Source organism: Amblyomma maculatum, chromosome 1 (genome assembly GCF_055883805.1).
Source record: "Amblyomma maculatum isolate TAMU_Amacu chromosome 1, ASM5588380v1, whole genome shotgun sequence".
Classification (NCBI taxonomy): domain Eukaryota; kingdom Metazoa; phylum Arthropoda; class Arachnida; order Ixodida; family Ixodidae; genus Amblyomma; species Amblyomma maculatum.
The window spans coordinates 428341940-428486118 of record NC_139344.1 but is presented as its reverse complement, the minus strand read 5'-3'; the positions used below and the strand labels follow the sequence as shown (position 1 = coordinate 428486118).

The following is a 144179-nucleotide window of genomic DNA, read 5'->3' as shown; positions in this document are numbered from 1 at the left end:
CATTGCCAAAGTGTTTAGGTGGCGTCGGGCACATCATGGTGTTCGTGAGGAGGCGAAGAAACACGCGTTCCTCCACTCTCGTAAATCCTTTACAAGGATTGCGTCTGTTTTGGTAAAGCTGAGTAATTTGCCTGAAAGTGTAGACTGGTTTTGAACTGTTGTGATGGGACGTGTGGTTTGTACTGGCGCGATAACATCTTGTGACTGCACTAGATGCGTGAAATAGCGTGGGGGCTACGTTAAAGGGTGTGTCTTCTCATGATGGTGGTGCTCGAGGAAGATGCCGCCATCAGGGTGAAGAAATGAGTGCACAAGCTATTGCGGCTACTCATGAAGAGAAGCTTGAGCGTTCTACTAATTTTACTTTTAAAGAATCTAAGCAGCCTGAGGTCAGCGAAAATTTGAACCCTCGGAAAAACTACTGGTTATTTGGGCCACCTGGATCGAATAACAAGGCTAGTGCATTCAAAATGAAGATTAAGCCTAACAGGCCATCACTTTCATATCATTTCTGACCTTAAATGTGGCTTCGAATGTTCCGGCTATTTTACGTAGTGCCTTTCGAGAACATCCCCATCCTGACGAAGAGGTTCATGGCTGCTCTATACATTCATCATATTAAGATTATTATTTGGGTTCTGCTGGACGCAGACACACGAGATCTAAATAAGGCATGCTGGAGGGAGATGAATAATAGCCATATTTGTGTCCCTAATGCCAATGTTACTATTTACCTACTCTGAAGGTTTGTTTGTGCTTTGGTTAATGGTTAATGTGGAATCGATATACAGTGTACTCTTAACTTAGAGTGAGCGTAAGGTAAGTATCAGAAACTGACACTTACTTCATTTACCATATCCACCGACGTCATGTAGGTGCGCCATTTCCCGTGTATTCGGTCGTCTTCATAACTGCTGAACGCGTACTGTTCGATTCCAGTGGGGATGTACGCTGATGACGAAGGGCATACCTTGTACAGTAAAAACAAAAATGAAAAACTGATCGTCGTTTGTTTTACGGCATCAGAAACCATTATTAGAAAATCTTAACAAGGTACATTTGAACGTCCATAGCATAAGTGGATGCTCCTTAGAAAGAAGTGGGCTTGGAAAACCGGGATTTAGTCAATATAAATGAAGTACATTTAGACAACGCAGTGCGAAACACTTCATTTGGTAGGTATCAGACTAGAAGCGTACAATACAGATTCAATGTATACATTTGTAATATTACCAGGCACTCTCATAAGTGCCGTACAGAAGCTTAAAAATATGTAGTGCTTCCTCTAGCATTAAACAAATTCCGGCCGTCAAGTGCCTTAATCGTATATGCGAAATGAAATGTATGCATCGGACCACAGAATTTCATCCTGACCTGTTTAAAACTTTCATCGCCAACGAATAGTGTTGTACTACCCCTTCTGCTCCAATAAAAAAATAATCAGCTAAGCGCTGATATTAGCTTTCCAACTTGCCATTATATCCCAGCATTGGCACGAGGACAATATCAAGAAAAACCATTTTGTTCGTGGGGTGTTCATGTCTCATATTGGAACGCCACATGCGCATAAGAGAACAAAAACGAGTAGGGCGATATGCAAAATAAGCAAAATATTTCATAAGAGCCAATTTATTCAATGTCACACAGAATCGCCAGCATAGACTACGGCTTTCCACCGCTGTGACATACCGTCGCGAAGGGCAGGAGGGTAGCGTTGGAGCATTTGAGGCTCTTCAACCGTGGCTGCTGGACGCTGTGGTCCCTCTCTACTTCGTACTGTACCGCGGCCAGGGAAATGGAGAGGAGCAGGGGCACCTGCACGTGGCGTTCCAGCTTCGAGGTGGACAGGATGCTGGTGGCTTCATGCTGCGACATGAAACGCGCAATCGGAAGACAGCGTCTGAAGGGCACGCCTCTCATGAAGACGCTTGCAGGGGCTTAGACCCTTACTAGCAGGCAGAAAAGACAACCAACAGCTGCTTGGTGGCGTTCATCGGAGTCAGGGTTCTGCAACAAATTGCATATGGAGTTGACAGCTACAAAATTTGAGCACGTATTGAAGTTTCAAGTTTGTTTTATTTCCTGCATAAATACAAAATCATTTGCCGACCAGTGCTTGCACCCATAGCCGAAGGATAGTTGTGGGTCCAACGATTAAAAGTTTTTATGTTACAAAGGCTACTTACTATATAATAATATAATAATAAAAATAAAAATATCATAGATACTATTTACAGATACAGGGCGCTACTAAATCTGGAATAGCACATAGAGTTAACAGAGATAAAGCAGAAACAACATCACGGCTTTTACAATTGCTCACATCGCAGATAAAATATCAGAGAGCAAAAAAATATAAGTACTTCTAATACGGAGGACAATCTTCGGCATTTAACAACAGGTAATGGCTTTTCAACTTTTGACAGAAATGTTGGTGATTCCTCAGATCGACAGGAATTTTATTCCACACTATTGCGCCAACATAATGTTGAAGTCTCTCACCATACACATTTTTAGTAAGGGGAAGATTAAAATTCTTGAGAGTCAAGCCTCTTGTGAATCATAGTAGACTGGTAAATAAGGACACTGGAGATGGATGATTGTTTTTAATTATGCTCTATGTGCAACGCGCCGCTTTTTCTTCTCACATGTGATTAAAGGTTAACATATTTAGCTGCAAAAACAAAAGCTTACTGTGTTCATTGTGTTTCGCGAATGTCATTATTCTAATTGCACGCTTTTGCAATCGTATGATAGGTTTAAGGTAAGTAGCGTAGGTCAAGCCCTAGGATTCTAAACAGTATAATAAATGACTGCGGATGAATGCGAACTTTATTATGCGCAACATGTTGACGTCAAAACAATCACGAGCTCGTAAAAAGGCGTAACAACCAGAGGATAGTTTAGAGCAGAAAGCAGTAATTAGATTTTTCCAATGTAAGTTGCTATCAAAGACCATACCTAGATATTTGAAAGAGTTGGTTTGTTGAAGTGCATTATTGTTAATAACTGGTTTAAATAAGGTGTAGTTTAGGGGGTTTTTTGGTGAGTGAAATACCATGCATTTAGTTTTCTTTGTGTTGATAGTGTTGATGTTAGCCAAAAACCAATCTGATATTTTAGCTAACCCTATGTTTAATTTACATTGTAGTTCAACCTCGTTTTCACCAGTGAATATGATGGTAGTAGTCTTCAGCTTACATGAGCATTTTAGAAGTAAGAATACAAGGCAGGTCATGAACACAAAGTGTAAAGAGCAGGGGCCCATGCACTGAACCCCCGTGGAACACCTGTTATTATATATTGTGGGGAATATGATATATTGTTAATTGAAACTATTTGTTGGCGATCTGATAGGAAACTATGAGATAAGTTGAAGGTTTCGCCCCGAAAGCCATATTTATTTGGTTTATTTAGCATAATATTGTGGTCAACTGTGTCAAAGGCTTTCTGAAGGTCGAAGCACACCACTGCAGCAAGGTTATTATTATGCAAGGCGGTATTAATTATTTGGCTAAGTGAAAGAACAGCTGTTAATGTTTAGTATTGTAGGCGGAAACCATGTTGCTGTGAGCAAATGATTTGGTACTTTTCAAGAAATTTATGAACGCGTTTTACTATTAGGTTTTCGAAAATATTGTAACAGTACGGAAGAAGATGAAGTTTAGAAGACAAGTGAAGGAGAAAGACGTTGAAAAAGGACTCTCGTGCCGGACGCGCTGCCGTTGACCAGCTGAGCTCCCGACCCTATCGTTTTGTTGTTCAGCGCTCCGACGTCTTACCCCCTTCGTAACAAATTGGTGGTCAGGTGCTGGGTACGACTACCCTCAAGACGCATCCTCAATCGCTGGAGCTTCGTCGGAGCCGTCGCCTCGCTGGTCTCCCGCCCTTTCCAACAAGAATGCAGCAGACTACCGAGCAGCCCCGAACATCAACACGGGATCCTCTACCCCCGTCTCGCGATGCGCCGCCGACCACCACGAATGCGACGCTACCGTTTCGCGAGCCTCGTTCCTTTGCCGGCCAAGCAGGGGAAGATGTTGATGACTGGCTCACTCATTATGAACGTGTGAGCCGCTATAACCGCTGGGATTCAGTGGCTAAACTAGCCAATGTAGTCTTTTTTTTTGACGCAAACCGCCTTGATGTGGTATGAGAACCACGAGGACTCCCTGACAACTTGGGAAAGTTTTGTCGAAGCTATCAAGGAATGTTTCGGCGACCTAGCTGCAAAGAAGAAACAGGCAGAGCAGACACTTGCTCAGAGGGCCCAGGCAGCCGGCGAAACTTGCACCACCTACATAGAGGCCATACTCAAGTTGTGCAAGACCGTCGACAGCAGGATGACTGAAGATGATAAGGTAGGCCATCTGCTCAAGGGCATTGCGGAAGATGTCTACCACTTCCTCATTGCCAAGGAAAACTTGAGTTCGGTATCTGACGTTATCCGGCACTGCCGAACATTCGAGGCCCTAAAGACTCGCCGTATTACACCGAAATTTGGACGGCTCGCAAATGTGACTACAGTGGCTAGCATTGAAGAATCGCCATCTCCAAGCCTCCTGTGCGCGATCCGTGAGATTGTTCGAGATGAGATGTCACGACGTGAGCAGCTTGTCCGGCCAAATGGCTTCGGAGGGGACGTATATGCTCGTCCAACTTATGGGGGTGCGTGCCCGCCGATGTCCACGAATGTCACCGACTTTGTCTGCCGCGAAGACCTACACCCTCCGCGACCAAGGCCTGAAGACAATTTCCAACAATTCTCTTGCCATCAGCGTAGAGATCCTCGCTCTTACTCCAGTCGCACATCGCGCCGACCGCCGGACAACTACATCGTCCCGGAACCACCATCCGGATATTCGTCGCGGCCTACTATGCAGGAACCAGCTGACACGCCACTTTTTGAGCGACCTCTTCCGGTGTGCTACCGGTGTGGGGCCGCGGGTCACATTTCCCGCTACTGCAATCGGCGCACATCGTTCCGGAATCCCCCGACGGCACCGAACCGACGCATCGTCCAGCCCTACATCGACAACTATCGGTCAGAACATCCTTCCCGGAGGGGCCGTTTTCAAAACGAAGGGCACCGCAGCCATTCGCCAGCGTCTGACCGTAGTGTCACACCACCTCCGTCATTTCGTGTGCGCCGCTCCCCGTCTCCACGGCGCCGATCTCCACCACCAACGCAGGAAAACTAGCCAGCGCGGCCAATGGAGGTGAGGTCGCTGGACAATGTGCGCTGCTACCTATTATTCCTCCGTCTGTGTTCATGTTAAAGAACAAGGTCAATGTGATTGTTGATGGTTTGCCAACGATGGCGTTGGTAGACACTGGTGCTACAGTTTCAGTGATGAGTTTAAATTTTAAGAACCTTTTGAAGAACAAAGTTATGTTTGTTTGGGACAAAACTGCAAATTTTTATGGAGTAAGTGGAGAGTTATTGTATCCGGTTGGGGTATGCAGCGTTAAAGTTTCCTTGGGGGGCACGGTATTTCCGGCGGAGTTTGCAGTACTGCCCCGATCTACGCACGACGTAATCTTGGGAATTGACTTCCTGCGTATGTGCGGCGCTACAGTTGACTGTCGAACGGGAGAGCTAAGTGTTAGTGGTTCTCTTCCTCGTGAACTTTTGGAAGAGACATCAAATTATGAAGACGTTTTGTGTGTGTGTGATGAAGTCGTCATACCGCCACATTCAGCAGTGTGTGTCCAGGTGTCCTGCTCCCGTCCTATTAACGACTCTTTTGAGGCTACTGTGGCGCCTCTTAATTTACAGTGCGTAAAGAAAAAATGCGTTAGTGCCTCATTGTTTGGTTCGCGTGAAAGAGGGCCGTACCGGACTGTGGACTATAAATTGCTCTTCGGAACCAGTTGTTTTTCCAGCGGGTTCCAAACTAGCTTCATGTAGCGCAACTCTCCCGAATTGTGTAGCTGTCGTTACTCCTGCCCTAGACAACCCCGCTACTAACTCACCTGCTGACGAAAAGCTTCTTCCGATGATCAGTGCATCGTTGAACACATCACAACGACAGATATTGAAGAACCTCTTGTCCCAGCACCTATCCGTCTTTGATTTCACGCAGTCCGACGGCTCGCAACGTTTTCCCCTGTCGCGCGCACGCCACAGGATTGACACGGGATCTGCCCATCCGATCCGTCAAAAGCCGTACCGTGTGTCACCATCAGAGCGTAAGATCATCACCGAGCAAGTCCAAGACATGTTGAACAGGGGCGTAATACAGGAATCCTCAAGTCCTTGGGCTGCTCCCGTGATATTGGTGAAGAAAAAAGACGGAACATGGAGGTTCTGCATTGACTATCGTCGCCTCAACTCCATCACTAAAAAGGATGTGTATCCTCTACCACGCATCGACGATGCCATAGATTGCCCTTTTTCCGCGTCTTATTTCTCTTCAGTTGATTTGCGATCGGGTTATTGGCAGATTCCGATGGATCCTGCTGACAAGGAAAAAACTGCATTTGTTACCCCGGACGGCCTATTTGAATTTAACGTGATGCCCTTCGGCCTATGTAATGCGCCGGCCACATTTGAAAGATTTATGGACACAATACTTCGTGGCCTCAAGTGGGAAATCTGCATGTGCTATTTAGACGATGTTGTTATTTTTGGCCGGACTTTTACTGAACATAACACGCGACTCGCTGTTGTGTTAGATTGCCTACAGAAGGCTGGCCTTGTCCTGAATTCTAAAAAGTGCCGTTTTGGTGAACGTCAAGCGCTGGTACTCGGTCATCTCGTCGACCGCGATGGAGTTCGGCCAGATCCACAGAAGACTGCAGCAGTTGCAGCATTCCAACGACCACAGACTCAAAAGGAGCTCCGCAGTTTTCTGGGCCTGTGTTCCTACTTTCGACGATTCATTCCAAGGTTTGCCGACGTCGCCTACCCTCTGACATCCCTTCTACAAAAGGACGTCGCTTTCGACTGGACCTCAGATTGCGACGCGTCTTTCCGCCAACTAAAGTTTCTGCTAACGTCACATCCCATACTACGGCACTTCAACCCCTCCGCTCCGACTGAAGTCCACACTGATGCAAGTGGGATTGGTGTTGGCGCTGTGCTTGTGCAACGTTCGACAACAGGCGAGCATGTAATTGCGTATGCAAGCCGTTCCCTCAGCAAACCTGAGCGTAACTACACTGTTACGGAGCAGGAGTGTCTCGCTGTAGTTTTCGCTGTTCAGCGGTTTCGGTGCTACCTATATGGACGCCATTTCACGGTTGTGACGGACCATCATGCCCTGTGTTGGCTTGTCAACCTTCGTGATCCATCTGGTCGTCTGGCACGCTGGGCCCTTCGTCTGCAAGAGTACGACTTCACTGTTTCGTACAAGAGTGGCCGCAAACATGCCGATGCAGACTGTCTTTCATGCCTTCCTCTCCCTACGACCGAATGTGACTCTGGTGATTTCGATCATTACATCGCCTCCGTCGTGCCCGAGTTTCCCGACGCCTCGGCTTTGCGGACTGCGCAAGAGACCGACATAAGCCTCGAGCCCCTGCTTGCGGAGGCGCGGGATTCCACTGCTTCCAGCCCATTTTGTCTCCGTGATGGCCTTTTGTACAAAAAGGCTTACTCAAGCACCGGTACGAATTTTCTGCTTGTGGTTCCCGATAGCTACCGCTCGTGCATCTTACGCGCCATGCACGACGACCCCACTTGCGGTCACCTGGGCTCTGCAAGAACGCTCCATCGTGCCTGCGACCGGTTTTATTGGCCAAAGATGCGCCAGACGACTGAGCGATATGTGGCGAGCTGCACTGAGTGCCAACGACACAAACGCCCTACGTCCACGCCACAGGGCCTGCTGCATCCTGTGACTCCACCACGTGGCGCATTTGAGAAAATCGGAATCGACCTTATGGGTCCCTTCCCGAAGTCATCCGACGGAAATCGTTGGATCGTGGTTTGTGCCGACTACCTCACCCGCTACTGCGAAACGGCAGCTCTTCCTTCAGCCACCGCTCACCACGTGTCCCTGTTCTTGCTCCGTTCTGTGATCCTCCGCCATGGACCTCCGCGAGTGATCATCAGTGACCGAGGTCGCCAGTTTATGGCAGATGTTGTGGAAGAGCTTCTTCGTTTGTGTGCGTCGCATTTTAGGCATTCCACACCATATCACCCTCAAACCAACGGCTTGACGGAGCGCACAAACCGCACACTCACAAACATGCTATCTATGTACATCGCATCTGACCACAAGAATTGGGATACTATACTGCCATTTATAACGTTTGCATTCAACACCGCAACCCATGAGACTACTGGCTACAGCCCGTTCTTCCTGCTATATGCCCGTCCTCCTCGGTATTGTCTAGATACCATTCTTCCTTACTCCGTCCATGATGAACCGTGCATTGCGGAAACTCTTGTCGAGCCGAAGAAGCTCGCCGTCTCGCCCGTTTGCGAATTCTCGCTTCTCAAGAGCGTTCAAAAGCTCGGTACGACAGTCGGCATAGCCATGTGTCTTACGCCCCTGGAGATTTAGTGTGACTTTGGCGACCTCTCCGAAAGCGTGGTTTAGCGCAGAAAATGTTGGCGCATTACGCTGGCCCTTACGTTGTGCTTGAACGCGTCAGTGAAGTGAACTACCAAATAGCACGTATGACAGCAAGTGGTCGTCGTTCAGTCAGAACCGAAGTTGCCCATGTCGCCCGGATGAAGCCGTGTCACTCTCGTGGAAACGAATAACTACCTCGCCCGGGGGGCTTCGTCTGCAAAGGGGGAAAATGTAACAGTACGGAAGAAGATGAAGTTTAGAAGACAAGTGAAGGAGAAAGACGTTGAAAAAGGACTCTCGTGCCGGACGCGCTGCCGTTGACCAGCTGAGCTCCCGACCCTATCGTTTTGTTGTTCAGCGCTCCGACGTCTTACCCCCTTCGTAACAATATTGTTAATAACACTTAGAACTGAAATCAGTCTGTAACTGAATGGCCTGTAACTCTATTCTTTCCGTGGATTCCCAATTCTGTTTGATGTGAGGGTATTCGCATATGTAAAGTGGCGATGACTCAGAGAGGATATGAGTGGAAATGAAAGCAAGTGCTCGACATGATTCACGTGGTACTCTGAGCCTCACTAAAGACCTTCAACTGATGCTTCTTCAGATCGCACAACTCACACCAGAATTTAATGTATGATCAGCGCTGGCCGCCAGTGGCGCCATTGTCTCCATGAAGGCACAGTGCTACTGCAGAACTAGACGCCACCAGTAATATTTCCGATAGCACCTGCATGTAAAGGTTCTAATTTTTAGAATTATTTTTTTACTTGATGCTCCAGTCTGCTCTAAAATTTAGATTTCAAATTCTGCCTTCCGCTAGGCGTTTGTAGGAAATACGAGAAGAGCGCCAATGTGCAATTTCGCACCCTGCCGATGAGTGCCACTTAATCAACTCCTTGGTATTTCAGTACCTCAGTATTAATTGACGGGGATGAAATTTATTCCATGACAAGTCACAACTAACATCCATTAAACAAGCCGAAAGGTAGTCTCGGCGTGTCATGTGCATACATTCTGTTATGTTTGAGCGCAAACCTTGCTCGAAGCAAGAGAAAACACTACCGAAGTCTATGTTCTATACTTCAGCCAATCCTTGTGTGCGCTATGGTCAGCAAACAAATCTCATAACTGTTTTTGCCGTTGTGACACTATAGTTGGACTCAACTCGTCTGCTGTAAACGCCATGCAGAATTTTATGTGACCGGAAGTAAGCCGCTGTTAAAGCTTTCCTTTTTAACCGAATAAAGAACTAAACATCACTTTAAATTTCACATTAAAGAATTTCAACGCACTGTCTTGTTTGGTGTAGTAAAACGTCAAAAACATCGCGAGGAAATAATCAGGCCAACCAATGCACCTTGACACAGTTTAAACGGCGGAGTATACAGGGTAGAGCTCGTATCTATGTCTAATGGTCCTGCATATTGTTCTGCCTAAATGGTGTATCAAAGACGTATTTCGTATATTTTTCAGCAGATCAATACACACGTCGCTCATCAAAACCATAGTCAGAAATTGTTGCTTTTTAAGTTGTATGGTACAACTGCTGCCAACTTAAACGGGCGTTACTGCGTCGTCGGTGCCACGCAACCAAGAGCGGAGCAGTTGGGTGGCATGCCACCACGGTTCTTTTTTCCACAAATATTCCACCGTGTTGCGCGCCAACTGTCGTTACTTTCACTTAACCCATCCCAAACCTGCATGGTGCGATTGCTTCAGCTACCATAGAGTTGATACAGCGTTGATTTTAGTGTGGCCGCATACATACGCCCAAGAATCCCGACCAAGAATATTGAGCGACCATTAATTTGTGTTTGTGTCATCGCTTAGATTGGCGTAGCTGTTTCGAGAGGTCGCAACAACACGACCTTGTGCGGGTAATTCAAACTGGGTCCGGTATCGCGGTTCCAGTGCGCCAGTATCCCTGACGGGTCTTTCAAATTCGCCTACCAAAAGTCTACATTGAAGCCTCTGATTGACCAGTTGACCGTGACCTCTTTATTACTTCATACTATAATTTCATCGGAACGGATTTCAACTCAGGCACTCGGGTTCATTCTCAACCACTTAGCCATCTCGGCTACCGCTTTCACTCGTTATTAGAGACTTTTAGTTTAGCGCTACCGCTTCACTCTATCGCTTCCCTCTATCGCCTACCGCTACCGCGAGAGTGTCAGTACGCATGCGCAGATCACCCCTATGGCGACAGATAGCGCCACGTTCCTGTGGACGCCGCCCGCGGGGACCAATCAGCGCGTGCTGTGCTGATGGTGCGCGGTAGCGCTAGACGGTCGCGGTAAGCGGCAGTGCTAAAATAAAAGTATCTATTGCCTGCTTTGCGTGGAAATAAACTTCTACCGTTTGACGCGCAGACCCCCAGATGGCACCACATGTAAAACTGAAACTGCAGCTTCTAGTACTTTCGCACGATAATTGGTGTAACAGAGATAACCTCTGGTAATTTTTCATACTTTCTACTCGTTTGTTTGCTCTAGTACTGTATATAGCAAATCAATCCGCATTTACCAAGTGCCTGCGATATTTTCTCAGGCGTGTGCTTAGGACGATTATTGTACACAGGTGCTACTGTTGATTACTTGCCATGTACAGACAAATTCTGCTGTATACATGGAAGAAAAGCAGACTTATCCTTTTTTATATTCGATGTCCCCTTATTGCAAGTATCTTTGCTTGTTTTGAAAAGAATGATAAATCTGAAAAAAAAAACACCGATTTATAAAAACGCACATCTGATAAACTCCTGATAGCCATGCTGCACGCATTTCATTGTCAGCGAATACGTTTCTTCGCGAGAACCAACCGAATATTATTCTTCAATATTCTCTCGTGGAATCAAGGAGAATATGATATTATATTAGCGTCTGTTTTGAGTGTAGAGAACGCAGCGTTGCAATGACTTGGTTTATAGACTCAAAAATATACAGCCCCGAGTACAGTACCAAACTGATGGTGCGTTTGTTCTGGACGCCACTCGGCTCCCAGCTGCTGATGGGCTGCACTTGGCAGCGCTTGGAGTCGGACACACCGGGTGGAGGTGTAGAATGCGTGATGAGTATTATGAAATCTACCGACCTGAAAAACAGAGACATCATGCGGAGTTAATCAACAGCAAAAAGGAACATCCAAATATAACTATTATATGAAAAACATAGCAATAAAGCACATAGGATAGGTATATGTGCGAACAGACGGTTGTAAAACAGTCTTTAATACGACCCAGAAGTGTGAGATTCGTTCTCAAAACCGTCTGACACCGACTGTCGTATTTGAGGCGCCGATCAAGGGATGTTATCTTGACGTCAATCAATAAACCGTGCATTCGGTACTCACAAGCCCCACCGAGGTGGTGCAGTAGTAAGACGCCCGACTACTGTGCCGGAGTACCCGGGTTCGAACCCGACCTCGCCGGTTGCGTTTCGATGGAGGCGAAACGAAGAGGCGTCCGTGTGCTGTGCGATGTCAGCGCACGTGAAATATCCCCAGGTGGTCGAAATTACTCCGTAGCCCTCCACTATGGCTCCTCTTTTTCTCTTTTCACTTTCACTTCCACCTTTCTCCCTTACCTTACGGCGCGCTTGAGGTGTCCACAGGAAACAAGTGAGACAGTTACCGCGCCTTTCTTTTCCTATAAACCAATCAGGAGCGCCTAGCCGCACGTCTGCTCTCACGAGCCCAGAAAGAAGACTTCTCTGCTTATTTCGCTTCGCTCCGGATAAACATGACGCACACAGTAAACCCACGTAACTCACGCTGGCTGTGGCAGGCAGCACACCGACAAGTAATACAATGGGTACAAGCTTGCTCCCGTGTGGCGCTCAGCTTAGCTGCAGCTCATATGGTGAGGTCAAATATCCATTTTGTAACCTTTGCGCCCACTTCGCCTTGATTCGCACTATATCATGGAAGTTCTTTGAAATCACTTCTCTTGAGATTGAAAAATTCATCATCGCCAATGTATGAAGGCAGATAAAAGGAGGAATACGGTTAAGAAGCTAAATTTAAGAGTTTCACTATGAACATTACTGCATGTGAAGATCTATTATTCTCTCAAGCATGATCACAGCGGCGATGAATGAGGTTGTGGCCATGTCTCAGCGGCAGCTCTCTGGACTATAAAGTAGGTACAGTTGCTCACTCACAATCCGCAGAGGTGAAGCGTAGTTTGATATGTTAAAAGAATAATTCTGCGCAAAGATGAATGTTTCGTTGCGTAGGGCGGAATAGTTTTTGTTAAAGATTTGCCGAATGGACTCCCAGCGATATTCATAAATCCGGTCACATCAACAGATTTGTCGTACTTGTCCTTGTGAAAAGAACTGCGATCTCGTGTAGAGCCAGGTAAAATGAAAGCGCTTTATCGCGTTCGGAAACGTTGCAGTCCTGCCCGTAGGTCAGAACTTGCCGATTGCAGATAAAGGCAGAACGTAAGATACGCTGTCAAACTAAGGAATTCACAGCTGCTCCTTCGCATGTCTTGATGCAACGAAGCGAGCAAGGAAAAAGGCGCAACAGGTGTAGACGTACTTCAGTCGAATTTTAAATCGCACTTACGCAGCTGCTTCGGCGACCAGTCCGGTGACGTAAGCTTCTACGTCACTCCAACGGCACTCTATCTCGAGACCTAGGAATACGGTCAGCGGCTGTCTGGACCAGTGCCGTAGATACTGCAGAAAATTCAAGAGGCATGAGGAAAAAGATGTGATTATGCACGATGCGAAACAGACACGCAGGCAGAACACTTCTTGAAAAACTCGGCTACCCACCGAAAAGCACTCGCTTAAGGTCAGAACCGGCCGCCCTAGACCGTAGGATCCAAGCGAAAACCGAGGTGCAGCCGAAACCAAGAAATATATGAAACATCTCAATAAACTATGGGTAATAGCAGCCTGTGCAGATGGCCGCCCTTCGCCCTGAGCTTTCCCTCGGTTTTTGGTCCTCCATTGGTTGAATGCCATTATGTGCTCTGGGTGCATTTTTTTCTCGCTTGTCGAGTTACTACTTTTTCTCTCACGGTGCAAAACAACGCGCGCGGCCCAAACCAAGACCAAGTTGTGCTCCTTTCTCATAGGGACGAAACGTTCCGGAAATTTTCAAGGCCAGAAGGAAACAATAAAAGAAAATGTTATTTTACCACAGTGTTGGGAAAATGTGAAAAATACCTATTATTTGTATTATTTAAGCAGTATAGCTACTTTGAAGCAGAAAATAGTATTTTCTCCTAGCTGTTTGCTGCTCGGTAATATATTTTGCCAGATTTACCTGGCTATAGAAAAGACATAAATGACACTTTTCATGGTCTTAGAAGGATGCTGATATATTAGTTACAGCCGCCACAACTGCATTGAGAGTAAGTGGTCAAAGTTTGACTGTGTGCACTCGAAGTTCAGAATAGGCTCCAGGCACATACAATGCAGAAGCTGTATTCATTTGTTCTAACATACAGGTTAAATTTCCTAGTTTGATAAGCAGCTTCCAGAAATGACAATGAGATACGCAGTAGTGCAAGTGGACAAAATTGTGGCCTTGTGTCTGTGCCTCCTTTTCTCTGGCGCGATTTTTTCGGCTTATATATTATTCAATTGCTATATTATTATTATTCAATAATACTATTAACTTGCGATCCCTTTTTACACAGTAGAATATTATGTGCAGTTCAATTTATATCTATGTTTTCGCTATCAATCATATGGGAATGAAGTGTCTGTCCACGTTCGTGTTTTCTTCTTCCTGGAGCTTTCTAGGCGTTTACATTTACGTTAAAATGTGCTTTTTATATTCCCGTTACCTTTCTTGTAATCTTTATCTCATATTTCCGCGCATCAAACAGGTCATGAAATGCACCGGCCACATTGCTGTATGTTCCTCGTATACTTATCTGATTCCTCTTACTAGTGCCTTTTTTTTTTCATGTGAAGTTTTTTGTGTGTAATTCAAATTTCATACCATTTTCTTATCCATCAATCGCATGGAAGTAAGTGTCGGAAACATTCCTGCATTTTTAAACTACATTCTTGTTATTTGATGACAATGGCTCCTTTTTCACTTTTGAAATCTTGGCAGTTCAAAGTTTGCCACTTTTTTCTCTAGTGATAAGCTATGCAACTAAAAAAAAAAAAAGAAACTCTGCCTTTTTGCTCGTGTGTTCTCATTCTGAGTTTGTTCTAGTCAATACACGTACCTGAGCTGCCAGTTATGTTCATTTTTTTATCCTGTTTCTTATGCAGTTTGATGTTCATTCCATTTTTCATTAGGCCTAAACACCTAGATGGCATGGAGTATTAGCAATGTTTTTGTGTTCACTTCTTTCCAGATTGTTCTAATCTTTCCACATTGAGTTCTTTGTGTTTCCTATTTTGTATGCCTTCAAACTTTATGATGTTGTTTTCCAAAAGGGTTTGGGACACTATGTTTCGAGGCCATAAAAAGTATGTTATGGGCTTGCTCTGTATGTAACGCTATTATCCGGCTATTAGTTCTCATCCTGTTATTACCTGATCACGTCACTCGGCTATGACATCGCGAGGGGACCAGCTTCCGGCGACACATGCTGTGGACGCTTCCGACATCCACATAGCTTACTGATGCTTTCGCATTAATAAGCGTGTTCCGAAGTACATGCAGGCAAACGAATAACCACGAGGAAGGTGAGGACGGAAGACTTTAGCGCTGCCGCATCACACCCTTCAATCGGAGCCAAAAGGATGAGCCTAAAGGTGCATGCTGCGTTCAAAGGCCTTCAGGATCTCGCTAGAGTTCCGACTGGCTCGGCTGACTCGATAACTTCGCTAAAATGCCATTGAAGGCACAGAGCATCGGCTCGAGAGCCTGCGAAATGCTCTTGTGAGATAGCTATTAGGTGTAGAAGCATTGCTGTTTGCTACAAATATGTTTCTGGGCGTCCTATTTCTGATGCGAAACGAAGTACGCCGGCTAACATCAGCCATCCGAAAACCCACTGTGTTAGAGATGCAGTTGTATTGCAAATATCTTACTATTGCCAAAGAAATAGCGTGCTATGTTTGCTCCGGAAGTTGGTCCCCAGTCATTAGTCATTAGTCATTAGCCCAGACGAAGACAAGTCCAGTTCTCGAAATGTTGGCTCAATTTGCAAACTGAGGTTTCCCCCCTTGCTCAGTGCCCTTTCATATAGTCCCGTATTATAAAGTTTCGAGCCATGTAATTCATTATTCATGAATCATATGAGTCTCGAGTCATGAGAGTCATGAACATTAGACAAAAAGTGCTCAGTCATGGTGTATCGGTAAGCAGATGTAAAAGGCGTCGACTAGGGCCACCTACGTCGTGTGTATAATGGGACATTAGAAAAATAATTAAGCCATGTCCTTTCGGCAAGTTGTAAAAGGCGTCGATTAGGAGGCACGAACGTCATGGGACATGCGATTCAAACCACGTCCGATTCAAACCACGTCGGTAGCTAGATATAAAAGGCACCGACTAAAGCAACCAGTGTCATGTGATTCATGCGACATGAGACGAAAAGTGCGGAGTCATGCCGTATTGCTAAGTAGCCATCGACTAGGACCACCAACGTCGTGCAAATCCTGCGACGCGAGACAAAAAGTGCCGAGTCATACGATATCAGTAATAGGTTTAAGAGGCGTCGACTGCGAACCATGAGCGCCTCGCCAACGCTAATGTTTTCGAATTCTATGTATTCCTGCTGTTTCTTTAAGTTGTTTTAAAAGGTTGTGTAAGCTGCATTGTCATGAAGAAACGGAAATCATTTCTCGAAAACCTGTTGGACTCGCAGTATTGCGATATCAAATGTCGCCGTTGAACGGTGTAACGCAAGGTCTGCCGCGATTATTATTATTTCCTTTTTGCTGGGGGCGAAAAAAAACGGTACTGTGAAGCATGCTATACGTTAGCATGAACGATACCAAGACATTGAAACCAATTTCAACGTCTTTAATCCATTGCTGTACCTTTCCCAAAATGCGCTCAATTTGGCCTCATAGTGAAAAACAAGAACTAATAAAAGTCATCTTTTAAATTATGCCACTGACCCTTTTGGCGATTATGTAATAAGGGGTTCGAATGACACATGCTGCACAAGAGCCAAGATGACAGGTGAATACTGAGTTACCCTTTCGTTCTTCATACGCGCTGATATTATTTAGAACACAGGCGTATTTCGCCTATTGCCTGCACATTTTGTGGTCCTTGCTGCTGGGATTCCCTTTCAGAATCATGCTCTTGCCATCTGTATGCCGGATGCGCATCATTAGGCTTTTAGTGGTTCTCAGTAAGAGACATCCTTTGCGTTTTTTTGGGGCCATATTATCTTTGCGGATTAGAACTGCCGCGACAAAAAAAAGAAATCGTGGTTTTCCCGTAATAGCTGGAGAGTAGATGCATATACGAAAACATGAAATGGTTACAGGCATGGGATCGTGGCGCCATCCTCGAGAAGAGCGCGGAGGCGGTGTTCCTCAAAACGTCCCTCTCACACCGGAGCGGCCCACTCTCAAAGGCCCCTGACAACTAGCGGGTGGCAAAAGTGCACGGTGCAATCAGGCTGCCATCTGCATGACGTTATTAGGAATGAAATTAAAATTCCACGTTTGTTACATGCACAGCTTTAGTGATATCAGCGAACAAAGAAATTGGAAACAATAATTTCGACTCGTTTTGACAGCGCCTAGGTTTTGTATGGAAGTCCTGTGCGATTAAAGAGAATCCGCCTCATTAAATCTCGTCAAATCTCTTTCGGCTCCCGGTTGTTCCTGTTTTCCTGCTTGAATATGACGGCTCTGGGTTTTTCGGTGCGATTTCAAGGTTGCCGACAGCGAGATCTAAACGCTTTTCATATTGTTAAGGGAAATTTACACAGCGGTAAACGCCAGGTAACTCTCAGAAGCACACACCACCAGCACGAACCCAGCTTAGCCTGAGCGTCGTCTTTCTCACAACACAACACCAGTGCGTCGTCGTCATCTAGATACTGCGCACCGTAATAATATTTAAAAGATATCGGAACGCTTTGGCTAGGACATCTCTGAGCACTCACAAATAGCATCACGTGATGCTTCCAGAAGTTCCCGGCATCGCCACTAGAAGCATCGATGCGATGGCGGGCGAAGCCATATCCTCTGATGTTGCGGGCGCGGTAGCGGCGCATCATTGGCAGCGCATGCTGGCGAACTTCCAGGCTGTCGTATAAGTCCGAGTCGGCGCATAGGGAGAGGAGGAACTGCGCCGACGACTCCTCGGCGGCCATCTCCAGGAATGCATTGAAAGCCGCCGCTGGGAGGAAATGCCGCTCGTGTGAGTGTGAAACACGATGTTCATAACAATTCATGTGCACTTATTATTCAACAAAGATCATTGAGAGAAGTCCTCCCCAAAGCAAGAACAGAAAAAAAGATGAAACAAATGCGATATGCTCCAGATGACTGTACGTCTGTGAGGCCCACCCATTGGACGATTCTGTATAGGCGAGGTAAGTAAAAGGAAACGAGGAAATTAATGGTATAAAAAGAAAACATCGCGAAGGGAACGGCGAAAACGAAAAACATTTTTTAGGGCATATGAAACGATTCCAGTAGCGAAGTTGAACTATTTAGCTAAATATAGTTGCACTAATTTCATGTGATGTACGACCATTTATTTTATTTTCGTTTGGTATTGGAAAAGCCTAAAGATATCTGCTTTCGTTCTTGGAAGCATACATCTGCTCCCTGAATTAAAAAAACCTGGTTGCCTTAGGCATTCATAAATATCCGCGTCAAAATTGTTAGTTAATTTAACTTATGGTGTTTAACGTCCCAAATCGGCATCGGATATGAAGGATGCCACAATGATGGCACAGAATAATTTACACAAACTGGTGTAATTTATGTGCACTGCCATCGCACAGTACATGCCCCATTTGTCCATACGCGGCCACCGGGGCCGGGAGGGAATCGGTGTCTTCGGACTCACCACTCGATCGCCCGAGCCATTAGACAACCACTGCGGGACAAATACAATAAATAACTTACGCGTATGTTACAGTGAAATCTCAAATTTCATATTAAAAAAAAAAACTTTTTTTTGCGACTGCAAATATCTGTATCTTTTCAGAATTTCAAGGGAGACATGCACATACAGCTTTGGATGAATGAAGAGAATGTAATAACTAACGCCTATGTACTTCACAAATCTAACGTGAATAAAAACTGTGTACCTTTCTTTAACAATAATTGTAATAATACTATGGCGTGGAACGATTCATGGTAGCTATTTTTCATTATTGCCTGAGGGATCAGCACATCCCTGTGAAACTGCATGGCTTACGGGAAGCTTCGTGATGTTTGTAATGCAACTGCGAATACAAACCCGCCAATTGGCTATAGGCACACACAATGTTTTTTGAAAATATTCAATTCAATAATAGTTTAGCAATTCAACCAGATAGTGGCATAGCTACTAGTTATTCGAATATTACGAGAACAAAACAAACAACAAAAGCACAGTCCTCGCAGTCACCTTTTGTGAAAAATGAGGACGAGCTTACGGTTGGAGACAGCCACGAAGTTCTCGGAGTGACTCGGCACTTTGACGTCCGCAAATACCATGAAATGGCAGAGACCATTTGGCGGGGATATGGGATGGCTCAGCTGCTCGCCCACTATGCACACCACCAGAGGGCTTTGATCTGCACGCAGAGACGCCACAGTGATACTTCAGTGCGAAGAGACAGACAGCGCCGACATTCATATACACTTTGGGTGAAAAACGAACTGAATCTTGCACTATGAAGGGACCGCTCCCTTGCAGCTACTAAGTGTATTATTGTGCTGATGCATTATCCTTTCCAAGTGGATGCTTGTTCTGAAATCCTTAGTGTAATTGTAGGGAAACACTGAAATGGAAACCACGCGTACTTACGAAGGTTATGCCAAAAGTTAGAAACAAGCTTGCATGTCATGAGTCCCTAGTGTGTTCAAGGGGGGGGGGGGGGGGGGGGGGGAGGAGGGGCGATTCTTTAGCCTAAGTAGTAAATAGCTGCCCATAAATTTGAAGTCGCAGGTCGTTTAAAGCAACGTCGACAGCGCAAAGGCCGCATAACATAATCATCGTGTTGATGTTTTTTTTCTTGACGTTTTCTTGTTCTTAACATCGTCAGTCCGAACGCAGCACAAGAAAAATATCGCAAGATAAAAGCTGCGTACAATACGTTCTTGACCCGAGTGGAGCTGAAGAAGCAGACCGAAGGGAGAGAGAGAGAGAGCCCTTGCATGCAGGGAGCTCTCTAGTTTCGCGCGGTATAGTTAGCAGCGCGCATTGTTCTTCCTGTAATGCCAGTTCGGGAAGGGTAAACACATCCAGGAAACGTAAATATTACCCGAATTATTATACTGTTATCGATAGCAGTGCAAACGCTTCATTGGGAGCGAAAATTGCATATCAAAGATGTATTCTGCCAACGCTAAATGAAAGGCGCAATCATACAAGTGCATAAATTTTACGAGTTAACTCGCGACGCCGTGCTGGTCAGATAAGGGCCCTCTACACTAAAATAGCGCCCAAGCGCAGGCGTGCACGGCGGAACCTGAAGCATACTGACCACACCGGCGCTAATTTAAAACACATCCAATTCATGCTAACCACACATGTCAGGTGTGGGCTAACGCTGGATAGCACAGATTTATAAACTAGCGGCGCTGTAAGAGATCAAGAGCAGCACTGGAATATAAACCATGCGGCGTGGTATAGTTTGGGAAAGACGGCACTACAAAACGTACATCAGAGATTCCGTTCGGATCGCAGTATGGTGCTATACGGCATACCTGCTATGCCCAAAGAAGTATGTCCTGCCCGAGCTCGAGTCGAAAGGTTTCCAGATGGCCGGTGGCCGGCCTGCGGGCCGGGCTATGTAGTGCGGGGTTTCAAAAAAGCTCGCATAACGAAACCGCACTGGAGGAATTACAATGCACGGTATCGAAAAGGCTACGGCAGCTTGTGTTTAGGCCCCTGTCACGCCTGGTAGGTATCAAGGAGCGAAAGGAAAAAAACTTCATCTGCTTGTATTGACTTCTGTCTTTGTGAGCCCCTTGTCTCAAATAAATTATGCCGCGTATACTCGGCGGATTTAAGTAGAATGCGGGTTGTGAGTTGGGCAAATCTGTGTTTTATTGTCTCTGCGGCAAATATCCAGATAGTAGTTTCATGCCCCCAAATGCTACCGTCATCCTCATGCTCATTCATCATCATCATCATCAGACAGTAAGCTGATTGGTCTGTAATTTTTAAGGTCCTTAGAGTCCCCTTTCTTATGAATGAGGATAATGTTTGCATTCTTCCATGGTTCCGGTACCGTCGATGACACCAGGCACTGCGTATACAAGGTGGCCAGTTTTTCTAGCACGATATCCCCGCCGTCCTTCAGCAAATCTGTAGTTATCTGATCCTCTCCAGCTGATTTCCCCCTTTTCATAGTTTCTAGTGCTTTCTTGACCTCGTCCTTTGTCACTGGTGGAACGTCTGACTGTTTTTCCCTACCGCCAATCTCATTACGGTCCTGACTACTTTGGCTACTGTAGAGATCTGTATAGAACTCCTCGGCTACTTTGACTATCTTTTCCATATTAGTGATGACGTTGCCCGCCTTGTCCCTTATCGCATACATCTGGTTTTTGCCTATGCCCAATATCTTCTTCACCGCTTTAAGGCTTCCCCCGTTCTTTAAAGCATGCTCAATTTTCTCCATGTTATACTTCCTTATATCGGCCAGCTTGCGCTTATTGATTAGCTTTGATATCTCGGACAATTCGATCTGGTCTGTTGGATTGGAAGCTTTCATACTCTGGCGTTTCTTAATCAAATCTTTCGTCTCCTTAGACAGCTTGCCGGTATCCTCTCTAACTATCCTACCGCCTACTTCTACCGCGCACTCAGTAATGATATCTCTGAAATTATTGTTCCTTGCCTCAAGGGTGATGTCGCCATCCTCAGTTAGAGCTGAATACCTATTCTGTAGTGATATCCTGAACTCTTCTGCCCTCCCCCTCACCGCTAATTCGTTGATGGGTTTCTTTCTTACTAATGTGTTGCGTTCCTTCTTCAGATTTAGGCTAATTCGGGACCTCACCATCCTGTGGTCACTGCATCTCACTTTCCCGATTACCTCTACATCTTGCATAATGGCGGGGGTTGAACACATTATGAAGTCGATTTCATTTTTAGTCTCCACGTTCGGACTTTTCCATGTCCATTTCCGGTTCTTCCGTTTGCTGAAGAAGGTATTCATGACTCGTAAGTTATTGCGCTCTGCAAACTCAACTAGTAACTCCCCCCTGCTATTCCTAGAACCAATGCCATAGTCACCGACTGCCTTGTCTCCTACCTGCTTTTTCCCTACCTTGGCATTGAAGTCGCCCATTAGTACTGTATACTGCGTCTTTACTTTTCGCATTGCCGATTCTACATCTTCGTAGAAGCTTTCAACTGCCTGGTCATCATAGCTACATGTAGGTGCCTAGGCCTGTACAACCTTCAGTTTATACAGCTTATTAAGCCTAATTATGATGCCTGCCACCCTCCCATTAATACTACAGAATTCATCGATATTACCCGCTATATACTTATTGACAAGGAAACCTACTCCTAGTTCTCGCCTCTCCGGTAAGCCTCGATAACACAATACATGCCCCTCCTTCAGTACAGTATATGCCTCATTCGGCCTCCTAGCCTCACTAAGTCCTATGACATCCCATTTCATACCTTCTAGTTCCTGTAAGAGCACTGCTAAACTAGCTTCACTAGCTAGGGTTCTAGCATTAAACGTTGCCAGGGTCAGTTTCCAATGGCGGCCTGTCCAGCGGAGCCTGGCTTTCTTAGCACCCCCTGCTGCGTCACAGGTCTGACCACCGCCGTGGTCAGTTGTTCCGCAGCCGCTGGTGACTGAGGGCCGGGGTTTTGTGGAGCTTATCATGAGAGGTTGCGGCCAATTACTGCACCAGGGTGGCCAACTCAGCATCACCGGCATCAGGTTCACCGGCATCAGGTCGCACCCCAAACCTGTTTATGCAATTCCATCGACACGCGGATTTTTTTTTTTTTAATCCGGTGGAGAATTGCGCGGCACCAGGATTTGAACCCTGGTCCTCTTGCATGCGAGGCGGATGTTCTACCGCTACGCCACCGCTGCACCAATCAGGCTCATTCACTGATATGTGAATATTTCGCCCAACATAAAAAGAGCTAGCGAGGAAGGCCCCTACACCAAGCGGTCGTAGCACAAATCTAGAATCCCTTGTAACCCTCCGAACTTACACCTGCTCTTCTTTTATTCTAACGATAACACAACGAATCTTCGAAGCCGGCGATGAAGTTGTTTAACTCATATCTCAGCACATGCACAATAGCTATAACACTCACACAAACAGATGAACAAGCATGAAAGAGTGCAAATAAATATTCCACCAAATCATGGGGCAATGTCAATGAAAGGTTATTTCCTAATTGTTCAAATTAACAATACCTGAAACATTCCAACACAGCGATAGCTGCTTTTCTTCCGGTGTGGCAGGGTTAGCATTGGTTAGCTTGGTTAATCTTATAGCGCGGAAACGGGGCGCCGCACTCAGTGACGCCTTTCTGTTCTATCACCGCGAGAATTCTATTAATGTTTCCTTCTACCGGAAAAAGTTCCATGCGCTGTACCAACATGCGCTAACGTTGCACCATTTAGCACCTGCTTGTTATCCCATATCATTAGCTTTGCGAGATAAATACAGAAACTGGCGACGGCGCTGTTTCCGAGTGGCGAGAAGTACACACAAGAGGCCACTGCCACAACGTTTGTAGCAGCTTGCAACTACACTGATAAAGTTAAGAGTCCGAGCGCTATTGATATCAGAAGATGAATGTTATCATTTTTTTTTCTTCTCTGTTGACGCTGCTGGCAGCGACAAACCCGACTCTCAGCTGAGTTACTCGCTACATTAACTCGCCGCTTTCCTTCGTTGGAATTATAACGAATATATGATGAAATATTGACAGGTTAATCGCTACGGTGCCAGGAAGGCGGACGTGGTGTGGTGCATTCAGTGCCCAGTGAGTCGGATTGACGAAGACCAGCGCGAAACGTCTGCATGATGTTTAGCCTTTTCTGATTTCATTGCCATAAACATCCTGTTCTAGAACGAAACTAGGGCGCTTTGGAACTAGATAATTACGGCAAGCCGTTCATATCTGCCGCTTGGGCGCGCTCTTCGAAAGGCCTTAGAACACGCAGCTACAAAAAGAAATATAACAATGGAGATGACGCTGTGCTGTATGTTGTAACTCCAGTGAAACAATTGACCATATTGGTTATTATTATTATACCAATAGCCATTATTATACTCGAATGTAACGGTATCAATCCGGAAGTTGATGCAGGCGCAATCACTGTTTCTGAAGCTCTGGGGTTTAGAGATACCAGTGGCCGGGTGAATAAACCAGCGGTGGAAACTAGCAAAAAACGACTGAAAGATTGGTGGCTTAAACGCAGAGAAGTGACATAAGGTTAGTAATGTAGAAACAAAAATTTAATAAATAGAATGATGGTTTAGTTAACCATTCTAAATCAATAATTAAGATATAGGGAGAAAAATGAGCATGATAGCTACTGCTACCACCCCGTTTCAAAGGGGACGCTCCTATATTCTATCCACCTATCCAACCCTGACCCGCAGAGCCGCATAGTGTCCCGCTTGCAGCCTATCGCATACGGGTAAATGGGGCTTCCGCGCTGCTCTTACAGAGTTTCATTGTGGGTGTCGACGACGTGGTGAGATCGACTGGCTCCTGGTTTGCACTGGTCATCTCTTCGTCCTCTGGAGTCGGCACGGCAGCGGTTGGCACTGCTTTCGTACCCGAAGTGGATTCCACTGTAGTCGTCTTGTTCTTCAGGGTTGTAGCTGCCGGAGAAGACCGACGGCCCTTTAGCGTGGTCTTGCTGCGTTTCGAGGCGACCTTTATTCGGAAACCTCTTTCCACGACTGTCGTTTTACGCCTCGAGGGAGCCTGTAATGTATGAAAGGAGACTAAATGAGGCCAGTTCTGCAATATATATATATATACTTATACTTATAATATATATATATATATATATATATATATATATATATATATATATATATATATATATATATATATATATATATATATATATATATATATATATATATAAATAGATATATGAAGGGGAAATGAGGGCACTCGTTATAATACATGAAGGAAAGAAACCAACAGTCGGCGAGGCCAAGGTCGTCGGTTCGGTCCCCACCGTCCCCACCATCGGCACGTTGTTTTTCCTTCTACTTTGTGTTTATCTTTCCCCTAAACAGATTACATTACTAATTTGCGGAATTACCGAGGTAAAATCTAAAAAAAAAGAAGACAAAGTACAATCCCCAATGCTTTCCTTGGCCTCGCTGACTGTTGGCTTCTTCTCTTCACACACACATATATATATATATATATATATATATATATATATTTACGTGGTGACAAGCAAAGAGGGCGCAGCACAACATGGCGATAGGGTGAAGTATGATTTAATCGTTAGATTAGCGCGAGAGCTCCTCTCGCGCCACCGCTTAACTTCTTCTTCGTAATAACGAAAAGAACCCAACAGTCGGCGAGGCCGACGTAAAGGACTATCGTTTATTATTTTACCTGTGATAATAACGCCAGTTAGCATTAAAGTCAGTTCAGGGTGAAGAAAATAAAAAAGAAGTTGAAGGAAAAAGCAGTACCATGATGGTTGGAACCGCACCCACGACCTCCTAATATCGCGTCCGGTGCTCTTACCAACTGAGATACATCGCCGGCTGTCAAACTTGCCACTACCCCGGGTTTTTATAAAAAAAAATATATATATATATATATATATATATATATATATATATATATATATATATATATATATATATATATATATATATATATATATTGTAAAGAAGAGGTTCCCATTAATTGGGCAGATCACCGAGAAGGAGGAAGAGAAAGTGATTTTGCGGACTAGCTGACTGCAAGTTAAGCCACCCCTGCTCCGGTCCTGCTCGCTACCAGTGCCCGCTACCAGTGCCTGGATCCCCGCTTAACACTTGGTGGAGATCGCGGGATTTCTCTTCCATTTATTCGCTCTGGAGCTCCGCAGCCGCCGAATTCCTACCTCAATGACCGACTCCAGCTCTAACACCACCGGCCCCGCTACCTCGGCCCCTTCTATTCCATGCTCCGGGGTGCTTCGCCAGCGGGACCCGCCGGTCTTCAGCGGCACCGACGATCAGGACGTCGAGGACTGGCTTTCTTCGTATGAACGCGTAAGCACCCACAATAAGTGGGATGACGTCCTAAAACTTAACAACGTGATCTTCTACCTGACCCAAGTAGCAAAGTTATGGTTCACAAATCACGAGACTGACATTCCAACTTGGGCCTCGTTCAAATCCCGATTTCTTGATGTCTTCGGTCGACCTGCGGTCCGCAAGCTTCACGCCGAACACCGTTTGCGCGAGCGAAGGCAACAGACAGGAGAAACCTTTACCAGCTACATCGAAGACGTTTTAGATTTGTGTCATCGTGTAAGCGCATCAATGACTGAAGCCGAGAAGATTCGCCACATCATGATGGGCATCCACGAAGGCGTATTCAACATTCTGATGGCAAAAGAGCCCCGTACTGTAAGTGAAGTTGTCACAATGTGTCAAAGCTACGACGAATTTCGTCGGCAACGCATCGTCCCTCGACAACCTGAAGCCACGATCGCGGCTATGTCTGACGCCCCTGTCAGCTCCACACTAATTCAAGAAATTAAAGACTTCGTACGGGAAAAAAGTTGCACGTCAATTATCGCTAATTTCAAACGTTCCGCATTCCAGCTCACACCTGGCTCCGACCATACGCCAGGTTATTCAGGAACAAGTTGCCGACGCACTTCCGCCCCATCGACAACCTACTCCTCATTCCACACCACTGACAGCTCCGCTCATTCATGCCGACGCTGTTCCGACGTCCGGACCTTCACCACTGTCCTATGCTGAGGTTGCCGCAAGACTACCCCCTCCTACGCCTTTGCCATCGTATGGTCCGCCCCAGCGCGCATTTTTCACTTAGCGTCGTGCGCCACCTATTCTACGCCCTTGGCGCACATCTGACAATCGACCAATTTGCTTTGCACGTGGTCTCCCTGGCCATGTTGCACGCCTGTGCCGCCGTTGTCCGACACCGTACGTTTTCGATCAGAGCCCGGCTGCCTACGCACAGCCGCCGTCCCCACCCCGTGCGCCACCTCAGCCCTCCTCTCACTTTGACCACTTCTCGCATGACAACCGCTCAACCTCTCAGCGCCGTCGCTCTCCGTCGCCGATGCGCCGCCGTTCTACCTCGCCAATGCCGGAAAACCACTATACGCAGTTCCGCAGGCAAGAACTGCGCTTTCGTCGAACAGTGAAAGTCCTGTTTCGCCACCGAACAATTTAATAGAAGTTACCATTGAAAATGTTCGTACTCTTGCGCTTGTAGATACTGGTGCTGCTGTGTCGGTTATTGACGTTAGACTGTGCCGCTTGTTACGAAAAGTTGTTCTGCCATATTCTGGGGTTTCATTGCACACCGCCACTGCTCAGCACATCGAACCGATCGGTACCTGCACGGCTCGAGTCACCATTCAGAACGTTCTCTACGTCATCAGTTTTATCGTTCTCCGTGACTGCTCTCACGACGTTATTTTAGGATGGGACTTCTTGTGTCGTAATCGCGCCGTAATTCATTGCGCTCGTGCTGAAGTAGAGTTTTTTCCGCTGTGCACCGCACCGACTGCCGCTAACGTTCTTGGGGAAGCCAAATGCCACGTTGCGGATGCTACTGATATCCCGCCTTCATCTGCTGCGATTGTGCCTATAAACTGTCCCTCTCTTCAAGACTGTACAGTGCTCTTCACCTCATCTTCCTTCTTCGTCTCGCGACGCTGTCTTCCCCTGCCCTGCGCCGTCCTTAGTGTACGAAGCGGACGCACCGAACCAGCCATTACTAACGATTCGTTCTATCCACTCACGTTGCAACGTGGCGAGTGCGTTGGGCATGCTGAGCCTGTTCGATCAGAAAATTTTATGACCGTCCCACCGGTTTTCTCCCCCTGTGCCGACACAATATCCCACAACGTCAGTGCCCTTAGCCCACCTCGTTCCTCGTCTCCTTCACCGCCTCTGGCTACCTTCGACAAAACCATCGACAGTGCTCTCGCTCCAGATCAACGCGCCAAGCTCCTCGACTTACTGAACCGATTCCAAGCTTCCTTTGACATCCAGCAGCTATCCTTGGGTCGTACGTCAACTGTTTCTCACCACATCTATACTGGTACGCACGCCCCATTACGCCAACGCCCTTATCGTGTATCAGCCTCAGAGCGCCGCATTATTGATGAGCAAGTCGACGAGATGCTCAGTAGGGGTGTAATTCAGCCCTCCAGTAGCCCTTGGGCGTCCCCGGTCGTTTTAGTCAAGAAGAAAGACGGGTCTATTCGGTTCTGTGTGGACTACCGACGCCTTAATGCAATCACACGAAAGGACGTCTATCAGCTACCACGCATAGACGACGTGCTGGACATTTTGCATGGAGCGGAAATTTTCTAATTTTTCTCTTCAATCGATTTACGTTCTGGCTACTGGCAAGTTCCGATGGCTGAGGACGATCGCCCCAAGACAGCTTTTGTCACCCCCGACGGGCTCTATGAGTTCAACGTGATGCCATTTGGCCTGTGTAATGCGCCCGCCACATTTGAACGCATGATGGACATTATTCTCCGCGGTTTGAAGTGGCACACATGTCTCTGCTACTTGGATGATATTGTTGTATTTTCATCCGACTTCGCGACCCACCTAACTCGCCTTGAAACCGTCTTGCAATGCCTTAGCAACGCCGGTCTACAGCTCAATCTGAAAAGGTGCCATTTCGCCGCTCGCCAACTCATTATTTTAGGGCATTTAGTGTCCAAAGATGGCATCCTCCCTGATCCATCTAAACTTCGAGCTGTCGCTGAGTTCCCGAAGCCAACATCTATCAAGCAATTACGCAGCTTTATAGGCTTATGCTCCTATTTTAGGCGTTTCGTTCGGAACTTTGCGACCATCATTGCCCCTCTGACGCGACTTCTCAGCGCTCACAAAGATCTTTCTGCCTGGTCGCCGGCTTGCGATGTTGCTTTTACGAAATTGCGCAAGATACTTACCTCACCCCCCGTATTGCGCCATTTCGATCCGGCTGCTCCTACCGAAGTGCACACCGATGCCAGCGACGCCGGCCTCGGCGCTGTTCTTGCCCAACGAAAACCCGGTGTTGATGAATACGTTGTGGCGTACGCAAGTCGAACGCTGACCAAGGCCGAGACCAACTACTCGGTGACAGAAAAGGAATGCTTGGCAATTGTTTGGGCGCTTCAGAAATTTCGGCCATACTTGTATGGGCGCCCATTTGATGTTGTTACGGGCAACCACGCTTTATGTTGGTTGTCTTCACTAAAAGATCCCACCGGCCGTCTCGCCCGCTGGTCGCTTAGACTACAAGAGTATGATATTCGAGTCATCTATCGTACAGGGCGTAAGCACTCCGACTCAGAAGCTTTATCCCGCTCGCCAGTGTCGCCTGACGCTCCGTTGTCCCCTGCCTCCAGCTCCGCCTTGTCTTCTTTGTCCATCAACGACATGCCATCAGAACAGCGCAAGGATCCGTGGCTTACATCACTAATCGATCTTCTTACGAACTCGTCACTTTCACCGGCTCCTCGCGCCCTTCGTCATCAAGCGCAGCATTTCGCCCTTCGTGACCATCTTCTCTATCGACGCAACTATATGCCAGATGGCCGTAAGTGGCTGCTCGTCGTACCTCGCCACCTCCGAAGTGATATCTGCGCATCTCACCACAATGATCCGCAGTGTGGCCATGTAGGTGTATTTAAGACTTATGAACGGTTGCGACAGCGCTTTTACTGGCGCGGTATGTATACCTTCGTCAGTAAGTATGTGCGTTCGTGCATCGATTGCCAACGTCGCAAGCCGCCTCCTCTCCATCAACCGGCTCCACTACAGCACCTTCCGTGCCCATATCGACCATTCGATCGTGTTGGCATCGATTTGTATGGACCTCTACTGTACACACCTGCAGGAAATCGTTGGGTAATCGTGGCCGTCGATCACCTTACTCGCTATGCGGAGACAGCCGCACTTCAGGATGCCACGGGACCCACTATCGCGTCCTTTCTTCTTCACCATTTCATTCTGCGGCACGGTGCCCCCCGAGAACTTCTAAGTGATCGAGGCAAACCTTTCCTATCCGAGGTTGTCGAAGCGCTCCTACGCGAATGCCAAACCACCCACCGGACATCCAGCGCGTACCACCCTCAAATCAACGGACTGACAGAGCGCTTCAATCGCACACTAGGTGACATGATGTCCAAGTACATCGCCTCCGACCACTCCGATTGGGACAAGATTCTCCCATTTGTAACCTATGCCTATAACACCGCCGTTCAAGCAACTACCGGATTCTCACCATTTTTTCTGCTGTACGGGCGTGAACCTTCGTCTCCACTCGACACCATCCTCCCCTGCCGTCCTGATATGTCAGAGTACACATCACTTTCAGCAGCTGCCAGGCACGCTGAAGAATGTCGCAAGCTGGCTCGCTCGCTTACTTCGGACGAGCAAGCCCAGAAGAAGGCGCACAGCGACAGCAGCCACCCTGTGCATCAATTCTCTCCCGGTGCTCACGTATGGCTCTGGGTCCCATCGACACCACCCGGCCTGAGCAGCAAGTTTATTTCCAAGTACCACGGACCCTACCTAGTGCTCCAACAGACTTCTCCAGTGAATTACCTAATTGAACCGCTCGCCGCATCCACCGACCTTCGCCGCCGTGGGCGTGAGATTGTTCACGTCGACCGTTTGAAGCCTTACTACGATCCCGCATTCCTTTCGTCTCGTTGAGTCGCCAGGATGGCTCCTCTTTTCTGCGGGGGCAAGATTGTAAAGAGGTTCCCATTAATTGGGCAGATCACCGAGAAGGAGGAAGAGAAAGTGATTTTGCGGACTAGCTGACTGCAAGTTAAGCCACCCCTGCTCCGGTCCTGCTCGCTACCAGTGCCCGCTACCAGTGCCTGGATCCCCGCTTAACAATATATATATATATATATATATATATATATATATATATATATATATATATATATATATATATATATATATATATATATATATATATATACATGTTGCAGGGAAGCCTTCAAAACTGTATTTTTTGTTTTTTTAGCAGCCGCCAGCATGTGGCCTTATAACTCTGATTCTGGCAAGCATATCAATTCTGTATTCTTTGTTAATTCTCGATGTCCCGAGACGCACCTTCATCAGTTTCCTTGTCGCGCAAGATGCGCCGAGAATTGTCTCGAAGATTCCGACCTCTGGCGTATGTTTCTGCAATGTTCCAGGTTGTGCTAGTAATAGTTTGCGACGTTATCTAGATTGTTCTGAGCAGCCTTTAAATTGAGCGTTGACGAGTGCGAAGGGCATTCTTTGTTCGAGACCGCCGAGCATGATTGTTGCTATCGCCACTGCCGAATCGCTTAGTTCTTTTGCGGGCGCAAGTCTGCCCAATAAACAGTTTCTACAGTGCACTTTTCCACTTTCACTCCCACCTTCCTCCCTACCCTTTCGGCGCGGTTCAGTTGTCCGCAGAGCAAGTGTGATAGATACTGCGCCTTTTCCCTTCCTGTGAACCAACCAACCAACCAACCAACCAACCAACCAACCAACCAACCAACCAACCAACCAACCAACCAACCAACCAACCAACCAACCAACCAACCAACCAACCAACCAACCAACCAACCAACCAACCAACCAACCGACCGATCGACCGACCGACCGACCGACCGACCGACCGACCGACCGACCGACCGACCGACCGACCGACCGACCGACCGACCGACCGACCGACCGACCGACCGACCGACCGACCAGTGAGTGCACTTACTTTTTGTTATTCACACCACGTGATACGCTGACGTCACAACAGAGGAAAGACTGGGGTCCAGCTCGCGCCGTCGGCTGCGGTTGCACGCCGTGCGGACCACGTGGTATGATGACGTCACACCACGTGATACGCTGACGTCACTACAGAGGAGAGAAGGGGGACCGGCTCGCGCCATCGGCTGCCATAGGTAGTCTTGAAGCAGTCTGGCAGTCTTGAAGCCGTAGGTAGCGTAAGAGGGTTCTAGCACAGCTTTCGCCCTCGCTCTTGATCACGTTCTACGTGACGCTGGCGGTAACACAGGACGTTCTACGTCCACCGCTATGGTTGAGGGTGGCGCTGGTGAACACTCTCGAGGTTCGTATACAGACAACATTAATACCTAAGAAAGTAGCAGGGAAGACAGCGGCCGATGTAGCTCAGTTGGAAGAGCACCGGACGCGATATTCGGAGGTCGTGGGTTAGGTCCCCACCATCATCACGTTGGTTTTTCTTCTACTTTGTGTTTAATTATCTTTCCCCTAAACAAAATAAATTACTAATTGCTGTGATTATCCAAGTAAAAATAAAAAAAAACATAAAATACAATCCCCAATGCTTTCATTGGCCTCGCCGATTGTTGGCTTCTTTCCTTTATATATATATATATATATATATATATAACGAGGATGTCACACAACTTTCCCGATTATCTAATTATTCCAACAGCTTCGGACGGTGGACCGTCCTTCTTCAAGGTAGATTTTCAATTCTACCTTGAAGAAGGGCGGTCCACCTTCCGAAACTGTTGGAATAAAATAGATAATCGGGAAAGTTGTGTGACATCCTGTTTGAATTTAACTCTGGCCCATTAGTAACAAGCAAACCATGTCTATATATATATATATATATATAGGCTTCTTGTTTGTTTTATTTTGTACTCGACATTGTGTCAAGAGCCCTTCATTCAGTCTGCCTTGAGTCAGGCAGAAGGCAGGGCTCCTGCCGCAACGTCGACTAAAAACAATACTAAAACAACAAGCAGTAGGAAGCATTTTTTACGTGTGCATACATCTAGCAACCAAGTGCGTCTATTTTGATACTATATATATAAACAGGATGTCGCACAACGTCCCCGATTATCCATTTTATTCCAACAGTTTCAGAAGGTGGACCGCCTTTATTCAGGTTAATTTTACCCTGAAGAGGCCACCGCGGGGCGGCCAACGAGCGTCAGGGGCCAGCGGAGGTTTTTTTTTTGTTTTGTGAGGTTTAACTTCCCAAAGCGAATCAGGCTATGACAGACCCGGTAGTAGAGGACTCCGGTCATTTCGACCACCTGGGGTGGTCGAAATTTCCAGCGGGGTGTGCACGGACGACGGAACGAAGACCGGCGACACGAAGATGGAGGGTGTGCCTGCAGAAACGTCCTAGGCGTATTTGCGTGGTGGTGGTGGTTAAAACATTTATTAACAATTAAATGTTTACAGAGAGGTGTTTCGGTTAGAGGCGTATCACTCTCTTCCCCTCACAATGCTAGGTGGAGCCCCTATTCCGGGGCCCTATTGGCAAGCAACGCCGCCCGCGTCCGTTGAACCAAGGCCTTTTGAGCCTTGAGCCGAGCAGGGCCGCCACCCAGTCTTCTTTGTTGGAATGGGGTTGGGGGAATGGATGGGTTAGACTGGCACGCCCAGACATGTGGAAGGTGTCAGCCACCTTCCCACAGTACTGGCACGCACCACCAAAAGACGGGTTGAAATGTTTAAGCACCGCCGGGCACAGTAAAGTATTGGTAACATTTTGATGAGGAGGCGCTCGTCAGCGCAATTCAGTCCCTTACAAAGGGCCGGGTAGCGCCTGTGCTCTTCCTTGTAGTAATCGGTGATGTCTTTGAATATAAGGGCCAGATTGTGTGATTGGGAGTAGGCTTCCAAAGACAGGGAGATAGCCCGGGGAGAGAGTGCGCGGGCGGCCTGATTGGCCTGCTCGTTTCCCTAGAGTAACTTGTGACCGGGTGCCCAAAAAGGGTTATGCGGAGTTGGGTCTATGTATCGACAGCTAGATTACAGAATACGCCGAGCGAGCGGGGGAGCCCATCCCAGCCTATAGTTCCGACAGGCCCCTCGCGAGTAGAGCTATAGCAATCTTCTCCGCGTGAGCTATGCTGTAGGCTTTGAAAGTCAGCCCGTTAACCGTATTTGTGTTTTGTACGACTGCAGCCATATACCTCTCCCCCCCCCTCCCCCCCCCCTTTGGTATGGGCCGGCAACATCCACATTATACACGTGCTGCTGGTGACCATAGTATCGCTCCAACGCTTCCGCGCGCGCCTGGCGACGACCGTTATGGTCTTCTTTGGACATGTTGCGGGGAAGGGTCGGAGCCGGAAGGCGCGTCTCTAGAGTTCTGACACTCTCAGTTGCTGCCACGGGAGGAGTAATGTCTCTTGTGCCGCAGCTAGTGATTTGGCCGTATACGCCGCCCTGTTCACGCCGCAGTGTATTTTGTTTACGCGGTGAAGCCCTGACCTTTCTTCTGCTTTATCCTTGGTAGTGTATTGTAATGCGCGTCGACAGTATTTCCCGAGCACAATGGCGTTTAATTTGTTTTTCGTTCCTTTTATTGAATGCTTTTGCGTTTATACGGAAATAAGCCGGTGTTTTTCAACGAGCCTGGAAGTAATTGTCACTCCTCGTGCGAGGCCATGGCTCACGTATCCCTTTTTTGAAAGCGAGGCCTTCAATGTGTATATATATATATATATATATATATATATATATATATATATATATATATATATATATATATATATATATATATATACACACACATTGAAGCCTCGCTTTAAAAAAAGGGATACGCGAGACATGGCCTCGCACGAGGAGTGATAATTACAATATTATATATATATATATATATATATATATATATATATATATATATATATATATATATATATATATATATATATATATATATATATATATAATATTGTCACACGCTGCACCGACTGATGGGAAGAAATGAAAGTTGAGGCTGACGAAGTGCGACGGACTTTGGCCTGATTACTTGTTCTGGCTCGAGTTCACCCTCTATCATCAGCGTTCATCTGTGAATAAACACATCCCTTCTGTAACAATAATTGGTGGAAGTCGGCTGGGTGCGTCACCCTGGATCCACTGGCCATTGGTCGTAGCCACCGCTTAGATGATTTGTCACTTCTCCAGTAGGAATCTAACTTCACCCTCATACCAACTCACGAGGCTCAGACACAATCTTCCGAGCAACGGCCGCCCCATCGTGAACTCCGCACGTTTAAGGGTGAATCTGATGACGAGGTTGAAGACTGGCTGACCCATTACGAACGAGTCACAATTGTACAATCATTGGTATCCGACTGCTCAGCTTTCTAATGTTGTGGTCTTGCCGGGACTGCCCTCCTGCGGTTTGAGAATCATGACGACACACTTACTACTTGGACCCAGTTTGCGGGCTAAATTATCAAGTGTTTCAATGACACTTTGGCCAAGAAGAGAGCCGAGCAAACCCTTGCACAGAGAGCTCAAGTTCCAGGTGAGACATGCACAAGAATATCGAGGAAGGGCGCAGACTTTGTCGGCTTGTCAACAGAAACATATCTGAAGAGGACAAGGTGGGTCACCTTTTGAAAGAAATTGTGAAGACGTACATAATTTCCTCATCACGAAGGACAACCTTACATCTACAGCTTACGTGACGAAGCAACGTCGTCTATTCGAGGCACTCAAGTCGCAGCGAATTTCCCCAAAATTTGGTCGGCTATCTAACGAGGTAAGTGTCGCCAGGATAACCATTCCTGCTTCTGTAGAGATCGCCTCAATGGTTTGGCGGATCGTGCGTGAAGAGTTGCCCTCGAAACTACAAGATGCTGTCTATGATAAATAGGCAGCACGCACGCTCGATGCTTGAGCCCCGTATGGACCAGACTGCTTCGTGGGCTCAATGACGAACAACAAGTAGCGCACCAACAAGAGTGGACACGATCGGTCCCTTTCCGAATTTTGCGAACACCGACATCAACCGGACCACTATTCTTACGAGGAATGTCCGTCATAACTACCTCGACAGGCGCTCACCGGATGTTCTAGTCAACGCGAAGGCATCCATCCTACTTGTACGGTAATCGAGAGGTGCCGGTCTGTTACGATTCCGGCCGCAGTGGACACATCTCATGCTATTGCCAGCATCGTCGACCTACGCGTGCTTCCGCACGACATACACCTCTATTTCAAGATGACGCGCCATGGCAGCCACATGATTCCCTTCACCAACCGCGCTGAATCTCCTGCCTCCGAGCGGAGCATGAATCGGGCCGCTACGTTCACCCTCACCTCGTCGCCGCTCCAGTCCGCCACCCATGGCAAACTAGCAGGTGCGACCGATGGAGATAATATCGCCGGCCTGTCAGCTTCGCCCATACTTCTTCCTATTGTCATGCTGAAGAACAAAGTAGATGTGCTGTGAGCTTTGTTAGTACAGTTGCTTTAGTGGACACTGGTGCCGCTGTGTCTGTCATGACACTTTCGTTTAGAAATCGTCTCGGCCAGAAAGTTGTTTGCTTGGGATTGAGCGACCACATTTTGCGGTGGTGGGGGCGAAATATTAATTCCTTTCGGCCTTTGCTCGGCCTCTGTTGAATTGGATTGGAAAAAGGAAGGTTGGGCAGAGAGCGGACATGAGCTCGGTGATTATTAAACCGCATTCGTGGACGGGTAGCTGTCTGGCCAATATACTGCATGTGGTGTACACCGCATTCTAGGAGATATATAACGTTTGAGGCATCGCAATCAAAGTTACCATCTATTCTCCACTTAAAATTTGACGCTGTGCTTGTCCGCTCTCTGCCCAACCTTCCTTTTTCAAAACGTATCAACCAGAAACAGCACTCATTCGACTCAGTCAAACTAACAGTTCTTCAGGGGGGATTCAATAATACACGGGAGCGGGAGCAGTGTGAGTCATACTTTATTTATAAGTTTAGGACAATTAATACTGGGATAAATGAAAACATTGGAGCAATGTCGTCCTTACGAGCCCTGCAAGTTTAATGCTATGCACACATATCAATCATTATCCCTTTACAGTTTTTCCTCGTTTTTTCTTTTCACCTCCCCCCCCCCTTTTTTTTTTCGCTTCTGATATCCTCCACATCCCACTTCTAGTAAAAACCTTCTTCATGCTTGGCGCTCACATCTTTTAGCGAAAACCTCAAAGTATTTCACCATTGTACTGTCCCACATATTTATTTATTTTTTTTTCTTCTTATTCTTTCTTTGAGGTTCATCTCTCGTCGCGAGTTGCTCGAACTTTACTCACCGCTGGTTCTTCTAACCAGCAATGACCACCTGGTTTTTTCATCACGCTGGGCGCTCCCATCTTTTAGTAGGAACAAGAAAAATAATTTTCTCACCACCTGCAGCAAACACATTCCCCCAACTGTTTTCATCTTTTGCTTGGCCCTTACATCTTTTAGCGAAAACCTCAAAGTATTTCACCATTCTACTGTCCCACATATTTATTTATTTATTTATTTTTTCTTCTTATTCTTTCTTTGAGGTTCATCTCTCGTCGCGAGTTGCTCGAACTTTACTCGCCGCTGTCAGGTTCTTCTAACCAGCAATGTCCACCTGGTTTTTTCATCACGCTGGGCGCTCCCATCTTTTAGTGAGAACAAGAAAAATAATTTTCTCACCACCTGCAGCAAACACGTCCCCCACCTGTTTTTTTTTTTCTTTTCAAGGTTGTTCCGCGGTTGCCTGTATTGTGTGTTGTATTGTATACAGATGACTCCCGGCGGCCGGTGCCTTGGGTTGATGACCCTTTGGGCCTAGCCTGCTCTCCGCACCTGTGTGTGTATGTGTGTGTTGTGCGTGTCCAGCTGATTCACCTGTATGTAACCATATTCTGTTTGTATCACCTCTTGCCAACGCTATAAGAAGACGAACAAGAATCATGTACCCTCAGTCTTGAGAAAGGCAGGGCTCCTGCCGAAACGTCGACTACAAATGAACTTGGAAACAGTATGAAGCAATTTTTCACTTGTATATATATATATATATATATATATATATATATATATATATATATATATATATATATATATATATATATATATATATATATATATATATATATATATATATCCATTGGCCCTCGCGTGACACAGCAAGCGGTGGCATTTAGCATCAGTTTCTGCCTGCCGTTGTGATTGCAGTTGCGGTTTCTCCCTGTTGAGATGACTGAGGAAGATGCTACGAAAGAACGCGGAACATACGGACCACTTCGCCCTGAGGACGAGTACGAGTACCGGTAGCCACTCGTCGGTATGTAACGAAACATCAAGACTGCCAGATAAAAAAAAAAGTTTGGACACTAGCAGCAGTGCGCCCGTGGCACCCGCGGGAAGATTCGAAAGCAATGGGCTGATTGTGACACTTAGAAGGAAGGGCAGTATAGTTGCTTTTTCGCTTTGCGTTTTCAAGTTTTGAAAAATCTCACCCCCCTCCTACAGGCAAGGCTCACTGAACGAGAAAGAACCGGCTTTTCAAAAGAACCGCCATTCCAGTTATCTAGCAGATCTCCATCCACAGAACAAAGCAAAAGGACCACCCCACTTGCTCTACAAAAGAACGGCGCACGCCTCTCAAAAGACAGCCGAGGGCGAGGTCATCATCGCGAATCTTGCGAGAAAAGGCGGAGGTTGCTTTCTCACATCGCTAATAGGTGGCGCGGAAGTTGCGTCCGCCCGTATGAAGTTGCGTCCGCCTGTATACCTAGAGTAGCAGAATATAAATATTTGGGGGTATGGGTAAACGAAGGATTGGCATACATTGGAAAGCATGAGCAATCACTTAAGGCCAAAGGGAGAAGGAATGCCGGGATAATGAAGCTGAAGGCATTGTGGGGATACAATAGGTATGAGGTATTGAGGGGTATTTGGAAAGGAATTATGGTGCCCGGACTTACTTTCGGAAATGCGGTTTTGTGCCTAAAATCAGAGGTACAGTCGACATTAGAAATAAATAAGAGAACCGTTGGACGATTAGCACTAGGTGCCCACGGCAAAACTACAAATGAGACGGTACAGGGAGATATGGGCTGGGCATCTTTCGGAGTACGGGAAGCTCAGAGTAAAATATTATATGAGGAACGCCTCAGGAAATTGGCCAGTAACAGATGGGCAGCTAAGGTATTTAAATACCTGTACCTAAAAAGCGTTGACTCACAATGGAGGAAAAGAACTAGGAAACTAACTAGTAAGTATGCTAGTAACAAGGACGGAGAAATAAAGAGCATTAAGCAACAGGTGAAAAACACAGAAGGTAAAAATTGGATAAATTCGATGAAAAAAAAAAAAACAGAGTGTGGAATTATACCGAAAGTGGAAAATGCAGATCAGGAAGGAAGATTTCTTTGGTAACTCAAGAGGCAGTGCCCTACGTTTTGAAGCTAGATCAGGGTGCCTTAGAACACGCAGCTACAAAAAGAAGTTTGACAATGGAGATGACGCATGTGCTGTATGTGGAAACTCCAGTGAAACAATTGACCATATTATACTCGAATGCAATGGTATCCATCCGGAAGTTGATGCAGGTGCAATCACTGTTCCTGAAGCTCTGGGGTTTAGAGATAACAGTGGCCGGGTGAATAAACCGGCGGTGGAAACTAGCAAAAAAAACGGCTGGAAGATTGGTGGCTTAAAAGCAGAGAAGTGACATAATGTTAGTAATGTAGGAGCAAAATTCAATAAATAGAATGATGGTTTAGTTAACCATTCTAAATCAATTATTAAGATATAGGGAGAAAAATGAGCATGATAGCTACCGCTACCACCCCGTTTCAAAGGGGACGCTCCTATATTCCATCCATCCATCCATCCATCCATCCTGTGACGGAAAGGTTTACTGAACGAGAGAACCAGCAATCAGCTCTGCGAAGGATCCGACTGCTCCGACCGCTCCGATGGCTCAGACCGCTCCGGCTCCGACCAGAGCCGTCGGATCCGGCTGCGAATTTGCGGAGCCAAATGGCTCATCCGCTCTTTGAAAGGAGCGGCTCCGCTCGAGGATCCTGCTCGCTCCGCAGCGACCCATTCCTAGATAGAACTCTTTTGTAGCACGATTTGACTAGCATCGGTACAACAAGGAAATATCATTGCCACTTTCGTCCGTAGGTGGCTCTTAAGTCGAGGCTCGGTGGCTCCTCCTTATATAAACCCATCGATTGACGTCGAGACTGTTTCCACCGCGCGACGTGACGTCAGCTCCGGCATTAATCACGCGCTCCTCCCTTCCACTCTCTCCTCATCGCCAAGTATGAAAGGTCAAAGGTCACCAAAGCTCAAAAGTTCAAGGTCAACATCATGTGCTGTGACACCAAGGTGGTCCACAAGGTTAAACTTCAAGCGGTCGGTTGCTTTAGGGAAAGAGAAGACACAGCATATTTACAGTCACAATTTGTCCTTTACCTCCTTGAACGATAACGGCTAGCCCATGCTGATATTGTGTCTGTTTATAGGAAAGGAAATACAAGGTATATATCACATTTTTTTCTGTGGACGTCTGAATTGCATAGAAACAGTTGGTTTTCATGCTCCTTGAAGGTGAAATGAAGGTCCAATCAAACCTCACGCAAAGACCGGCTCTACCTAGAGTAATGAAGCTTTTGCGAGCTGCTCTTAAGGCATCCTCGCTCATGTAAAGATCAAACCCAAAATGCAGCCCCAAGTTTTGTCGCAACCACATGAGCTACCAAAATTCGCTAAGTAAATATTTTTAAATCGTCTGGTTTTCAAGTACCCATTGTAATTTGCAAAATATGTCGGGACAGGCACTCTGAACGAACCTGTAAGCTTCCCTTATATGCTTTAAATTGCAGAAGCCATCCTACACTAAGGGATGTTTCTGCAGAAATGTGTATTTTGAGTCTGCCATGCGGCATGTCTTGAGCAGTCGTAGCATCATGCTTCCTTCTATATGCTGTAGTGAGAAAGGAAGTGAAATTAGGCTTATGTACAAAGAACAATTGTTCCAGTGCCACTCACGGGTATTCTTGATAAACGACACCAGGATAAATCATGTTTTCTTGCGAATTCTTCGTGGTTCATCACTCCTGGGGCCGTATTCCGAGTTTGCGTCGTTATCGAAAGTGTCGCTATCTCCTCAACCTCGAGCCATCTGATCGGTAGAGTCATCTCAACGGATGTCACTACCACTTCCGGTTCAGGCGTTTCCACCAATCAGATGACTCGACGTCGGGGAGATAGCGACGGTTTTCAATAACGACGCAAGCTCGGAATACGGCCCCTGTTCGTTGTCTGCTTGTTCGCTTTTACCGCGCAGTAACTGATGTATCTAATACAGACGGTTTAGTCTTGCAGGGCATGGCATATCACTTGACGCTGATCTGAGACGCGTGCTAATTGGCGATTGTTCTGCGTGATTCCTTAATATTAATCAATATATCTTGAAGACGCAATTCTGGCTAGAAATACTACATCATAACTTGAGAAAAAATATTTCTTTGAGGAGTCGCTTAGAATTGTGATCGAACGCTTCTTTTGGTACTCATTGCCCATGAAAGATTCTACAGCTTTCTGATGACTGAGTACCGCCTTATTCGTTTCGCCGTTAAGATGAAAAATCGAACCTCACAAGAAGAAAAATCGAACCTCACGATGGCTGCAAAGCCACATCGATTTCGGCAAAACTAGGAAAACAAGTAAGGCAAAGGTAAATGAGATCGAAAAGCAGCATAAGTAGTGTTGTGTCCGGCTTCTTGAGTCACGTGGTAGCGACATCGAGTCCGTTGGTTGTGTCGTGTGCGCATTAGCAGCACGCGCGGTTGACACGCGTCATGCTGCGCGGTGCAACGGTAGTGAGTTGTCTACTATGGGCTCTTTAAAAATAGACTGCTTCTTTGATAGCATGGCTGGCCCCTCATCGCATGCGGTATTCAAGGACGCCTAGATTGCATCTCAAACAGCACCTTTTTACTTCGCTTTGATTGTGGGGCTCCTTAGTCCCAGCGAAACATGACGACCGAAGGGATCAGAGCCCGCACTCTGCTGAGCTGATCTTTATAAAGATTCGCGTTTCGTTTGGAGCATTTTGACCATTTTCGCCACAGATGTGCGAAAATAAATTTTCACGACTGCTACGTTTTCTTCCGTACCAGCCACACATAACTTCTCTAATTTAGCACTTTTTATGCACGATTCCTTCGTCCTTGAGGAGTTAAATGAAGGTTTCGATTGTGCTCCACACCTCTGCAAAACCTGGGCAAGAGATGAGCGCAACAGCGTTTATTATACTTGTTTTGTCTGGGTACCTTCACCATAGAATAAAGAATGTGGACAGTACAAGACACATTATGATATCCTTATTTGATATGCACCATGCTCTTTCGTAACGCCTTACGACACATATTTAGTGGCATAAGAGCAATATAGCTTGCACTTCTGAGTTGGAAACAGATAATGTATCGGCAAAACAGGACACAGTCCGCAGCTAATCTATTGCTGGAAACAGAAACCTATCTTAAATCAAACCAAGTTCCAAGGCTGGTAAGAGCATGCCTAGTTTTACGTTTACATACTGATTGAGAAACTGGTTGAAAAACTGAAAAACGGGCATATTCTGAGTGGTCTCCGAATGACAAAGGGACTTGTGTGGCAGAAGTGACGCTTTTAAAATGTTATTAAATATAATATGCGCTAACGTCTACGCGGGATCTTAGATTGGTATGCGTTAAACTGGTTTTGAGTTTCTTATAAAACATTTTTGCCTGTAAACATGCAAGCTGAGGTTTAGCAATATAATGCCATGGATATAATAGAAAGCGTTTTGTCGCAAGGAGTAGGATTCGTGAACACCGTGACATCAAGGTTTTCTGCCCGTCGGCACTAATTTGCAAGAAGAGGGCGAAAGCAATATATAACACGAAATTACATCATTCAACAGTAAAGAAGCCAGCTAAACGCTCGTGAAATGTGCGAGCTATGCACTAAATTAGTGTACATTTCATAGAGAATTAAAGAGAAACAGTTGTAATAACCGCCTTGTGCTCCAAAAAGAAAAGCTGCATACCTCAGTTCTGTTCGATGAATGGCCCCCAGAGATGAACTGCTCGTCAGCGTCCGTGGGTGTGACTCCTCTGTCGTAACGGTCTTCCCCTGCGCACAGGTAGGTGAAGCTTTAGTGCTTCAGGTAGTGCTACTTGCGACCATTGATATTTATTAAACGGTGACAAATACAGTCCGATGTTAGCAATCCTGAGTAGTGGCCAATAGTCACTGGAATTTTAACAATACACAGAGTGGTAAAACTTGACAGCATCTTGAGTGAAAGACACTTCAGTGAACATTGTAATGAAACACACTATCGTGAAATTCCACATCGATACGTTTTGTGTGAATAGAAGTTTCATTCGAACACCTTTGATTATAAAGCGGCTATTAGCTTAGCCAATATATCGCGAAACTTTATTGGGACGCTGAGGAAAAGAGATGGCCTTAGTCGGTAGAGTATATCCTTGTAATTACAAACGTCACTCGCTGAAAACAACTTTCCTAGGTGGAAAAGATAAAAAAATTGCGGAGACACAAGCTACACTGGTAAAGTATGACGCGATAGCAAGCGCTCACGGATGACGTTTCTTCACTTTTTCAATTCTTAAAAATTTTATTTAAATTATATTTTTTTTTGTGTTAAGGCCTGCCGCGCGATGACGTCACCGGTAAGCTCGGACGCCGCTTCTTGAACTCTGATAAGGCCCGACTCCATAGACACCTCTGCGTCCTAAGCGCCGGGCGCCATGCGTGCCTGAGCAGTGAGCACCGCGCCCCCACGCAAAGAAAGCGGTACACAAGCGCATGGGGCGGTAAGCGCCCGGTCGCGCGCTGCATAATCGGCGCCACTTTTCGCGGAGTCTCTTCCACCGCTTCTGGAGCACTTTTACAGCCTCTGTGATGAAAATACAAGACTATACACGTGAAATGTTTGATATACGCGACACAGAGCGCCCGCTGATTGCTCGATGCTTGCACGCCGGAATTCGGAGGGGCGCTGCCGCGAGCAGCGCGCGCGCCGAATATCTGGCACTGTCGGATCCGAGCGTCGTGAACGCGCTCGGCTGTGGGCGGCGCGTCGCGCATGCGCAGACTTCCTTTGGCCGGCCCGCCGGCAGCTTAGCGGGCCGGACGCGCGCTTCGAGGGCTCATGGAGTTGAGCCAGTTCGCGTTCAGCGGAATGCGTTGTTTGCTTTCGACGTAACGCCGCAGGAATTCACCATTAACTTTATGACCGAATAGCGTGTCAGACTCGGGGACGTTTTTTTGGCTTATTTGCGCTTTAAATTTATTATTTTTTATACTCCGCTACTCTGCATCACTAGGCATTGACTCTTCATAGTGAGCCTTTCGGCAGCTTAGTACCCTTTTTTGTAATGTTTCATTATTCTGTTATTCAGCTATTTGATCAACTACGCACACCTACAAGTTTCTAAACTATAAATATCAAGCATTGGATTTTTATTCCTAGAATTCTGACACTTTTGCTTCCCCCTTTTTCAATTTTTCATTTACGTATTTCAATAATTTATTGATCAATTGCACATTATAAATTGCCATGATTACAATCATCAAGAATCGGCTTTTCATTGTAAGCCTCTGATGCATTTGAACCCTCTTTTTCTAATTTCTTATATTTTGTCAATTATTAATTTATCTATCATTTAGCATCACCTTTGAAGCCCCCTTTTACCAATTTTCATTGTTGTCATGTATTTAAACTAGTCATGTCGTCAATTGCACACTCTAAGCCTATTCAATTGGCGTCATCAAGCATTGGCTATTCATTCTGAACATTTTGATACCCCTGAACATCGCCTTTCTCTTTCCCATTTTTTAGTTCCTTTTTAATTCATCAATTTATAAATTTTCAATTAGCTATAAAGATTTCAGAAGCACCTCTTCACCTATCACACACACACACACACACACACACACACACACACACACACACACACACACACACACACACACACACACACACACACACACACACACACACACACACACACACACACACACACACACACACACACACACACACACACACACACACACACACACACACACACACACACACACACACACACACACACACACACACACACACACACACACACACACACACACACACACACACACACACACACACACACACACACACACACACACACACACACACACACGCACGCACGCACGCACACGCGCGCGCGCGCGCACACACACACACACACACACACACACACACACACACACGCACGCACGCACGCACGCACGCAAGGAATCAATCACCAATCACGTGAGCCACAAGTGCCTTGATACGATTTTTTACGGCACGCGTACCGACAACTATTAGTATTACGACGGCAACGGCTTTTCGGCGGAACGAGGTGTATACGCTATCACCTAACACTGGTGTCGCTATCAACCCTCGACTTGTCAAGTAAAATATGTGCCTCGACATAAATTTCGGGTTGTGAATAACAGAGGCTAGTTTTTACCAACGTTGGCTTCAATGCGGCGAAAACTCGTCCTCGTCACTGATGACGTCAAAAGTTTCAATCGACTGGGAGACAGATGTCTAGATCTAATTTTCTCGTCGATAACTGCAACTTTTGCTCAGCACGCACGTCAGCATAGTACGAAAAAGCAAGAGAATCGATTTTAGCACAGTATATTTTTGGAGGTAGGGTCCTCTTACTTACTGCACCCATTGACTGCACCCATGCAGGCCAGGAGGCTTAACGCCAGTCAGTAGAAAACACTCTTTTTTTTTTGGCGATACTTTGGACACATGCCATTAGTAAGATACCCTGCTTACAAAACATTCCAGATGCGTTTACTGCATTTTTAAATACCTGGGGAGTATCTTCGCTGAAATCTTTCCTTATAGCTCCAGAGGCGGCTTTTATTTTTACTTTTACAGTGGCTAAACGTGTCGGCTAGCGTGTTTACCCAAGTTTCTTTTTTGCTAATTGGTCAAAATGAAAGCTGTTTTTGACACAAACAACGCGAGATTTTATTGACATAGACGCTACTCTGCTTGTTCATTGAACAATTGCATGATTTTGCACTAAGAATGAATGCACTAAACATACAGAAAAAAAGACGACTTACTCGTGTGGTATACGAAAGGGGCAGGTTAGAATGAAAAATAGCTACGAAGAAAATTACCGCAGGTTATAGCGAGTGGAAAGTGCACATTACATACAGACTGGTTTCAGTACATTCGAGCACAATATTTTAAAATTTAATTGCTTTGTATGACAAAAGTAGATTGCTCGATTGCTTAAATTCGACGAAGATTCTTTTGCGCGGGCACTATTCCACTTCCGGCACTTCCGGCAAATATACTATTTATTTTTCAAGAGATATTTAAGTGGCATACCTGGAGCTGTATATACCATATACCAGCAGCTGAGGTGAGAGGGCATGTCGTAAAGATGACGAAAACGTGTAATTGGAAGGAAAAAGGGAAGGGGAATTGTGGGATGGTTGGTCAGATCCTTCGTTCTTGATTGAGTTGGGTAAGTCTGCCGCCTTGGCTCTTTCTATGCACGGGGTCTTCGGGGTTCGGGCTGGTGAGAGCTGCCTCCCATCCTTCCCACATTAGGAGCTTTGTGGTATCTAAGGCATTATTAGCCCGACAGGCCCAAGCCATATGGTGCACACGAGCTTTCTGACCTTAAAAATTACATTCTGCTGAAAATCATTCTGGCTCGATATCGTGAAGTGTTATTGCATTATTAAAAGATGTGGCTTATAATCGGTGTAAATGACACTGTTCTGCTCTATCAAATCCCTTGGCTCGGCCCGGAGCTTCTGTCGCCGTCATAGAAGAGTCTCGGTGTATTTGTAGCCTCATCCGTTTCTTGAAGTACTTATACCTTTCAGTAAGGTACTGCTTTTGCTCTGAAGGCCCCGTTGCGTAAACGCAAGTACTATGGTCACGTGTTTTCTCAAAAATATATGTAACCAAGTCATGCTTAATAAAGAAATACCCCAAAATATATAAGGAAAATTTAAAATTATAGGCGTTTTTGTTTAACTGTACAGTTGCACCGATTTTACTTCATTGAAGGTTATTTCATTGATCGCGAACCACATCGCAAAGTGACTGCACACATAACTGGTCTCAATTCTGATTTTGATATAAATCGCATTGTTCGTAAACGACAATTTGTGTTCTTATCTCCATGTTATGATCGCGTCGTCTTGCACTCTTTCTGTTGCTGTAATTATCCGTGGAGGAAGCATCTGAAGTCACCTTTGATATACAAAGTCTCTCGCGACCTCATCATAGTTCACCTTGATGCCGAATTCATCATATGTGCCGATGATTCCACGCTTCTCTTAGCAACGTGATGTTACGAAAATGTATGCTAGATACGTGATTTTTGGCCTCGCACTCTATTCACTCATCTCAATAATGCGTTACGAAAAAAACAAACAGAGCCCATTATTTTCTTCCGCAACATATGACATTCGCGTCTACCAAGTAAGTAAAATTGATGACGGCCCATAAATCGAAGGCTCAGCGTGGATCAGGAAATATTCTAGCATTTTCTTAACCTATCTCATTGTTGGTTAGCCAGAAATACTGTCGCAGTAATTTCTCTGGAATAATTTACACAGTTTGTATCCCATTTAGGCATTTATAAACGTTATGCAAATATATTATATATTTTATTGACTATATACTTTACAAAAAAATATATAACGAACCATACGATGAAGCGTTGCACCAAAGCACCAGTATAAGGCAGCTCATGAACCCATAAGGAGTTTTTGATTAACTAGCGATGCAAGGCTCTTAAAATGAATGGCATAGTTGCGGAACACACTTCTTGTATAATTAATTACTGCTGTCTCGTAACCAAATAACCACTACACCAGCCTTCGTAAATTACCGATTAGCCAGAAATAAATTTCTCGTTGCCATATGCCTCCTTCCCCCTCTTTCATGAACTTGGAATTCTACTACGCCAACAATAATAAACGCTTGCACGGTTTAAACTTGTATATATATAGTCACCGCAACCTCTTAGTAGCTAACTCCCCTAATCACGCAGTACCCCGCACAGCTTGAGTAATAAAACACTGAATTGATGTGTTGCTCATTTGCGTACGTTTTACGGCTAACGAATGCTGTGCCGCCAGTAGCCAAACTTTTTTGCTGCTCTCACACCATGGAATACTGATGAGCTGACTTTTCGAGTCGCTAATTTATACGCATTTCTCGCTCGTCGCAGGGCCTTCCGCTATTCGCACTCTCCTATAACGTTAAACATGTTTTTCAGACCTTTTCACTATTTTATTTCAAGTGTGCCAAGCTTTACTAGGCAACGCTTCATATTGCACTAGCTGCGTTTTTATTTGAAAAAGGGTATTCTCTCCCTGGTGCAGCCATTGGACTGGAGGCTAGGCAAGCGGCCGCTTGGCAGCATTTTCCTATTGCCTCCCCCCCCATATATCTCGTGTAAACGTCTTCGCGAAAAAAAAAGGCAAATAAAGAAACTGTAAATCCGTAGCATTTAGCTCTTCAGTGGAGCTGCATGCCCAGTCACATACCGCGCTATGCTAGAAGCAATAAATGTTGCTGCAAAATTTATTGGTTTGTTGGGTACCGTTTCGAAGGAAGCTTCTGAGTAAGCACTAATGAACTAAGGAAACAATAAAATGTTATGATTTCAACAAGATATGTGAGAGCTTGCGCGATGGCACATGACGGCCCTAGCTCAAAGAGAACGAAGAAAAAAAAGAAGCTTTGACAGCCCTGCAGAGTTCTGCACTGGAAAAATTCGAAAGCATGTGTATTGGCTACCCCTTTAGTAACTCATATAGTGTTCTCACTAAGTACTTTTCAATGCCATGGCTTAACACTTCTGAGAGTCATGACAAGACAGTATTATTGGTGACGGCTTTGATTGATTGACACAAGTCATTGACTCCAAAGTCATGCACATTAAACCTCCGATCTGACTTACCCAAGACAAGTGATTATGACTCACATGACATGAATAGGCATAACATGACATTTGTATACCACTTGTAGTTATCACATTATCGTCATCAACCGGACTATATATCCACTGAAGGGCGAAGGCCTCTCCCATAGTAATCGTGTTAGCCCGGTCCTGTGCTAGCTGCACCCACTTCAACCTTGTGAACTTCTTAAACTTATACGCCCACCCAAATTTATGTCACCCCCTGCTACACTTTCCTTCCCTTGGAATCCAATGTGTTTCTCCAAGCACCATCGGTTGTCCTCTCTTTGCTCTACATTGCCGGCCCAAGCCAATTTTTTTCATGATTTTCACGATTATGTCATTTACTATAGAGTTATTTATCTGACTTGCTCTGCACACGTTCTATGTCTTAACATTACACCTACCATTTTTCGTTTCATAGCCCTCTGCGTGGTCTTGAACTAAAGTAGAAAACTTTTCGTTAGCCTTCACATTTCAGCCCCTCAGGTGAGTACAGGAAAGATGCCACTGTTATATACTTTTAGTTTGAGCGCCACCGATAAGCTGCTAGTCATAATCTGCGACTACTTGCCAAATGCACTCCATCCCAACCGTATTCTCGTAGCTATTTCCCTTTCATGACCCGGATCTGCGGTTACTACCTGTCCTAAGTAGAGATATTCACCTAATATTTCCAGCGCTTCGCTACGTATTGCAAACTGCTGTTCCTTTCCTAGGCTGTTAAACATAATCTTAGTCTTCTTCATATTGATTTTTAGGACTACCTTTCTACTTTTCCTGCCTAGACCATCAATAATTATTTTCAGTTCATCTCCGGAGTTAATTAGTAAGGCAATGTCAATTGCGAATATCATCAGTTCAGTTCAGTTCAGGCGTTCAGTCGTGTCCGACTCTTCGTGACCCTATGGACCATGTCACGCCACGCTTTCCGGTCTCTCACTATCTTCTTAACATCACATAGCTTCATCTGCAATGCCTCGAGAATGGCATCTAACCATCGCGTTCGCTGCCTACCCCTTCTCCGGCGACCCTCAACCTTTCCCAACATCAAATCTTTCTCCAGAGATTCCTCTCTTCTCATCAGATGACCAAAGTAGCTGAGCTTTAACTTTAGAATTTGACCCTCCAATGAGCAGTCAGGGTTTATGGTCGACAATATCGACTGACTTGATCTTCTGGCAGTCCAAGGAACTCTTAAGAGTCTTCGCCAGCACCACACTTCAAACGCGTCAATCCTTCGGCGGTCAGCCTTTTTCACAGTCCAACTCTCGCATCCATACATCACAACTGGAAAGACCATAGCACGGGTTATACGGATCTTGGTTGGCAGACTAATGTCTCTGCTCTTTACTAGGCGGTCAAGGCTAACCATTGCTCTCTTTCCCAGAAGCAGGCGTCTCCTAATTTCATGGCTGCAGTCTCCTTCCGAGGTAATCTTGGCGCCCAAGAACAGAAAATCTGTCACAGCTTCCACTTCTTGTCCATTGATGCTCCAGGACTTGATAGGGCAAGACGCCATGATCTTCGTCTTTTTAATGTTCAGTTTAAGCCCAAACTTCTCACTCTCTTCTTGTGCGCGCATCAGAAGTGTCTTGAGTTCCACTTCACTTTCTGCCATTAAAGTGGTATCATCCGCATATCTAAGGTTGTTGATACGTTTTCCAGCAATCTTCACTCCAGCTGAAGACTCGTCCAGACCGGCCTTCCTCATGATGCACTCTGCATATAGGTTAAATAGGCAGGGCGACAGTATGCAGCCTTGCCTCACCCCTTTCTCAATCGGAAACCAATCAGTAAGGCCATGCCCAGTTCCGACTGTGGCCTCTTGCCCTTCATAAAGGTTCCTGAGGAGACAGATGAGGTGAATTGGAACTCCCATCTCTTGGAGAGCTTCCCACAATCTGCTGTGATCTACGCAGTCAAACGCTTTCGCATAATCAATAAAGCAGAAGTAAATGGGTTTCTGTAACTCTCTTGCTTTTTCCATGATCCAGCGAAGGTTGGTAATTTGGTCTCTAGTTCCTCTGCCCTTGCGAAACCCAGCTTGCACGTCCGGAAGCTCCCGATCCACATACTGCTGCAGCCTACCTTGCAGGATTTTTAACATCACCTTGCTAGCATGCGAAATAAGCGCGATCGTGCGGTAGTTGGAACAATCTTTGGCACTGCCTTTCTTTGGAATGGGGATGTAAACTGACCTCCTCCAATCCTGTGGCCACTGCAGGGTTGTCCAAATCTTCTGACATAATGTATGCAGTGTGTTAACAGCGTCGTGGTTGAGGTTTTGAAGTAACTCGGCTGGAATACCATCAATTCCGCTAGCTTTGTTCTTAGCAAGGCTGGCTAAGGCCCATTCAACTTCACTCTTCAGGATGCCCGGCTCGAGATCAGTAATCATATTACTGATATCATATTACTCAGCAATTCTCCATCTCCCCTTCTGCTCCCATTCCAAGTGTCTGAATACTTCCTCTAAGGAAGCTGAGAACAGTACTGCGGAGATTGTGTCTCCTTGGCTAACTCTTTTCTTTCTGGGAATTTCGTTACTTTCTTTATGCAAAACAATGGTTACTGTGCAGCGTCTATAGATATATTCTGGCACATTCACACACGGCTCGTCTACACCCTGATTTCGCAATGCCTCCATGACGCGATGTTTCTATGAGTCAATTTTTTTTTCGTAATAAATGAATGCTATGTACGCATGAGGGCTGATTATATTCCGAGCATTTTTCGATGACCTGGTTGATGGTATGGATATGGTCGATAGTAGAGTACCCTTTCTATAAACCTGCGTGATCCTTCGCTTGATTGAAGTTTAAGGTTGTCCAGATTCTGTAGCGATTACCTTAGTAATTACCTTGTAGTTGATGGACAGTAATCTGATAGGTCTGTAATTTTTCAGCGTCCTCTTTCTTATGAAATATGATAATGTTAGCGTTCTTCCAAATTCCGGTACCGTCGATGACACCAGGCATTGCGAATACAGGCTGGCCAGTATTTATAACTCGATATCCCTCCGTCCTTCAACAAATCTGTAGTTACCTGATGCTCCCCGCCTGCGTTCGCCCTTTTCTTAGTTTCTACATACATATACCCATTCATTACTGCCAGTGTGATCCTAATGAGACATCATATGATACGTTAGGTTTTCTTAAACATTTTGTTCTCATATGTTTTGCTCCCACGTTTTGCGGGCACGTTTTCGCTAAAATACGCCATAAGATGTAATGACCCATCTGCTGCGGCTCAGTAGTAGGAGGCTCGATTGCTATTAACTAAGGCGCAGGTACAATCTCTGCCACTACGGCCGCGTTTCGATGCAGGCAGATCGCACCTATAGTTGGCAATGTCAGTGTACGATAACGAAGTTCGGGCGGTCTATATTCATATGGATCTTTGTACAGCGGCGCCTCTCAAAGCCGATGTCGAGTAAGAGCGTTAAACACTATATAGAGAGCGCCAATCAAGGATTGATCAAATGCACTGTTTGTAATGCATTGTTACTTTTTATATTGCTAGTATTTAAAAGGTGAAAGCTACAGGACCATTCAATGGTCTTCTGACGAGACCAGGAGTATCGCCCACCACAGGAAGGAGTTTAGAGTTAAAAGTATGTTTCGAACGTCTACAGTACGTTCACTCTGAGAAAGGTGATCTAAATTTGGCGTGACTTACCTGTGCGTGTGTGTCTATTATTCTGGTGAAAAGTCACGTAGTATTAATCCAAGAGGAAAAGCACTTACACCATTACACCTACGCTGCTTGTATTTCCATCTTCGTCCCTATCTTACACTAAAATATTGAAAATCTGTTCTTGCCCAAGTCAGTTATTTCAAACGCTAACAGAACTTTGTTATTGTTGATGAAATAGCCTTTTTGAACCAAAATATTAGTTCTACTCTTCGTACAAGGGCGTTTTCTTTCACAATGATGTGTTCAAATATGATGGTAAATGCATGATGGGATGAGTGAAACAGAATGGAGGCATCAGAAACGAGAAAAAAGTGACATATACAGAAACTGCGCGCGCCACTTTTCCCCATGTTCTCCTCTGCGATTATTGAGTCTTTCTTCATGGATTCACTAAACCGCATTCCTTTTTCTTTGCATCAACGGCCGGTAAAATGGACCTAATATCCAACATCTCCGTTTACGCAATGCCTGAGGCATTCAGATTATATAATGTGGCTTTCTGTCACACTAAGATATTGCTTTTAACTCCGCCTTGTTAGACCGCCGTTCCTCGGAAAATCCGGCGTCAGCGTTGTGTGGAAAAAAAAAGAACAACACAGTGAAGACTGTGGTATGTGACGGCAGGGTCTACCACTCTCTTGACAGGAGCTGCTAACTCAGGGTTCTTTCAGACGGAACCCGACCCACCGAGACCCTTGTAGTCCGAGACAGGCTAGATACGCCTAGATCACGCAAGTCCGCTTGTAGAGCTTGGTTAGAGCAGGACCTTATACTTAATCCGGATTTCTTGCACATAATGTGATATCTTTCGACTGTTCTTCAAAGAATATGTGAGATAAGGGCGGTGTAAATACCGGATCAGTAATCAGGCGAGTAATAATGTAATGTCATGCGACTGAAGGTGCGAACACGAGCTGGAGGTGGGAGCGAGCAACGCTAATGTAATGAATGTACGGAAGGACCGCTATATTTTCTATTGTCCGCCGGTTCATGGATGAGCTCTCCATGCTCGCCTGAGAAGACTTTCCGTACATTCATCACCTCTCGCATAGACTAAAACGTATAGGAAATCGGGCAGGTGTGAAGGTTGTGCTTTCGGCTCCTGATATATTAAGGAAAATGTGCAAAAAAGTTAATGGTACGAGAAGAATTGGTCAGGGCTGTACCATAAAAACACAAAGACCCTTATGTGGTTTGCCAGAAGATGGTGGTGTACTCTGTGTCCCTATCTTGTGGAAAACATTATGTCCGACAGACGGGACGTTGTATTAAGTAAAGACTAATGGAGCATTAGAATGTTTTTGGTACGGTAAAAGAAACTATGGGCATACACAACAGTGACTTTAAAAGCGACGCTTGCCAGCCTTTTTAGAGGAAGCAAAAATAATCAATACGCATAGTGACCAGACAGTTCGGGAAATTTTAGAAGCAAAAGAAATCAACAGTAACCCGTCTATAGCGTTATCGAAAACTGAAGTGAGATTTATGAACACGAGAAAACGATGCGTTGTGAAATTCCGGGTGACACGTTTCTCTTGCATATCTTACGTTTTTTAGTGCATTGTTTATTTATTCTTGTTTCTTTGTTTGTGTGAACGTGTTCATATATATGGATGCAGACATGCAGTAATCTTGTCAGTTGAAAGTCAGCGCTCGTCTTGTTGTCTTCCTTCGTCCCTGTCATTTTTTTCGCGCTGTTCTACACAACGGATTACCGAGGTGTTCAAGCTTCTGTTTTGACGAGGGCATCTAGGACACGGATTCTTCAGGAAGTGGGACTGTCTGCGATTAGGGAGGAGGATTTCTACAAGTGCCTAACGGACAACACTAAAAGCAAGAACCTTCTCCAGTTACTGGTAGCAACCGAGTTACATGACTTTTTATAATATTGTAGCATGCGTTGACGACAAAGAAGCGCAGAAGTGTGAGAGGAAGAAGAAGTGTGCTAACCTCGAGCCTGAACTCTGACGCTGTTCGTAGAACCTTTGCCACGCCTTGGACCTCGGACGCAACTGTAAGGGTCGCTGTTTACGCGACATCTGGTGGAGGTGCTGGGTACGATTTTCATGAGCCGGACGCTCCCTACAAGCCCAGGACGCACCCCTAAGGTGGAGACCCCAGTACACCAGAGCAGCCGCCGACTGCAAGGTCTGCCTCCCGAGTGTGGTCCTCTCCCTGACCACAGACCAACAAGGAGCGTTTCTGTCAGCGCGATGAATCCCCAGGTATCGACAACTCCTGTCCTGCTCAACCACCAGCGGGATCCACCACATTTCCACGGCCTGCCCCATGAGGACGCTGAAGACTGGCTGGAGCAGTTCGACCGGGTGGCGGCCTTCAACGCCTGGAACGCTGACTCGAAGCTTCGCCATGTCTACTTCGCACTGGAGGATTCTGCGAGGACATGGTTCGAAAATCAAGAAGCCGGACTCCGAACGTGGGACACATTCAAGGCAGAATTCTTACGTGTGTTTACCAACACGCTTCGCAAGGAAAAAGCGCAACTGCTTTTAAATAGCCGTATACAACATCCGAATGAAACTGTTACGGCCTACGCCGAAGAGATGAAGCGACTCTTCCGACGCGCGGACCCAACCATGTCGGAAGAGAAAAAAGTGCGCTTTTTGATGCAAGGTGTTAAAGAGCAGTTATTTGCAGGTCTGGTGCGAAGTCCACCAACAACTGTCGCCGAATTCATAAGTGAGGCGTCTACCATCGAGAAGGCACTTGACATGCGCGCCCGGCAATACCAGCGCACTACAGTGTCTATGAACGCCGCGAGTGCAGGTGAAGCCATACAGTTTTCGTCAGAATCGTTGCGTGATACGATCCGGGCGATAGTCCGGGAAGAGGTGGCCAAATACCTGCGGATTCCTCCACAGCCACAGGTTGCCACAGTTTCCGATATCATCCGTGAGGAAGTACAACAGGCGCTGGGTGTTCCCGCACCCGTCACCGTGCCCGCACCCGTCGCCGCGCCTGAACCCGTCGTAGCTACACCGCTGCCCCAGACCCTGAGCTACGCCGCGGTCACCAGCCGCTACCTGCCGCCTTCGACAGCATCCTACGAGCCTCGCGCACCGGTCGCCCATGTGTCTTCACGGCCGAGCGTACGCCGCCGAAGGACCGATATCTGGCGAACGCCCGATCACCAACCGTTGTGCTAGCATTGCGGCGAAGCTGGACACCTGTGTCGCCGCTGCCCCTACAGGGAACTCGGCCTCCGTGGGTTTTCTTTTGATGCCCGTCGTCCGTTGCCTGGTCAGCAGCCACGCGAAATCGCAGAATACATTTCGCGTTCCAACACAGGCACAAGCCGCCTCCGATCGCCGTCGCCTCGCCGTTACAGCTCTCCTGGACGCCAGGAGCAGCATCAAAATCCCCATAGGGGAAACTAGATGCAGCAGCCTCTGGAGGTGCGGCTGCTACAGTGCGAAAATTTCAAGATCCTCCACAGACCCACGACAGTTCTTCACTGCAAACTACAGTTCGTTACTTACGGCCACCAGCAGAATCCACGCCGCTACGAAATTCCGCTGATCCTCAACGTAACCACGACGCCGACATTCGCCCCACCACTCCTTCAGAGCATCGAAGTCGAGACCGAACCCCACGAAGCTGTCCCCTCCGACACAACAAGCTGTTTACGCGACAATATGCCTTATGGCAAGTTAGCACAATAAAAAAAAAAGTAAGCGGATTGAGTGAAAGAGGTGTGTATTGGAGAGCTAGGGAGTAATTTCGGCCACTTGGAGACATTTAACGCACGCTGACATTGCATAATAAAGGGCTGCCTCTCAGTTTAAATTAAATTATGCGGAAATGAAGGCGCAGTATACTTTTGGGTGAACACCACTGTATCGTAATACCCACACGTAAGTGATGTTCACGTGAAAGTCAAATTTTGTGCCACGCGAAGACCAGCTCTACCTAGCCTATAGTGAAACTTTCGCTTCAATTGTAAATTGATTTATGAGAATGGGAAGGCGCAGTATCTGTCAAGATCAAACTGAGGCTTACGCGACGACATGTTCACCTAGAGGAGTGACGTTTTCACGTCAGAAGTTTATAACTGACCATAAAAATGCTAATGACTCTAGTACATAGCAACCAGAAATCTTTTGGAAATGGTAGAAAACTTCTACCCCAGCACAGACCATATCAATACCTAAACACAGCCACAGGAGCGGCTACAGATATTGGGGCCAAATATCTACAGCGCGAACATGCAGCGGTGGCGTAGAGGGAGAACATCCGCCTCGCATGCAAGAGGACCGTGGCTCGAATCCCGGTGCCCCGCAATTCCCCACCGGATAAAAAAAATCCGCATGTCGATGGAATTGTTTAAACTGGCTTGGGCGCCGACGTGATGCCGGTGGACACCTCTGGCAGCGCACTCCCTCACCAGAACAGGAGTTGGCCACGTTGGTGTAGTAAGCAACCTCCCTACAAAACCCCGGCCCTGAGTCACCAGCGGCTGCGGAACAACTGACCACGGCGGCGGTCAGACCTGTGACGCAGCAGGGGGTGCTAAGAAAGCCTGGCTCCGCTGGACAGGCCGCCATTGGAAACTGACCCTGGCAACGTTTAATGCTAGAACCCTAGCTAGTTTAGCAGTGCTGTAAGAGGAACTAGAGGGCATGAAATGGGATGTCATTGGGCTTAGTGAGGTTAGGAGGCCGAATGAGGCATATACTGTACTGAAGGATGGGCATGTACTGTGTTATCGAGGTTTACCAGAGAGGCGACAACTAAGAGTAGGTTTCCTTGCCAGTAAGTATATAGCGGGTAATATAGATGAATTCTATAGTATTAATGAGAGGGTTGCAGGCATCGTAATTAGGCTTAATAAGCGGTATAAACTGAAGGTTGTACAGGCCTATGCACCTACATGTAGTTATGATGACCAGGCAGTTGAAAGCTTCTTCGAAGATGTAGAATCGGCAATGCGAAAAGTAAAGACGCAGTACACTGTACTAATGGGCGACTTCAATGCCAAGGTAGGGAAAAAGCAGGCAGGAGACCAAGCAGTAGGCGACTATGGCACTGGTTCTAGGTATAGCAGTGGGGAGTTCCTAGATACGTTTGCATGAATACCTTCTTCAGCAAACGGAAGAACCGGAAATGGACATGGAATAGTTTTAACGGGGAGACTTAAAATGAATTTGACTTCATACTGTGTTCAACCCCCGCCAGTATGCAAGATGTAGAGGTAATCGGGAAAGTGCGATGCAGTGACCACAGTATGGTGAGGTCCCGAATTAGCCTAAATCTGAAGAGGGAATGAAAAAGGTTAGTAGGAAAGAAGTCCATCAACGAATTAGTGGTGAGGGGAAGGCAGGAGAGGTCAGGATCTTGTCACAGAATAGATATTCAGCTCTAACCGAAGATGACGGCATTAGCCTAGAAGCAATGGGCAATAATTTCAGATATATCCTTACTGAGTGCGCTGTACAAGTAGGCGGCAACATAATTAGAGACGACACCGATAGGCTGTCTAAGGAGACGAAACATTTGATTAAGAAAAGGTAAAGTATAAAAGCTTCTAATCCAACCGACAAGATAGAATAGGCATAGATATCAAAGTCAACCAATAAGCGCAAAGTTGCCGATATAAGGAAGTATAACATTGCTGCAAAGAACGGGTAATGCCTTAAAGCGGTGAAGAAATTGGGCATAGACAAAAATCAGAGGTATTTTCTAAGAGAGAAGGCGGTCAACGTCATCCCAAATATGAAAAAGATAGTCAAAGTAGCCGAGGAATTTTATACTGATCTGTACAGTAGCGAAAGTAGTCAAGACAATAATGACATTGGCTGTAGGGAAAAGCAGTTAGACGTTCGGCCAGTGACGAACGAGGAGGTTAAGAAAGCGTAAGAAACTATGAAAACGGTAAAACCAGCTGGAGAGGATCCCGTAACTGTAGATTTTTTGAAGGATGGGAGGGATATTGTACGCCGGTGTTCATCGTAATCAAACCCTGGACCCTCTGATCTCGAGTCTGGCGTGGAAATCCAAGGTAAAGAAGGGGCGTTTGGGCGGTTCAGTTTTTAATCTATGACGGGTGGTGTCTTAATATTTTAACACCTACTACTATGTCCTGGGTGTGTTTGAGATGGCATGAGATATAATAGGAGCATAAGTTAAGGCGACTTATCGATCAGCAGACGGGAAATAAAGGGTCCTATATCAGAAAGTGGAAATCAAGACGGGATATATTAATACGTTCGAATTGTGGAAATAAAGGCAGAACTCAAGGAATGTTCAAATTATACGGACAGAAATGTTTGTGCAGTGGAGAAACGCGCCCTTGTCGCCCACGCGCTGTTTGATGCGAGGTCGTCGAAATACGACAATGGCTCCAGCAGGTGTTATGGAAACCCGCTATTATAATAATCAACAACTGGAAAAGACTGACTGGCAAGTGATGGTTTCGGGCAGAATACAGAGTAGGCTCTAAATGAACATATATGAAAATATGCCTCTCAAATTGTTCACGCATGCATATTCTAAACTAAAATACCTTGACAAATACGCTAAGGTTTCTCATAGGCGAGTACCACACTCGTCGGTCATTTATACTGTTAAAATATTTGTTCTGTGGGAATCAGATTCAAGCATAGAGTCTTTGCTTGCCTGCTTTAGTATATTTGTGCGTATATATATCTTTTACGTAACATTGCCTACTATGACTTCGGCGTAGTATCCCGTTGTATGGAAACGTGGCAGTCCGCAGTTTGGTTATAGCCAAAACAAAGTCTAAGCAAAGCGGGAAGCCAGGTTAGGTGCGTGCGCGTGTTTATGCGTGTGTGTGGGGGGAGGGGGTTAGTTTTGGTGCTTTCAGGATGCAAATATGCCGGTCAAGTAAAAACTTCGGAGTCATTTCACATCACCTGGGAGCCCCGTTGCTTGCAATTTCATATAAACACCCCCGCGCAACATACCTCATAGGTATCTCTCAGATAAACACGCTTCAGCTCCGCACGAGTGGCAGACACGGTTTGCATACTTGCGGCCTGTTTAGTCATCACCAACACCAGTACAGCAGACAGCACGATGCCGAAGAGCACAAACATCACCACTGCCAGCGCTGCATCCGACCTGGGAAGAGAACCAGCAGCACAGATAGGAAAGCAAATATTATTACAGGTGCAAAAAGAGATTACAATGAGCCACCGGATTCGTTTTAAAAGTTGAAGAGCAATAAAACTATTAATTCTACTGCAATTGCTGAGGAGTCTGTTAAATGCCGAGACATTAAATTGCGAATATTATTTCGATAAAGCGAGACGCCAAAAAATTTGCTTTGCACAAATATGACCAGGCAGAAAAAGACACGTAAGCACACAAACGTATTAATATAAGAAGAAACTCGTCAACTTACGTTGTCCCTGCAGCAGAGAAAAGGAAGGAAATAAAGTCGAGACTTCTTTGCCGTCAAAGAGCTTGTATAGTTTAGACGAGGATCGACAAAGCAATATTAATAATAACTTAGATTAAGAGCTCAGGTATGCTTCGTACATATGATTTAGGGATGTCCACGGCCTGCCCACATGGGGGGGAGGGGCGCACCTGCAAGTATTTGTTTTAAATGAGCTTTACGGAACATATTGTAAGTTGGAAGTGTAGAGTGTTGTGTTCACATCCAGTGCTAAAGTGGCGGCGAAAATACTGATTGAGTTGAACGGTGACGCAGTGACCCCGTCGTGGTGATGCAGTGGTTAGGGCGCTCGACTGCGGGATCGAATCCCGGCCGCGGCGGTCGCTTTTCGATAGAGGCGAAAAGCAAGACGCCCGTGCACTGCGTTATGCCTGTGCACGTTAAATAACACTAGGCGGTCGAAATATCCGTAGTATTCTACCCTACGGTGTCTGTCATAGCCTGTGTTGCTTTTGGACGTAAACATAAAAAATCAAACCAGTGGTGCAATGCAGCTCAGTGTATTAAGGCAAAAGCATTTAATGCCTCATCGTAGTCAGCAGAAGCTGTCGGCCGAGGCCATCGGCAGAGGGTATCACACTTTCGAGGGAGATAGTGGAAAATGAATAAATAAACCTTGTCACCGCCGGACTTCGAACCCCCATCCCTTGGATCCCCGGCCCGGCGCTTTAACCGACTGCTACACGTCCCAGATCGTGAAACGCTCATCATAATTCTCCTTGTCCACAGTGAGGATGACTGCGGGATTCCACGAATGACATACTGTGCCCTTCTTTTCCTGTAGACGAATTATAGAACGTCGGTGAATTGTGATACGTTCAGTTGAATACTGGTTGTGTTCGACGAGGGTCGTGCGATGTACCGCCACGACCGATCATGACGTCAGCAGGCGGTTTATGAATATACGAAGCTGGACGCACTGGCCGTCCGATCCAGGCGTCCGTGCGGCGCTTTTCATTTGGCGCTTGTAACGCCGCCCCACACAGCAAACAGAAGCAGACCCAGATGTCTAGGACGCGTTAGTACAGCAGTCATTATCAGCATATCAAATTGACTTACAGGGTAGAAAAGGCGCAGTATCTTTCCCCATTCCCCTCGGGCATATTTATCACGTCGTATAGGCAGGTAGGAAGGTGGGAGTGAAACAAGAGAGGGTGACAGAATTGCCCTAGTGGAGGGCTACGATCCACCGCGCTATCACTTTCGCCTCATCGCACTTTTAGTCGTCCAAAGTACGCTCTAGAATTCTTCAGAACATGTTAGACAGAAGCAATAAAATTTGATTTTGTTATGCATTACGCTTTCTACGAGCAATAACGTTTTATAGGACTGATAGACATACGTGTCTCCTCCTGCGTGGACGTTGTACCGGAGTCCGTCTGTTCCTCAGAGTATCCCGAAGACCACTCTTTGTCATATTCGTCTGAAAATACACAGAAAACAAAATAATACTCGCGGTCAGCAGTAAAGTGGGCTCCATATAGTGCTGGGCAATACGGTGCTTGTGTGCCCTCTGAAGCACGAAAATCGCGTTATCATTTGCGCTTGAAGATACCTGAGGTGACACAAATACTAGTTGAGCTAATCTATACTTTAACGAATTGGCAGATTAGTGTATGAAATATGGACGCATTAGCAGTAGGGAAAGCTGGACTGGCAAGTCCGTACGTTTTGACGTCTCACGAGCTTGTTTAGGTGTTGATGTGCAACATGCGCATTCGGGGTTGTTCCGCTTGCGGGCTTCTGTTCAGTCACTTTCTCGACAAGAAATGTAAGGTCGTGTTGTCTACCACAGGGTGCGCGCAGGCAAAAATATCGTACCCTTTCCCCCGCCCCCTTTCTCACCTGAGAGGCATGGCAGGCGGGCCTGCTCAGCTGCTCATTGTTAGAATCCTAACGGGCTCCGGCGAAGCTGGCAAGGGCGACTGCTTTGTCCAGAGGGTTCCGGACTAGGGACACCACTCATGTAAAGGACATTTTTATGCCTGCACTCTCTCGTTGTTTCATAAAACGTTTTCACCATCAACACCAAGTAGCGGTGGGAAAAGCGCATTAAACAAATTCGGCAGAGACAATTAAAATTTCATATGTGTGAGAATGCGAAAGGATTACATTGACTATGACTCACAAGTCAGGACACTAACTACAACCCATGACTGTGCGTAATGTTTTACATACCCTAAGCTTTCTAATACGATGCTTGTAAACCGCTGAGTAGTGTATGTCACGGAACATATATATATATATATATATGAGTCCTGAGTCATGGCTGAGAAATGAGGCAAGATTACGTATAATTGTAAACGAGGCCGATGTTTATGATTAGAAAGTCCGTACGCAATGGCGTCTTTAATAATATACCCCTTGTGCTCAAAAAAGAGAGATACAAGGCAGTGCAGCGAAGGTGGCTTTCTTGTGCTCTGTGGTTTGGTGCTCAATTTCCATGCTAGCGAAGTCGAATGCGACGTGCTCATAGATTCCGATGTCTACGCCATTGCGCAGATTCGTGAACGCTCCCGTAACGTACTTACTTTTGAGACCGGGCAAGAGTCATATTTCTCTACGGCATCGGTGTAGGGACAGCGACGATAATTAAGACGGCGCACTTGCGGAGGCGAAGGCAGATAACGAATTCGCGGGGAAGGGCACTATGCGTATCATGCGGTACCAGCGCATTTGGCCTCAGCAACCACCATGGAAACCGTTCTTTGAACTAATTTGAGGGGGTAAACTATGCAAAAAGAATATGCGCCCCGAGTGATTTCTTTCTACAGCAAGAGCCCGCAGCCACTAGGAATCGAGCACCGGTACCACACCTTGACTCGCATATTGTCGAGTTGCACGCGACTCCCATTGCCGGCCGGACGCCCACTGGTTTTCTCAAATGGGTACAAGCCCTGGCCCGGCCTGATGCTCGGCTTCCTATAGGGTCCGTGGCTTGGAAAAGCAGCCTACGGCCTCAAATCCCAACCAAGTGGTGGGCTCGAACAGCTTTACTGCGGAAAAAAGGGTCACATATGGACTTCTGCCGCGCGAGGCGGGCTTATGGTTGTCCGATGGCGGAACGAATCACTGTCCCACCGGCGCAACTATTTGGGCCACGACCTCTTACACAAGCATTTCACCCCAAAAGAGCCGAGCACCAGGCCAAGGGAAAGCTTGTACACATTGAAAATCGGTGGGTGCCCAGCGGCACCAGGAATCGATCCCGGTACCTCCCGAATGCCAGGCGGATGCTCTACCACAAGGCCACCGCTTCCGTTTTTCCCATTTTCTTTTATTTTCAATTGGGTTTTGCATGCGATAACCTCTGGTTGGGTACGGGCTTTCTCTCACATTAATTTAGTTTTTTTTTATCAATTTAAGAGTTAATAATAAAGGTGCACGTGCTGGTAGCCCACTCCAATGTTGAATTCCCCGTTGCTGAGAAGCATTGTTCTCTTTGTTTCAATTAAATTATGCAATTACATCACAGACAGTGAAACACAAAAAAAAAAAATTGTAGAGTGGCCTGAGCTGTACAGCCAGTGAAACGTTTTACAGCAGCGGTGATGATAAACGCGGTGTGCTTCCCGAGGCGAAGACAGAAGCTGGTGGAGTGGAAAATGAACATGAGCCGCTTTAGGGGTTTTGAGTTCTTCGGTTACCGCTTCTGTCCGTGCGTTTATATCGAACTATTTAAAGTTGTAATTGAGCGTTAACAGTTCGGACATTAATTGCATGCCCTACGTGTCTCCGTGCGTCTTCAGCATATCCGTGCTACACACTGAATCCGCGCTCCACTGTGTCATCCATATTGTTCATTTAATAACAATAATAATTTTTTCACAGCAAGGGAAAGCCGCAGTATCTGTCATACTTATTTCTGTGGACACCTGCGCAGCGCCCTAAGAGAAGGGAGGAAGATGGGAGTGAAAGTGGAATGAGAGAAAGAGGAGCCAAAATGAACTTGAGTCGCTGATGGGTGAAGGGTGGCGAAGGGCCGGGACGATAGGTCAACGCCGCTTGCGGCGGGGGCTAGCCAGCCACCGATTTTTATCTGTTGTGTGCCGTCATTGCACCCAACACTGCTTCTGTGGTGGACGGTGGCTGTTGTTGCGGCGCGCGTCTTTCTCTCCCTCTTCGTTTTCTTTTTTGTCCATTTTTTATTCTGTCTGCACGAGGCAGCGGAGGTGGCTCAGATACAGAGCCAGTAGCAGGCCTGCGCCTTTTCTTTGCCGCAACAACAACATGAGTCGAAGAGGCCTCCGTGTGCTGTGCAATGTCAGCACACGTTAAAGATCCCCAGGTTGGTCGAAATTACTCCGTAGCCCTCCACTGTGGCTCCTCTTTCTCTTTTTCCACCTTAACTCTCAACTTCCTCCCTTCCCTTACGGCGCGGTTGAGGTGTTCACAGAAAACAAGTGAGGTAGTTACCGCGCCTTTCCTTTCCTATAAATAAACCAATGAGTCGCTGGCAAGACTGGACCACTGCTGCGACTGAGCGTAATGGCGTACCTGGAGGCTCTGCAGTGCGCATAATGTTTACGCCTAAATTGACAGTTTTAAAACAAAGCTACAGAAACATATTTTTTAGCGTTCATTATTAGCAGAATATTTTGTCGCGTTGCATTTTCTGCTGCGTGTCTGGTCTCGAGAGTGCACACTCGGTTTCACGATCGAATGCGAAGAGTTAACTCATTCGACGGCGAATGTCATTCGAACCTAATGTTATTAAATTTTCTCGTATGAGAGGAAGAGACTCCGCCTTGAGAGCGAGCTGACGCGGTTCACCTCGGCTCCGTATTTTTCGAATTGTGTATGCGGATTTTAGACCCGATATGGCCTGAACCCAATCGAAACGGTCAGTGAAGGTGTTCGGCACCTGTTTGAAACAATTTTATTCTCGGCTCGCTGTTCGATTCGAAGCTTTCAAGGACTAGCGTTTTTATGACGGGCTAAGCCTAATCGACGCCCTCAGGGCCCACCACGACCACGGCTGCTCCCGGGCAACAGCCGGGCGGCGCTGTCGCCACAGCGCATCTGGAATATGTGACCTTCAAAATTTTACGCCCGGCGACCTTCACTCCGTGCCAACCACCGACCACGACCCCACAGTCAAGCCAAGTTACAAGGCGTTCCGATTATCCGTCATTACCGGCGGGTCACGAGCAGATGGATGCTGCGCCATACTACGTATCCAGCCGAACCCTCACTCCGACACCACAAACGCCACAGGTTACACCGACTACAACCCCACAGTCAAGCCAAGTTACGAGAAGTTGTGATTACCCGCTCTTACCGGCGGGGCATGAGCAGATGGACGCGGCGCCGTACTTCGCATCCAGCCGAACGCTGCCTCCGACGCCAGAAACGCCACAAGCTGCAGGGAGCGTTGATTACCCGCTGTTGCCGACGGTGCACGAGGAAATGGATGCCGCAGCTCTGACTGTCGCTGCAAACCCTCCTGCTCAGGTTAAGACAGCTAAAGGATGCAGCATGACTTCAACATATCGCAAGCGTCAAGTGTCCCTGCAACGTCTGCACACAGAACGGGTGAGTCGTCCTCATTTCACTGCTCTGATCAGGCCACGTAACAAAGTGCATGTCACAAACATCCCGAAACAGGCTATTACCAACGCAATTTAGCAAAGTGCTCCGTCTCAGTATTTTTTCGGATATGGCCATTCTCCGCTTTGATTCTTCTGCTAACTGCATCCGCATAACTGTCAGGGACGCTTAGCATTTCTAGAAGCTGTGTACTACATTGAGCCGTTTAATCGTGCGAACAAGGGATTCTGTCCAAGCGTTCGATGTGGACACGTCTCCACTGAAGCAGCCTGCGGTTGGCAGCATGCGAGGTGTGATCAGAATTAGAGAAGGCCGCACGATAGACTATATCATGGCACATCTGCGCTGCGAGACAGCTGAAATCACAGGCATACGCATGCTCGGCAAGACAAATTTGCTACTTCTGACCTTCGCATCAGACGCATTACCTTTTCGGCTAGTATTCGACTACGAGATTATACGAATCCGTGAATACCGCCCGCGCCCAGTCGCATGTTATAACTGTCACCGCATCGGCCATGTAGCCACATACTGCTCGTTTCCCGCCGTTTGTCGGGATTGCGGTAAGAACCCGCACCCTGAGGACCCCGGCTGCAAGCAGTTTCCTCATTGCGTAGCCTGCGGCGCTTCCACGCATATCGCCGTGAGTGCCCAGTGCCCGGCTCGAGCTTATGCAAAGCCTGTCGACAAATCGGCACCTAAGAAGTCGGATGATCCGAATACGCTTCAGGTGACATCCTCACATACTCTCTCCAAACATGTATCATATGCTGAAAAGACCTCTTCTCCAGGTTTAGCCCAGGTCATTGAGAGCCTCAGAGCAGAAATATCTGAACTACGCCACGAAAATCAGCGTCTCCGGGAGATAACTAAGGACAAGATAACAATGGACACCCGAACTCGTTCCCAGACTCCGCAACGCAGCCGCTCACAGAAGGGCCGCAAAAGCCGTTCGCCTACCCGCCGGCCGCAACCGGTCACAGAGTCTGATTCCGCCTATACCCACATACTCGGGCTAATCCGACAGGAACGCGTCCAAGAGACACAGAAGCTGGAAGAAACTCTGCGAAAGGAAGTTAATGCAACTCTTACTGCTGCCCTCACTTCCATACAGAGCCATCTGCAGACTATGTTTGAAGAGTTCCAACGTGCCACACTCACAGACGATAGTAAGCGCCGTAAATCTGCGCCCCTTTCATGAGTACTATGGCTCATGGGATTCAATGGAACTGCAGAAGCTTCAATCAGAACGGTCCTACCCTTCGTACATTTGTGCCTCAGCGCCGTCCTCTTTTCATACTTCTTCAAGAAACGCGCGGTCCTTGTAAAATTCCTGGTTACTGCACTTACCAGACACCTACTATCCAACATAAAAGCGGCCGTCTTAATCCGAAATGATTGTCCTTCCACTCAGCTCTTGCTTCAGTCCCTTTGCTCTTCCACTCGTGAGATTGTTGCAGTAAAAATCTTCCCTTTGGCCAAAAACCTTTCGCCGTAGCATCGGCCTATTTCTGGCCAGGTAACGTCATGGCAGAACCCTGTACCTGGTTCCCTGACCTTGAAAACGCAGCACACCCTTATCCTATTCTTATTGGCGGAGATTTCAACGCACATCACGCAGCCTGGAGCTCATCTCAGCATAATAAACGTGGTAAACACCTATATGACGCCCTTGATCAAACTCTTCTTACCCTGTGCAACGAACCTAACGCGCCGACCCGTATCGGTCTCCATCCCTCTCAAGCAGACACTACACTGGACCTTACATTCTCATCACCGCGTCTTCTTCGGCGCTGGGAAGTCCTTTCTAATTCTTGGGGTAGCGATCACTTGCCCATCTTGCTCACTCTCAATCGTAAATGTCTTCGCGTTCGGACAACACGTTCGTTTTTCAACTGGGACAAGTTTCGTGCTAATACTACGACCCCCTTCTCGAATATTGACTCCTTCCTGTCTGTACTCCGAGATGCCCGCACTCAAGCTCTCGAATATAACCCCTGTGACGATTCCACAGTTGGCATGGATGCTCATCTGGCTAACCTTTGGCGTCGCGCTGTTCACCTCACGCAACATTGTAGGACACGCGGAAAACGTCACAAAGATCTTGTGCTTCTTCGACGACACCCGGCAGAGAACTGCTCGAGAAGATCCATGTTAATCAGCCCTATACAATTGACCAAAGGGAAGAGGTCCCACGCGATGTGAGAAGACGCATCAACGTGTACCCCATTCCGCTGAATATGCATCCCGCATATAACATCGAGAGGAGGATAGCAAGAGGGGAAGCCCTGCAGAAGAAATGGGACAAGCAGACTAACACCCTTTACGTGGACGCAGCAGGACCACAGAATGGAGTCATGACTATTGTAGTCTCAACGCCTGCGGGGTCGATGGTGAACTGCGCCTCGGTGAAAACATCTAACCCCACTCACGCAGAGGAGGCAGCTATTGCATTAGCTGTAGCATCTAACCCCAACGCCGTTGTGCTCACTGATTCCCAGAACGCCTGTCGCAACTCCAATTACGGATTAATTCATAAGTCAGGGTTTTCATTGCTAAATAAGCACCCACCCAACCAAGCATCAATCAACTGGTTTCCCGGTCACCTGAAACTACCAGGAGGAAACGAAGCCGCTCACAGGCATGCCCGAGCTCTTCTATACCGGGCATCTCCCCCTGATGACCATGAAGGGTGCCGTGACCTGATAGGTTTAGCAGTGTATGCTGACAATCTCGCGCCATACAGAACAGCCAGAAAGGAGTACCCAACACCACACAAATCCCTCAATTTAGAAGAGAACATCCTTAGGAGACTACAAACCAACACATACCCAACACCAGCTAAATTACACCTGTGGTACCCTACACTATACTCTCCGCAGTGCCCACACTGTGGAGAGGTAGCTAACCTTTACCATATGGTGTGGGCATGCCAATTTAATCCCTTAGTTGACCCCATTCCCAGCCCATCGGAGGAGCAGTGGGAGGCTATTCTGCTCAGCGATGATCCTGACCGTCAGCACTGGCTGGTGGGGAGGGCCAGCGCAGCAGCAGCAGCCAATGGACTACCGGAATAGGCGGCCCACCCACATGTTCTGAGAATACTGAATAAATAGAGATGTTTTCAATCAATCTTCGACGACAATTCAAGCTTATCCGGGCATACCAGCTTCATCTGCAAAGTGAGGCTTGGCACTCTACATGCGACCGTCTTGGACAAGTACGGGGCCTATCACAACTTTGGCGCATCTTTCGTGGCCTAAATGGCAAGGCACGCGGGGCACCACCTCTCGCCGATCTCCTTCTCAATGGCAACCCGGCTGATGTTGAAGATGAAGTTATACGCACCTTTTTCCCTCACGCCAGCCTAACGCCTCACCAGCAGTTTCCATTTTCCCAGTCGGAAGCCCTGATCCAGACCTGGATCGCCCATTCTCAAAGGGAGAACTGCAAGCAGCCCTCAGAAGAGGCCGAGCTCGCGCCACACCCGGGCATGACCGAGACAGTTGGCAGGAGCTTCGCAATCTCGACTCGGCAGCCCAGGATGCCCTTCTCGACATCATTAATTCTTACGGGAGACCGGAACGGTACCGGATAACCTCAAGCTTTCTCTTATTCTTCCTATCCCTAAACCTGGCAAAAATCCTCGACTTCCTAGTAATTTGCGTCCAATTAAACTGACTTCACATCTCTGTAAACTCATCGAGCGCCTGCTGCATACCCGTATTAGTCACTACATTGAATACGTCAGTCCTGGATTTCATCCAGCTCAAGCCGGCTTCCGCCCTAACCTCGGAACGCATGACTGCCTTTGGCTTTTGCGAAGAGTTCTGAATAGAGCTCATCGTGAAGCGCCACCTGACTATCTCCTGGCTGTCGATATACACAAAGCTTTTGACAATGTTCGCTATGAGGTTATATCCTGGAGGAACTCGCCAAACGCTTTCCTAGTACTCGTGCCCAAATCTGGATCCGAAATTTTCTGACTTCTAGACCCATTCAGCTGCAAGGCAAAGCTCCGAGATGGGTGCCCAAAACCTATTACTTGGATAAGGGTGTACCTCAGAGCTCCATTCTCGGACCAATATTGTTCAACTTGGCCATGACACGCGTTGCTGAGAATCTGGAAATCAGCACAAGCGCAAGATTCGCTATATATGCCGATGATATTACCGTCTGGACTGAGGCAGCGGATTACGTAGACAAATATTCTATGAAGACGGACCTTCAGGTGGCCCTTCTTTGTCTTGAAGAAACACAAACCAAAATTGGCCTCGAACTCGCACCACATAAAACAGAATTGATTAGTATCGACGGAAAGCATAAAACCAACCCCAGTATGCAGATCCATCTTCACATCGGAGGCAACACCATCACCTCCTCAAATGGGCAAATCCGCATTCTTGGCCTGCCCATATCAAGCTGCAACAACCCCCAGAAATGGGTTCACCAGTTACAACGCCTTTGGCCAGCACTGCTACATACTATTCGTCGCCTGTCCAACCGGCACGGCGGTGCGCGGCAGCATGCCTGCCGTGCGATGGCCAGAGCAGCGGCGGTCGGAAAAATCCTCTATGGCACTCCCGTCCTCCAACTGTCGAAGACTGACTTCGCTAAGGTCGAACGCCTTCATCGCGCAACACTACGCACTATTACCGGTCTACCTAAGTACACTTCTATAGCCGAACTTGAGCGTTTGGCCGCTCTTCCACCGCTCACTATCATCGTTACCGAGTCACAGACGCGTCATCGAATACGTCTAGAGAACACTGTCCAGGGGCGTCGCCTGCTGGCCTGGGATGAACAGCGTAACGATAAAACACCAGCCCTATATGCATTACTTCCCCCTTGGGAGATGCCAGTAGTCACACGCGTCCATCGCCGACCTATAAACCGCGATTTTGTCATTCCCCGGGAGCTGCTCGCTGCCCATCACCGACAAGAGCGAATCCCTGATACGACTGACATATACACCGACGCATCGATTACAAGCGAATTCGCATCTATGGCCCATGGGTATGCGATGACAACCCTTCCTTTCAGGCGCTTATGTCTGCCATCTACCTCAAGGTACCCCTCTTCACGCTGAACTCCTCGCGATTTGGGGAGCCTTGTCAGGAGTGCCTTGCACCGGCCTGGGTCAGTACGTATTCTTACTGATTCCTTTGAAGCTTACAAGGAAATCGCCACTCCGCGTTCACAAGATGCAACAGCTACGGCTATACAGCGCCTCCTTAAACGCCACCAACTCGCGACCAGAACTGTCGCTATTCACTGGACGCCAGGTCACTCGGACGAATCAGGGGGCAATGCGGCGGCACACACCGCGGCTGCCTTGGCAGGTGGGATGTCCACATTTACTTCCCCACCCCCCTTGCTTCATCCTTATTCGACCTTGGGCGGGCAACTCACCCCTTCTCTTGCCCTTATGCACTATACTCGGACCAGTCTTCGTAGCCTCAGTCAGCATCGCATGCAGGTGGCCACACCAGACCCACCTTTTACGAGAAGAACCCACCTCACCCGAAGTCAAGAAGTATTTTTGAATAAGCTCATCGCACATGCGGCTTACACGCCACGTATTATGGCCTGCTGGCGTCAGTATATGGAGAAAATGATTACGTGCCCCCACTGTAGGACTCTAACCTGCGGCGGCATATCTCATTTACTTTGGGATTGCCCTGCTTTTTCTACTGGACGCCCCGAGATCGAACCCTACCGCCTGAATTTCCGTTCCCTTCTAGAAACTGATGCTAACACAGAGATATTTGCCAAGTATGGCTCGCTTAGTGGCCTGGTTAGAGCAATGTGATTCGAGTGACGACCTAAACAATGAAGATTGTCTACTCCCCTTTATCCCCATCCATGGCCATGAGCCTTCCCATTCAATAAAGGACAATCAATCAATCAATCAATCAATCAATCAATCAATCAATCAATCAATCAATCAATCAATCAATCAATCAATCAATCAATCAATCAATTTTCTCGTATAGCAGGCGAATAATGGCATTGCATGGTAATGTCATTCGATTTGTATGACATTACAATTGCTCGTGTGACACGAATATAGCCTTACTAACATTCTCGAAGAAATGCGAAATCATGCGGTAAGGTTAAATACTCGGCCTGCTAATATCATGCGTCACTGATGACGTCACAAATTTAGCAATCCGTCTGACAATCGCAAAACTGCCTTTTTTCCAAGATTTATCATCATCCCTTGCTCAAGTTTACCATGAGCCCTGCATACGAGAACACCATCTATCATCTCCATGCCCGGATTCCTGCACATCTTTTTTGTTCGCAGCGAAAACGACTAAAACTACATACACCGTCGCATTTTATGCCGAGTCATCTTCCTTCAAATCATCCATAGAAAATTTGTGTACCTAAACCTACTCCCTCATATAATACTCGTTTATTGTGGCCTTTGAGGTAGTAGTACATGAATAAATAAAAATGAGACGTGCATTTTTATATTTATCCACTCCCATAAAGAAGGCAGATTCTGCTCTACTTATGTATGGCAGGTGGGAAAAATGTGCAGAGAGCGGCTGGTATACACAAATAACTGTGACCTTACATCAGGGGTGAACTGCCTCTCCTTTGGTGCAGTTTTCTCATGTGAAAGAAAAAAACCATTGTAAACTCCGCTGCACGTCTCAGGGGAGCCCCACTTGTTGACTAACCTTCTTTTGCACAGAGTTCGCTATGACCACAGTGTTGCGCGCATCGAATGGTTTCCACTGTGAGCACGTTGGTATCTTGAATATATTTATTAATGAGACAGCATATGCTTTCTCATGATTGGTATGGGCAGTGCGTCGGCAGAGCCGTTCCGCAAGAACTGGCATTCCGTAATAAGAAAACTAAATTTTGTCCATGCCAGATAACAAACCATCGTCTTTCCGTTCCCCAGCCGAGTGTGCAGACCACTACCCTTCGCCGGCTTTCTGATAACCAGTCCATAACTATCGCCTTGAGTAAAGGTGCCGAAGGGCTCTGAAGAACAAAACAGTAACAGTGAGAAACAGATAAAAAGAGCAAACATTAGAAGAACAAGAACGATAAAAAGAACAAACAAACAGAAGCTACCCCAAATATATGTTATGTAGGGCAAAGAAGGCATTTCAATATCTCAGCATGTGAAATTCCAAAGACAATGAATCTCCTTTTAGAGAAACGCGCGGGGCTGTTCGAAGTTGGCACAAAACACAGCCGCAAAGCTATCTAGTGCAGCTCTCGCCAGGAATCTGCGAGTGAGCCTCAAATTAACCTTGATTTGTCGACATCACATCTGCGTGATTTGATGTGAAAGCATCAAAAGTAAAATGCAAGGATGTCAAAAAAGTAAAGTGAAAAGAAAAGAAAAAGTAAAGTAAAGCAGTCAAAAAGCAAATAAACAAAAAAGTGCTCATAATTAGGCATGTAACTCGCAATCGTTTCTCATTTCCGCACGTGAGACGACTGATGGGACGAAGAACCGAAAACTGAGCGAGGTGACAAATCAATGAAGAAATAAAAATAGCACCGCTACGACGGACACGAAAGGACGAACGAAGAAAGTCATTCTTTCGTATCTGTCGTCGCCGGGATGCTTTTAGTTCTTAATTGACTTAAGTTCAGCCCGGTAAATCTTTCTATATAGGGTACGTATGTATTTATTTAATTCGGACTTAAATATTAGCTATAAATCCTTAAGTAAAGTCGGCGCATAGAAAGTGCATCAAGCTATTCAACTAACTGCGCGCCAAAAGAATGTTGGCTGCCGCCTGATCCAGTGCATTCGCTTTACGGGCTGCCAACCAGAGGAAAGCCAAAGAACACGTAAATTGTCCTTATCGCACCGACTCTTGAATCAATTTTCATAGCATGCCAATAATATTAATAATAATAATAATAATTGGTTAACAGGAAGGGAAAGGCGCTGTATCTGTCACACTTGTTTCTGTGGACACCTGAACCACGCCGTAGAGGGAGAGAGGAAGGTAGGAGTGGAAGTGGAATGAGAGAAAGAGGAGCCATAGTGGAGGGCTACGGAGTAATTTCGACCAACTGGGGATTTTTAACGTGCACTGACATCGCACAGCACATGGACGCCTCCTCATTTCGCCTCCATCAAAACGAAGCCGCCAAGGTCGGGTTCGAACCCGGGTACTCCAGCACAGTAGTCCGGCTTCTTACCACTGCACCACCCCGGCTTTTTTTTTTCTTTATTGGCCACTGCACTACACCGGCGGGCGCATGCCAAGTGTCACTTTTACATTGTTCTACAAAACTCGCCGGTTTAATAACGTTTGCCTCGTATTGGAGGAAGCTACATCGTTATTGCTGAAACGAATCGGGGTATGTTTTTTGACCATATGTTCAAAAGGTCTTAGTACCTACGAGTACAGGGGCTAAATAACACGTACTATAGAGCCTGTTTGCAAAAAAGATGTTGAAATAGACCAGGGAAATGAAATATATTGCCTTACCGGAGTGCATTCTACCTGCGGATCTTTGTTCCCAGAAATGAGTTTTGTCGTCCTCTTCTTTTCGTTTCCTTACCTCGTTTGGTTGTTCGCTTCTTGAAATATATTTGTCACTTGTCAAAATGGCTAATTTATGTCAATTTCTGTTATGGCGATAGCTGTACAAAAATATATTTCAGGCTACAGTTCTTAACGATGCTTGCGCAGGGAAGAAATATAATTTTCATCTTCAGACGAGTACGGTGTTACACCCAGGGGAGCCTCGGGGATCTATGTTCAGATCATAACATTAAAAGGCGATAATTCGGAAAATTTTCCACAAAACTGTTGCTATCATTTTTTATGTTTAAACATTGAACGTGCTGAACAGTCCATGTATTTTTATTGCAGAGACAATATGATACCTGACTTCCAAGGGAGGCGCGTGCCATTGACAGGTGAAGTAGAAGGGGTGGATTCCATGTCGATGCGAAACATTAGCATAATACAGTTCTTGCTTCTGTTTTCGAGAAAATGTTGCTTTAAATTATGCGTCGTTTATGCTTTCCTGCATGACTAATTAAAATATCCTCTCCGTGATTTCGCAGTTTTATGCTATGAGCATCTTAGTACATAAGCAATTGCTCTACTAAGGCAGACCTTACATGCATGTTCTGCGCCTCAGCTTTCGTCAGAGCGTTCTTGTTCATCAGGAGCCATGCACTCAAGATCCTTTGCATACGGCATGCGGAAGAAGAAAGGGCTAGGCTGTGCGTTACATAATCTCTTTCTCCAGCTCCTTGATCTTTCTCGAGGTCATGATAACCAATGCCGTCTGATTTTGCACAAGGAAGCTCATCACGGACTCGTTAAGGTCTGATTCTTAACCTGGATTTACTCAGCTACTCCTCGTCACCGGCTACAACTTTCTATAGGAAGGTCTTATTTTCTTCCCCAGTGCTCCACCGGACCAGACCTGCCGCACTATGGTGCTCAAAATGTAGGTGTGGCATGAATTGTGATGCTGTGTTCAGACGCTCTTTGCCACCTGTAGCAGTGATACATCGCCTACGCCTTAATTCTGATGGTCGTGACCCTAAGCCTTTCTCAGGTGGACATCGGGAATATATACGTTGCGGTGTTTATAAGACGTATTCATCCAGGAATTTTTGTTAGATCCCCTGCAAATACATCACAGTATTCCAGATCTTAAGAGAGCGTTCTTGCGGGCTAATTAGTTCATGGTTGATGCAAACAAAAAGTACGCTACGAAACAAAGACGAATGAGAAGGAATGAGCCGAAGCCTGCACTGCAGACGCAGAATTCAATACATTTAAAATTTTTCGCACACGGTTCCATGATGGCGAAAGATGACCGAAGAGTGCTTCAACCTGTAGTGAGACTATCTTGCGCTTCAAGATATACATCAGAACACCGGATTGGCATGTGGCCACGGCAATGTGGTTCACGCATGTCAATACACTTCTGCGTTAGACAGCATACACAATAAAAAAAGAGCCGAGAGTAGAAATAACTTACAAGGACATTCCTATGGGCTAGTTGGCTCAAATTCAAAGACAGGAAAAGCTGCGCTACCAAGCCAGGACAAAAGGGAAGCAGCGTACTGTTTCAAGTTCACGATACTCGCACCGCAGGTTCAAGCGCTCTTTGGTCATCGAGTACCATCCTGGGGTCGTGTGAGAATACCAGATGTGTTTAGGCATGCGCTGTAGTGTGGTGCTCGCTCCTTCCTCTTCGTCACCGTCTTGTAACGCAGCCTTTCTTCTTTATCCACCGGCTTTATGCCTTGAAATTGCATAAACGGCTTCAAACTCGTCATCATTAGCCGGACTATATCCAGTGCAGGGGGAAACCCCCTCGCATACCCCTATAATTAACTGGGTAATGTCCTAGATGGATCCACTTGACCCCCAAAAATTTCTTAACCTCATCGCCCTCCCTCTCCCCAACATTCTGTCGCCCCTGCTCCGCCTTAGTTCACATGGAATCCAATTTGCTACACTAAGTTACCATCTGTTATCCTCTCTTCGCACTACATGTCCTGCCCATGCCCATTTATTGTTGATTTCCACTAAATGTCATGAACTCCAGTTAATTCTATGGCCCATTCTACCTTCTTCCTATCTATTAACATTAACCTACAACTTTCTGTTTCATAGTCCGCTGTGTTGTTTTCAACTTAAGTAGAACCCTTTTCGTCACCCTCTTTGCTTCAGCCCAATAAGCGAGTACAGGCAAAATTCAATCGTTGCATACTTTCCTTTTGAGCGATACCGGTAAGCTTCCAGTCATAATGTGCGAGTACCTTTCAAATGCGCTCCATCCTAATGCTATTATAGATTAAAACGAAAACCGTTTGTATCTTTCGCGTGATAAAACTTTGAGAGAGGACACAACAGAAAAAGTTACAATATTCTGCTCGAAGGCCTCTTGTGCAGAATGTTTCAGCGCTACAACAAAGAAATGAGGAACACACAGTTAGAGAAGTAGAAACAATTTTAAATAACAATCTATAAGGCAGGACGAAAGTCTTTCTTAGTTTCCTCCAATTTACTAGGTCCTGTGCTAGCTGCATCCACTTGACCCCTGCGAATTTCTTAATATCTGGCACCCACTATATTTTCTGCCGCCCGCTGCTACGCTTACCTTATTTGAAATCCAACTGGTTACTCTTAGAGACCATCGGTTATCTTCTCTTCGAACTACATGTCCTGCCCATGCCCATGTCTTTTTCTTAATTTCGATTAAAATCTCAGTAGCTTGAGCTATTTCTCTGACCCACTCTTCACGCTTCATATCTCTTACCATTAAACGTATCATTTTCCATTCCATGGCCCTCTGCGTTGTCTTCAAAACCATTTTCCTTAACCTCTATGATTCAGCCCCCTAGGTCAGCACCGGTAGGATGCAACTATTATACACTTTCCTCTTAAGTGATAGCGGTATGCTGCTGGTCATAATGTTCGAGTACTTTCCAAATTTAGAACATTAGGTGGGCGGATGAGGTTAAGGAGTTCTCAAGGGTCAAGTGGATGCAGCTAGCATAGAACCGGGTTAATTTGAGAAATTTTTCGCCCTGCAGGGGGTATAGTCAGGATGATGATGATAATGATGACTTTCCAAATGTGTTCTATCCCAATCTTATTCTCCTAGTTATTTCCCTTTCGTTGTGCGGATCTGCGGTCACTACCTGTCCTAAGTAGACATATTCGCATATTACTTCCAACGCTTCGCTGCCTATTTTAAACTGCTGTTCCTTCCCCGGGCTGTTCAGCCTTACTTTAGTCTTCTGCATATTAATCTCTAGGCCTACATTTCTCCTTCACCTGTCTAGATCATTTATCATTAATTGCAGCTGGTCCCTTTAGTTACTTAACAAGACAATGTCATCAGCGGATCGCAGACTACCGAGATTTTCTCCATCAACCGTAATGCTTAACTGCACCCATTCTATGCCCTTATATATATTATCTAAGAAAGCTGTAAATAGCACTGTGGATATAGTTTCTCCTTTCCTAATTGGAAGTTATCACTTTCTTTATTCATAACTATGGTTGCTGTGCAGTTGTTAAAGATATCTTCTAGTACGTTCTCATATGGCTCACCTAAAGTAAAATTAAATTGAATTCTTACTGTGTTCTAACCCCGGCATTATGCCGGACGTAGAGGTAATCGGAAAGGTGCGATGCAGTGATCACAGGATGGTAAGGTATCGAATTAATGTGGATTTGAACAGGGAGCGGAACAGATTAGTGAGGAAGAAGACCATCAAAGAATGAGCGGTAAGAGTGAAAGTACAATTCAGGTTCTCGCTGCAGAATAGATACTCTGTGCTAACCGAGGAAGCCGACCTTAGCCAAGAAGCAATGAACAATATTTTCAGAGATATTGATGATGATGCTGCTGCTGATGATGATGATGATGGATCTCTACAGATGAAAGAGGTGAAAGTTCACGCACTGCGCTCACAATATCATTACTGAGTGCGCAGCAGAAGTAGTCGGTAGAGTTGATAGAGAGGATACCGGTAAACTGTCTAAGGAGATGAAAGAGTTGATTAAGACATGCCAAAGTATGATCGCCTCCAACCCAGCAGACCAAACAGATATATCGAAGATAATCAATAGGTGCAACGTTGCCGACATAAGGAAGTATAGCATGGGGAAAATCGAGCGTGGCCTGAAAGCTGTAAAGAGGAAATTAGGCGTAAGCAAAAATCAGATGTATGCCCTTAGGGACAAGGCGGCAATGTCATTACTAACATGGACAAGATACTCAGGGTAGCCGAGAAGTTCTGTACGCCCCTCTAAAGTAGCCATAGAAGTCAGGACAGTAATGACAGTTTCTGTAATGCAGAGCAATCAGACGTTCCGCCATTAACGACGGACGAGGTTAACAAAGCCTTAGAGGCTATTTAAAGCGGGAAAGAAGGTGGGAAGGATCAGCTAACTGAAGATTTGTTGAAGGAGGGGGATGGGGATAGTGTGCTAGAAAAACTGGCCAATCTGTATACGCTATGCATAGTGACATCGAAAGTATCGGAATCATGGAAGAACGCCAACATAATCTTATTTCATAGGAAAGGGGACGCCAAGGGCTCACAAAGTTACATACCAATCAGCTTACTATCAGTTACGTAGAAGGTGCTTACCAAGGTAATTGCTAATACGATCAGGGTAACCTTAGACTTTAATGAACCAAAGTATCAAGCAGGATTTAGGAAAGAATACTGTACTATTGATAATATCCACACTATAAACCAGGAGACAGAAAAGTGCTCGGAATATAACCATCCCTTATACATAGCATTCATTGACTACGAGAAAGCATTTCACTCGGTCGAAACCTCAGCAGCCATGCAGGCTTTGCGAGATCAGGGTGTAGGTGAACATATGGCCACCATATCACAATTGAGGTTCCTGTTCAATAAAGTTATTTCAATTTTGTGGTGCGGAGCTGCAGTTGCCAGCTGTCCTAAGTAGACTTCACCTACCGCTTCCAGTGCTTAGCTGCCTATCGTAAACTATTGTTCCTTTCCGAGGCTGTTGAGTATTAATCGCCGTGGTTAGTTGTTCCGCAGCAGCTGGGGGTTGAAGGACGAGGCTCTATTGGAGTATCCACAGGAGGTTGTGCCCAATTACTACACAAGGGTGGCCAAATCCTGTTCTGGGGAGGGAGCGCATTTCCTGAGTGGTAAAACGGCATCAGGACGCACCCCAAACATATTTAAGGATTTCAATCGGCATGCGGATTTCTTTAGTCCGACGAAGAATCGCGTCAAAACGGGATTTGAACCAGGGTACGCTTGCACAAGAGGAGGGTGTTTTAATAGCAGAGTGCGCCATACAAGGCAATAAATACCCACCGATGTCCCAGAAAGAGTGAGACAAGTACATTTAATCCACAATGGCACAGACCAGTGTAAATTCTTACCGGGTTAACACGTTCGTCACCAGATTCGGCGGGTGCCTTTAGCTCAGTAAATGAGGTTTGGGGCAGGTTAGCCCGTGCTTAGTAGATTTACTGAGGGCGCGTGGGACTGAATTGAATATAAAGCGAAAAATCGGGATTCGTGAAGGAAAGATCCAAAAGACGAGTACTATAAAAACGGATGCTTTATAACGGAGAAGGCAATAGATAAGGAGAGTTGGAAACATATTGCTACGGGTCGACTCATCCAAGATGAGACAGACGAAGTATGTGTGTGCGCTTGGCGCGTGCTAGGGGTCCCGAATCCCTGTCTGTGTTTGGACCTCCGGTACGCCCTGTGCTTGTGTCCAGTTCTATGTGAGAATGTCAATGTTTACGTATTGTGAACGCATCCTGCAATGTAACATGCTGGTGGAAATTCTGGGTACAGAAAACATATACAGAAAAATTCAAGAAATGCTAGCAAACAGCACCTGAAAAAGGTGAAGGTTCAATCAGATATGGTTCATTCCACGTCAGTTGATCCAGAGTTTTTTCGCCCATCCCGGGCGTCGTTGAAAAAGATCTGACAGGTTCCTTGCACTTAAGGAGTATACTTACCGGCGTACATTCTTTTTATTATTTTCGCGTCCTGACAGCGCTTTAATTTCGCGGGATGACTAGAAGAGAATGCAGAAACCATTTTTTATGCAGAAGTATATTTAATTGCTGGATTTTTGTTATGGTTTCAGTGAAAGACCAAGAAAATGCTGAGGTAGTTCTAAAACAGCTAAATTCCAATCGGCTCAAAAGGCGAAAAAAAAAAATATTGCATACTTTTGCGGGCTATATTTTTATATATTTTGCAAAATTGAGAATCCGATTTCTTTTTGTTAGAAAAGCTCAAAAGCAGACAAGCGCTTAAAGCTACAGTAACAGCACATCAAGCAGGCAACAATGCAAAATTATTTCCGATCAAAAATAATCCTGTCGCTCATGGTAAAAAAATGCCAAACAGGGTATCTTGAGCAAAGACGTAGATTTTGGGCAGCAAGAGATTACCTTTTGTGGCCAAATAAAAGTTGTGAAATAGATACCGATACAAACTTTAGGCACTGATTATATAATAAGAAAAGTTTGGAAAGGGTAATATTTATTATCAAACATTCCGTTCCATGCGGTGGTCAAGTTTAAGTCCTCCTTGAGATGACAAATGTTTAAAATATTTTTCTTGTTTTTGTGCTGGGAGGCTGCGCCATCTGAGAAATAGTGTACATGGGTTACTTGCGGTAACTTTACTTTGAAACATTCGAGATAAACATGTTGAAATGCGGCTACTGTGATAAATGGTATAACACCTTATAACAACTTACAAGTTGAGCATTTATTGAACTTGCATTTTGCTATCAAGCTGGTGTTGCTTAACGTTCTGCGAATTTCGAGGAGGCATTCTGGTAGCACTTCAGGGGAATGAATTGTCTTCATTCTGCATCCAATGCTAGTCACCCATTTTCATACTGCAATATCCGTAGCTGTGTCAGGGTTCATAACTGGAGAGCTCAGCACCATGGCTGTGACAGCCGAAGTCCCTGGACCTTCCCTGCACTTAAGAAGCATGCACTCTTCATTTAACAACGCAAGCAATCATTCTGAGAAGGGCGTCGACTGCTTCATGAATGCCCAAAGCATTTAAAATTAACATTAGGTTTTGGTGGAAAGTACGAACACACACGGAATGTGCGCCCGGTGCTCGAGAAAAAACAGTGTGGGAAGCGCAAAGCGACAAGTTTTGAGAAGCCGCATTACAGCGCACTGTTACTCTTCCTCCAGTTTTGGTAAGCCTCTTCCTAGTTTATTTAGGTTCGCCTCGTAAAACCTTTTTTTTTTCTATGGCGGCAGTGGGTTATCTTATCGTCCTCGGAGAAGGTTTCACTTCACTTCACTTCACTTTAATACCTTACAGACCCTCATTAGAGGGTATTACATAAGGGGTGGGGCGCACAGAAATGAAAAACAGAATAGGTAACATATATGTGTAAGTAAGTTATACAAATACAAGATTTTCACTGCGTAAGTACACGTGTGATTTGTTCAAGAAATAAAGATGGACATGTGATAGCAGCAAGTTCTCGGGGAAGGCCGTTCCAGTCGTTGGCAGTCCGGGGGTAGAATGATGAAAAAAATGTAGCGGGGCGGACGCGAGGTTTAGTTTGTTTAGTAAACCCATCAAACGGGCGATTTGTCTTCTTCGCAGAGGTATGCGAAATAACTTTCTCTGCTGCCAGAGGAGTCCAAACTATTCTTTCAGAAGTTCTGAAGCGTGGCAAATGTTTTTTTCAATATTTTTTTTTCAGATTTGCTTTGCCGTCACAGATCCCGATCTCTTACGGAAGCAAGATGTGGCTGCGCTGCTGCCGCGAGGCTAAGCCGACAGGAGGTCAAATTAGGGCTTAGCGCACATATATAGGAATACGAGGAGCCAAAAAAAAAAAATATCAAAGCAGCTCTCTGAATTCACAATTAACATATGATCTCCTCATTCGGCGCAGAGTACCTAAGAACATTGTACATATTGTGAAACTATATGAAACCTCTTTACAGAGGTGCAGTATTTTTGAAACACCGCTAAACGTATGGAGATACAAGTCGAGAGCACAGCTCATAGAAAACATGCAAAGGAAATTTACCGATATAATTTTCCGGTTTCGGAGGCCACCTTTATACATGGTAGACGGTTAAAACTAGGCGAATGTTTTGAAGGGTGACAAAGCATGCTACATCGATTTGAAGCTAACCAATTTTTAAAGCGCCTCAGTAAATAAATATTGGAGACACATACCTACCCCTGAAAAAAATAGCTATTCGCTGGGCGTTTTTCGCAATTGCAATAGCTTCTCTATAGTTGCCCGACGTCCTGCCGCGCAGGTTACGCTCACACCTAAAGACTGCCGCTCAAACGATAGAAACCTTTAAGCTGAAGGCAAATCTCACACAGCACGATAAACGAACCGCGCGCAGCAGCAGACGACGAAAACCCTCGTCTGCTCACACAAGTCACGTTCGCGGACGTCGACATAGTCTGCACTTAAATACAGCGTCGTCTGCATCGCCGACTGTAACAGCGCGCCGTCCTCTATCGTTCCCTTGTCATGACGTTTGAGAAGTGCGTTTTGAATGCAGGTTTGCCTAGTGTGCACCCCTTGAACTATCGTTATTAGAAAACAAATTCAGTGCTATGGCAGCATATCAGGCCACAAGAGAAGGTTGCGGGATTCGGAGAAAGACCCAGCGGATAACGAGTCTGTGGGTGGTATTTACAACTTCAGAACACATACATTTAGCGACTTTTTAAAAATAGATTGCCTCTGGAATCACGCAGCATACTTTGCAACACATTTCTTCAAAACTCGCGGCCGCACTTAACCACCTGCAACCTCTACTGGAGCTCTGCGAAACGAGAAAATGTTGCAGTAAGTTGCATTTACGTGGGTTTCTAGGGACTGCCCTTCTAACTCGCACCCTCATACATTGCTCGTTGTTTTAAAAATAATGAGTGTTTTAAACGGCTTTCCATGGTTTCTCAATTCGTTCTAGAATATTCATGGTTGCTCTGTAGCAAAAACATCAAAGGTACCCCATGAAATTAAAGAAAACTGCATTGAAATATTTCGCTTCCGTGTATTCCTATGCAGAACCGGACCATGAAAAGGAAATAAGAAGAAGAATAAGATTTGGATGGAGCGCATTTAGCAAGCACTCGCAGATTATGACTAGCAGCTTATCGGTATCGCTCAAGCGGAAACTATATAACAGTTGCATCTTACTTGTACTCATTTATGGGGCTGAAACATGGAGGCTAACCGAGAGGGTTCTACTTAAGTTGAGGACAACCCAGAGGGCTATGGAAAGAAAAAATGGTAGGGTTAACATCAAGAGATAGGAAGCGTGCAGAGTCGATCAGAGAAATAACTCAAGTTACTGACATTCTAATGGAAATTAAGAAGAAGAAATGGGTATGGGCAGGATATGTAGTGCGAAGAGAGGATAACCGATGGTCGCTTAGGGTAACACATTGGATTCCAAGGGAAGGAAAGCGTACCAGGGGGCGGCAGAAAGTTAGATTGGCGGATGAGGTTAAGATGTTCGCAGGGGTCAAGTGGATGCAGCTAGCACAGAAGCGGGTTAATTGGAGAAATATGGGAGAGGCCTTCGCCCTGCAGTGGGTATAGTCAGGCTGATGATGATGACGATGATGTATTTCTATGGGTGCTAAGTCTACTTTTCATCCGCAGTCTGCAGTGGAGTCGCGATCGCCTGCTTTGTTTGTAAACACCGTGTTGGTCTATACCAATTGAATCTTGTCATGGCTGCTTCCATCGCTCGATGGCACAACGTGACGTCCCACCCACGTGAATAATCGTGCTCCACATCCTTCCACTCTTTCAAAGCTGTGGGTTTGAACGGTAAAATGTTCACAAAAGGTCAAAGGTCACCCAAAGGTCAGATGGTCAGGGTCCTGACCTCGTGGTGCAACGCTAAGCTGGTCTGCAAGGTTACACTTTTTAAGAAGTCGGATGTTTTGGGGAGAGAAGGCGCAGTTTAGCCACACTTTGTAGTGAAGCTACTTGAAGGTAAGTGTCTAGGCCGCGCTGATATTGTGTGCTGGTTTATAGGAAAAGAAAATCAGAGTATCTGTCACATTTTTCTGTGGATACCTGAACCGCATAGCAACAGCTTGTCCTCCTGCTCCTTGAAGGTCAAATTGAAACCCACGCGAAGACCGGCTCTATCTACCGTATTGAAGCTCTCGCCTCAAAAAAGATTTCTGGTCTGAAATACACCGTCAACAAACATACCTGATTTGTTAGTGAATGTTTAAAAAACACTTATTGGTGATCTGAGGCTCATTTCACTTATCGCTTGCAGTTGCACACTTCAAATACGACGCTGAGGGTCTGCTTGCAACACGTTCCGTTCTAGATGTGTAGCAAAATTTCAGAAAAATAATATTTCCCAAGTTAAAAGAAATTTTATCCTTTTAAAATTTTCCTCATTTTTTAATGTGGGGCTTGAAATTTGTAGAGGCGCTTATTTCACGTTTTTGCTTTGGCCACCAAGGGCAGTTTTTTTTTCTCAGAACGAAAACCAACGTGTTTGCTTAAGATACGCTGCTTGGTATTTTTTCTTTTTTTTTGCTGTGCAGTGTGTGGGCTTGTATTGAGCGGCAATATTCGTTTACTCTTCCCTTTTTGATGGACTGTAATCGTATACTAAAAATTACCTCTCTGCTTTAGAGCTTGCTGAACAACAACAAAAAATGTGACGTCTCTAATTTTGCATGTTTTTCGGTGCGCTACACTTTCCGTCGCATGCTCCATCTGTAAATAAACTGTTTTATGGCTATCTTGCCGATTCATTGGTCATAGATTAGGATCAATAAATAATTCGGGAAGTAAAAATGGTTATGGGAAAAAAGTATTCCGTGCATTCTTTTCCAGTTATATTGCAAATCGAAAACGCCATCAAGACGTGAAAAAATGCCTTTTATTTTCAGAAACATTGCGCCGGTAAGTGTAATCGTTAAGTGCACGAAACCTGTGAGAATTGTTTCAACGAAATTCTTGATGGCGGAAAATACGCTTGACCACTTGGCTTGCAACAATGCAAATAGGCAATTGATTCCCTTTATATACGTAATCGAAAGCGCGGCAACGCAATACGCGTCCCTTTCTTTGCAAACGCTCGGTGATTATATGCGTCAGCTGATCACGATCAGGCTTTCACAATTCTGCCTTCCTGCACGCGCCGTGTTGGCAATGACGCCAGTGCAGGGTGAGGGTGCTAATGAGGGCAGACACCCTCAACGACGACTCCGTACTTCTCAGTTTCGTGTCTACAGAAATAAGACTTTTTCGATATTTGAAATATGCTTGGCACGTAAAACCTTCTTGTAGTTTTTCCGTGATTTGTATAGCATATAGGTTTATTTTGTTTTACCTTCGTTAAGATATTTTTCCCAGCCGGCGAATCAAAGTCACTTGGAAGTAATAGCACGTGCACAGAATGTAACGAGTAGATCGTTCATTTCAGTATCGCAAATATTTTCTATTTGCATTTCGCGCAATCCTGTTGCAGTCCCGCATCGCAGATTATGCTGTTTACTGTTTTTATTAGATTTATGGTTTACATTTTGTAGCCAAAACAAGTTCCATGCAGCGTATTATCGTATGCCATGACCGACTCAGCTCATATTGTTCAGCTTAGTTAAGTTTATTGCAATGTTAACCTCCAAGGCTGCACTCCATTTCAGGAACAGTTATACGTCAAATGGGCATATCATGCACGTGATTGTGTCCTCTTATATCTTGATTAAAATGTGAAGATATTTGTCCGCAGGCTCAAAAAGTATTTTGAATACACATACGAATAATGTCAAATAAATCGCCGGGGTGGCGCAGTGGTTACGACGCTAGACTACTGTACCCAAGGACGCGGGATCGAATCCCGGCCTCGGCGGCAGCTTTTCGATGGAGGCGAAAAGCAAGGCGCCCGTGTGCTGTACGATGCCAGTGCACGTTAAAGAACCCCAGGGGGTCGAAATTTCCGGAGTCCTCCACTACGGCGTCTCTCATAGCCTGAGTCGCTTTGGGACGTTAAACCCCACACACCAACCAATGTCAAAGAAAGCAGTAAATTATAAAAAAATGAGTAAATTAAGATAATTTGTGCGATTTCCTCAAGCATATCAGGCCAGTTTTCCTTTTATTTATAAAAATAAAATTTGCGTCCTAAGTATAAACCTGGGATATTCGGAGCTGATGAAGCGCCACTTGTATATTGAAAGACCCTTCGTTTCACCCGCAGCGACGGCCTTATGGCAGAGGATCCACCTTGCATTCGAGATATACCAAATTCGATCCTTCGTGCCACCGGTTACCCTTCTGTTTTTAATGGGCACAACACTTCCCCCTGCCTGGTGCTCGGCTCCTTTAAAGTGAAATGTTTGCGAAAGGTCTCAGGGACCAAAATTTGCGCCGATATGGGTCAGTGAGGAAGGTGGTTACTCCGCGAGCTAATTATTTTATACAAACAATGTTATACGCATTGCCAACACTTTTAAATTCTTTTCAAAAATGAGGTCTTGATTTTCATACAGGTCATGTACGAGCAGTACGTGAACTTTTTATTCATTATGTTTTCTTAAATAGCTGAACAGCAATTTTCTAGTGATTTGTCTCTCTTTATGATTTAATTTTTTCCGTACATTTCGCATTAAGTCAAGTGCTAAGTATGTCGGCTTCCTTTTCTATCGTTGCTTGCCTTGTAAAGGAGGCTGCGGGCTCTGTCAAGTCGCTTGCTTCTAAAGTGACTTTTACCCCGCAGCCCCCTCTGTCAGTGATGGAAATAAAAAAAGAAATTATTATTCGTTCTGCAATGAGACAATCTTAAACCAACGAGTACAGCTGCGCGAAAGACGGCACTGAGGAAACACACAGCAACAAACAAGGTGCAAACTTCCAACTATATTTATTTATGAAACAGGTGGCTTATAAAATTTTTGTACAATACAGAACGACACTATCGCGAAAACCGCCCGACGTAGTGACAACAGCCCTTTATAGCAGAATCATATCGGCTGTTGAACCCGAACACGGCCATCTAGACACTCAATTCCTGTATCTCCTGTCTCGATAGTGATAGTGACGGCGTTTTGACGAAGTCGTCACCTCTCTTGGCAATCAGGAAGGCTTCGATGACCTCCCTTTGCATCTTGTCTCGTGCCTTACCGAGGAAAATGGTTTTGTTCAGATAAGGGACGCATCCGCAGCTCCTTCACCGCAGTGGCAAATTGCCACCTGTACAAGTGCGTACGGACCTACTGTGTTCAGGGGCCCGCTTATTCAAGCGCCGGCCGGTTTGGCCGATGTATACCCGGCTGCAAGTTTGAGGTATCTGATAATCCTAGAGGCACACCCGGTGAAATTATTCTGATGATTTATTCAGTCCCGTCTTTCGCGCAGTTTCACTCGTTCTGTACAAGTGAACCAACTAGCCCATCAGAGCGTCTCACAACCTTAAGTCCGCCTCGTGCGGCAGTTGTTTTTTGAAACAGTTATTTTCGCTTTGACCGCAATTCTGTAGTCGATTTCGACTGCACTGCAGACTGTCCATAATTATATACTGCACAGCATGCAAACAGATGAACCTTCCCTAGAGGAATTCCTGAATAAAAAGAAGTGTCCTTGAGGAGGTTCTTTTACATAGCATCTTACACAAATAATTCAGGAAAAGTCTCTCTGATCTCGCAACCTCTGATGGGGTGTCACTCAACGCTGTTCAACTTTACGCGCTTTTCTGGAAAACGTTGACTTTTTAATCAGACCTTCAGGATGACAATAACCTATCGGTAAGTGTGGGTCTTGTGTGGGCGTGATGCAACAATGCAGAGGGGAAGCATTTAACCACTTGCAAAACTATATGTTTAAAACTACGCGAAGTACGTCTGCGAGCTCTCTGCAGATCGGGTTCAGTGCGCTATCACGTACGCGACATCATGTGTGTAGAGGAATTCACGTGTGTAGCAGAGCTTAATTAGGAGGCGATTGTTTAGCTATAACTAACATATTTATTTTAAAGTGCCATAATATGTATAACGCGACCGTATAGGCAGTCAAGCAAAGATGAAATCCGTTAAAAAATTTACTTTATTGACAGTGTGGCTCGAAACATCGAAGGTTAAAATTAATACTCATCTGAAACTTCGCTGAGTTCCCTTTCTGACGTGGAAAAATCTGAAAATTCCCATGTTCCAGTTCTTGGAATATTACGCATATTTCAGAATGTAAAAGGTAGAATAGATCTGGCGACACTAGCAAGTGTAACGACGTCATTCTAAATTTATCCAATGCAGGGAAAGCCAACGCAGCATGTTATAAGAAGGTAAGTTTTCTCATTTCACTTTTGGAACCACCCTACCGGTTAAGCAAATTTAAAAGGGGATCCTCTCTGAGGTTAAGGGTCTTCGCTTTGAGGATAGAATATCGTGTATTGAAGGCAGAAATAAGATTCTGATGAATTAATTTTCTTAAGCAATGACTGCAGCGGTAAACTCCATGATGTACCTTGTACCCGCATTGTTATATGTAAATCTCCACTTCACAAACTGCCTGGATGCATCTCTCGCAGTCTGTTAAATACATGCTCGTAAGTGGCAAAGAAAAATTCACCCGTTATTTTTCCAGTATAAATTTTAACAAGACACTCAGACTTGACTCAAGCACACCCTAGCCCCAGAATGTATTGTACTGTCACGGCAGACAACGTGGGGAAGACCGTCAGAATTGAAGGTGCCAAACACAAGCGCGCGAATGCATGCATGCATGCACGCACGCACGCGCGCACGCACACGCACACGCACACGCACACGCACACGCACACACACACACACACACACACACACACACACACACACACACACACACACACACACACACACACACACACACACACACACACACACACACACACACACACACACACACACACACACACACACACACACACACACGCGCGCGCGCACACGCACACACACACACACGCGCACACACAGACACGCACGCGAACACCACACACACACGCATACACGCACACACACTCACACGCGCGCGTGCACGCACGCACGCACACACACCCATGCATACAGGAGCATGTCTCTCGCCCAATAGAGCGCTTTAAGGGTTGTCTTTTAAGTTTATTATTCAGTACTGCTTGCTCATAGAACAACTTTGAAAAAGATATAGGAATTAGAAACAAAAAAAAAAAAAAGAACTCGTGAGGGAAAGGTGAAGGCGAAGGTGAGGCAATGCCAGCATATTAAAGAGTTCAGGACAAGATTGGTCTAAGGATTCAGAAATGAGCGAGAGGGAAGGAAGGCCCGAAAGCAGGGCATTTGCCCAGCTCTGGTGCCAACAAATAATGTAGCTCGCAAAAGCGGCCTTGCGGTCATCAAATCCCGTCGCATCGGCTGACGCGGATGCAGAGATTATTTTTGGATTGCTGTCCGAAAGTATTTGCCACTGACAGGATGAGGATCCAGTTCACGCTCAACCTTCGTATATCAGGTGATAGCGAAGCAAAAACTAGTCCAAATGTGCCGGGGTGGCGCAGTGGTTATGGCGCTCGACTACTTTTCCCGAGGACGCGGGATCGAATTCCGGCTTCGGCGGCTACTTTTCGATGGAGGCTAAAAGCAAGGCGTCCTTGTGCTGTGCGATGTCAGTGCACGTTAAAAAACCCCAGGTGGTCTAACTTTTCGGAGTCCTCCACTACGGCGTCTGTCATAGCCTGAGTTGCTTTGGGACGTTAAACCCTACACATCAAACCAAACCAAACCTATAGTCCAAATTTGAAGTGTCCTGTTGTACGCATTACCAAAGCGCTGTTTTGATCGGAACGTCGATCTCGTTTCTGGAGTTCTGTTGTGCCAAACCTCGTTTCTGACCCCTGCTGCTTTAGAAAAATGTGAATGAAGGGAATATGAATGAAGGGAATAAGTGGGCATATGAAACATTTGCGTAAGAAAACCCGGCCTAGTTCCTCTGATTTTGTGCTTCATAGAAATACTATTGATTTCATACAAACAACATATTTCTGATCTCATTCACCGTTCATACATAACACGGAGGACTTTCAAGCCCTCCGCCACACCAACAGTTAGCCCTTCCCATAAGGGGGGAGGGGGAGGGGGGAGGGTTGAGTGAGTGCGTGTGTTCAAAACATCTCCGCCATCGCTACTCGCGAGCGACTTAAGCAAATAAATAAATAACCAGCAGAAGTGTATTTTCTTGTCGTACCTACAGGGAATAAGCGAAGATAAGACGATCCTGAGACATTGTTTTAGCAGATGCCAATTGAAAATGCAAGGAAACATCCGCTGAGTTGAGCCACATTTCGCCATTCGCACCTCGCTAACCTTCGCCGCGTTCTGTGCAACTCTTCGTACCATTAGGGCGCAATAACGGGACGATCTGCGTCAATTTCACAAAACGGGACGCTAAGCAAGCCTAGCTCTCTCTAGATCCAATCTGTTAAAAGTTAGTGCCATAGCTGCACTCACATTTTTCTGAGAAAGGACAAATATCACAGTGACGTCAGTCAACGTCAGGCAACGCCAGTCTACAACACACATGCGTCCGATAGCAAGTATACGTGAGCTATTTCCATGCATCTGAAGGTCGGAATTTCCGCGTTTTTTTTTTTTTTTTTTACTGCCTTGTCGTGGCCTCGTAGGAGCACAGAGAGCTAACGGTTAACAAAAATAGAAATCAATGAAACGAAATTAGCATAAGAAGCGCGCGCCAGAGGGAATCAGGGAAAAAACAGTAACGAAACGTGTCTTGTCGCTATGTTTAATCTCTCCGCTTGGCGCGTCGCCAGGCCGGGGCCAAGAAACCTCAACGAAGCGATAAAGTGTGAAGTCGTGCCGGCCCGGCTCCTACCCAGCTTCTCCAGTACTACGCATTTTCTCACGCGTGTTTGCGATGAAAAAAAGCGTCAGAGACTTAACGGTGGTCTGCGCTTTCTACGGGAGCTTTCTGGACCAGCACTGACCACCGACAGCGCTAAACGGTAGGTGCTACCACTATTTCAGCGACAGTATTCAAGTCTGTACAGTTACATATAAGCTCTCCATTTTAGAAAGCTTGGTTTGTCAAGTGTTCAAGATGTTCTTGCTGCGTAAGGGTCAAGTTTTAAACACGAATGTGAACGTTTTGCCTAGAACGCGTTTCTAAGCAATTGTTTCATCACTGCTGAAAGAATAACTTTGCTGCTTGGATTGCTAGCGTGAATTCTCATTTCATTGCTCAAAACACGTGAAAACGCATTCAGAGTTGAAATCTCTTCCCTTTTTTACGGCTTAATGCATGAAGCCATATATGCAGTTTGAATCTTTTCAAACTGCGTGAACGTTTTAAGGCAGTTAGGCATTAATCGGTGATGTCGTATGTGTCGGGGATATTTGCTTTAATTTTCATTCCGCCTACTATGCTCCCGTGCTATTGCTGCGTCCTTTTTTCCGAACTGCAGTTTTATACAGCGAAAGACATGTGAAAGCGTAGGTAGTCAAACTCTTCACAATCACCAGCCTGATGTGCAGGACGAAGTGCACTCTGATATAGCTGCACAGATATTTAACCCGGTACTATAGGCTTACTATTCATCCTTACATAGTCGGTGACCTGGCTCTGACGATCGCACGTAGTGTCTGCCAGCGTTTGGCGTCCCCATGCTACGTTCAATTGTTTCTCCTATTGCGTGCTTTTGCAGCCTTGGTTAGAAGCCTTCAAGCCGCCGTTAAAGAGGCAGAAGTGGTTGCAGCCCGCTATCGCGACGTTGCCGCTAGCTTCCGCATACTTGCGCCCAGGATAATAAGGGAGGGCTGAGGGGGGGAAGTGACCCTCAATTCCTCTCGCGTGCCTCTTGTTAGCAGCGCTGGCGTAAATTAAAGTCGGACCATTCCTTTCACCTGGGTAACCGATGTGCAGACGCGGCCCCGTAAGACCTCTTTTTGCGCGTAAATGCGTTCCCAAAGCAAAGTTGCACTGTACGCGTGCGATTGCTAAGCATGGCGTTAAGTTTCCTGCTGCACGCTAGAGCAGGTAAAATGACCTCACCGTCGGAATTCCGCATTACCCTACTTGAATGACAAGCGTATGTAGGCGCAGGCGTTGACGCTGTCCTGGCGGATATTCAGTGCAGTGCAGAGGCGAGGCAGATACGTGTTCGTATTTTCATGGTGTAGCTGCGTCTAGAGAGTCGAAGCATCACATTTGTTTATGGATAGTCTCAGCGTCGCCTTGGACGCTAACAAGTTTCATTGTAATTGCCGTGTTCTTCCCTGCACAGCGAGGGTGTGCTGCCGAAAGACAACGTATTTTAACAGTGCAGTTAGCAGGAATAGGGTCAATCGCTGAGAAAGCATCATCTAGAAGCCAGGCTCGTTTACTCACAACGAGGTAATCTAATCGTCGTTTAAGTGGCCGATATGGTACGGGACATGCGTATACGGCACGCATAACAACAAAGGGTGGATAGTTTAATTAGGTATGGCTATTTTATTATGTGGCCTAAACTCTCGAGACCACCAGTTCCTTCCAATCGTTTCTCAATCTAGTTGTAAGCATTTCCCAGTATGGTTCAGACTATAGTTAGCCTATGTCGCCAACCGCACAAGCTAATGTTGCAGCTGCGAAGAACAAAGCCATTTGACAACAATATAGCAGTTGTAATAGACTGCGAAAGAAAGCATTCATATACAGGGCGCTGTGTTTACAGCAGCTGGATTCCTTCAAAAAGGTCACTGATCTTCTTCGTAAACTTTATATGGAACGCATGTGATCAGCATCGCTTACCGGCGGCGGCAACACAGCAATAGCAGAGCGCATCTGCTTCTGTCGGATTCACGGCGGCTTGAAGACTTTCACCAAGACCGTATACGTACTTGGTATGATGCTAGTATTTTAAAGCAGACCTTTGCGCCTGGTTGTTTTTACGGCGTTGATCATAACGAAGGTGGAGGAGGACAAGTCCCGGGTAACGATGATTGCCCCAAGCCCTCGTTTTCTCGTTTTAATGTCTGTGCAATACGAGTCTTAGTATAATTCAACTGAGTTAACAAAGCCAAAATACATCAAACAGCTATGTAGCATTAAAGCACAATAGAAACGAAAATGGAAGGCCATGATATGCCTGGAGCAGACGGCTAAAATGGTGGCCTGAAAACACGTACGGGATTTCGATTTAGCCAGAACATAAGGAAGGGCGTGTAACAGGTGTCGTGAAACACAAACAATCTTACCTTCTGCAGTGTTGAAAGCGAGAACTTATCGCGCTGAAATATGGGAACATTAGCCAGAGTGTCATGAGCAAAATTTGTGTTCGCACCCAAATTGTGCGCAGAAAAACAAGCACACATGCATAGATAAGCGCCAGTTCAACGCATCTGAGACTATTGCAACGTGCACTTCATTGAATAGTACGAAGCCGTTCTTTTTGTATTTTCGCACAAAAGCAAAGCATCTTAACGGAAGAAAGACGAGAGTAATTAATTTTAGCTGTTATTAGCATCCAAAAAATTTGCAAAATACGTGGTCTATTAGTAGTCCGAGAACACATTGAATCTTTTGTAGTGAATTTGAGACCATTATCACTGCCATTCTCCTGAGACGATGCTGACCAGTCTGGGCGCTACCATGTCCCCGTATCTACGTCCTAGAAAAAGCTGCGAAAAATGGCGATTACACCTTTGAGCCTTCGACAGATGTGCAGCAGTGTTTAGAAAGGAAATGCTAATCGCGCACGACCTCCACCAGGTAATACCGATTTGTATTTATTACCAAAACGTTCTGAAAAGCAACGATGATATAGACTCCATGAAAAATCGTCCCACAGTTCTTATGCGAAACAGTATATGTATTATTTCTCGCATGGGAGCGTGGGAAAACTCAACTCGCAGAAGTGTTCTTAGTTTAATGCGAAACGAGAACTGCTAATACGGTATTGGTCATTTACATAAGCGTTCATCTACTTGTAATGTTTTCGTTTAGATGCTGACATTCTAACAGCCTGCTTAAAGAGAAACTAATTTGGTTTTAGATTTCGACGAGTTTCGCTGAGTCGAATAAATATAGCCTGCAGTTTAAGCCCAAGAAATATCTTGGAGGCAGCATTTAAAACAAAGATGCAATTAGTGCTTAAATCTACGGCCGCCATGAGGCTTCTTCGCATCGCAGAGCAACGAGTAGAGGGCGCATGATGACGCCATCGATGGTACCAGTATATTTCCAGCACAGACATGCTTGGTTTGGAGAATAAAAAACAGCGCTATTGAAAGAAAAACCTCAGAAACATTGACAGCATCAGAAAACGCAAAGCCGCATGTGGGCGAAGGCAACGAAAATAAGAAATACTACCCTCCGTGACGTCATCGCAAAGCTTCTCCGCAGTCCTTACGTGACAGGAGAAGCTCCAATGTGATCGTCGATTACGTCATTTGTTTGAATGCTAGTGCGAAAATGGTTTGCATATTTTACCTGCAGTTAACACAAACTTTTATCCTTGAATACTGCGGAATTTTCTAAAAGTGATGCATCATCATCATCAGCATGACTATACCCACTGCAGGGCGAAGGCCTCTCCCATATTTCTCCACTTAACCCGGTTCTGTGCTAGCTGCATCCACTTGACCCCTGCGCCTAACTTTCTGCCACCCCCTGCTACGCTTTACTTCCCTTCTAATGGAGCTTATCATGAGAGATTTCTTTAACTTGCATGTCAGCGCACGTTAAAGATCCCCAGGTGGTCGAAATTTCTCCGTAGCCCTCCACTACGGCTCCTCTTTCTCTCTTTCCACTTTCACTCCCATCTTCCTCCCTTCCCTTACGGCGCGGTTGCGGTGTCCACAGAATTCAAGTGAGACAGTTACCGCGCCTTTCTCTTCCTATAAATAAATCAGTTCTTTAACGTGCACTGACATCGCACAGCACGCAGGCGAAACGAAGAGGCGTCCGTGTGCTGTGCGATGTCAGTGCACGTTAAAGATCCCCAGGTGGTCGAAATTACTCCGTAGCCCTCCACTACGGCTCTTCTTTCTCTCTTTCCCCTTTCACGCCCACCTTCCTCCCTTCCCTTACGGCGCGGTTGCGGTGTCCACAAAAAACAAGTGAGACAGTTACCGCGCCTCTCCCTTCCTATCAATAATAATCAGATTCGGCCAATTACTGCACCAGGGTGGCCAACTCCTGTTCTGGTGAGGGAGTGCGTTGCCGGAGGTGTTCACCGGCATCAGGTCACACCCCAAACCTGTTTATGAAATTCCATCGGCACGCGGATTTTTTCTTTTTTTTTTTTGATCCGGTGGAGAATTGCGCGGCACCGGGGTTTGAACCGCGGTCCTCTTGCATGCGAGGCGGATGTTCTACCGCTACGCCAACGCAGGCCCGAAAAGTGATGCAACCGCCTTTAAAGCCAGTTGCTGGGCGCTTCGTACATAAGGTTTGTATACACACAGCGTGACGACGAACAAGGACAATAAAACAGCGCTCTTGTGATGTGTCCACCGATTGCCATTTTCGTGTGTCGGGATGTGCGTACGAAGCATCGCTAACAAGTTTGACATGCTCTAGAAATTGGCCCAAGATAACGGAAATGTGAATAGCTGTTTGGAGGACGCACAAATACACAGGTTATGCAGGTCCTTGTCGGCGAAAATTGACTTCTGCTTAACAATTAAAAAAATAACACAGACGATTGTCTGAGCTGATCGCTTTCTCGTCATGGTCATTCTTAAGTGCCATTTGTTGTCGCTGCAAGGCGCGTTTTTCGCGGTTGCTCACGTGCGTGACGCCTTTCTTATCTCTTTTGCAGGGAGCGTCCGTCCTTGTTTCTGTTTTTTCCTCAGGTGTTCTTCCGGTAGCCGCTCTGATTTTTTAGAGGACAACATCGCAGACATGCACAAGTGGCTATACGTGTTGCTCAGCCACGCCCTCCTAATCTGCGGCGGCCTCACCGCACTGCTGTTGACGCCGGCCCTGCTCGCCAGCCACAGGCTCCAGGAGCTCTTCTTCGTCTTCATCTTCAAGCTGTGCCACAAACTCTTCGAAAAAAGCTTCGCGCCTCTGCGGCGTACGGTGATCTCCCGAATGGACCACGTGGTCTCCCACGATCCTGAACTGAGATCGCGCGGTGCTGTGCGCGTGCTGGACGTGGGCGCAGCGTACGGACCCAACTTGCCGTTTGTGCACCGTCCCATCGAATACTGGAAGGTGGAGCCAAACACGGCCTTCGAGGCGGACATCAGGAAAAACGTGAAAGCAAACCCAAAGGTACGCCGGCTTACATTAAAACACTGCAGCATTCTTCTGCCCGACAAAATGTGTAAAGTTACCGCCAGTTTGCTTGCATTGTTTCAACGTATGTAGCGATACATTCCTGGAAATTTTCCTCTATACAAATAGCTTCCTAATCGGCGTGGCGCATAACTAATCTGTTTTTCTTTGCAGGCCCAAAGTGGTTAAGGGATTATAGTGCGCGCTATGTTGACTAGTATTCGACCCATATGGTGTGTTATGGCCGCAGACGGATAAAGTTTACAACGTTCCAAACAAAACGTTGAGGCTGCATCGCAGTTCAAGCAGAAATTTCCAGCTGCTTAATCGTTTCTGTGAAAAACAAAATGAAGTTTCGAGGATAAAGTAAAATTTACTCAGCGTTTAGCTCTGTTTACAGCCCTTAAGTGCATCTGAGCTGTGGTCCGCTTAGCACTGAGTAGGACAAACATTCTTTGGGATTTCGTACAGTGGTCAAGAGTATATGCTATCTTCTATAATTATGTGTCCTAGCGTTACAGAGGCATTTATTTCTCTTCATGTCAACTTGAGGGATCAAATTTCTCTCTTTCAGTAAATAGCAGCTCTTATTCTTTAATTTTGGTTGATTCGCTTCTTAAGACGTTCGAAGCAGAAGTTCACGCAACTAAAGACACTGCTATACTATAGTAGCGGCGCAGCCGTCGGCTACACTGCTACAAAGAAACGTTTTTGGCCTTTGTGTTACATGTCACCAGGTTTAGCTAATAGAATTATTAACTTCACTTGATTTAAATCTATCTTAGAGCACTGAATTATAGTTTTAACAAAATCTGTGGATTTTAGTCCATGACATTTTCTGTACATGACCTATACGAAGCGCGACAGTCGTTTTAATCACAGGGATGCACAAAGTTTACATTGTGTTCACAATGACAGTGTTTGCAGACGTCGCCTGCCATCAGAAAAACGAGAATATATTGTTGAAAAATTATGTTTTAAGCTGTTCATACGTGTTTATCGTCTCCGCAGCTGGGTATTCGTAAATTTAGGTTTGGAGCTTTGGAATGAAGCAGAAAAAATTGTCGAAGAACAATTTTTGGCATTCGCTTCTTGTTTAGTTCTTACTCCTCCTTTGAGAATTTGCAGGTCTACATATGCTCCTTCGCCTTTTCACTGAGTCAAAACAGCCAAGTTTTGAGAATCATGCAGGAACGACAGCACTCCATTTTTTGGGCCCGGTATACAGCCTGGATGTCAGTCAACTTTCCGGTGGAAACAAAGCTTATCCTAGAATAACAACTACAATTTTCTCGAAGCTTAGCGCACTTTGCAAAGCAGACTAAAACAATGCACACGGTACTATTTATTGAATAATGGTAGCTGTTATATAATGTTGTTCTTCACACGGGTGAGATGTGGTTTGTCTGGCGGTGGCCCCGCAAGGAGGGCTTCAGATGCTCTGGTAGCGGTCAACCACTGACTGGCCCGTCAGCGCAGCTGTTTAGTCTATGACCCCGTTTCCAAACATTTTATCCCGGAAAAGCCGAGTACTAAGTTAAGGGAAATTTTGCAGCCATTAGGTACCCAGAGGCCGCAGGGATCGAACCTGCTATCTTTCGAATGCGAGCGGAGCGTTCTATCACAAAGCCACCGCTTCGGACTTAGAAGCAGTGGCAGGGCAGTCGCAATGGCTAGAAATAAAATTAAGTCATTGTTTGTTCGTGTAGGCAAGGAGACCTTTCATAAAGGAGCCAATGACGACACAGGTGACAACAGCAGCAAATTTCCGCAGTCCTACACTACGGCGTCTCTCATAGCCTGAGCCTCTTTGGGACGTTAAACCCCCTACACCTAACCAAACCAAATAGAAAGCGTGGCGAGAAAAAGAAGAAAGCATGCAACGTGCCTCTCTTCAGTGCCAATAGCACGCAATGCCTCCCCCAGAGATATGTGCCCTGAGCCAAGGGAGAAGAGGAAGAAGAAGCGCACATTGGCGTTGCCGCAGAAGTCATTATCATCTAACGCAAAGCATTGACAACTAATGTAATAAATGGCCATCTAAACAATTACCTATTGCAGTACCCACGACACGTAAGCATTTCACAAATGCCCTAAAGCAATGAAAAAGCAGCAAAACCATGTTTATTCACAGGCACTCCATTGGAGGTTTTGAGTACGAATTCAAGATTTCACATCAATATTTACCGATAAATTGATTGCAATTGGTTTGGCCTTTCAATCCGTTTCTTGAAATATTATTCACGTAATTGTGCTCCTTGACTTCCTGTCAGTCTTAGCAGCACTGGAAAGCTCGAAGAGACATATTTTGAGGCAATATCGTATATTTTGCTTTTCCTTCGCAAAAGGAGCGTTTTAAGTGGATTCCGGGGTACTTCCAATATAATGGCCAAATACTTAGCGAATTCAACTGTCAATGGGGCCATTGTCAGTGTTGTACTTAACATATTTTCTAAATATATCCCGTTTTGAACGGTTCCAATTAGTGCACTGCTTGAGCTATGAAACCCTCATTGCGACTGTGTATTCTGAGCATTTAAATTTCCATTGGAGTATCCGGTATAGCAGCCGGAGTCAATTTTAGGTCTCCATGGCACTCCTACGTTGTAGAATTTCCTGCCTCTATCTTTATTTAGGTCATTCTGGATTCACGGCGTCGAATCTTGGTGCTTTATACGATGACGTGGACACTATTGAGCAATTCATCCTCTCCTCTTGCAGGTGTGTTCCACAGAAAAGGAATAATTTGAAAATTCTTCTTGCTAGCTTAGGATTACAGTTTACAATTCTTGTCCGCGTCTGCATGGGTGCAACCGTAAAAGGGCCGGCATGCCATGAAATCTCGTGTGAGGTATTCCTTAGCTATATTATTGCGACCAGAAAATTTCTTCTTTAGCGCTTCTGTATCTCGAAAATATTTACAAATTTATTTGATTTTATTATTTCTGTTTTCAATAATTGATTGCTGTCCCCGTTAAATCAAAATTTTCAAACCGCTTTAGCAACACTAATTTCTAATTGATTAGCTATATTATGCAGTCTGAGGTGGGATCATGTATTCAATTCTTGCACATGCCTGAACATTGGCCATTCCTTGCTGTGGGTCGGTGCCATATGTACATACAGAGGCAAGAAGAAGAAGAATTTCAAAAACGCCTTGTCTAATAATTCATTACTTTTATTTTCCTTTTCATTTTTTTTTCAAATTCTAGTTAAACATCCATATTTATCTGAATACTCAAGACCTTGAACATATATATTTATAATCTACAATGCACCCTGGCCAATCCCCCACCGTGCATATGTGCCATTTTGTCTGAGGTCATCATCATCATCATCATATCTGCCCTCCATTCTTGGCCGATCCCCCTGTGTGGGTATGTGCCATCAGATTAGCGGAGAACAACAACAGCGACCCACTGTGCTTGATGCCTCTCTGCCCCCTTGCACCGAAGTCTCCGGACATAGTCCAAAATGTGTGCCGCCATGACAGCCTCCGAGACTTGGCCGGCTACGACGGAGAACGTCATCTCCATGGAGTTGGATGCGAGTCTCCTCTTCACCGGCGTACATAAGGAGCCGTCTTTTCCCCCGGGAGCCAGAGCGCGTGTGATTTCCGGTCTGAAGAAGAACAGGATCAGCCGCCAAGACTGCGATGTCGTTTTCCAGACTACGGATGGTAAGGAGGTTTGGGCACATCGATTCGTCCTGGCAGCCACCTACCCTGGCTGCCGCACTCTCTTCAGCGCTGCCATCGAGGCGCTTACCAGCGGCAAGGCACAGGAGCGGCAAGAGTGGGCGCCTCCCATCCGAGTGATATTAACCAATCTGGCAAGTGACATGCTCGAGCTGCTCATCGACTTCGCCTATTTTACGCCCCTGCACGAACACGTAGGGCTGCACAACGTCGAGAGGGTGCTCGAGCTGGCCGAGAGGCACCAGATAAGCAAAATTATTCAGCACTGCATCAACATGCTGGGCCGGAACTTGGATTCCGACTCTTGCATTTGGATCTACCACCTTGCTGTTAGAAAGGGATACGAATCGCTCATTGCAGAAGCGTTTCTCTATGTGGTTCGCAATTTTCACGAAGTGTGGCAGAGCAGCGTCCAGTTTCAGTCACTTAAGCCCAGCGAGATGCGCGCCATCCTATCACACAACGAGCTGCATGCGCCCAACGAAGTGGATGACACATTCACCGCTATCTTGAAGTGGATATCTGTGGACGCGGACGGGCGGAGGAAATACTTAGCCCACTTCCTGCCCCTCGTGCGATTCGTGAATTGCAGTGTGAGAGACTGGGAGAAATTGGTCATGAATCCAGCTGTCCAAGAAATCAGCGAATGTCTGAAAGTACTGAGAGTGATCCACGAGACGCTGTACAGGCAGTCGTTGACAGTGGGCGAGTCTGCAGGAGTGGACCTGTCAGGAAAGACGTGGCTGATTCCACGCATGCCCAAGGAGATTGTCTTCCTATTCGGCGGCCGCACCAATGAAGGCCCAGAGAACAAAATGTACACTTTCAACTGCCGCACTTCGAAGTGGAAAATGTTGGGCGATCAGCCCACCGAACCCAGGTATCACCATTGCATGGCTGTACTCAACTCGTGCATCTATGTCTTAGGTGGTTCGAAAAACGACCGCCTAGGTTTGAACTCTGTCGTGTGTTTCGACTTGGACCGCAAGCAATGGACCCATAAGGCGGGTATGCACTTCTCCCGGATGAACTTCTGCGTAGCTGTACTCCAGGGTGTACTCTATGCCCTAGGGGGCCGAGACGGTTACAAGGACACCGATACTGTCGAGCGCTACGATGCCAAGAAGAACAGGTGGTCACTGGTGGCCTCCATGAGCAGCACTCGCCACTCATTTGCTGCTGCAGTGGCACGAGGACGCATTTACATCCTCGGTGGAAAAAGCGGCTTCCTTGACTGGAGTACTGTGGAGTGCTACGATCCTTCGGCAAACGCTTGGACCATGGTAAGCGAAATGTCAACAGCCCGTTGCTACCACCAGGCAGTCGCCTACAGAGAAATGATCTACGTCATTGGTGGCTGCATCAATTTTTCTTGGACAACCTCGATGGAACAGTTCGATCTAAGGAGAAGCCGCTGGATAGAACTCCCCAGTATGTCCAGCCCGAAAGGATTATTCACCGCCGTACTGCTAGACGGAGACATCTACGTAATCATGGGAGGAAAGAAGGGGCCCTGGTGCATGATGGAGCGGTACGACATGAAGGAAGGAAAATGGCATCCTATCGAAGATTCTTTTTACGCCTTCGATGGCTCTGTGTGCGTTGTGCACAATGTGGAACATCCAGAATTATGGCTGTGACAAATTTATCGCGTCCATACCAGCTCATCAACGCAGGGCACGCTTCGCCATTGGCCCGCACATTGTCTTATAACCACAGCGAATACTTAAGAAAGTAGTCGAACTGAGGCAGGTGCTACTAAATTCTAGATACACTAGTTCATTGCCACTGCGGTTTTTATCTGGAACCAGAATTGTGTTTCTGATCACTGATCTGAAAAATTAATGAAGTAAATAATCAGCTTTTGCTGCCTTTAACAGCCATTACTTGCCGTTCTCTCTTTGTACCTCTCGTGCGTGGCCTGGACAGCGAAATGTGGAGCCCTGGTGCAGGCCGCGAGTGCTGGAAAATGAACGACAGTGTGCAGGACTTTTCCGATTGAAAACAGGCCCACACATGATCGTCTGCCGCGAGGCGGACTTATGGGTGGCTGATGGTGGAACGAATCCCCTTTTTTAAGCATTTCGTCCCAGATGAGCCTAGCACGATGCCAGGGGAAATCTTGCAGGAATTGAAGACCCGATGAATACCAATTAGCACCCGGCATCAAGCCTTATACCTACCGAAAGTTAGGGGAATGCTCTCTACCACATGGACAGTGCTTCCGTAAAAGCGTATTGCCGGTCCCCAAAAACTGCAGCAATGGATATGCCAGGTACATTACGCAAAAATAAAACACAACCTTACGTTTTGCTCGAGCATGACGCGCAGTACAGAAACTGAAATGTAATATTAATAAAATAGTTTTATGCATTAAAATTGGTTACTGTAAAGAACGTAGTACATCGGTGGCATCCGTCGCACCATCTTTGTGACGTTGAATAAGTTAACTTGAAAAATCGGTGCGACGTAAATCCGTAAAAAAGACTTAAAATAATGTTTAAAGGCGATTTAAGCATGTTTAAAGCTCCATCCCGGCCGTTGGCGTGCTTGCCTCACTGCCCAACAGACGACGCACCATGTCAAAATAGCTTTTCGACTCTCTTCTGCGAAAATTGTGCAGGCTGGTGAGAGCAATTTTTACTCGATTTCGAAAAATCTAGGCTAGTACCGATGTTGAATCACTTATCAGATAACGTAGACGATATTTTGCTATTTTGTGAAAGTTATTTCAGCTCGAATGGGGTAGTAGATTTTGCATAGGAATTTTTTAAATCCCAGCCCCCAAATATTCAACACCCTGCACAGTGTACCCCAACCACGCAGTAAAATAGACAGGAGTGCCGATTCCGCTCTTTGGAAGGGCGAAATTTTGCTACGTCGGAAAAAGCTTGGTGGCGGATCTGATAGATGGCGCTAGTATTTATCACCGACTCTGCTAGCGTGCCGCCGCGCCTCCACTCCGGCGGTGCCGTGCTGCCGCCGCGTCTGTCGTCTGCTTCTTGTCGCTGCACTGCGTATCGCCTGCATAGCTGCGGGGATATGTATCGCCTGCATCGCCGTGGGGAAGATATCCCTTGAAATCGTGTTGTCTGCATCTTCGAGCTGCACTGAGGTGTCACCTGTTGCCGGCCTCATCGCTGCCTCATATATATATATATATATATATATATATATATATATATATATATATATATATATATATATATATATATATATATATATATATATATATATATATATATATATATATATATATGAAGAAAAGAAGCCAACAGTCGGCGAGGCCAAGGAAAGCATTGGGGATTGTAGTTTGTCTTTTTTATTTTTTACTTGATAATCACATGAATTAGTAATGTAATGTGTTTAGAGGAAAGAGAAACATACACAAAGTAGCAGGAAAATTAACGTGCCGATGGCGGGAACCGAACCCATGACCTCCGAATATCGCTTCCGGTGCTCTTCCAACTGAGCTACATCAGCCGCTGTCCGCCCTGCTACTTTCTTGGGTAGTAATGTTGGCTGCATACCAACCTTGAGAGTGTTCACCAGCGCCACCCTCAACTATAGCGGGGGACGTCGAACGTCCTGTGTTACCGCCAGCGTCACGTAGAGCGTGATCAAGAGCGAGGGCGAAAGCTGTGCTAGAACCCTCTTACGCTACCTATGGCTTCAAGACTGCTTCAAGACTAACACACACATATATATATATATATATATATATATATATATATATATATATATATATATATATATATATATATATATATATATATATATATATATATATATATATATATATATATATATATATTATAGTCCCGTTACGCTCATCTGCTTCATACAGCTCACCAATTTTTTCCCCCAATTCGGATCACTCAACAGCTTTCGGTTCTTAATTTTTCTGAAATATGGTGGGAATTGCGCCCTTGACAAGGTGAGCCCGTTTTTTTTTTCATTAATTAATACGTTTCCTTTATAGCTGCTGTAGTAGTTTAGATAATTAAATTCATCTCTGAAATGCCGCGCACACACCCTTTGCTTTTGCGTTAATTCCTGGCCAATCTGTGGAATGTTTTGCTTCCACTGCTCAAAAAGCTTTGAATCAGTTGGCGGCCGAAACAAGGGGATTTTTTCGTTATCTTTGCTGTGCCCTGAATTACATCCAACGATGAAACACTTCATCGCCTACCCTACCATCCGCATATAAGAAAAAGAAGCAGTGCACAGTATGCGCTCCTCACACGTATGTCTTGCTGTGTACCGTTTGGTCTGCGTACTGGTGATCTCGCTGCCTAGTTTGTCGTCTGCATGTCCCTGTCGACTCATTTTCAAGGGAATACGCAGACGACAAAAAAAAAAAAAGAGAAAACATTGACGGAGCTTTATCTTAAAGATTTACTTTAAAAAAGATGCAGGTTGGTGACGACCACGATTTCAATTGTGCGTGTTCAGGCTAGCAGACGACGCGCAAAGCCACCCTCCGTCTGCTCTCCGCTCGTTGTACGCAACGCCCCCGCGGTCGCCTGGATTATAGTGAAGATTCTAGTTCACTATAGCCTGGATCGAGCTCGGGTGCATTTCGTTTCGCAACACTGTTGACAGGTGGCGCGCATATTTGTCTCTTTCTGCAAGGAGGATTGGGGAGGAGAAAAGTGGGACCAAACCCGCGTCCGCGAGGAAAGGGGAAGTGGAGGTAGAGAGTACAGAGGGAAGCTGAGCGCCGGACGCGGGCTTGGCGTTCGTGTAGCAAAAACGGCCTACGCCGAATGTATTGCAGCGGATCATAGTGGGCGCTCCTGTCTTATCTTACTCCGGGGTCCCGGGTATCGTATAGCGCATGCGCAGTGCGCGTCACGATATTTTTCGCGTGCGCTATTCCTCTGCGTGTGTCTGTGTACGCTATAATAAGTCTCTATTAAATCCGTGTGACATATCGGTTTTACAAGTACGAAAAGGAATTCCTTTTGGACCTTCTCATGCTTCTTGGCCTCCATAGCTCATGGAAAACACACACAATTGAACACTTCTGAGGTTGTTCGCAGATATTTGCCAGAGCATTTTATTGAAGGTGCTGTAGGCCTGAGGGAAGTGTATTGGGTGCTGCACGACCGGCCAACGTGGATGGCTTGAAGAACGTTGCTGATGGCGCACTTTATGCCTTCTGTACGTTATGAAAATGTAATAAAGAGAACAAAAGCCCCGGTTGCGTGCTCGGCTCTCAATGTGACGAACTAGAGAGCAATTCTGGATTCGTTCAGAAGAATTTTGATTTCTTTGTTTTCTTGTCAATCACAACATAAGCCCAAACTAGCTGCACGTGCACAGTAGAGCTAACGCTCAAGAACGCGAAATGATGCCTTGATTGTTATTCTGACATAAGGGATAGTTGCACAGGCATGGAACGTCTTGTTCCTCTTTATAGGTTTCATATCATGAGCTAGCGATATTGGAAAATGAAGGAGCTGCATAACTAGTGCGGATTGAATCATGGTCGATTGCTTTTATTTCGCTTTTCAGTCAACCCTCAGGGTCGTCACCCTATCCTCTCTTCTGTCAACAAACTGTTTCCAGTGTACTGGCCCTTTAGACAACATTCAGAATCTAACGTGAAGCATCTGCAGCATAGCACATGTTGAAGCTGTCTACTGATATGGCGTAGCTGTTCAACCCAGGTCTTGAAATCAACTGGAGGGCAGCTTCTTCAGGCGAATCCAAGAAGTCGGATAGTAATGCCAATGATAAAAAATGTTGTTCTGCTTTTCCCGTGGCAGCACGTATTACATATTGCTTTGAAAAATGTCCTAGAAGGCTTTCGCGATTTCAGAAGAAGCATATTTATTTGCAGACGTTAAACGAAACATACCACGGAATTTCCGAGCAATTCTGCGAAAGTGCTTTTCGACGTTCATCTTTTTCGCCTACTCTGTTACAGTACTGTTCCAATGAATATATCCGCAGATTATCCCTCGGCTACGTTTACTTGTTGCTTGTATGTTTGTTATATGGGAGGCTCAATTGCTTTTTGGGAGCGTAGAGCAAATCCGAAGCGACGCTTTGGTTCCTATCGGAAACTTTAACCGTTTATATCGATGAGCGCATAACAGTATTTTACAGTTGTTCGTAGGTGCCTCATAAACTATTTTCAAAAACGCATCCCACAGCTTTTTACTGGTGTTTTAAACTAATAGCAAATAGCGCAGAATTAAGTTTAAGAGCAGGGTTTTGCTGCTCATCGGAAGCTTAGACCATTTTTACCAACATGGTGGATAATATTTTTGGCAACAAAAACCACAATGGCCATACATTTAACAGTGTTGGCCTAGAAAGATTGACTTGTCAGGGGCCCCTAAATATGGTCTTAAAGAATCCCACATTTTCAGGTGCAAATGGCGCGTTCAATCTGTGGATACGGAGAAGACATGAGCATGCTTCCCGATGGCCACTTCGACGTCGTGCTGCTCACCTACGTACTCTGCTCTGCCAAGGACGGCCAGAAAATGCTCAGCGAATGCAGACGGGTTCTCGTAAAGGTAAGGCATCCTAACTCAGTGAACAAGTGCATTTTGCATCGCGTAAACACTGCACTTTAGATTTTGCCCTTCGGCAAAGGAACTTACTGGTGCCTCGCACATATGGCTGCGTAAGAAAGGACGCCAGTGATGTGTTTAGTTCTGTTGTCAGCTGTGTATTGTGATCTGAGAGCGAACAGTTGTATCGTACTTTCACGTATTAACTTTAGAAGCAGAACCCATTTATATCACTCTAAGGTAGTGGACGTCGAGCCAACGTTATATGAGCGGTGCGTTCGATAACATGGTAACAAGGCAGGTACAAACTACAAACGAGCTTCCATTATATTAATCTCAATAACGGTAAAGAACATAAAGCAACGAACAATTGGGTCTAATCCAAGACATACGCCTTGTATCAGTAGCGGTTAGAATTTTATTACCAAACAATGCAAACATTGCCCGTAATATATATGACGAAAAAGAGAGGCAGCATGTCAATTAAAGAAATATAATTTTAACCAGGTAGCTTTAAATACTCCGTTCATCGAAAATCCAGCGTCATCATTTGCAGCGAGAAATCACGAGCATGGCGCTGGCAGGCGGCAGCTGGCAGCTGACATGGCTGCACACTGACAGGCGGTAGATTTTGTTTATTATTCCAGAGGTTTGCCATCAGACAGAGTGAAAAGGGAGCGGTGAATAGGAGGAAGCTAGAAGAAAAAGTGCGAACAGGTCTTCATTAAATAATTACACAGGTTGCCAATAAACTGATTGTTTTGCGTCCACCTCCTGCAATCACAGTCAAGATCCCACCGCAGGCCTAATTTCCGTTGGTAGCACTGTCTCACGGATGCCGTAGCTGAGCAGGTCCACAATAGATGCTTCGCATCCCACAGTTCCGGTGAAGCGCCACAATGCGGACACTTTTTGGTCACTTGTAAGCGTTGGTCACGCCACCGATGAGACGCAGAAGGAGTCAGAGCCGCTTCTGCCCGAATCCGGCGCACAGATACCTCCTCCTTCCGAGTGAGATTACCGTGGGGGGGGGGGGGGGGAGGGTACGAACACGGAGGAATTAAAGCTCGTGTTTGTTGGCGCAATGATGCTTTCTCGGAAACATGGGGCATTAGCGGATCTGGGGGAAGCGGGGAAGGTGGCGGGATGTCGGGTGTGTCAATGTGTGTCATTTCATCTACATGGACATTATGTAGATCATGAACATGGCCGCGAATCCAGTGTATAAGCACAGGACAAGTATTTTTACAGAGATGGTGAATGAATTGTGTAATTTTGAATGTGCGTCGAACAGCCTTAAGCTTTTTAAGGGAGGCTAGAGTGTCAGTTTAACTATGAACAGTGTCAAATGTGGGTTCGAGTGGGAGGGAACTAATTGCTTCGTTATCGCCTGAAGCTCCACCGCAAGGGGGGTGCATGTATCCCCGCCATACGTTGCGCGAGAGTTAAGATGAGGATGGAAGGGACTGTACACAGCGGTAACTATCTGCAGAGCAGTGAGTGATGCATCGGTGTATATTATGCACCCTGGAGGCAAATGCGCGGCTGATATCGGTGGCGAAACAGTGGAGCGACTGTCTGTGAGATGACAGTACGACCAAGGAGGAAAGTTGTGTAAGCGATGCAGCTGAATCAACATTTTTCGTGTTCTGCTTGTCCCACACTGGTCGATCAGTTCAGTTAATGTAATAAGTTGAGCATACTTTTTTAGAACAGCTATATGTGTAAGACAAGGGAGACAGGTTATGGCGCGCATAGCCTCGCGATTGATAGCTTCAAGGGATTCCCTCTGACTACGGGTGAGGCGTTAAAATTGTGCCTGGTACACTATCCGCCGATAAAGATGGAGCGCACACGCTGACGAGCAGTATCAGAACGCGCTCCGCCTGAGCGCATAGCTATACAATGAATCAGATCAATTGAAGCGTGAGCTAATTTATTGTCGGGTTTAGCCAAGGGGTTACACTCATAGGAAGATATACACTGTGGCTGCACAGCAACCATAGTTCTGCATAAAGAAACAAAACTCCCATAAAGAAAGGTGTTAGGCAAGGAGACACGATCTCCCCAGTACTATTCACAGCTTGCTTAGAGGAAGTATTCAGAGACTTGGAATGGAAGCAGTTAGGGATAAGAGTAGATGGAGAATACCTCAGTAATCTGCGATTTGCTGATGACATTGCCTTGCTAAGTAACTCGGGGGATCAACTGCAAATAATGAATGATAACCTAGACAGGAAAAGCAGAAAGGTAGGCTTGAAAATCAATATGCAGAACACTAAGGTAATGTTCAACAGCCTCGGGAAGGAACAGCAGTTTACGTTAAGTACGGAAGCACTGGAAGTAGTAGGCGATTATGTCTACTTAGGACAACGAGCATTCTGGATAACGAGCATTTGATTCCAACCACCATGACAAGCGAGCTGCTAGAATGTGTTCGTAAAGTTTACAGATAGTAGGTGTAAATGAAATAGAGCGGAGGGTCGTAGAGAAACTGGCGATTGACCTGATTTTGGTATTGGCACAACAATAGAATGTTTCCACTCTCCCGGAATTACTCCAGAATGCCACACTTCATTTAATGTATCAAGCAGAAACCCTAAAGCCACCCTTCCAAATTGAGAAACGAGGAATTAGGTATGCCATCGTGTCCGGGGACAGTGTTTGTCTTGAGGCGGTCTATGGGGGCAAGCAATTCTGCAATAGTGAAGTCTGTAGTAATGTCATCAGGGTGCTCAGCAATTGATAACAACGGAGGAGGAGTAGGAATACAATCATGGTTTGGGAAAAACTGGTGGGCTGCTTGTTGTGAAAATGAAGCTTCATCCACATTCAGGGCTAGGCAAATGCTTTCGGTGTAGTCAGCTACTTGAGAAGGGTGTTCCATGGCGTGAAATACCCGCCAAAGATGCCGATTGCCCTGGGTATACAGGAGAGGCCTTCACACCATGTAGACCAGCGTTCCCTGCTAAGTCGCATTGAATAGCGCCGCTCGTGTGCAGTAGCTCGATGAAGAACGGGAATAGCTGAAGGGTCATCGGGGTTACGAGAAGTGTAACGATCTGCTTGGCGATGAAGAACCCAGAGATTTAAAAGGTGCATATCCTGGTTCGGATCATTCTCATTTACAGTAGAGGAGAATGTGTGAGCGGTCAAAACAGATGAAAGAGTAGAGAGAGAGCGGTAGATATATTCAATGCATACAATCGATTATTCAAGCGAACAGCGTCCCAAGATGTGAAACGAACGCTGCGGCACATTTTCGGCAGACGAGAAGTTGTAATATAGATTAAGATAGGGCTGGTGGGCGCTCCTCCAAGTATCTGGTTCAACATCCCAACGAGGGTTGCCGGGGCCTAACCACCATGACAAGTCAGGTGAATATGGGCCACCCCGTGGGCGCGTTGCTGTTTGCGGTCTACTTAGAAGGTAGAATGAATAATCTAGAAAGGTGTCATAAATGTGAGCTCGTCGGGAGAAATCCATACGGTGACCCCAAGAAGTGTGAGTGCCACTGATGCCTCCGCAAATTAAAAGGGGGGTACCCGAGTAGCTATTGCGGAAGAAACGAATCCAACCAAGGTTGGGAGATGTTCATAGACGACCATAAAAAGACACTAGAATCAGCGGTGTATGTGCAGGTTTAACGAGAAGGCCAAGACCTCTTGCCGAGTGTTGAACCACCGTGAAAGATCGATTGGTGTATGGGGGACACAATTATTAATATAAATTTCAGCTTTACCTGGATGAAGAGGGGAAGCTGTGCACCGGTGGCCAGGAGAAGGGTGCGCGCAGAAACCAGAGACGATGAAGTGTATTGTGTTCTTGAAGAAGGAAGGCCCAGCCTTGAGTTTGCTGTCGCGCAGGCGGATATTCACTCTTATAAGGAAAACCTCTACAGTTCCATTGCACCACCAGAGATGATGCACTATCTATGACGAGGACGAAGCGCGTCAATTATCATGGCGATCAACTGCTTCATGAGCGCCAAAATGTTATTCATTATTGAAGTGTGCACATTGACTGGGGCGTTGCTGACAAGATATGGCTTATTGGTTTGCGGAGGTGCTTTGCTAGGTGGTTGCGCCCTTATAACCCTTCGAGTTAACTGTGAGCGGCGTTGCTATCGGCGCTTAGTAAGTTCTTCTAAATGACGACGAGTCTCTGCGGTGGCATTAAAAAAGAGCGATGTCGTCATCTGCGATGTCTGTGGGTTACGTGACGTTACGTTTGGCAAGAGCTGCCAAGTCGGTACTCTGCTTTCATATGGGAGGGTTATGACAGAATCCGCCTGTGCGGGTGCTTGAATTCCGAGAGGTCATTCCTAGGCAATGCAGGCACGTTCATATACCTTGGTTAGAACGGGGATTTATATCTGACCTGATAGCCTACTGTACGCTATCGCGTCATACCCATAAACGTGGAGCTTAAGGGTCCTTCATAATGCTTTTTGCTCGAATTTGAACATTGTTTTCGTATCGTAGTATCGGTGTATTTCCTTGAAGTCTGGCGGCAAGATATCTCGAAAGGCTATTGCATTACAACAGAAAATAAACAATCGGACAGGGTTGAAGCTATATAGGCACGTAGGCCACACCGTACCATTTCACTTTGCACTGCAATAATGACTAGTAACCAGACACAAAAATTATTCAACGTGAAAGGCAAAACTAACCAAGGACATATGATTCTGATTGTTTGAAGGAAAGGGAAGGAATATATTCACAATTTTCATTTGATGACCGTCAAGTATATTTCCCAAAAAGACGCCGCTGCAGCAACCAGTGGGCTTGGAAAAAGTAATGACAAATAAGGTAGTTGAATTTACGAAACCCTGTAGGTATCCCCAATCTTTGCTGAATGCAACAAGATGGTCGGCACTCTCGAGAAGCATTCGGCACACAAAAAAAAAAACACTTTTGGATTCACGCGCGCTGTACGAAAAATGATCTCCCCGGAAGCTGTCACTAGAAAAAGCAATTAATTTGAAAATGATTTACCGGCGGTGGCAGGATGAGGCAATTATGAGATCACGCAAGAACATCAACAGTGGTTGTAGATATTGCATGTAACCAAGACAGTCAGTTCAGTTCAGTTCAGTCGTTCAGTCGTGTCCGACTCTTCGTGACCCTATGGACCATTTCACGCCACGCTTTCCGGTCTCTCACTATCTTCCTAACATCACATAACTTCATCTGCAGTGCCTCGAGGATGCCATCTAACCATCGCGCTCGCTGCCTACCCCTTCTCCGGCGACAGTCAAACTTTCCCAACATCAAATCTTTCTCCAGCAACTCCTCTCTTCTCATCAGATGACCAAAGTAGCTGAGCTTTAACTTTATAATTTGACCCTCCAATGAGCAGTCAGGGTTTATGGTCGACAATATCGACTGATTTAACCTTCTGGCAGTCCAAGGAACTCTCAAGAGTCTTCGCCAGCACCACAATTCAAACGCGTCAATTCTTCGGCGGTCAGCCTTTTTCACAGTCCAACTCTCGCATCCATACATCACAACTGGAAAGACCATAGCACGAGTTATACGGATCTTGGTTGGCAGACTAATGTCTCTGCTCTTTACTAGGCGGTCAAGGCTAACCATTGCTCTCTTTCCCAGAAGCAGGCGTCTCCTAATTTCATGGCTGCAGTCTCCTTCTGAGGTAATCTTGGAGCCCAAGAAGAGAAAATCTGTCACAGCTTCCACTTATTGTCTCTTGATGCTCCAGGACTTGATAGGGCAAGACGCCATGATCTTCGTCTTTTTGATGTTCAGTGTAAGCCCAAACTTCTCACTCTCTTCTTGTACGCGCATCAGAAGTCTCTTGAGTTCCACTTCACTTTCTGCCATTAAAGTGGTATCATCCGCATATCTAAGGTTGTTGATACTCAAATTAAAAATACTAATGGTCATACTGAATTACATAAAGATACCGAAAAGGTATTCTCAATGGCAACAAGAAACATCACATCAGACCTGCAAAAAGCGCTTCCGTTGCGCTCGGTGAACTCTTACAACAGACTCTGGGATTAGTTGCCAGTGCGGCATCCGTGCGCAGGCGAATAATTACACAAAGAACAAAAACAGTATTTCATTCACTCTGCACTACTGGGCTTGTATTTCGCTTCTTCCTTGGTACACTGCTCCAGCGCTCTAGACTTCCAGTATTACGCTATCAAAAAGACTAAAGACAGAGCTTCAAGCATGCATATTCTTGAGGGCCGGCATGTCGAAGGGAGAACTATTTTGAAAAAAAAAATGGCACGTACATTTATTACAGTTTAGATATGATAATTCAAAGAAGACAAACTCAAAACACTGGAGCCTGTCAACATTGCGTCCAACGGCGCTGGGATGGCCGCCATATCCATGCTCATGCTGAAGCAACATTCTTGTTTTTTCTTTGAGGTAAGGGGATTATGTCATGGAGAGGAGCAGCGCAATGAAAACACGGCCACAAGACACACGAAAAAAAAAAATCCTGTTTTTTTTAGTGTGTTTTGTGCCCGTGTTTCCATAGCGTTGTTCCTCTCCATGATGCCTCACCGACTGGCCCACACGAAGATATTCATTGAGGTAATTATATAACAAAGACGTAGGGCTTAGCGAGACAGGCTGTTCTGAAGCCAGCCGCCAGGTGTTTTGAAATGTGATAATGTACAGAATTATTAGCAGCTAGAAACTTATCTCTAATGAATATTGCCATGTAGAGTCGGGTGCCGGTACTTTTACAGCCCATGTACTTCAAGTTCGTCCGGTCACAAGTAATGCCTTTGTTACCTCTTGTCTTGAGGACCTAAGAAGCGCACCACAATGAAGTTGAGACACGTAAACCTCAGCAAATGGCGAGTGTAGCTGCTGTGTCTGAACTTTTGGTGAGGCGGCAATGCAAGTTGAACGCTGCGCTTCTGTGAATCGGGGAACATGGAAATCTCCGATCTAATGCATCCCATGACCGGTCTTTTGAGTCATCTAGTATCAGCTGATGAATGAAAAAAAAAATATGAATACCGCGAACATGATGAAAACAACAGATTTAATAAAGGGGTTCTCGGGAATATACAGTCAGAGTGATAGATGTTCAGAGTCGTGAAGAGCAGAGCATTCGGGCCAGGGATTGGGTTTCTGGCGTGCAGCTGCATATTGCGGAAGATGAAGGCTAGAGGCCCAAGGAGAGAAAGTGACAATTCGGTGCGGTAATGTCGTAAAACAATGAATTACTTGCGTACAGCTTTTGCATTATAACAGTTGGTGGTGGTCGTGGTGGTAAAACTTTGATCTCCAACAGATACAGGATAGGCGTCAACCTATCTGCCTACACGATGGCTTGGAGCCCTTGGACCCGGGCGGCGGGTTTGGCCAGTCGGATTACACCTAGCTGAGTCTCGGAGTGCGAGCTCAACAGTATAGTCTCCCAAAATTCTTCCGTTTTTGACTGTTCATTTGTATTTTGTATTTCTGGACACGTCCATATCATATGTACCAGATCCGCCTTATCCTGACAAAGTTCGCACCAATCTAAAAATTGTCCCGAGTACCACTGACTTAGGGTAGCTGGGTTCGGAGAAGTCCTTGTTTGTAAGCGCTTCCAGATGCTTTCTTGGACTTTATTTAGTGTACTATCTGCCGGTGGATATTCTAACCTGTTTAGCCTGTAGTTCTCAGTAATCTGTTTGTAATCCCTGTCTCTTTGCAATCTGTCCCTGCTAAGAGTGTACTGAGGATCAGAGCCTACCCGGAAGGTGAGACCACAGGCAAGCTTATGAGCTCCCTCATTTCCTTGAAACTGGGAGTGGACTAGTGCCCATATTAGACGGGTTATTATGTCATCTTGACATGTTATCGGTATCCTTTCCGCCCGTGGAGAGACCCGAATTCTCTTAATAAAACTGCATATTGCTGCTTTCGAATCATTTATAATTGTAGTCGCCATTGGCCCTGCTATTGCAAGGGCAATGGCCACTTCTTCAGCCGTGTGAGCTAATCTCGTCATAACCGAGCCGCTTATTCTTAGATTTTGTTCACCTGACCATATCGCAACCTTAACATGGTTCTCCTCATTCTCGGCGGCGTCGACATAGACCCCGTCCTCTCTTCCTTGATATATCTTCTGCAGCGTTTCCGCCCTTTTCTTCCTTCTTTCCTGGCGATGCTCTGGATGCATGTACTAAAACCAGACACATATTTAAGCGGAGTTTCCCAACTGTTATATTTCGTGGCCGCGTGGGGACTAAAAATCCCCCCATTGGCACGAAATTTAACAGTTGGGAAACTTCGCCTCAAAAAGTGTCTTGTTTTAGTACGCACTTTTTGAATGCTTATGAATTGTCGCGCCATCTAGAAGCATCAATATATGCTTTTTATTATTGCCGTCATAGCCTTCTGGAAAAGACTCTTTTCCTTTTTTTTACCTTAATTACCTTTACGGAAGTTATGTCTAAGAATTTTTGCCACTGCATCTTTTGAACATATAATAATTTCCCCGGTGATTGTGCATTTATCAAGAGTCTGAATGTTTCCAACTAAACGCAGTTTCTTTTATACACCGCGGGCGCTGCCACTATCCGTATATATCTGAATTTTGACCATAGGCCTCATGGGAAGGTCTCATGGGAGGCCTCATGGGAATTTCGCGACTGGTATTATTAAAGAGCTCTGTACCTCATTGATGACAAAGTGCTGTTTCGCGAACACACGAGCTACCCCGACAGCCTTGTGTCTCATTTCGTATGCACTGGATCCCCGCTTATTGTCGAGGCCGGGAAAACAAGTAAATGTATATATTTCGGTGTGGTGACCCTTGGATTTGGAAATATTTACTTCGAGATGCGCAATATACTACCCACAGCCACGTAGCGATTCTGAATCGCTTATATTTCGCAGTGCTGATTTCCCTTGTATGTTTGCTGAAGAAATGTCAGGTGTAGGAATTATTAGTGCCTCCTCATTCTCTTTTCTCTTTTGTAATTTTTAAAACAATTTTATCTCCAGTTTCTTGTACTTATAAACCAAAGTTATATTCTTCCATGCGACCCAATTCGAAGTCGAATGTGTCTGCCGTTGGCTGCAACACTAGCTGAGAAAGAAGGAATTTTCTGCAGGCATAAGGATTTTTTTTTTCATTCGCAGAGTTATTGTTTCCAAGACGTGGTGGCAAGGCTTTGGAGCTTTGGTCGCGATGTTGGCGACGCGCAGCTATATGTACCAGTTCAATATTCCAGCAAACGAAAAGCGCTAGCAGAAATGAAGCCAAGGGCCCACAGAGGAATGCGCGATAATCAGTGCAGCGCTCAGTATCGCATGACGACCCCTTCCTGCCTTCTTATTTTTCATTCACGCGGCTGCACATTTTATACCAAAGGTGCGCTAAGGGATGAAACACATGCATTTGGCTACGTGCAACTCGTTGCACTCCCATTGGCTTGCGGATTGCTAATTTCCACTTCCCTTTTTGCACCGCAGGGGGGGCTACTGCTGTATTGCGAACATGTGCCACACCCAGTGGGCTCATTGGCCAGGCGCCTGGAGAACATCTTCACACCGTTAACCAAGAACCTCACCTGCGGCTGTCGACTGAACAGGGAGAGCGGCGACCTCATCAAGGCAGCCGGCTTCGCCAGTGTGGAGATGCACAATATTGAGCTGGACATTCCCTTCCCGTTCAGTAACCAAATATATGGCGTCGCCACGGTATGAAACATCGATATCAGAAGGCGAAGATAGCTGTCCCACTTACCAAGGCTTGCTCTGGTTTTCAGAACAAGTTGTGCCGCATGACCATTCTGGCTGCATTATGTAGGTGATGAGTGCTAGACCTACACCTGTTTTATTGCTGAAGAATGCGTGCGTAAAATTCTGCCTGAAAAGCAATTGAGCACGGTGTAACTTTCGCTTACACAGACAGCACCAAGGCGAGGCCATACTCGTATGAACCACATAACTGTTTTCACGCAGCTCTTCTCGTGAAAGTTCCCATCAAAGGTAGCCCACTAACGACTCATATCGCCCTCAGCTATCTACACTACTCAGACCATATGACTGAGTATTTTGAATGCCGCACCAAGCGCTATGATGAACCTTATTGTAAAGCGAATGCCTGCGGCCAGTGCAGAGGTTGTGATCGCCGTCGTATACTGTTAAAAATAACCACTCAATAACCGAAATGTGACGCTTATCGAGATAACCAAAAGTCTTTACAATGTGCCCTGCTTCTCTCGATTGACGTGCTTTGTGTATTATCGCATCCAAGTAAGATGTACGCAATTAGGCCTACATATGGACTGCGGAAAGAAAGTTTATTGATGTCGATGCCTGCTGTGAGCTTCGATATTTTGACGCGCGGTAAAAGGTTATTCCTGATTTCGCCTGCAAGTGAACATGGCGACCATTGAAACTTCAAAAAAATAAAACGCTTCAGATATTGGTTTACAAAACTGCGGTTAATAGAAAAGGTTTCTGAAGTACTGCATTTCTTTTAAATAGGCATATCGATACACCCGCCTACTACTGACGAAATCATCCATTACATGTTTACGGACCGGGCATCTTTAATATTCACCATACTGCGGGAAATACACAATGCGTACGTTTTCCGTGGCCAAAAAATTAAGTTTTCTCATTTTCTTCACAATGCATGATTTTAACGCATAATAATACTGATATTTTTTCAAGTGACCAAGTGAAACATGGGTTAAATTAAATTCAATCACATTCTTCTCCAGTTTAAGCAGATGTAATATTGAAGTGTATAAATGGTTGAACATAGACTACGGAAACGGGCGCGAAAGAGAAGACACAGAGCGCGCGCGCGCGCGTGTGTGTGTGCATGCTTGTGTGCGTGTGTGCACGTGTGTGTGCGCGCGTGTGTGTGCGTGTGTGCGCGTGTGTGTGCATGCGTGTGTGCGTGTGTGTGTGTGTATGTGTGCGCGTGTAATCTTTATGGTACGCACTTGATGATGATGAAAACATTTATTTACATATCATTAAGGGAAGGCTGGTCGGGTCCCTAGTCCGGGACACCGCTGGTAAAAGCCGCTGCCCGCGCTCTTTCGACGAGGGCTCGTTGTTCCTCGAGGTGCGAGCTGGACAGGGCCGCCTCCCAGCCTTACCACGTTGGCTGATTTATTATGTCAATACTTGTATTTTGTTAAATTCTCACACCAAATGCGCGTCTAGCTCAACGATTTCAGTTCCTGCAAAGCGTCCGAGAAGCAATTCTCAATTTCTATAGCATCGACCTCGCCTCCTACACGATGCTAAAGGAGATGGATCGTATCACGGCGGACTTAAGTGCGGCCATGACATTGTTCGCGAAGTGCGGCTTACGTGCACAGGAAGGCACCGAGGCTCTTCAACAGATAGTGTCAACTTCAGGTTTCCATCATCAACTACAGAGCACGTGTAGTGCTGCATAGTTCCGAATATGAATGGAGAGCGAGGCGGGGAATCGTTTACTTCTGCTCGCGCTTGTAGCCGACGTTCCCCTGCTGACAGAAAGTGCCTCTGGCACACAACATCCCGCGAAAAATTGTTTGAGATCCTCTCACAAGTTCATATATTTTATTCCTTACTTATTTGATTTTTTACGCCATTTTGAAAATTCGTACTTCAGTGTTCACATTCGGCCTTTAATGGGCGTAAATTTCGCAGCGTGAAAAAATGTATTGAGCGTCGAACACCTTCCAGGTAAAAGACACACCAGAAACCAAAATGTTGATTTTACCAGCAGGATTCATTTGAGGCAGACATTCCGTTTTATTTCTCTCCGTCACGTGCAGTATAATAGAACAGGCAATATAGACTGTGCGGCATTTGCCTTACTCCAGCGATGTTTCTTGTAGCGGCATATTATCACGAATCCAATTGCAGCACTGCAAGGAAAAGGGGTTACCAACAAGACATTCCAGTGCTCTCAAGCGGTAGGATTTATTTCCAGGTTTTTTTACCTTACTCTCCGTGGAACTAGTGGCGGCCTAACGAAAACAAAATGTTTCTTCGTTGTACGCATTTGGCACGATGCGCGATTAAGGTTACCTATACTGTTCGCAGATTAATCCGGCAAAGTTCGGAGGAAAACCAACTAAAGCACCGCCACTTTGTTCGTCAGTGGCGTAGTTAAACATGCAGTGAGCAAAATATGCGGGAAGACGCACCCACATAAGTGTGAATATGAGCCACGCAAGGTAGAGAGAGAGAAAGATGGCTACACATTGTGAGAGAGCACTCAACAGGGGTTGAGGTGGGGTCTGAATTCGCAAGCCTAGTCAGCGTTTAGGCAAGAGGACTTCTGTTTGGCCACCACGATCATTACTGGCGGGGGTTCCCGACTAGTTATGATGGGAAAACGATCCCACTTATATAGCGTTGATTGCACAGGTTATGTCTAATGTCTTTTTGCTCATCTGATATTACAACGTCTCTTTACCCGACTCTTATCAGAATCCGGTCGCTCGTGCAATTTTAATTCAAATGGTCCGTCACATAAGCAGCATTATACCCGACAATTGTCGCTCACTTTCTTATTTCATTTGATCTATTTCCTTTTACCTTTTCGTATTTTTTAAATGATATGCAGCCAGTTTTATTTCTCTATATATCCGCTTTGAAAGGGTACATATGTCTTTTTTTCTCTCCCTCTATTTCTGTCCTAGTTCCTGCTATATATTTTTTTCGAGTTTGGTGCTTCAATATATTAGTAAAAATTTAGAGTTGGTTTCTTTTTTTTTTTTTTTACTCTCTAATAATGTCCTTTCATTGCATTTATTCGAGGTGTCTTTTCTTTCTCTTTTTTTTTCTTTTTCTGGCTGCCTTATCCCCTGGGTGTTTTTCGAACCTGTTTGCTGTCGTGGCGCGCACGATGATGCTTCCAACACTCCATCCTTGGCCTTACAATCCCCAAGGGATGTCCTTTTGATCCTGTACTTGAGTCTGGCTGTGGTGGCGATTAGGCCTCCTTGGAGTGCCCTCCTGCAGACCTCCTACCACGATCTGTATAGGGTAGCGATCATGCTCCTCCATGCTTGCATAGAGGCATCCTTCACTCCAGTTGCGGAGATCTCTCACGCTTATCGGATCACACTTCTGCGGGTCCATTTGCATTTTGTTTTGGCGCGGCCATCACTGCCGATCAGTTTCCGTCTTTGGTTTTGTAAGCACCAGCAAATGACCTGCTGATCCTGTGCTCCAGCCTGAAGGCTCCATGCATCTGTGTTGAGCAGAGTGCTTCAGCTTGTCTGGAGGTGCCTGTGACTGGAGTCACTCTTGCCTACAGTGTCTTTTTTTTTTGCTCCGCTGTGGTATAATTTTGCATTTATTGCTGCTGCTGTCTGGCCAGTCCGCTATAGTGGTGCTGTAGTTATCTTTGAAGTATTTCCAGTGTTTCTCTTACCAAACCTTTTTGTTACCGAGACTTTGTTTACTGACGGATGTCATTTGCATCAAAATAGGTTCATTAGTTTTTTCCCTTTGTTTTGCTTAGGCTATACACTTCTTTCTTTTTTTCTCTCTCATGTGGTTGATGTATCGGCCCTTTCTCAAATTTCTTTTCTGTTAATGCTTTTGCTCCTGGTTGTTGATTTGTGAAGCAAAATTTGCAATGTTATAGGCGACTGCCAAATTTCTGGTTTTCACGCGATTTTATTTATATTTAATTTCCTTTTCTTGTGGACTATCCTCCACTAGTTATCTCAGGTCTCTATGTTTTCCAGTTTTGTGTTCTGTACGTCTATCTCTCTCACCGCATGTTTTGTCATTTTTTGTATATCCGTTGTTTTGCTGCTGTTCTTTGCTTTTCGTCTTGTTTCCTGGTTTTGCTTTATTTGCAGGTTTGGATGCTGCCTTCTCGCGTTTTTTTAAATTTTTCTTCTGGCCAGCGTGGACCTGCTTGCGACTCGGATTTTGTTTTTCCCCCTCCGTCTTTTTTTCTTTTTCTTATAAACGTTTGTTTTGAAAACTTTTTTAATTTGGAAATTTTTCTCCTTTTTATTTATTTTTAATTGGCTTTAGGCCCTGCAAAGCTTTTGCTGGTCCAGGTTCCCTCTCCTTTTTTGTTTTTTGTTTCAGCTGTTAGAGAGGACCAATAAAATGGTAAAATGGTACAGGTTATTCACAGCACGTGTACTCTATCTCCCCTCTGCAATAGCACTGTAGCGCACAGTGATGCTTTAACGCGTAGGAGTTAAGATCGGCATTACCAGCCTTGCTGAGTGCTGGATGCGTGCTGCGTGCGCACGCACAGGACCGGCTGTTCGTTTCGTGAAGTCTGCCACGCTGCTCCTCTTTTTCTGGAGCTCCGCTACGACCCCGTAAACTCCTTAAAGTTGTGACTTCGGTGTACCTTGTAAATTATGTACAAAGCTCCCCCTGTCTTTCTTCATATCGCTCCCCTCTCTACTTCCCCTCGCTATCCTCTCCCTATCCCCTTTTCCTTCCCGTCGGCCGTAGCTCAAGTGCTTCAGTTTTTTAGATAGCAGTTGCCGCGGCCGGCAATACTCTTTTCCTTCTTTTTGATAATTTATAAAAAAAAATAAATCAACCACTACCGCCACCACCACGAGACGACCGACCTAATAACCTACCGCCCTCCGGTGACCTTTCGCTAACGCTACCTTGCACCCACGGGACGTGCAGACATCCAGCTCCGCCTGCCGGGATTCTGGCCCAAGCATCCGCACATCTAGTTCGGCCAGGTGGAAACCATATTCCATCTGCACCATGTCACCTCAGAATCATCTCGGTTTCGTCACTTACTTTCCAACCTTACTTCTGAGGTGGCTCAAAAGGTGACGGCGTCATCGTTAGACCTTCGGTCGATACCCCGTACTAGTGACTTAAGCAGTGCATTCTGGACCGCACCACTGCCTCTAAGACTGCGCACATCCAACAGCTGCTCTCCTGCGAAGAGCTTTGAGACCGCCGCACCAGCATGCGGCAGCTCCTGGGCGAAAGCAACATCGATTTGAACGGCGCACTGTTGCGAGAGCTCTCCCTGCAGCGCATGCGGCAGTCCGTCCGCCTCGTCTTCGCTGCTGCGAGGGGCTTGACTCTTGACCGGCTAGTCCATCTAGCGGATCGAGTCCACGATGCGACTTCTTCCGTACCCGCTCTCTCCTCTCCATCAGAGTCCTCTGTAATTTCGCAATTAGAGACCTGGATCGACCAGCTGGCCGCTTCTCTCGATACCCTTCGTACGTCCTCTTATCCCTATGCCCAGCGCGGCTTCTCCGCACATCCTCGCCACCGTTCGTCTACGCCTAGATGTTCGTGGTTTTCCAGTCCTCGCAGTTAGCATATTTGCTAGCATCACCGCACTTTTCAAAACCGCGCCCGCCAATGCACTGCACCATGCACCTGGTCGGGAAATCCACTGCGAGGCCACTGAGGCGGCGTGTGACTTCACACTTCACCATGGCCGCTTGTTCGTAGTCCTGAACTAGATTTCCGGCCTGCGCTTCATTCTAGACACTGGTAGCGAAGTCAACGTACTGCCGTTCTCCAAGGCTGAGCGTACTTCCAAGCCACTTTGACTTACTTTCCGTGCGGCCAACTCAGCCTCCATCACTCCTAATGTTCTCCGTTCCCTCACTCTGGACCTCAGCCTGCGGCGCACGTTTCGATTTGTCTTCATCGTTGCCGACGTCCGTCCACCCATTATCAGATCCAACTTCCTGAAGCATTTAATTTTGGACGTCAGCATGTGTCGCCATCGTCGCATCGACAGCAGGTTGCGCCTTTCCATCACTGGCGTTATATAGGCTGCAGCTTCCACTGGTATCCGTACGCTGATCCCGTCACGATCGTACGCCCAAGTCCTCGAAAATTTTCCCGAGGTCAAGAGGCCTTGTATTCTACACCAGCTATCCTAAGCATGGTATAACCCACCCCATTATCACGCGTGGTCCAAGCAGCTCGTCCGCGCCGCCTCTTTGGTGAGCGCCTGGAGATTGCGAAATAAGAATCGGACTGCATGCTCCAGCTGGATATTTTTCGCCATACATCTAAGACTTCACTGGCCATCTAGAGGAATGCAAGATCTTTAGTAAAGGGGACCTTAGCAAAGCGTACCGTCAAATTCGTGTTGCTCCTGCCGATATCTCGAAACCGACCATCGCTACATCCTTCGGCATATTTGAGTACGTGCGTATGCCCCATGGTACGCAAGCAGCTCAAACTTTTCAGATATTCATTGCTGATGTGACGAGTGGATTCCCGTCTGTATTTATCTACGTCAACATCCTCATCATGATTCGTATTCCCCAAGACCACGAGCGACAACTCTGGAAACTCTTTCAACGCCTCAAAGAATTTGGCGTGGTCGTTAACGCCCAGAAATCCGTATTTGGCTCTGCTGAGCTCGTGTTCCTGGGCCACCACATCTCGACGCAGGGAATTGAGTCATTGCCTTCTCACATCCAAGTTGTTAATTACTTCCCAGCAACCACTACCCTACGCGAGTGCCATGAGTTTCTGGGCCTAGTGAATGTTTCCCGGTCCTTTATCCCGCACTGCGCCGAGCTTCTTCACGCCCTGATAGAGCTTTTTCGCACAATCAAATCCTCCTCCGCACTTTCCTGGTCTCTTGAAGCTCAGGCTGCTTCCACAACAGCAAATCAAGCCCTCGCCGATTCGATTCTTCTCATACACCCTAGGACGTCCGCGGCCGCTGGTAATGGGGTGCATGCTTCCAGCATGACGATTGGTGCTGCTCTCAAGCAGAAGGCCGATTCAGAGGGTGCACGCACCGAGTTTCTTCTCTCTCATTTACGACACACTTAACTGTAGTGGGCTTACACGGGGATAGGTAAAACCTACAGCGCAAAATATGTCGCCGGAAGAAAAAGGTCCTATGGGAGCGACACCTAGGAAAAATCATACCAAATCCAAGCATTTGCCATACGGATGTATCGTTTTGTAACTCACTCTGGAAAAGACATTGTGTGGTACCAGTTTCTTAGCTCTTTAATCACTTTATGAGACAGGTCTGATATTCTATGTAATATTACTTATTGAAAAACGTTCAGTCGCCTGTTTGAACTGGCAGTTTTTGAAAGCCGCCCATGGCAAGAGAAGTCAGTGGTAGACCCCACTGGTAAAGGGCGTCAACCCTTTTGATGGGGACAGAGTAGAACTCATGCCACACTTCCGATGGTCATGGAGATGCTCTACATGAAACGGCAAGCCCAGCCATAACTGGTCGCTCACCGTGACCCCTTCAAGCACTCTTCGTAGCGGCCGGCCCACTGAAGGTTGTGGTCAGCGCACCATTTATCTCGCAAAAAGACGAAAATGAGAGCACTGTTGACGGGCCAGCTGTTGGTGTAAGAGATAACACCACGATAGTACAGCGCAGGTTATGTCATGAAACAATGCACTACAATACATTTAGACCAGTGTTGTGGTTGAAGCGCAGAATGATCCTGAAAGGCACTTGCTTTTTGCGAATAATTTTTTGCTAGCATTATTACTTTTGTCATGAACGTCCTTCATCAGTATAATGTATTACCATTTGATTGCTTCAGGTTTTAAGAGTGAAAGCGCTGCACTATACAATACTGCAGCACGTCACGGGGAAACGCATCCTGCGCCTTATAGCTGATGGAAATGAAAACGAACACGGTGGAGCAAAACACAGCTGGGTTCAATCTGAAACCATAGAAGAATTATTTTAATATCAGTAAAAGCTGGCGATTTTACAGGTAATTCATCACTGATAAGCCAAGCACCAGGCGACGCGAAGCTTGCCGTTACAATACGTTTGATTGCAAAAGTTTAGGGATATTTTTTTCTACTTCGCAAATGGGAGCGTTATTCCGGAGATGTATTTCCCAGGGCCAGTTTTTACTGGAACTGCGCCTTAAACTGAGCGTCATCCTTCTTGTTCAAGTTTCCAGCATTCGCCTCAAGCCCATAGTTGTTTATCAGGGTGCAGGCAATCTGGCCCCTTCCTCCCACTAAAAAAATAGCCTTCACAATAAGACGTTTTAACAAAAATACCACCCATGCAAAGTACTGATACAAGTAATATTTAGTTCGGAGATGCCCTTTTCCATAAATGTCGAGTGCTTAGTGACCACAAATGTGAGTTCATCACTGTCGGCAATGATTTAAAATGGCAGTATGATCATTTGTACGGCAGAAACACAAGGAATTGTTGGTACTACTGAAAAGGTGAGCGCGGATATCATTAATGCCACTGTTCATAAGGCCGATACCTCCGATAACGACCATTCTATGGTGGACATATAGAAACCAACTGGAAAAATCTAGCAAAACAGCAAGTACCTCAAGCTGCGATGACTGGCACTCACAATAGTCGCATTGGGACGTCAGCGGTTGCCGCTACAGCGAAAGTTGTGATCCGCGACCATGTCAAACGCGCAGAATTGCATCCACAGCAGTATTATCCTTAGATAAGTACAGTCACAATCAATATGAAGGTGATTGCTCGAGCCGCAATCGGGTCAAGGAGCAGCGCCACGTTACGTCATCACCTTCCGTGGCGAGGAAAACATCTAGTAGCCCCCCTCTCTGTCTCTTTTCGATGTTCCTGTGACAGCTGACACTCCCCGCTAGCTAGTAACAATTCTTTTTTTCATGCGCCAACAAGCAGGGTGCGGTGACACACGAAAGCATTACTTCGTATTATTCACAGATTTCTGCACGCAGACCGCTGCCGCGCAAACCTCGTCCACTGGCCGCGTCAGCAAAATCATGTCCGCAGCAGTTGTGAGTAGAAAAAAAAAAGCCGACGAGTTAGTCAGGGGGATGATGCTTGTAGCCCGGAAGATCGCAGAAGGGCCAGGAGGCAGGGCAATCATTATCTTCGCAGTTCTAAAATTGGCCACTATGCAGCTTGAAAGGCCCACCGGTCGAAGCTCCCGCGATTCCCTTCATATTGGTTGCGACTGCACTACCAGGCGTTATGGGCTTGCTTGCACAGTCTAGCAAAAGACACCGGTGTGTGACGAAAACAAGCCTTACAAAAGAAAGCGATCGCGCAAATGGTGACGACGCCTCTTCTTCACCAGCGGTCGTCTCCCCCATCATATTCACCAAACTCCCGAATCTAATGTCACAACACGCAAATGAACGCCAGAGTTTTGCTTGACTGCATTCTAACGGTGATCTCGTGCTAGGTAGTCAAGGCGAATCTTGATCACCGGATCGAGAGGGCGTGGTCGGGGCTGTCGCAGTAGACGGAACTAAAGTATAGAGTCTCCAAATATTCAACCATGATGACATAAAGTTGGTTTGTGGCCATTGTGGAATCCCCCAACCGCAGAATGTAATTGACAACTTGCAAAATTGTGTAAGTATTTCCACGAGGATGTTTTTCTTCTCCTTCACAGACACTATTCTCCCAATATTTTTAGTATAGCAAGGAAGGAGATGCCCCTAACCTACTTTCGGGGCTCTGACGACGGGACACACAGCAAGCGCTGAATAAGCTTTTCAGCAAATACAAACTTTGTACGTATTCTAGGGCACAATATTGCCATTATCACACCGTCAGTATACTCTACCTTGCCCATAATGCAACCTTGAAGGGCTAATAGGGCTTCGCCACTCGTGGTCTGTCCCCTTGCGTTCAGAACAGGGTTGGGACACTGTGCGAAAAAAACAAAACAAAGAGGAAAAGAAGATAAGTATTATGCCCTTTCAACAAACGCCTTCAATTCATTTCTGCAGTGCAAGTTTATGCAGCCCACTGAGAATCAGCATAAATCATGAAAAGCATGCATAAACCATAAACCATGCATAAAGGAAATATGATTGTAGAGGATATTCTTTCCAAGAAAGAATACAACTTCTCCCCTCACGCTAACATCTTTTATGGGGAGTGCAGGAAGTGAAGCAATCTTTGAAGGCTGGTTTTTGGTTGCGAAATCAGGGGGTAGACGAGCCGTACGTGAAAGTGCTGGAAGATATCTATAGTGGCTGCACAGCAACCATTGTTCTGCATAAAGAATGTAACGAAATTCCCATAAAGAAAGGTGTTAGGCAAGGAGACACGATCTCCCCAATACTATTCACAGCTTGCTTGGAGGAAGTATTCAGAGACTTGCAATGGGAGCTGTTAGGGATAAGGGTAGATGGAGAATACCTCTGTAATTTGCGATTGGCTGATGACATTGCCTTGCTAATTAACTCGGGGATGAACTGTAAATAATGATTGATGACCTAGACAGGAAAAGTAGAAAGGTAGGCTTAAAAATTAACATGCAGACTAAGGTAATGTTCAACAGCCTCACGAAGGAACAGCAGTTTACGTTGGGTAGCGAAGCATTGGAAGTAGTAGGCGAATATGTCTACTTCGGACAGGTAGTAACCGCAGATCCGGGCCATCAAAAGGAAATAACAAGGAAAATAAGATTGGGATGGAGCGCAATTGATAAGCACTCGCAGATTATGACTAGCAGCTTACCGGTATCGCTCAAGAGGAAAGTATACAACAGTTGCATCTTACCTGTACTCACCTATGGGGCTGAAACGTGGAGGCTAACCAAGAGGGTTCTACTTAAGTTTGGACAACTCAGAGGGCTATGGAACGACAAATGGTAGGGGTAACATTAAGAGATAGGAAGTGTGCAGAGTGGGTCAGAGAAATAACTCAAGTTACTGACATTCTAATGGAAATTAAGACGAAGAATTGGGTATGGGCTGGACATGTAGTGCGAAGAGAGGATAACCGATGATCGCTTAGGGTAACAAACTGGATTCCAAGGGAAGGAAAGCGTAGCAGAGAGCGCCAGAAGTTTAGGTGGGCAGATGAGATTAAGAAGTTCGCAGGGGTCAAGTGGACGCAGCTAGCAAAGAACCGGGTTAATTGGAGAAATATGGGAGAGGCCTTCGCCCTGCAGTGGGTATATAGTCAGGCTGATGACGATGATGATTTCGGTTGGAAAACGTGTGCGTATGAGTCATCTTGCCTGAAACTATTGAGCCCATGGAATAGCAGAACGTCTAGGTGTCTTTAGGTGAGCGGCTGCCAACCCATGGCACTCATAAAGGTCCAGGGAAGCATTGTTTAGCAGCCATTTTCGTTACCAAACAATTCCACCGACGCGCGTAGCCTTCTGCATGTGCGTTGAAAAGGCGTAAGCATACAAAATCTTCACAGTTTGGGAGGGGGAGGGGGGGATTGGGGACCTAATTTTGAATACGACTATATACACTGGAAATATCACTTGGACCAGCGTCATTTAAACGAAGTATGCAGTAACATGGACTTCATTAAGTCCCCCCACCGAAGCTGCATTGAACCGTATGTAAACGCCCTTCATTTAAACGAACTTCGCTTACCGCAGTTGCGCTATTCTAGGAATAGTTACGCGAAGCGATGTGGCGGCCCAAACAGTAGTCGTACTGCTAACCACTCTTATCGCGAGCTGCTTTTCGATGTCTGTTAGCGCTTATAAACTTTGGCAATAGCTGTGCCCGTGGACGGGATTCAGGAGTATACGTCAGCGCCCGAGTACGAAAGCCGCATGAGCTGGCTCGCTTGAACAACGTATAAACTCTGTACACTGAAACATGTCTCAAAAGCAACACATAAAAGGAGCATAGAGTGCCGTCCGACGGCGCTTTTGTAGAATCTTCGAATACTACACGACCACGCAGCTGCGTAGTGCTGAACGCTACATCGACGCCCCCGGTACCCCGTTCCTTCAGAGCAGCATCTTTTGCTCCGCTCGTTGTCAGGCCCACGCCTGGCGCCAACCGCATTATGAAAGTTGACGATAAGCTCGAGAGGTTTACAGCACGGATGCCGTAAGCTTACACCAATGGTGCAGCCAGCGAGCGCGGCTGACGACGGCGCTATGGCCGTCTGCTTCTCCCTAATCGTCGCTAGGCCTACATTGCTTAGCATCGAAGCCAAGTATATTGATGAACGTATATCGAAGCCAAAGCGGACGACACTTTGCAAGTGATCAGCGACGTGTTTTTTTAAAAGAGCCGCTCAATCATGAAACTTCCTCTCAATGCCATTTCTCAAAAAGCATTTATTGTTTAAGTTCTCTTTTCAGGTGTCTAAAATTATTACGATAAAAAGAGTTGACGAGTACTTTACTTCCTTATGCGAAATTTGAGCGCAGCTCATCAGCTGTTTCACCTTTTCGGTAGATTTAGGAAAGATTCCGAGCAAGACGTGTATATACAATTACAGAAAACTTAATTTTACAGAAATATTTTTTCAAGAAACACTCCACTAACAGCTCTTTGCTGTCATGAAGAAAGCTTTGTGGTCGGAGAAATGAAGAGAGCAATTAAGTTATCGGGAGTTTGCGAGAGGCAGTGCGTGGGCCCATAGGAGCATCGCGCGGCGAAGAGATAGCAGCGACTGGCTGATGCCGCTGACACCGCTAGCGAGTCGAGACAATGGCTCCGCGTTTCGACTTGGGATGAACACACTGTGATCCGCTGATAGCGAGCTGGCGTTTCGCCAACCAAAGATCCACCGTGATAGCTGATAGCGAGCCGTTCCTTCATCAACCGTAGAACACCGTCACAGCCACGCAGGAATAGGGGCACGCGAGGGGGAGAGGGGGGGGGGGGGTGTACACGCCACGGAGAACGGCGGTGGCAGGAGCACGCGCAGCAATCGGAGATTACGCGCGGTCGCCGCTACAAAGGTAGAGGGGGCTGAGCTGGGGGCTGAGATGGGGGTGGAGCTGGTTACGAGGCAGTCACCGACGGCGACGCCAACCACGACGACGACGACACGAAACGTAGGAACGGGCGCCAAAGAGCTGCGCTCTAAACCAAATGTTAGCGTGATTCCAAACATAGGCGCTAGGATCTGCCGTATCGATGGCTCGAACGGCTTGCGGAAGAAGGGCACGGCCTTCGTGGCCGTGTTTACGATGGTGGGAGCAGTGCTGTCGCGGACGATGACGGCGGTCACGCTGAAGGCGGATGTGTGGGCAAGAACTAGAGTCTGTGTTCTGTCTTGCTGAACATGCTGATCCCACTCATTGGGAGTCATGCTCGTTTTGAGCAAGCGCGAACACAGTAGCGTATCGGCAGCAGCAGACGACGTGGAGTCAGTCTTGATCTCAGCAATCGTCTCAACATAGCTATCTCTGCTGTGGGAGGAGCTTCGCAGTCTGAACTTCAGTTCCTTAGTTGGAAATAAAGAATGTGTATAGGGCGCTCAAATTTCGGAAATAAAATAATAAGTTTCCGTTTTACCTGCCAGACTACAAAACTTCAATATATTGGATGGGCATGGCAGGACCCCTATAACGATTGAAATACACGTCCGAGTGAGCGAAGAGGACGAAGCTTTAGTAGCAGCGGGCTGACACCATCTGTTCCTTGGCCTTTGAATGCTGCCTACCCTACGAGAATCGGTAAGCTTGCCGCTATTGACACAGCTGCTTGTCGTGCGTATAAAATTAATTAATCGCAGATGGCAGACTGGAAGCGAAGACTGGTACGGAAACAATGTCGTTATGAAGCATCCACGGAATACTTACATTCTGCATGTCGTTCTTGCAGAGCTATTTATGGTGCTACCTAACGAAAGATCTTCCGCAGCCCAAATACGATGGTGGGAAGTTTAGGAGGAACATAGCGCTGTTTTCTACTACCATGCATCCCTCAATACAGCTGTCGGTGTCGTTCTTGCAGTGGGTGTAAGCCAGCACTTCTATATAATGTTTACATCGCTTATCTGTAGGAATGTATTAGAGAGCTCAAATCAAGCCTATCTTTTTTTATTGAACATATAGCCATCCCAGCACTGCCAGGACTGCGTAGATCACCTTTTCACATCCAACCATATCAGTTCCTTGTGGAGTGCTTGAAAGCAGCTGCAACAAGAAGGAGTGCACTTAAGCTTTGTTCTTGAGGGTATGAAGTAACAGCTTTATTGAAACGAAAGCTTCACTACGCCAGCTTTTCGAGCCGTCAACGTCATGGAAGTTTTACCTTCAAGTGACCTTTACAGATGCTGCGCCTCTCCTTTCTCATAAACCAATTCACAATGGAGGCGAAAGATTCACTACCATATTTAACGAAGCCGTACGCACATGCTTGCTTGGCCGGGCGAGTCGCAGGAATACTGCAGAGGAGTGCCAGGTTTCGAACCCGACCGCCAGTGGCTGTGTTTCGATGGAGGCGAAACAGAGACGTCGGTATGCTGTGCAATGTCAGTGCATGTTAGAGATCCCCAGGTGGTCGAAATTACTCCGCAGCCTTCCAATACGGCTCCCATTTGTCTCTTTCCACTCTCAATCCCACCTTCCTCTCTTCCCTTACGATGCGGTAAAGGTGTCCACAGAACAAGCCCCGCCGGGGTGATGCAGTGGTAAGACGCCCGACTACTGTGCCGGAGTACCCGGGTTCGAACCCGACCTCGGCGGCTACGTTTCGATGGAGGCGAAACGAAGAGGCGTCGTGTGCTGTGCGATGTCAGCGCACGTTAAAGATCCCCAGGTGGTCGAAATTACTCCGTAGCCCTCCACTACGGCTCCTATTTCTCTCTTTCCACTTTCACTCCCATCTTCCTCCCTTCCCTTACGGCGCGGTTGCGGTGTCCACAGAAATCAAGTGAGACAGTTACCGTGCCTTTCCCTTCCTATAAATAAAAAAATTTGGAGGACGCTTAAGCTTCGCCTTCAAGAGTGGAACGCGATAGCGTTATTGCACCTCGTCGAGAAAACTTATTAAACGCAAGGGTATTGGGGCATCCTCGTACCGGTACCCACGCGGCCCGTAGGGGAGAAGCGGGTGAGCGAAGATAGTGATCTAAAGAAAGGAAAGACGCTTGATTCTACAATCCGTGAGGGTGCACGGCGAAACGTCAGGGGCGAGTGGCGCGCCACGTGTCGGGGCAGCGCCGCACATTGCGAGGAGGGGTTCTTCTATGTTTGCCGTAAGATGGCTCTGCATGTGCGCAGAGCGCAGAAGAAATGTAGCGGAAACGTACTTCGCTACTCGTGTAACTAACTGCGACTTTTGTAAGTAACATGCTCATAATTACCGATATACACCGCAGTATAACGTTCTACGGCACGTTTCCAAGGCAACACCGCATTCACTAGAAGCGCTTTTGTACCGCTTTCAAGCATCAAACTCGTGGCTGAGTGGTAGCGTCTCCGTCACACTCCGGAGACCCTGGTTCGATTCCCACCCAGCCCATCTTGGAAGTTGCTTTTTATTTATGAAGTGCATGCCAGGATTTATCGCTCACGGCCAACGCCGCCGACGACACCGGCTTTTCTGCGACACGAGCTCCTTAACGCTGCCGCGTTAATAAATCAGTCCACAGAACAAGTGTGACAGACGCTGTTCATTTTCTTTTCTGTAAACCAGTTATTAAAATAACACATAGATGGTTAGCCACACCCGCCGGGTTGGTGCAGTGGTAAGACGCCCGAATACTGTGCCGGAGTACCCGGGTTCGAATGCGACCTCGGCGGCTGCGTTTCGATGGAGGCGAAACGAAGAGGCATCCGTGTGCTGTGCGATGTCAGCGCGCGTTAAATATCTCCAGGTGGCCGAAATTACTCCGCAGCCTTCCACTACGTCACCTTTTTATCTCTTTCCACCTTCACTCCCACCTTCACTCCCACCTTCATCCCTTCCCGTACGGCGCGGTTGAGGAGTACACACAAATCAAGCTAGACAGTTACAGCGCCTTTCCCTTCCTATCAATCAATTCCACCGAACAAGTGTGACTGACGCTGCTCATTTTCTTTCCTGTAAACCAGTTATTAAAATAACACAGAGATGGTTAGCCACGTCTCTTATATAATGCAATTCAAAGAAATTGCCAGTTTGAACTGAGCGGGTGAGAACATATTTCTTGTGTTCAGCAAAAAGGCTATCACGTGGTTTTCATACTTTCGCACCTATGCAAATACTTGAAGATATCTTCAAAATGTTGCACAAAAATAATGACGTCAGTGCGACTTACCTGATAAACTCAGAGCTTCCTGTTATGATAACAGTCGGTTTGGTGGATGCATATATATCGGCGCTAAATATATCAAGAATGATGTGACGAGCGTAGCTGAACCATTTTTACGTCAATATGAAGCAGAACAGAACTCGAAGATAATGAAGGGGAAGTAAGTATCAATCGTCCAAAGTGTTTTTTTTTATAGCTTCATATCCAAGTTCGTTATTTTACACGTCGTCCGTTTGACACAAGTGTCTTATCTTGAAATGAAGTAACAGCTGCACACGGGACGCGCATATGTTTTTTTTTGTTTTGTAGTTTCGAACATAATCCAACTCTAAGTCATATTAGGACTGGCAATCTAGATTTCACGACATGGCGTTGTTTTTAGTGGAAACAATTAGCTCTGATCAGCAGAAAACGTACTCAGAATAACCTGTCATTCGATGCGATAGTTTTAAAGTCGCATATCTTAATAACATGCTTCCTGTGTAAAAAAGAACGTTGTGCCGTTTTTCTTGTTTGAGGAGGTGTAATTCTGTGCACGTACGAAACGTGAGGGAATATTACATTCACTCATCTTGGAATATTGCATTGTGGTTTGAATAATGCCTTGCAGGTACTCATAAACGCAAAGATATAATCAAATACTTGTCGCATCTATTGCGGCGTCACAAATCAGTCCTGGTAACAAGCAACAAAATAAGAGGTCTCGCATATATTGTGCTATATACTGCACCGTTCTTCATGCAGCAATGGACTCCATTACTGTCAGTGGACAACCAACAGGTCGCAGCACTGGCGAAGACTTTGCCTGCCAGGTTCCTAGGTCGCCTCCAGCTCCGGTGAGCCTTAAAATACATGTGCAGCATGATCATAGAAATCCAATTCTGAGTGGGGAGAATGCAGATATATATCCACAGTCTAAAAAAAACGACCAAACATTTTATGTTGTTGCAACACAATTTCTGTGCTGCTTTTCACAGGAAACCTCTTAAACAAAAAGCGTTCTGTAGAATCATCAGAATGTCCTGCAGTTAAAACGGAAACATGCTACTGAACTACAGGCAACGAAAACCTTCTACAGAAAACCCTAACTACATAAACGTGTTGAAGACCCTCAGAACAATCTGAGGTTTACGAGAGAACTACAAAATATTTTGTGGTACAGTTGGGTAGCTTTTTTTCGACTATGCTTTCTTCTCACTGCAGTTCGCACTTGTAGTGCAAACTGGAAAATAGGAAGGTACTACGCGTAGCCTCATTAAAAGTAACTCCAGCAAACAAGCGAATGTAGAGGTGTGCATGGACCGAAATTTTGAGCCCGAGCCCAGCCTGGGGCCGACTCACAGGCCCGAGCCCGGCACGGTCCGACTCGGATTCGGACTGAGCCCGGCCCGGCTCGGCTCGGCGCTTAGATTTGAGGCCCGAGCGCGACCCGGCCCGCCATGCTAAAAGCGATAAAAAAGAAATTTTCGGGGTGATAAGTTTATCAAGATATTAAAATGTTGAGTTCTCACGTTTGAAACGACAAATTTGCTGAATATATAAGGACACAGGACACAAGTAGAATTAACTTACTGTGCAAAAACAACGAGTTATCCCTTGAATTGAGGCACTTACGGTGCTGAAGTTACTTTCGGGGCTACAATTTGTGGCTGGAGTGACTAAGAAGTTCTGATAGGAAGCCAATTTTCCGGTAAGAAGCTGGTTTGGTTGTCCAAACGTGCGCTAGCTCTAAACCTAAGCAAGCCCTTGGCTGATTTTGTAGCCGAGAACTCTGTGAGCTCGCCTTGCTCATCGTGGGCCTTTCACGTGAAATTTTCGTAACAAGAGGAAACTCTCGCACCAGCGATATGCTTTGAGCTATGTCCCGCTTCGAATGAGGCCATGTCGAGGCACAAGTAAGTCACAATAGAGATGTGTAATAGGTGACAGCGTGGATAGAATCTTGAAATGGATACATAACAGCAGCGCCCGTTTTACCGTAGCAGAGATGAGAAACTCTAAACTGAATAGCCCACAACCGGCCTCTCTGCTTGCTCCCTGACGGCTACGAAAGATCCGTTCGCGGGGAAGAGGCGGGGCGGAAAGGCGTTTCGACGCCGGGAAAGAATTGGGAAACTTTCGCAGGGGAGGACGCGGGAAGATGCTGTGTATTCTACGCACTTATCATAGGCCATGTGCACACTGCAACAAGAACAACCAAGTCTAACTCGCACTGTTGCTGTGATCGCGCTTTCGCAAATGTTGCATGTATTCGAGATCGGGGTGTCCGGCCCGGACCGTCTCAACCGGGAGAGATATAACTTGATTGGGGCCCTGTCCTAGCCCGAGCGAAAGGGCAACAGAGCGGACCGGGCCGGGTAAGGGCTTTCGGGCCGGCCCGAGCCCGTGCACAGCTCTAAGTGAATGCTTTCCACAGAGGAAAGAAAAATGAAATATAATTTGATTGGTTCAGATGCAACCGCTGCCAAGCGACATACATGTCTATGTTGAATGCATTTTCTCTTAGTACTTCCTTAAATCCTACAGACACAACGACATAGCTGGGACCAGTGAAGGCTAAAAGAATGCTCAGAAAACACAAAGGTCGAGGACGATTCTAAAAATATATAACCTTTACTTAAAAATAGGTTGTTGACAATCTCAATTATGACCTAGAAAGAGGACAAGAAATTTTCTGTCATGACAAAATTTCTGTGCAGTGTTTTACACAAAACCTGTTTGACAACAGAACTTTCTGTAGTATCATCACAATGTCAACCTCCGTAATGGAGACATTCGCTGGACCACGCAGGAAGCGGCTCGTCATAACAAACTGTTTCTGGTCTTGGGATGCGACCCACAACATAACTATGACTGATGACGCTGTATTGCTGCCTGTGCGCATTTCATCCGATGACGACCATTAGTCGCTGTTCGGTTTCATGTGAAAATCCTGTGGCAACGCCCTGCATGATGGGGCTGTTTGATAAAGCCCAGTCAAGGTCAAACATGGGAAATTTGTTAATGCACGAGTGTGGATGTAATGTTAACAACATCTGGGTTAGCGAACGTTGCCTTAATTGGGTGCGGACAGGAGTGCAAGGCTGAGTAACCTACTATCATAATTCGTAGCGTCTATTACATTCCAATTTTGTTTCTGTAGCACCCTGCCTGTGTTATTATAACTTTGCGAAGTCAATATATTTATTTAAGCGGTGTTTTCTGAAACCGAAGATACGTTTTTTTTTTTCTATCGGCGTGCCTTTATAATTATTTTTATCATGTTACAAAATATTCGCCAACTGCCAAATTTTACGCACTCGTCAGAATACATCTCCGTTCGGCTTTTTGCAGGCCGCCCATGTTATAACCTTGATGCAAAGCTCAGGTAACAATTACAGGGGTTCAATGCTGTTGAACCGAATGTGGAGTGAAAGCTGTGGCTGCCTTAGAAGGAGCGTTGCATCGAACACAACTGGCGTTCCGTTGAATGCATCTATGTTCATCGATGATCTAGAAAGAATGACCGCCAGTGGGCGTCGAAGAGTTTGAACGCGCTCACGTCGGCTCCGCGAAATCAGTAATTCAATGGCGGAAATCTTCCTGCGATTATCGTAAAATCATTCTAACCGTGTTTTCCGAAGGTGGAAGCAGCTTGGAAGTGCATTTTCTTAAGTTTGTCGTCATTCGAAGTTCACAGCGTGACACGCCACGATAGGCCTACTTCGCACGGGGAGGCGCGGCGACCGCCGAGCTCCTACCAACACCGACCGGCTCAATGATGACGATGCAGGTGACGGTGGAGAGTAAAACCATCGACCCCAAGGAATTAGAGAAGGAAGAATGGATCATGAGGCTGAAGAAGCGAACGGAAGGAATCGATAACGAAGAACGCTATCGTGGAACCCAGCATTGGTTGAAGACGCTGCCGCAGCGAACGCCGCCGCTGTTGCAAAGGTCGACGGGGGAGACACCAGAACCTGCAAAGCGGCGGGACGGAAACTCGCTGAACGCTCAATAGCCTCAGACCTGCCGAGACTTCCCACGACCGGATGGTAAGTAGTTCTCCGAGCCAAAGAAGGGCGTATAATGCTGAAGAGCACCAGCAACATGAGAATTGCAGTGACCATCAGTGAATAAGCCGTAATCAACGAAGAGGAGGCCCTCGGAGACAGATTAGCTATATACATCAAGCAAGGAACTGTTACATATCACTCGCCCAGCTACAAAAACGCGAGGAAAGGAGAAAAATTGAAACAATCAAGATTGGAGGAAAGGAACGCAGTATGGCTTCCTATACATGAACGCACCAGAAAGTTGCGGCAAGGCAGTCATCCATAGAATAGATGAAGAATACTCAAACAGGTATGTGCTAGAAGGACTGAACAAAATCGGATTGAACCCATTCGTCACTGATGCGCGAAGAATAAAAAAAAGTGAATCTTTCCTCATCATTTTCGGAGAGGAAAAAGTATCTCACACAGTAGTACTAAGCGGAGTAATTCAAGTGCTTTCTATACAAAAACGGTACGAGGTCTTCTACAGGCGTGGAGGACTTGGTCACCGCTCAGACGTGTGACAGTGATGTGACTAAGTGCCGCGAATGTGGCATTACATTGCCCCCCGTTTAGGCCATTCCTGGCCCTACGGGGCTGGGATGGTAGGTCCACCCACTTGCGGCGAGGGCCAGCCAGCCACCTAATTTTTATATGTTGTAGGCCGTCATTGTACCCGCTACCAGTTAGGTGGTGGACGACGGGCTGTTGCGGCGCGCGTCTTTCTCTGCCTCTTCTTCTTCTTTATTGTCTACGTTCTCTCTCCTGTCCGCACGAGGCAGCGGAGGTGGCTCAGCTACAGAGCCAGTAGCAGGCACGTGCGTTTTCTTTTCCTTTTTCCTACAGCCACAACCACAACAGCACCTGTGTGCACCGAAGTGTTAACTATGGTGCAAGGAGCACTACACCGTGGAAAAGAAGCGCAAACATATATTTCGGACCTCGGACATCGTTAAGGTCTGTGAGAAACCACAAAAGAAGCTGAAGAAGCGAAGCAACAAGGTCGAAAGAGCAGTCGGACCAGAGATAGATCCAGCAGCGCAACGAGCGGCCGGTTAGCGTCCGTTCAAGGGCTAAAACTCGGACTGCAACAAAAACGCATGGAGCCAGCCTCAAAGGTGAAGCTAAAGTATCCCAGGACCCTGACACAGTTAAGAAATTCAAAGAGCGCATTAAACAACAGGCAGAGCAGATTAAGGCTCTCACTGAGTATATTACGAAGCGAGAAGGGCGGATAAAAATGCTATAAACGGCAGCTGAGAAAACCGTGGAAGACAAACCAACAGGCACAGGCAGCGGAATCTATGCAGGTGGAGCAGAATAAGGAGCTGAGGTTATAAAGGTAGAAAAACCCCCACTTAAAAAATTGCCCTCGATTATGTTTCTTCCTAATGTGAAATTTGAGCCAAGCTCATCAGCTGTTTCACCTTTTCGATAAATTGAGGCTAAGATTTCGCGCAAGACACGTATATACAATTACAGACAACTTTTTATGCGAAGCATACTAGCCGCACAACCGAGCTCTTGCTGCGCCGCGCGCGGCCGCGTAGCTACCACTTGACCTACATCGGCGCACCACGTGATAAGACGTCACAACAGCTGTGAAAGCTGGGGCTCAACTCGTGCGATGTATGACTTGGCTTCAATTATGTTGGGTCCGATCTTCAGAGCTTGAATTGATGCGTACTTGTATGTTCTCTCGGTATCCGTGGTAGCGACCAGTATTGATTGCTGAGTAGAGTTTGGGGAGATGATGTCACCCTTCGTGGTCGTCAGATCCAGGCCGGCGGCTTGGATGATAACTCGAGACAAGTTCAATCTTCCTACAATGTTGATAATACTGTTAATTCCGCCTCTGGGGCGAATGATGATCTTGTTAGCGGTGCTGGGAATTCGCTCCTGCTGTCGCTCAATCGATTTTTCGCCCAGCTTCCTCCCTTGAGGGGGCTTGGGTGGGTTCAGCGTTCCGACGTTATCGGCTTGGGCGTTGTTGACTGCCACGTTTCGGTTTCTCTTTCTGACGAACCATTGTCCGTTCAAAATATCGCTGGCGGAAGCGTCTCTTCCCTCCACGGTTTCCATCATCTTGCTCTTCTCAAGTCGCGACGCTCTGGGGCCGCTCCCAGCCTCTTCGGGTAACGCTTGGCGCCCAGCGAGGCTTCGGAGTCGAGCTAGGCCTAGGCCTCGGTCAGAAATTTTTAAAGACTCATAAAGACTCATAAACGGAGGAAATTAAAGAAATGATAGAATGGAGTGGGACTAATCCGCAAATCTCCGGTATTAGAAGATTGGGAGCGGGATCCAAAACCATTCTGATACTTTTCGAAGACTGGTTTGTGCCGAAATGGCTCAATTTCCAGGGAATCAACATGAGGTGCTACTTGTATAAGAAGAAGTACGAAGTCTGCACAACATGCGGCAGGCTGGGACACAGAGCCGATGTATGCCCAGACCCGACCAACGGGAAGTGTCGCGGCTGTGGCTTGGAACATCCAGGCGCTGGACACACATGTGAACCTAAGTGTCAACTCTGTGACAAATACCATGTCCTAGGAGACAACGAATGCCGCGAAATATACAGGATGCCCTACCTCTCAAAGAAGAAAATGTGGGAGAAAAGGCTAGAAAAACAACAACTGCAATCAACTTCAGGAAGCCAGGGATACATCCTCTACTCTTCGGAACAAGAGCACCGGGGACGAGAACCCCGAGGAAGGAACCGGGCAAACACGGACTCACGGTCGGGGACCCGATCGAGATCAAGATCAAGCTCGAGAACCAGAGAGACCTCGAAATCCCGGGACACGAGCCAGGGACGAGGACCTGGCCTGCCTGCCAGAGATCCCAAGAATCCATGGGGCCAACTCAAGTCAGCAGACAAGACGGTAAGCTTCGTTAGCAAAACCTCCCAGGCTGAAAATAGAGAGATGGAAAAACTCAGAGGGGAAAACGCAGAACTTAGAGAGATGATCAAACAAATGAGTAGCGAAATTCAAGAACTTAAATCTAAATTCACCGAAAAGCCCACGGCTAACAGCCCGCCTGCAAATCAATCACATGAGGTACCGAAAACCACAAATTCAATTACTACTAATTCTACTTCAGAAGAATCAAACTGTATGAACTTGGAATTCACCCGGCCGCCACCCCAGAAGCGTAAAGGGGGAGAGACCGATCGATTTATAACCCTTAATAGAAAATTTGAACAACGTAATTGCAAATTTGATAAGCAACTCGACAATATTAACACGCTAATCCAGCAACTTCTAGGGGCTCAGGGACAGATGCAAGTGCAGATTCAAAATCTCACTAAACAAATGCAGGAAGCATCACTGGCCTTCTCTGAATCCAGTAACAGAATCGCAAAACTAGAAGAAACAATGGGTAACAATCATGGGTAAAAGCCATAATCAGAAAGACAACTCCACGATCTGGCAGTGGAACTGCTGACAGTACCAGAGAAAGCGAGCGCTATTGCAACAATACATAGAACAAACTGCCAACAAACCCATAGCTATCATGATACAGGAGACTGGGAAAAACCCAACCAAATTGTTTGGATATCAAAGCTACAGCAGCGATAGGGGCGAAAAATCCAAAGTCACGACTTTTATCCAGAGAAACATAGCCGCTTCTAATCACGAGATCACATCTTGGGATATAGAAGCAGTTTTAACTGAAATCATCACTGGAAAAAAAAGACCGAAAGAGTATCTTTCTCTTGAACATATACAGCACTCCGAAGCAAAAGAAAGTTAGGTTTCAAGCCCTATTCCAAAAAGCCCTAAAGATCGCAGGAAATAACCCGCTTATCATAGCCGGTGACTGTAATGCAGCCCATCAGGAATGGAGGTACAATCGGCAGAATCCTAAGGGCAGACAATTGTGGGAAGACATGCAAACACTAGGACTCACCCTGCACACTGATCCAAATGCACCCACACGCACGGGTAATAGCGTCAGCAGGGACACCACCCCCGACCTGACCTTAAGCAAGAATGTATGTACAGCGGACTGGAAAAACACCGACCAAAACCTAGGTAGTGACCACTTCATTATTGCACTCACATTAGGAAAAGGAATCAAAATTAGAAAACCCAAACAACCCAAAATCACTGAATGGGAAAGATTTAGGGCCCCGCCGGGGTGGTGCAGTGGTAAGACGCCCGACTACTGTGCCGGAGTTCCCGGGTTCGAACCCGACCTCGGCGGCTGCGTTTCGATGGAGGCGAAACGAAGTGGCGTCCGTGTGCTGTGCGATGTCAGCGCACGTTAAAGATCCCCAGGTGGTCGAAATTACTCCGTAGCCCTCCACTACGGCTCCCCTTTCTCTCTTTCCACTTTCATTCCCACCTCCCTCCCTTCCCTTACGGCGCGGTTCGGGTGTCCACAGAGCAAGTGTGACAGTTACTGCGCCTTTCCCTTCCTGTGAACCAATTTATTATTATTATTATTATTTATTATTTAGGCAAATACGAGAGACCGAGGGAATTGAGTAAATCGACGATATCGGTAAGTGGTCACAAACGCTAAAGAAACATGTGGAGGAAGCAACAGTCACTCTAGAAGACGAAGATGCACCGCCGAGTATCGATAGCAAACTTCCAAACATTTGGAACAAGAAACAGGACCTAGAGAAAAGCCTAAAAACACAAAGATGAACCGTAATATTAGGAGAGCACTAGCTCGACATAATAAAGAGATGGAGACATACGCCATCAAACTAAATGAACAAAACTGGTGTAGCAGATGTGATGAAATGGAACAAGGCATGAGCCTCTCCAAAACATGGAACATTCTAGGACACATGCTCGATCCGGAAAAATCTAAAGCACAAGCCAACGTAAATCAAACTAAACTTAAGCATGCCTTCGAAGGCTCGGACGAACAATTGATGAGTAAATTAATCGAAATCTACATTGGACAAACGGAAACCGAAATGTTACCAAAATATGAGGGGAAACCTAACCTAGACTTAGACGCCCCCATCACCAGGGCTGAAGTCCGAGCTGAGATTATTGGATTAAAGACAAGATCAGCTCCAGGACCTGACGGTATCACGAACACTATTATCAGAAATCTAGACGACGATTCAATCACAGCCCTGACAGGATACATGAATAAGGTATGGGAGTCTGGAAAACTACCGCAGGCATGGAAAAATGCCAGTATAGTCCTCATACCCAAACCGGGAAAGCCGCCAAAACTAGAAAACCTAAGACCCATATCACTGACCTCGTGCGTGGGAAAGCTAATGGAGCGCGTTATTCAGACGAGACTTACCAAATACATGGAGCAAGAGAACCTCTGGCCACACGAAATGGTGGGCTTCAGGCCGGGGCTAAGCACACAGGACGTGATGCTCAGACTTAGATACGATATTATAACACATGAATCTTCAGATACAAAGACTATTCTCGGACTTGACCTAACCAAAGCCTTCGACAATGTCAAGCATAAGGCAGTGCTCGAAGGTCTCCAAGAAGTTGGGGTTGGAATCAGAACCTATAACTATATCAAAGATTTTCCTAACAGAGAGGTCACCATGAGCTTTCAAAGCGCCAAATCACACACAATCACCTTGGGTAGCAAGGGAACGCCACAAGGCTCTGTCTTGTCTCCCTTTCTATTTAACATTGCTATGAGGGGGCTACCAGCACAACTAAAGCAAATACCGGACTTAAAATTTAGCATGTACGCAAATGACATAAATCTCTGGATAAATAAAGGTAGCGACGCAGAAATAGAGAACAAAATCCAGGCTGCCGCAAATAAGGTGGTTGAGTACGCTGCGGAACGCGGTCTATCCTGCTCGCCGCAAAAGTCGGAACTATTCATCTACAACCCCAAATATAAGAAGAATAAAGCAGACATAAAGATAAATGTTGAAAACTACCCGGTTCCACAAGTAGAGGAAATTAGAATCCTAGGAATGATCCTCCAAGCAAGAGGGCAGAACACAAACACCATCAAAAAATTGGAGAACAACGCAGCCCAAGTTACGGGCATATTCAGAAGGGTAGCGCTTAGAGGACACGGTCTCAAGGAACGTAGTCTACTCAAAATGACACAGGCCTACATCATCAGTCGCATATGTTATGCCACACCTTTTCACAATCTCAAAAAGACAGAACGGGAAAAAATCGACGTCATAATTCGAAAATGCGTCAAACGCGCACTAGGCCTCCCTGTCTCCACATCAACAGAGAAGCTGGAGAAAATGGGGATTCATAATAACTGGCAAGAGCTCACTGAAGCTGTCAGAATTTTTCAACTGGAAAGACTAAGTCAGACGGAGACAGGCAGAGTCATCCTAAACTGGGTCGGACTCCAATCAGACAGAGGCCCACAGACGAAAACATCTATCCCACCCAACATAAGGGAACACATACTGGTACCACCCATACCTCGAAACATGCACCCAGACTACAACAAAGAACGCAGAGAACACAGAGCCAAAGCCATCGCTAAAAGAATGAAACGCAAAGCAGTCTTTGAAGTTGCTTATGTAGACGCATCATGCGGACGACACGGAGCAGCTGTCTCGGCAGTAGTAAATGGAGAAGGTGCACCTAAAATTGCGGCCTCAACACGCACCCGTGACATTAGTACAGCTGAAGAGGTCGCAATAGCGCTCGCATGCACTGGTACACAGGCCAAAACTATAATCAGCGACAGCAAAACGGCTGTCTGGAATTTTGCAAAAGGACGGATCTCAGAGGAGGCCAAAAAGATTCTTCTCACAAATCCCATTACTAGAACCATATCCATCATATGGATACCAGCACACGAATCTGTCCCTGGCAACGAAGCTGCTCACCTGCTGGCCCGAGATCTCTACCACCGGGCAGCGGTAGAACAGCCCGAATGCAAGGGAATTAAAGATTGCGCTGTCACATACAATGAGATCACAGAATCTTACAAATTAGGTCGAAAAGTACACCCTCCCCCAGATCGGTCTCTCACTAACAATGAAGCACGCATCTGGAGGCGATTACAAGCCGATAACTACATCTGCCCTGTCTGGGTTTTTTTAACACAGACCGGGGAGGAAGAAGATTCTAAATGTAAAAATTGCGGACAAAAAGGCACGCTAGATCATATAATATGGCAATGCGCCGATTCCCCAGGCGCCGGCATTGACATTGATAGTAGAGAAGCCTGGGAGGTTTGGCTGCGGAGCGGAGATCCCACCGTTCAGCGGCACGCGACCCGCCTGGCGGCTGAGGCCGTGAAGAGTGCTTGTAACCTCACCTGGCCTCAGCCTGCGGGGCCCTCCTGACCTCCCCGGCCTGCGTGCCGGGGGCGGGAGATGAAGGGCTCCTTTTCGGTTGAAATAGTTTTCATTCATTGATTCAACTCGTGCGCTCGCTTGAGGACGCGCAGCCTCCGCCGACGGCCTAACTCCCGCTCCTACCGCTAGGAGATACTGACGTCACGCAATTGTATAAAAGGCGAACCACTCGTTGTGTCAGTTGAACAGCGAGATGTCGGCCAGGGAGAGGGCGGCCCGCCAGACCGCAAAGCGCAAGTTACAAACAGCCACGGAAACGGGAGAAGAACGAGAAGTACGGCTTGCCAAGCGACGTGCACAGTATGCAGCTAGACGGCAGCGTTCGACAACCTATGCCGAGGTGAAGGATGAAGCTTCGAGTACTTCTACTCGGTTCGAGCGGCGAAATGCTACCAAACGGAAAATGCGTGCTGAAGACTGATCATCATAGTGTATTTATTGGTTTGAGAAAAATAAAGGAAGAAGCAGAGTAACACATGAGTTGTTCTTGTCTATGAAATGGCTAACCAGGTATAGCTAGGTAATGTCTTGTCTATGAATGGCTAACCAGGTATAGCCAGGTAATGTTTAATTTTTTAGGCTAGTATGCTTCGCATCCTAGGCTTAACC

The 144179-nt window shown here is 46.2% G+C and overlaps 1 protein-coding gene across 1 annotated transcript; it reads left to right on the top strand.

Annotated features, from left to right (window-relative positions):
* The first annotated feature begins 95648 nt into the window (after positions 1 to 95648).
* Positions 95649 to 116732, top strand: LOC146209331 (thiol S-methyltransferase TMT1B-like). Its single transcript, XM_084587389.1, has 3 exons — positions 95649 to 96101; positions 106185 to 106334; positions 115790 to 116732. The coding sequence occupies exons 1-3, from the start codon at positions 95727 to 95729 to the stop codon at positions 116021 to 116023; spliced, it is 759 nt and encodes a 252-aa protein (XP_084443515.1). The 5' UTR covers positions 95649 to 95726; the 3' UTR covers positions 116024 to 116732.
* The last annotated feature ends 27447 nt before the right edge of the window (positions 116733 to 144179 follow it).

Excerpts from the sequence above, each read along its gene's own strand:
- LOC146209331 (XM_084587389.1), top strand. The coding sequence starts at position 95,727 with ATGCACAAGTGGCTATACGTGTTGCTCAGCCACGCCCTCCTAATCTGC. Across the intron at positions 96,102-106,184 it reads ACGTGAAAGCAAACCCAAAG|GTGCAAATGGCGCGTTCAAT; the intron begins GTACGCCGGCTT and ends CCACATTTTCAG. Across the intron at positions 106,335-115,789 it reads GCAGACGGGTTCTCGTAAAG|GGGGGGCTACTGCTGTATTG; the intron begins GTAAGGCATCCT and ends TTTGCACCGCAG.